The sequence below is a fragment of the Bufo gargarizans genome, chromosome 6, assembly GCF_014858855.1.
Source record: "Bufo gargarizans isolate SCDJY-AF-19 chromosome 6, ASM1485885v1, whole genome shotgun sequence".
NCBI lineage: Eukaryota > Metazoa > Chordata > Amphibia > Anura > Bufonidae > Bufo > Bufo gargarizans.
Window position 1 is genome coordinate 234,465,187 of NC_058085.1, and position 105,922 is coordinate 234,571,108.

The window sequence follows — 105,922 nt, forward strand, 5'->3', positions numbered from 1 at the left end:
TGAAACACAAAGTTTGCTCATCCCTAGAGGGCAGTGATGTCTTTAAATGGTAGAGGGGCTGAAGGAAGAGTGTGTTTTTATTATTTATTTTTTTGTTTTTTACATTGGACTGTGTTAGGCTACTTTCACACTGGCGTCCGCCTGTGAGATCCGTTTCAAGGCTCTCACAAGCGGCCCCAAACGGATCAGTTTAGCCCCAATGCATTCTGAATGGATAAGGATCCGTTCAGAATGCATCAGTTTGGCTCCGTTCAGCGTTCTGGTGTCCGCCTGGCAGTGCGGAGCCGAACGGATCCGTCCTGACTTAGAATGTAAGTCAATGGGGACGGATCCGTTTACATTGACACAATATTGGTGCAATTGTAAACGGATCCGTCCCCCATTGACTTTCAATGTAAAGTCAGGAGTCTCTATTAATATACCATCGGATCAGAGTTTTCTCCAATCCAATGGTATATTTTAACTTGAAGCGTCCCCATCACCATGGGAACGCCTCTATGTTAGAATATAGCATCGGATTTGAGTTAGATCGTGAAAACTCAGATCCGACAGTATTTTTTAACACAGAGGTGTTCCCATGGTGATGGGGACGCTTCAAGTTAGGATATATTAAGAACTGTGTACATAACTGCTGCCTGACACCACCCGATCTCTTACAGGGGGCTGTGATCCGCACAATTAACCCCTCAGGTGCCGCGAGGGGTTAATTGTGCGGATCTCAGCCCCCTGATCGGGTGCTGCCAGGCAGCAGGGGCCAGATCCCCCTCCCTCCCCAGTATTAAAAGCATTGCTGGCCAGTGCGCCCCCCCCCCCCAGTTTTAAAAGCATTGGCGGCCCCCCCCCTCCCTCCCCAGTATTAAAAGCATTCGTGGCAGTGGCCACAGGCTAACAATCCCCCTTTCCCCCCCCCCCCCCCCCCATCATTGGTGGCAGCGGAGAGGCATTTCCGATCGGAGTCCCAGTTTAATCGCTGGGATTCCGATCGGTTACCATGGCAGGCGGAGGGGGTGATGTTAGAGGGGGCTGAAGCGATGGGAGTGATACTCACATGGGGCTGTATGTTGGAAGAGACTGGAGTAAGGGGAGTGATGCTGTACATTAGGGGGCATATTTAACAGAATGGGATTGTATTTTGGGGGGCAGGCCTGGCCCCTTGGAGCACCACTTCACCTTCTCCTTTCCCCCATTGCTATTGCCAACATAGCCTGCTTGACAGATTCGGGCATCCTCATTGTTTGGAAGCCTGGCTCTGAACTCTTGTGCTTGCACTTGTGAGACTATTGGCACATGTGCGGTCATTCTCATGAGACTCTCCCCGCTGAGATCTGCACTGCTGAAGTGCTGACGATGTCACTTTCCTCCTGAAGGAGCAGATGCTTCTGGGAGGAGACTGACAGATCTCAGTAGGGAGAGCCTTGTGAGATGAAGCACACATGCTCCGACGAAGTCTCACCGGTGCAAGCATGAGATTTAAAGGGAACCTGTCATCAGGATTTTGTGTATAGAGCTGAGGACATGGGTTGCTAGATGGCTGCTAGCACATCCGCAATACCCAGTCCCCATAGCTCTGTGTGCTTTTATTGTGTAAAAAAACCGATTTGATACATATGCAAATTAACCTGAGATGAGACCTGTCCCTGACTCATCTCATGTACAGGACTCATCTCAGGTTAATTTGCATATGTATCAAATCGGTTTTTTTACATGGGGCTGAAGGGAGGAGAGTGATGTCTTTACATGGGGCTGAAGGGTGGGGATTAGGGGTAAGCGAACTTTGTGTTTCAAGTTCGGCGTACAAGGTTCGGGTTATCTAGGAATGCTATTATGGATTCCGCTACCACAGACTATGACTTATGGTCCGTGATAGCGGAATCCATAGATAACCTGAAACTTGTACTCCGAACTTGAAACACAAAGTTTGCTCATCCCTAGAGGGCAGTGATGTCTTTAAATGGTAGAGGGGCTGAAGGAAGAGTGTGTTTTTATTATTTATTTTTTTGTTTTTTACATTGGACTGTGTTAGGCTACTTTCACACTGGCGTCCGCCTGTGAGATCCGTTTCAAGGCTCTCACAAGCGGCCCCAAACGGATCAGTTTAGCCCCAATGCATTCTGAATGGATAAGGATCCGTTCAGAATGCATCAGTTTGGCTCCGTTCAGCGTTCTGGTGTCCGCCTGGCAGTGCGGAGCCGAACGGATCCGTCCTGACTTAGAATGTAAGTCAATGGGGACGGATCCGTTTACATTGACACAATATTGGTGCAATTGTAAACGGATCCGTCCCCCATTGACTTTCAATGTAAAGTCAGGAGTCTCTATTAATATACCATCGGATCAGAGTTTTCTCCAATCCAATGGTATATTTTAACTTGAAGCGTCCCCATCACCATGGGAACGCCTCTATGTTAGAATATAGCATCGGATTTGAGTTAGATCGTGAAAACTCAGATCCGACAGTATTTTTTAACACAGAGGTGTTCCCATGGTGATGGGGACGCTTCAAGTTAGGATATATTAAGAACTGTGTACATAACTGCTGCCTGACACCACCCGATCTCTTACAGGGGGCTGTGATCCGCACAATTAACCCCTCAGGTGCCGCGAGGGGTTAATTGTGCGGATCTCAGCCCCCTGATCGGGTGCTGCCAGGCAGCAGGGGCCAGATCCCCCTCCCTCCCCAGTATTAAAAGCATTGCTGGCCAGTGCGCCCCCCCCCAGTTTTAAAAGCATTGGCGCCCCCCCCCCCTCCCTCCCCAGTATTAAAAGCATTCGTGGCAGTGGCCACAGGCTAACAATCCCCCTTTCCCCCCCCCCCCCCCCATCATTGGTGGCAGCGGAGAGGCATTTCCGATCGGAGTCCCAGTTTAATCGCTGGGATTCCGATCGGTTACCATGGCAGGCGGAGGGGGTGATGTTAGAGGGGGCTGAAGCGATGGGAGTGATACTCACATGGGGCTGTATGTTGGAAGAGACTGGAGTAAGGGGAGTGATGCTGTACATTAGGGGGCATATTTAACAGAATGGGATTGTATTTTGGGGGGCAGGCCTGGCCCCTTGGAGCACCACTTCACCTTCTCCTTTCCCCCATTGCTATTGCCAACATAGCCTGCTTGACAGATTCGGGCATCCTCATTGTTTGGAAGCCTGGCTCTGAACTCTTGTGCTTGCACTTGTGAGACTATTGGCACATGTGCGGTCATTCTCATGAGACTCTCCCCGCTGAGATCTGCACTGCTGAAGTGCTGACGATGTCACTTTCCTCCTGAAGGAGCAGATGCTTCTGGGAGGAGACTGACAGATCTCAGTAGGGAGAGCCTTGTGAGATGAAGCACACATGCTCCGACGAAGTCTCACCGGTGCAAGCATGAGATTTAAAGGGAACCTGTCATCAGGATTTTGTGTATAGAGCTGAGGACATGGGTTGCTAGATGGCTGCTAGCACATCCGCAATACCCAGTCCCCATAGCTCTGTGTGCTTTTATTGTGTAAAAAAACCGATTTGATACATATGCAAATTAACCTGAGATGAGACCTGTCCCTGACTCATCTCATGTACAGGACTCATCTCAGGTTAATTTGCATATGTATCAAATCGGTTTTTTTACACAATAAAAGCACACAGAGCTATGGGGACTAGGTATTGCGGATGTGCTAGCGGCGATCTAGAAACCCATGTCCTCAGCTCTATACACAAAATCCCGGTGACAGGTTCCTTTTAAGGGCCAGGCATCCAAACAGATCAGGCCATGAGAGTAATGGTGGTGCTCCAAGAGACTAGGCCAGTACCCCAGTGCACCAATTGCCTAATTTGCATACTAATAAAAGTAAAGATTTTGCTGTGACTGTGCGTCCGTTTGCAGCAACAGAGGCTCATTCACAACGATCAGACCTACAAGGCAGTATGCATACAGCAGTTTAATATGGTGATCATGGGGACTAGTGTTGAGCGAAGCAGGTTTGGACTGCTCTGTCTGAACCCGATTCGTTCATAATATGCGCTCCGTACAGCGTTACAATGCATGGTGCACCACAGTCATTAACGAGCCAGAGTTCAGATTTAGAAGCATTAATATGTGCGCAAAAACTGACTGTAACGGCCCAGGCGCCAGGACTAAACCAGTCTTGCGTTACTGGTGGCGATAAGTTTGCCTTAGCGGAGCCCATGCATTTAACTCTGTACGGAGCGCATTGGTTTTGGACAGAGCCGTCTGAAGCCACTTACAGATGCTGGGTGGTTTGTGGTTATGTGTTGTAATAAAAACTTTCCCATCCAACTGTTAAAACAATAAAGTTGGAATGAAACAAATGAAAATTAACTTCCAGTAGGATCCTTATTAGAGAGTTGGGTGTTTATATTTTTTTTTTTATATACAGCTAATAACACCAGAGAGCACTTAACCCTTTCCCACATCACCATGTACATACATGTACATGTATGTGGGGGGAGGTGATGTGGTACCTTGCCGCATCCCTACGCGCATGTACGTGATGCGGTTAAACTGTCACCGCAGAGAGTGATGTGTTGACAGTTCAGTGAAGCCGGCACTTGAGGGGTGCTGGGCAACCAGTGACACCAGCGGGAACCAGTGGCAGTGTTCACCGATCGCTGAGATTGGTCCATCTGCAGTAATGGACCAATCATAGTTCATTGCTGCAGTTAAGGGCAAAGCTACATGTGCTCTCCTTCTCTGATCATGTCAGTTCCTGTCAGGGAAGAGATCAGAGACAGAGCTACTGTGTAAAAAAAAACACTCCACAGATAATTAACCTCTGCAGTGCCGAATTGCCACTTTTCTGTGCCCCAGTGACAAAGATCAGTAAGATTCTCAGCCTGTCATCAGGTTGACAGCCACCTCTGCCTACTGTGTGGCTCCTTCATCTGTCAAGGCACCTGTCACTCCAGCCTGTCCGTCTGTCAAGGCACCTGTTACATACTCCCATTTTTAGTGTCATCTCCCTCAAGTGATGAGCCCCTCGTAGGGGTAGTGTGCAGTCGCAGCCCCATACAAGTGACTCTTTATGGATCCCCACAGATAATTATGTGCCCCAGGTTCCTGAATTTACAGCCACTCTAGGCATGAATGTAGATACCACAGATTTCAGTGAAACTAATCTTTTCCAATTATTCTTCACTGATGACCTAATTAACTTGATGGTGGCACAAACAAATATTTATGCAGAGCAATTTATTTGCTCCAATCCAGTCAGTTATATTGCAAGGCTCCACAAATGGACCCCTACTGATACGACTGAACTGCAAAGGTTTTGGGGCCTTCTCATAAGCATGGGCATTATAAAAAAATAACAATATGTTCGTATTGGAACAAAGATATTTTTTTATCACACCCCTCATCACTGTCTTGCCATGCCCAGGGCCCATTTTTAAGTTAGTCTAAGATTTCTCCACTTCGACAACAATAATAATGAATGTCGACCCCAGTTATGACCTTAAAATTAGGCCAGTGGTTTACCACTATAATTCCAAATTTGGTCAAGTATATAACCCCCAAAATGCCTCTCAGTGGATGAATCATTAGTCCACTTCAAAGGCTGAATACATTTCCGCCAGTACCTGCCTAAGAAAAGGAATAGGTATGGTGTGACGTTGTACAAGGCCTGTAAAGTGTATACATTGTACTTTCGTATTTATGAGGGAAAAGATTAAAATATTGAGACACCAGATCTGAATCCCCGATTCTAGGTATAAATGGGAAGATAGTGTAGGATTTGGTCCACCCCATGTTGAACCACGGATAACATCTATATTTGGACAACCTTTACAATAGTGTCCCTCACCTGAAGTGCCTTGCTGCCAAAGGCATAGGCACATGTGGCACAATTAGACAAAATCAAAAAGGGCTCCCTAAATCCTTTATAGATCAGACAGTGTGTCGCGGGGAAAGCAGGACTGTTTGCTCAGAAAATTTGATATTGCTAAAATACAGGGACAAACGGGATGTTCTTGTGTTAACTACCATCCATGCAAATCAATCCATCCCAGTCCGAGGAACCACAGAGCAGAAAACCAAGTCTGTGTGTATCCAGGATTACAACCAGTTCATGGGCACAGTGGATTTTTCAGACTGGGTACTACAGCCCTACAGTGCCTTAAAAAGTCTAGGGTGTGGTACAAAAAGTTAGCTGTATACCTAACCCAAGTGTCACTATATAATGCCTTTGTTCTCCATAGGATAGCTGGTCACGGGGACCTTGGAATTTCATTGTTCCATTTGGCAATCCAATAATAGCCACCCCCCCACAAAAAAAAAAAAAAAAAGATAAAAGCCTTAAAAATTCCCATTATACCCCTAGATTAATACATTTCCTTTTATGCTCTGGCACCCCTAGAGCCTCATTTTGGGGGATTTCACTGTTGGGTGCCTCAGGGTGTCTTCAAATGTAATATGCTGCCTGAAAAATTTTCCAGCAAAATCTGCCCTCCAAAAACCATATGGTGTTCCTCCCATTCTGGGCTCTACTGTGTGCCTATACAGCATTTTACAACCACATATGGGGTGTTGCCGTATTCAGGAGAAAATGGGTAACAAATTATGGGGTGCATTTTCTCCTGACACCCCTTGTTAAAATGAAAGATTTGGGCCTAAATGACATATTCTTGTAAAATATAAAATTTTTCATTTTCACTGCCAAGTGTTTCTAAATTCTATGAAACAGCTATTGGGCCAAAGTGCTCAGTACACCCCTTGAAAAATTCCTTGGGGGGTTTATTTTCCATAATGGGGTCACTTTTGGGGGTTTCCAGTGTTGGAGTGCCTCAGGGTGTCTGCCCTCCAAAAGCCATATGGTGTTCCTCCCATTCTGATCCCTGCTGTGTGCTCATACAGAAGTTCACAACCATATATGGGGTGTTTCTGTAAACTGCAGAATCAAGGTAACAAATATTGAGGTTTGTTTTGCTGCTAACCCATGCTGGGCTACAGCAAAAATGGATTTAAATGGAAAAAAATCTGCAAAAAAAGTGAAATCTTTAAAAATTCGCCTCAATTTTCCTTTAATTCTGGTGGAACACCTAAAGGGTTAACAAAGTTTTTAAAACCAGTTTTGAATAATTTGAGGGTGTAGTTTCTAAAATCGGGTCATTTATGGGTGGTTTCTACTATGTAAGCCCCACAAAGTGACTTCATAACTGGTCCTTAAAAAAGTGGATTTTGGAAATGTTCTTAAAAATTTGCTTCTAAAATCCTAAGCCTTCTAACGTTGTAAAAAAAATTAAATAACATTTACAAAATGATACAAACATAAAGTAGACATATGGTAAATGAAAAATAATAACTAGTTAGTGAAATACCACTATCTGCCATAAAACCAGAGAAATTCAAATGTTGACAATTTTTTTATAAATAAAAGGTAAAACGTATTGACTTGAATTTATCACTAACATGAAGTACAAAGTGTCACAAGAAAACAGTCTCAGAATGGCTTGGATAAGGAAAAGCATTCCAGAGCTATTACCATATAAAGTCAGATTTGCAAAATGTGGCTTGGTCCTGAAGGTGAATACTGGCTTGGTCTTGAAGCGGTTAAAAAGGTTGTCTCACTTCAGCAAATGGCATTTCTAATGTAGTGAAAATTAACACAAGGCACTAATGTATTGTTATTATCCATATTGCCTCCTTTGCTGGCTGGATTCATTTTTCCTTCACATTATACACTGCTCGTTTCCATGGTTACAGGCCACCCTGCAATCCATCAGTGGTGGCGGTGAGTGCACACTATCTGTAGCAACAACCTCCTCCAAAAATATACAACTAGTGATTCCAGTGTGGGCTCTGCTAAACCACTTACTTAGCGGTAGCACGGATCCGGCATGCTGTTCCCCGCCGGAACATACTACCGCTAATGTGAAAGTAGCCTAAGTATAATCGGTTCAGGCAGAGATCCAGCTGCATTCCGGCAGACAATGCGGAGGATCTGCCAGACACAAACCGCTGCATGCTATGGTTTGTGTCTGGCCAATTCCCGGCATTGTCTGCCAGAACAGCCTGATGGAATTTACACCAGAGGTGTGAAACTAGCCTAACTTATATAGCGCCAAATATTCCATAGTGCTTTACAGACCTTGAGGTCCTTTATGGCATTAAAAAAGTCACATTCCCCTGTTTACCAACCTTTTGAATGCCCCTGCACCTAAATATTTACTCTGCCCCAAACACGGGAGTGGTGGGGTCATCAGCCCCAGTATATTCACTAACCTTTATGCCAGTTTCCTGGAAGGGGCTGGATAAATGACCCCCATTATGATTACTTGTCCCCAGTGTGCCTCATAATAAATATGTCTTTGGGGTGTGGAAGGAAACCCAAGCAACACAGGTAGAACATACAAACTCCATGCAGATGTTCTTGGCCAGTACTGAACCCAGGTCTAACCACTGAACTACCATGCCTCTCAATTACCCCCTGCAATATTCAGGGAGCAGCACCAGAGTAGTGTCTCCGTGCAGGAGAAAGCAAGACGGGAACGCGCGACAAACGCCCAAAAAAAAGCTCAAGCACTTGTTTGAGCGTCGGGCGTTTTACAGCGCTGTAAAACGCACAACAGGCAAGAACCAATGATTCCCTATGGGAATGGTTCTCACCTGGGCGTTTTACAGCGCGTACGATCTCGCTGTAAAACGCCCGACGCTCAAACAAGTGCTTGAGCTTTTTTTTGGGCGTTTGTCGCGCGTTCCCGCACATAGAAATTCGGGAACGCGCGACAATGTGTGAACGCCAGTCTCTGTATGCGCGATTGTAAACGCCCGTACAATCGCGCATACAGAGCGCTCGTTTCAGAACGCTCAGGTCTGAACCCAGCGTTACGAAGGACCACAGTTTTACGCCAGTCTTCGATAGCCCCTGCACTTCCAGAGGATGCACCTAAATAATGAGGAGGAGGTGCAGGCCTTGTTATAGATTAAGTGCATCCCCCGGAAGTCTGTGTGCTTAGATTTAAATCTACTATCTTCTTAATCTACTACTTAATCTATTATAAGTAAGCAAAAAAAAAAAAGGTTTAGTGGGGTGACAGAAGCCCTTTAAAAAAAAAATATATATATGGCCCCAGATGATACCTAAAGCCAAGAGGTATTAGTATAATGAGAGATATCTATAATGTATATGTGTATGTATAATTTTTGTAATGTGTTCAGCATAGTATGCTCCCATAGATGAGAGGCTGTGTGGGCGGAGCAGCTGCAAAGTGAAAGAAAAAATCCCAGCATGCATCACTGCAAGCATCTTCAGAGGAGCAGTCACATGACATCCCTGGCCAACTATGATACCATAGTGACAACAGCACCTCGGGTGTCATTTCATCAAGTCAGCATCTGTCTGTCTATTTATCGTCTATCTATTTCATATCTATCAATTCAATAAAGCTTTATTGGCATGTTGAAGTCTATCTATCCCCTGACATCACCCCTGCTTTACTCCAGAACACCAGTAATTGTCTGGCACCTTTCTCTAACATCATGTCCTCTCTGTATCTAAAACTGTACCTCTCAAAAACGGAACTTCTTGTCTTTCCCCCATCTACTAACTCACCTAAACTTGATATTTCAATTTCAGTCTGCAGCACTATCATAACGCCTGTGCAACATGCCTGCTGTCTTGGGGCCACATTTGACTCTGAGCTTTGTTCCTCATATTCAATCACTTACACGTTCTTGTCGTCTGCACCTCAAGAATATCGCCAGAATCCGCCCTTTTCTTACAGTGGAAATGGCAAAAACTCTTGTTGCATTGATTCATTCTCGTCTTGACTACTGCAACACATTACTAATCGGTCTCCCTCTCACTAAACTCTCCCCCTTCAGTCTGTACTAAATGCTCATCTATCTATCCACCCGCTATACTAATGCTACTATTCTGTGCCAGTCACTTCACTGGTTGCCCATCCACCACAGAATACAGTTCAAACTAATCACCCTCACCCACAAAGCTCCCCACAGTGCTGCACCTCCATACATCTCCTCTCCATCTACCACCCTACTTGTGCTCTCCATTCTGTTAGCGACCTAAGATTAATAACCTCCATAATTCGTACCTCTCACTCCCATCTTCAAGACTTTTCTCGAGCTGCACCTACTCTCTGGAATACTCTGCCCCGGGATACTAGGTCAATTCACAACTTCTCCACCTTCAAACGTGCCTTAAATACACATCTTTTCAGGCAGGCTTATCAAGCTCCCTAAAGGGGCTATTCCCCAACTAAACCTTCCCCGTACAAATCCTCTGGCATAGTCCCAAACCCGAAGCAGATCGTCCGACACCACTCCTGTGAGTTCAATAATGGCTCAAATCCTACTTATCACAATCAACTACCTTAGGCTACGTTCACACTTGCGGCACAGTGATTCGGCAAAACATATGCCAACTGATGGCATTAGTAAGACTGATCAGTATTAAAAATGCCTGATCAGGAAAAAAAATGCATTGAAATGCCGGATCCATCTTTCCGGTGGGATCCGGCATTTATTTATTTTTTTCACCTTTTTTTCGGTCTGCGCAATGGACGGTTCCGGCATTCCAATATTTTGAATGCACTAATACATTCCTATGGGGAAAAATGCCGGATCCAGCATTCAGGCAAGTCTTCAGTTTTTTTTTACGGAGATCCATCCGTAGCATGCGGTTTTCTCTTTTGCCTGATCAGGCAAAATTAATGAACGGAAGAAATCCTTATGCATCCTGAACGGATTACTCTCCATTCAGAATGCATGGGGATATACCTGATCAGTTCTTTTCCGGCATTGAGCCCTTTTAACGGAACTCAATGACGGAAAAGAAAAACGCTAGTGTGAAAGTCTTGTGAGCAGGGCCCTGACTCCTAGTGTTTCAGTTGCGTATTAGCCAGTTAGTTTTGTTTCGTACATGAATCCTATGAATTTGTAAAGCGCTGCGGAATATGGTGGCGCTATATAATCTTCAATCTCACATATTATGCACAATTGACTCCCATTATTCTGAGTAGAGATGAGCAAAGTTTTAAAAAAAAAATCCGATTTGGCCGATTTTTAGAAAAAAGTTCTATTCGATCAGAATTAATTTTGACGAATCTCGTAAAATATAACTATTTCATGGTTGTTTTGACACAGCTTTTTATTTTATTGTTTTACGACATTCACCTGATGGGTTAGGCCATGTGATATTTTTATAGAGCAGGTAGTTACAAATTCAGCGATACCTAGGCCGACTGCCTCTCCAATCTGCATGACACCCAGCACAAGCACGTGAAGGTCATCATACAAGCCTTCTCCAGGGAAGCCCTGGAGAACTATGTACCCGTCATGGAGCACAGAGCGATGCTCCCCGCAGATCCAGCACAAGCCTGCGACTCTGCAAGGCCATTCAGGAAAGGAACAGAATGAGTACCATGTCCTGCTCCGCCAACCCCTGAGGTGCCCTCTGTAGGTGCCATGGATGTCTGTACATTTCTTGCCCTCTATAGACTCCCTGGATTCAGTTGGCCTCAGTAGAGTTCTTACAGTAGTTCATTTACACAGGTGCCCTCTGTAGGGTTAGTATCATTAGTTGCCCTTTGTAGGGTCTATGGTTTTGGCACAGTTTTTATTTTTTGTTATTTACAATGTTCATCTGACAGGTTAGATAATGTGGTATTTGTATAGAGCAGGTTGTTACAGAAGCGACAATACCAAATATGACTAAAATGTATTTTACTTTTTGTGATGTAAGGTGACAAAAATGGCTTATTTTACACTTTTTTTGGTGTTTTTTTTACAGTGTTCATCTGAGGGGTTAGGTCATGTGACATTTTTATAGAGCAGGTTCTTACGGATGCGGCGACACCTAATATGTCTACTTTTTATTTTACTTTAACACAATAAAAGCATTTTAGAAAAAAATACATGTTTTAGTGTCTCCAATGGGCCAAGGGTCATTGAAAAGGGTTTAGGCAGAAACCGTTCTGTCCTGTGTGGGGAGCCTGGGTTGATACTTGCTATGGGGCCCTTACTTCTCTATGTACACCACTGGGTACAGAGATTGTTGAAAATTGCCTTATAGTTGAATGTCTAGTATGATCAGGACTGCCACTAAATACAGTATATTGGGGCATTGTGAGTGAAGAGAGGGACGTTATTCAGAATCCAGTAGCTGGAGCACAGAGCAGCTACAAATCTGTTTTATCATCTCCATGGGCTTCATTTCCCTTGTGGTGATGATGCAGGAAACTGAACTCTTGTTGCCAGATTCTCCCACGAATTACAGATATTGAAGAAGATGGGTTGGCACTGCGGTTTGTACATGGCGCACGTGTCCAGGGAAGGCGTCCAACTGGTATGTAGCGAAGAAGGACCGGCACTCACTTTCTTGACGATATAAAGAGATGTTTAGTCAAGGCATAATAGCATCATCAGTGACTAGTTGCGGCCCAAGCCTGAGCCTTTTTCAAAATGTAATACTCCATTGGGCTGCTTTCACATCAGTGTTTTCCATTTTCCGCTATTGATATCCGTCATAGGGTCTCACTAGCAGAGGAAAACGCTTCAGTTTTGTCCCCATTAATTGTCAATGGGGATAAAACTGAACTGAAGGGAACGGAGTGCACCAGAATGTATTCCGTTCCGTTTCATTGCATTCCCATGATGCGCACACGTTTTTGAGTGTGTCCTAGGATGCAGAGCAAGATGGATCCGGCGTGACTCACAATGTAAGTCAATGGAGACTGATTCATTTTCTCTGACACAAAAACAAAACATTGATAATCTGAAATTGTAATTGTGGTATTTTATATTTGCAAGCATCAAAGTGATAGGGTATGGTCAAGAGTAGATTATTTTTACAGATAGTTGACTTGTGCTTGCAAAATCTTTCATCCGTGTGGTGGTCTCTTCCGCGCATAGTGGGCCGCAGGGACATTTTAAAGTATACACAAAGCTGCGGTCACATGTATAATACCCCTTAATTGGGATTTGTTATCCTCTTTGTGGGTGGGTCAGGTTTTCACCTTTAATCACACTGGAACAGTGTATACACTGTAGGCAGAGGAAAGTACCCCTCCTTTGGGTAGGCAATAGGGATTGTCGCCACTCCTCTCTGCTGCCCCCCACGTCTGCTCTAACAATTTTGTCCTCAATATTCTCTGATCTTTTATAGCACACCATTGGTGGGGATTGAAAATCAGTCACAGGTTGGTAGGATTTGGGGAGAATATTCCAGTGTCGGTTAAATACTGATCTGACTTTCGATATCCATGGCTGATATTTGACAACCAGGGCAATGCGGGGTGGTGTTTTTTATCTTTGTTCCTGAAGTACTCTATCAAGATAGTCAGATTCCTCAAATTTAGATGACATTTCATCAAGTTTCAGCTCCCTAGAGTCCTCCCAGCTAACTATTCGATTAACCCTTTGGTATTGTCTCAGCTGGATGGTTGCTCGGACAGCAGACTATTATGGTCTGTTGGCTTGATATACAAATCTGAATACAAGCCACCAGTACCGTTTTTGATGACCCAGGTGTCCAAGAAATTGACCTTAATATTGACCCAATGTAACGTGAATTAGAGTAGTCGCATGGTCTCCCACTATGGTAGTTCCGCCACTGTCTGTACCTCTTGGAAATCAGAAATTTGGTATATCAGGCACCATACTTACTCAAAGTTTCTGGACCACTCTTCTTTCCTGATTCTGGGCTCAAAAGGCCTATTATACTGCTGATATCTCTAGTATTCCTAGGTTCCTCCTCCATTTACAGTCGGTCATCTATCATGGCCCATTATGCAAGTTTTAAGTGTAAAAAAGTCATGCCCCTGTTGTGCGACTTTTTGAACATCCTTGTGCTTAAATTTTGTTGCGCACAAGGTGATTACGCCGTCCTTGCCTCGGGGGCATGGCTGTAGCCGGCCCATTTAAATGCAATATTCTCGCCAAATCCTACCCACAGGTGACAATCCCCACCAATGGTGTGCTATAAACGATCAGAGAATATTAGGGACAAAATTGTTAGAGCAGAGACGTGGAGAGCAGCAGGAAGAAGTGGCGACAATCCCTATTGCCTACCCAAAGGAGGGTAACTTTCCCGTACCTACAGTCTATACACTGTTCCAGTGTCATTAAAGGTGAAAACCTGACCCACCCACGAACAGAAGAATAAATCCCAATTAAGGGGCATTATACAGCAGCTTTGTTGTGTATATTTTAAAATGTCCCTGTGGCCCACTATACGTGGGAGAGACCACCACACGGATGAAATTTAGGTTTTGCAAGCACAAGTCAACTACCGTAAAAATAATCTACTCTTGCCCATACCCTATCACTTTGATGCTTGCAAACCTAAAATACAACAATTACGATTTCAGATTATCGACCATGTCCCCCAACCATGTAGAGGTGGAAATCTCAAACAGCTACTAAAAAACGGCATACTGGAGCCTATGGGGCTGAATAGAGCCGCGGCCCTGCACTAACAATGGCGTCTGCCGCATGTAAAGTGCTGACAGAGGGAGCGGACTCCCTCTGTCTCCCATCGGCACCCCGCAAATGTAATCGCGGGGTGCCAATGTGTGTGAAGGCTGCCTGGGGTCTAATGTAGGCCCCAGAACAGCCATGAGTAATTTCCAGCAGGCTACACCTCTCTGGCGCAGTCTGCTGGTCAATGTCAGAATAGCATTGTCATTAAAATGCAATGCACTATAGGGATAGTGCATTGCATTTTAAAAGCAATCAAAAGGCTGTCTGTTATAGTCCCATTGTGGGACTATTAAGTGGTAAAAAAATGTTTAAAAAAAACCTCATTTATTCAGTAAAAAAATACCTATTCCCATTGAAAATGCGCTTTTCAATAAAAAAATAATCTTCCCCATATGTTTGGTATTGCCGCGTCCGTAACAACCCGGACTACATAAATCTCACGTAAATTATCCCCTACGGTAAACACTGTAAAAAAAAATAAAAAGGGCAGAATTGCTGATTTATTCTTAGTTGCCACCGAAAAAAACGTGATAACAAGCGATCAAAAATAATACCAATGAAGAATACAAGTCTCCAAAATGATACCAATGAAATATACAAGTCGTCCCCCAAAACTAAAGCCCTCACACAACTCCATGTAAAATAAAAAAAAAAAAAGTTATGGGTCTTGGGTAGTAGCAATGCAAAAACATTTTTTTCTTAAAAAAAGGGGTTTTATTGCAAAAAAGTTGTAAAACGTAAAAAACTATTTTTGGATTTGGTATCACTGTAATTGTACTGACCCAGAGAATAAAGATATTATAATATTTATACCAAAAAATTAACACTTAAATTTTCCCATCTCCCTCCCAGAAAGCGTTAATAAAAGTAAATCAGAAAGTTATGTGTACCCCAAAATGGCGCCTTTAAAAACTACAACTTGTCCTGCAAAAAACAAACCGTCATAAAGCTATATAGACAGAAAAATAAAAAAAGTTATAGCTCTTGGAATGCGACAATGAAAAAATGCTTGGTCAGTAAGGCCCAAAACAGGCAGGTCACTAAGGGGTTAAATCCTGTCTTGCTCACTAATGGAGTATTACAGTTTGATAAAGGCTCAGGCTTGAGCCAAAACTAGCGAGACCCTTATTGTGGGGACACCCTAAAAGCACCGTCAACCCCTTGCTGACCTCCCGTTGACTATACAGGTGAAACTCGAAAAATTAGAATATCGTGCAAAGTTCATTTATTTCAGTAATGCATCTTAAAAGGTGAAACGAACATATGAGATAGACTCACTACATGCAAAGCGATTATATTGCAAGCCTTTATTTGTTATAATTTGGATGATTATGGCTTACAGCTTATGAAAGTCACAATTTTAAGGTTCCCTTTGCTCAGGGGTATAAATTAATTGGCTGACTAGAGTGTGACACTTTGAGCCTAGAATATTGAACCTTTTCACAATATTCTAATTTTAAGCTGCATTAATGCAATTCCCTTTAATTTGCATTACTGAAATAAATGGACTTTTGCAAGATATTCAAATTTTTCGAGTTTCACCTGTATATGTCCAGGCGGTCCTGCAGAGACCTCAGCTGCCAATAGAGAAGGTTTTTCACCATCCCTGCCTTCCCAATCGTTCAATACACAGCGCTCCATGAGGCAATGCCGTTTCCTGCGCCACTCCCAGTGGTCATGTGATCACCGAGGGCTGGAAGTATACACGAGCTGGAACTGAACCAGAGTTCGGTAGCAAGGTTTTTACAGTAGAAATTAATTTACGCGAGACTTCGCAAAGTAATAACTTCGGCTCATCTGAGCCAATACATTCTAATACTGTATGGAGCTCCGTACAGTATTCTAACAAAGTTTTATGCGTCCGAAATCGATACGCTCATCCCTAGTTCCGACCACCCTAAAATCCAGCAGTGGAAAAAGTGCTGGCCTCTCTGGTGGGAATGTGAGAGCGCACATAGGCACACATGCGCAGCAGCTCCCTTACTTGCCACCTTGTATCTGCTCTGTAGTGGTGGCCGTAACACCTGGAAACGAGCAGTGTATAATAATGTCTACATAATAAAAGCCATTTGCTGATGTGAGACAACCTTTTTAAGTATGTTATTCCGATAGGTACAAGTTATCCCCTATCCACAGAATAGGGGATAACTATCAGATCGGTGGTTTTCCCTACTGCTGGGACCCTCACTGTTCACGAGTACGGAGGCTCCGTACCTCTTGCAAGCCCCTTGCTGCTCCCGTAAAATGACAGGAGCCCCCAGCCACTCCATTCATTTCCATGAGAGTTCTGGAGATAGCTGAGTACAGCGCTCATTTATCTCTGGAATTGCTATAGAAATGAATGGAGCAACCGCACACATGTGCGACCGGCAGCTCCGTTAATTTCAAGGGGGCTGCAGGGGTTACGGAGCCCCCGTCCTCGTGATTGGTGGGGGTCCCAGCGGGTGCTGCTTTTCGAGATTTGGGTGTTTAAAGTTAAATGGAGTCTGTCACCTACATTTTAAACTGATTATAAAGTTGTGTGGGACACAAGTACATGACTCTGATATTACCTTTGTTTAGTTAGGAGAGCCTCTAAAGCACCAAAAATCAAGTTAAAGATATGCAAATGAGCCATCGCAAGTGACCAGCCCCCCCACTGGCCTTACTCACCCCCTGTGTATCCTGCGCCAAGTAATTAACCTCCAGGCCTGCAGAAAATGAATGATGTCACAAGCATACAGGGCTGGTTGAAAGATATACAGGGGCGGAGTTAGGCTAGGAGGGGGGGGGGGGGGGGGGGAGGGGGCACTTGCGATGGCTCATTAGCATTTCTTTAAAATTCGATTTTTGGTGCTTTGGAGGCTCTCCTAACTAAAGGTCAAGTACAATATCAGCGTCATGTACTTGTGTCCCACACAGCTTTATAATCAGTTTAAATAATGGCAAGTAGGTGACAGACTGCCTTTAAAGAAGCACTTCCACAAAAAGTTTTATTCTCTGACCTGTTAGAAAGAAGCGCCTAAACAGGTCCCTCCACATGCAGGCAGGCGTTGGATGGAAGGGGATGAACGAGCTGAGGGAGACAGTTTCCCCTAAATCTAGGTGTTGGATGGAAGGGGATGAGTGCGCTTAGGGAGACAGGTTCCTCCACAGGCAGGCGTTGGATGGAAGGGGATGAACGTGCTGAGGGAGACAGGTTCCCCTACATCTAGGTGTTGGATGGAAGGGGATGAGTGCGCTGAAACTGATCCCTTCACATGCAGGCATTGGATGGAAGGGGATGAGTGTGCTGAGGGACACAGGTTCCTCCACTTGCAGTCGTTGGATGGAAGGGGATGAGTGCGCTGAGGGAGACAGGTTCCTCCACATGCAGGCGTTGGATGAAAGGGGATGAGCTTCCGGCTCCAAAGGACCCTTACGTGCTGCTGGAGAAGGGGGATGGACATCACCACTGCCACCAATGGAATAAAGTCCATAGTTTAATGGGGGGGGGGGGGGGGACTGAGGGTTAGAGACAGGCGGGAACACATCACTGACTGCAGGACTTTCTTCCACAGTGTCAGTGGCGTGTTCCCATCTTGCCTGTGCATCTCTCTGTAATGGTTAAATAAAGATAAGGCTCCATTCACACCATGGTATTTTTGTTCCACATCCAATGCAGAGAACACACTGTGTACTGTCTGCATCCTTTGTGGCCCCTTTGAAATGAAGGGGTCCGCATCCAATCCACCAATAATGGGGATTGGATGTGGGACAAAAATACATATGTCTGTTCTGCTACTAGGGTTGCAAACTGGCCAGTATCTCACCGGCAACTCCGATATTTTAGTGGCCCTGACGCTGCCGGTATTTTCCTGTGCGGACTGTTACTAATGAGGCTTTCGTTGTGGGGCACTCATTAGTAAAGCACCAGCACTTGTGTTAATAAAAAAAAAATCCAATCCATTAAAATTGGGCGGCTGTGAACACTCACTGTTCACTGGAAGCTCAGGACAGGACCTCAGAGACGTCATCACGCTGAAGCACAGGTCCTGCCCTGCACATCCAGTCAGCAGCAAGTGTTCACCTCGAAGCGAGCAAATTGAGGAGGTAAGTTTTCTTTTTTTTTTTGCAAAAGCAGAGAAGTGGGCCAATGATAGGGGCATTATTCTTACTGGGTGCACTAATGGGGGCATTTATCTTTACTGTTGGCATTCAGCTCAGACCTTCACCTGACTGCAGACCTAGGTATGTGAACCTTTAATAAAAACTTAAAGGGAGCCTGTCACCGGGATTTTGGGTATAGAGCTGAAGACATGGGTTGCTAGATGGCCGCTAGCACATCCACAATACCCAGTCCCCATAGCTCTGTGTGCTTTTATTGTGTAAAAAAACGGATTTGATACATATGCAAATTAACATAAAACAGTCATATCTTACTTGTGAGACCAGAGAAGAGTCATATTTTCAAGCTCTGACTCATCTCAGGTTACTTTGCATATGTATCAAATCAGTTTTAATACACAATAAAAGCACACAGAGCTATGGGGACTGGGTATTGCGGATGTGCTAGCGGCCATCTAGCAACCCATGTCCTCAGTTCTATACCCAAAATCCCGGTGACAGGTTCCCTTTAATCTTACCTGTGACTGGATTTGTGAGTTATAACCTCCCTTCTGATCTTCAGCTGTGTCATGTGACCGACACTCTGACACTCCAAATAACACAGTATCTTATGTGTGGACAGGAAGTCAGTTTCTCTATGTATTCTTATGGGAGCCTCAATGTCAGTCTCATAGGAATAAATAGAGAAATAACTGACCTCCTGTCCTGTGTCAGTTGGTGATCAGAATGCGGGTAACAGGACACAGCTAAGGATCAGAAGGAAGGGGATTACTCACAAATACAGTCACTGGTAAGAAGACTACATCCGGTACCTTTCAGGTTAGGGAATAAAAATTGCTGTGGGAGTGCTATTTTAATAGAAATAATTGTGCGTCACAGTTTTGCTTTTTGGATATAAAGGAATTTGCACTGGACTGGATGTGTGTCTCTTACATATGGACACGGGAAGCTTTCCATCTCTCTTCTGGAGATTTTCTTCAGCATTGGAAAGCCAACTGCTTAACTACTCAGATTTCAATTTGTGATAATTCCAAGTATGATGATAAGGATCTAAATTCAGGATTAAGGGTCATCGGTAGCCTGAGCTCATAGTCTGTATATAATATATTCTGGAAATTATGTGCGAGGGGTGCAGACTCCTCTGTAATTAGCATTTACTTTGCTGTTATGCTTAAAAAATGTACTTTATTATTAAAAATAGATGTAAACAGGAAGCGATGAAACAACAACTGGGCAAGTGAATGGATGAATAACGGAATGGCTTAATGAGAATGTGTCAGCAGGATCAATCCTATTAAACCAGGCATAATGTCTGGTAGCATTGATACCTTACATAGTTAATACGGTTGAAAAAAGACATAAGTCAAGTTCAACCAAGGGATAGGTGGGGATGCGAATGAGACTCCGATTTTATTTATGTTCCTCCGTTTGCGATGTGCCCCTCAGAGCTCCTCCTCTGTGCATTTAGAGCCAGTCCCCCCCCCCCCCCCCCAATCTGCCTGACAAGGCCAGGAGAGATGCTGTAATCTCGCGCGGTGGTTTACACTCTCGCACATATGCAGTACATCATCCTCTGCTTTCCTAGTAGTGCAGATCACTACTGCACACAGAGGACATCATCCTTCATCCAAATAAAGCCGATCATCTTGTCATCTGAGTAAAAGTGTGACATCACTGTCCTGGGACTGGCTCCAAGTGCAGAGTGAAGCAGCTCTGGTGCTCCAAAGGGCTTGGGCCCACCCTCGATGCACTGAAGACATAATTTATAATAATTAATAATTATTATTTTTTTAGGCATAGTGCGACAGAGAGACATAAATCGGTTTGCTCGGCAGGATCAACCCTACCAGACATTGTTAGTTCCATAGGGTTTATCCAGCAGACAGATGCTCTTTAAGGCAAGCAAAACATGACAGAAAAATTGCACAGCTGCTACAATGGTGAATAAACAATAGAGAAAGGGGAACATTTCCATGAATGGGTTTGCAAACCAGAGGCTCATGCACAACGCCTCATCTGTCCTTGGGACTGAGGGCGAGGACAACAGCAACCTAAAGCCACTGACAGGTTCCACCTTAATGAATCTTTCCATATGTCATAGTGATGTAACCCCCCAACCCCCTAGTGATTCCCAAGACTAAATGGTGGGTGTTCTTTAAGGTGTTCCAACCCCTTGGTACTGCTCAGACTTCTGGCAATCAATGGAGTTATATAATGTAAGGTTAACTGCTGCAAATCTCACTGTCAGTGGAGTTAAAGCTATGGAGGGGGAGGGGAGGGGGATGTATCAAACCCTTTACTACATAATTCCTTCAAAAGACACAAAAATAGGGCTGCAACATTTTCCAATGTACATCACTCCAATTTGGAAAAGCGGGTGGGAAAGTTTGAACAGTTTGCTGTTAGTTTCACTCCAGATTTATCACTGTAACTTTTTTTTAAAAGTCCAAAACTTCTTTGAGAGGCATAAAAAAAACTGGAGTAGCATTTCTAGACAAAAGTATTAGGTTTAAAGATGCACCAAATTTAAAGGGGTTCTCAGGAAATTATTTAAAAATGGCCATCAGCAACCTGTCATGGAACATGAGCAGGACTGGTTGCTTTCACTTGCAAAGCTGCCTAGGAGGGGGAGAGGGAGTGGGGCCTCTATGCACTGCTCTACAATAGATGGTAATGATGTCATCCTGCCTATAATATGCTATCATGGCTGAGCAGCCTGACAGGAAAACTCGCCAATATGTAGTAAATGCCACAGAGTAGCGTGTAGTGAGTCCCTGCCCCCTCACACCTCCCAGGCAGCTCTGCAAGTGGTCACAACCAGTCATATTAAATCATTCCCAGAGAACCCCTTTAAGAAACAACATAAATATAAATTTAGTGCAAAGTACACCAACACAGATTCAAGCAATACTGACTTCAGATATTTCCCCATACAATTTCCATGGGTATCATCTCACAGATCTCTGCAGATGTAATCTCCTCATATATTACTCTACAAGAGTGTACATTTTGATTGTACAGTTTATAGCGGCCCTCTCTACTCATAGTGAGGGGTATTTAATGACAAACAAGAAAACACCACCGTCATCATCATCTTGTGTGGATCATTTGGTGTCTATAGAGGTTGGTTTCTCTGTTGAAGCACTTTCCACAAATTTTGCAAGCATATGGTTTCTCCCCTGTGTGTGTTCTTTTGTGGCGGTTAAGACTTCCGCTGGCAGTAAACACTTTCCCGCATTCTTCACATTCATATGTTTTCTCCCCTATATGTGTAGTCTGATGGAAGGATAGGCGGGCACTGGAGGTGAAACACTTGCCGCAAATAGTGCAGACGTACGGTTTCTCAAGAGCATGAATGGACATATGCGTAATGAGGGAGGATTTCAATGCAAAATGTCTGCCGCATTCAGCACAGGCAAAAGGCTTCTCCCCCGCGTGAATGGCCTTGTGAGCGACCAGATTTGACTTCAATGTAAAACACTTTCCACAGTCGGGACAAGCAAACAGCTTCTCCCCTGAGTGGACCTTAATGTGTGTGCCGAGCTCAGAAGACGTGGTGAAGCTCTTCCCTTCCTCCGCAGAGGCAAACAGGGCAGGGATGCTGTGGAATTTCCGATGGCTCTCAAGGTGTAATGCTTCTGAGAAACACTTGTCACATTCAGAACAAGGATATGAGTTCACGTCAGGGGGGGCAGTCTTAGACTCATGCGTTCTTCTTGAGGTTAAAGTATATTTTCGCTTAGAATCTGGTGGTCCTCCAGACGTCATAAGATGTGTTGACCCATCTGTGGGGAAAGGGATGTTCAACAGGAAAATTAATCCTTTTAGTCCAGCACCTGGATATCTAACAATTCCAACAGTCCAAATCTGGAAACAGACGACCAGATAAGATTTTTGTATAACTTACCGGTAAAATCTCTTTCAGGCTCTTCATTGGGGGACACAGGAACCGTGGGTATAGCTATGTCCTCTAGGAGGCGTTAAAACTAGGCAGAAGCTGTTAGCCCCTCCCCTGGCAGCTATCCCCTCTCCAGCCTGGAGAGAGAGCTTCCGTTTGTGTACAAGCAGTAGGAGAAGCAAGCTGACCAAGAAAAAACATGGAACACCACCATGCCAAAAGACCCAACGGGGTTCAAACCCGCAACTGCCACAACTGTGGTCGAACAACAATACTGGGTGGGTGCTGTGTCCCCCAATGAAGAGCAAGAAAGATTTTACTGGTAAGTTATACAAAAATCTCCTTTTCTCGCCCATATTTATTGGGGGACACAGGAACCGTGGGACGTTCAAAAGCAGTCCACAGGGAAAAACCACAGACCCATGTAAGCAATCGTCCCTGCAGGCATCTAAGAACTGCCGATGCATAAGTAATGCACCTGGTAAAATTTTGTGAATGTGTGTAAGGAGGGCCAGTAGCCGCCTTACACAACTGTGCAGCCGAAGCACGCTTCCTCCGAGCCCAAGCTGCGCCCACCGCTCTGGTGGAGTGAGCCGTGACACCTAAGGGCGGAATCCTGCCTCGAGCGCGGTATGCTTCAGCAATTGTAGACCGAATTTAGCGTGTGATTGCCACCTTGGAAGCCGCCAATCCCTTTCGAGGACCCTCCGGAATGAGAAAAAGGGGATCTGTACTGCGAAGGGACCGGAGACAACGTCCAAATGGTGTAACTCCTTTTCCTGAGGGCGTGAAGGAGATGGGCACAGTGAGGGAAGGACAATTTCCTCGTTAATATGGAAGTCAGAGACCAACTTCCGAAGAAAAGGAGGGACAGGCGCCGCCAACTTAGAAACCAGTCTGATGGAAGTGATAGTGACCAGAAAAAACTACCTTCCCGGACAGGAGTCTGAGAGAAATCTCCAGCAAGGACTCCAAGGGGGAAGCATGGACCGCTGAAAGGACTAAATTCAGATCCTAATGTAGTAAAGGAGGATGGTACAGTGGAACCATATGTGCCACTCCCTGAAAAAAAAAGTCCTTACAGGCCTCAAGGGGGCCGGTGGGAGCTGGGAAAGAATAGAAGCGCCGACACCTGACCCTTCAAAGAACTAAAGGGCCAGACTATAGTCCAACCTTAATTAAAGAAGGACAGGAGTGTGGGGAGAGAAAAAGGAAGTGGTGGAATATTTCTGAGTTTACAGAACCCAGGAAGGACCTCCAGGTCCTGTAATAGATCCTGGACAACGCAGGCTTCCTGGCCTAAATCATAGTGCAGAGGACATCCGCCGAAAACCCTCTGCGCGTTAGAATGACGGTTTCAATGGCCACGCCGTCAAACAAAGAGACCTTAAATGCTGATGGCAGACCGGACCCTGTGAAAGAAGGTCGTCTCTGAGCGGCAGTGACTGAGGGACGTCTCCTAGAAGGAGAACGAGGTCAGCGTACCATGTGTGACGGGGCCAATCCGGATCGAAAAGGAGTGTCGGAATGACCTCCATCCTGATCTTCCGTAGAACTCTGGGTCGGAGGGGGAAGGGGAAAACACATAAGGAGGGCGAACTCCTGTCAAGGAGACATCAGGGTGTCCACGCCGCATTCTTCCGGATATCTTGCTCGGGAGAGAAAGGTGGGAATCTGTTGTGTAGATACTGTTAGCACACCCAGGAGCAATGGAAGGATTCCCTGGAGAAGGAGGTATGTGGTGGGCGCAACAGCCCACCAGTCGGGACCGGAGTGCCACAAAACGCATACTCCGTGCAAAAGCAGATGAGAGAAGGTAGTAACATAGGAGCTACCAAAATTTGCGGGGTGGCTATGGACCATGAGCCAGAGGAAAAGACAGGAAAGGAATAGGCTAGGACTGAAGCCCATTCCCCATCTGAGACCGGCGCTATACAGAAGTAGCCAAGGATTAAGTGGCTGCGCCAAAAAACTCTGCCTGAGGAGAAAGCCACGCCAGAGGAGTCTCACTGTATTGCTAGCCCGATACCGCAGCAGAGGAGGGGACCAACACGCAGAGGCCACCAAATTCAGTGCTAGAAGAGGCCACCACCTGACGAATGAGCTGTGCAATAAAAACCGAAGTATGTAGTGGTAACGCAAATACCACTCCCACAGTAGGAGCCAGCGCTTGCCCTGTCAGCGCACAGTGAGGGGGGCCTGAGACTATTCGTAGAAGCCACATACTATACTGCTCCAGTGAAGTAGAGCTACCGTAAAAAACACTACCTGGAAGGGAGCTGAACAGGAGCAAGTGCCAAGCTAGCGCCAGGGAAGGACCCCTACCTGAGGGGGATGTCCCACTGCAGCAACTACAAACTCGAGCATTAGCAAAAAAGCTGCACCTGTGTGGGGGAACACGCTGTAGTAGCTAAACCAGAGTGTCAGCATAACCACTTCCTCAGAAAAGGAGGAGTGGTGGATAGAGAATACAGAGTCACTGAACACTCGACTCGCTGGAACGTACTCATCATATATGTGCAATGGTGTACGCACTACGCATTGATGCGGACAATAGCATGACCGACTGGAACGGTGGAGGCCCAAGGAGATGGGGGGTCTCTAGGACACAAGTGATGCTAGGCAATCCCCTGAGAAGACAGCGCCAAAAGAAAGAAGGAATAGCCACCGTATCCACTGGCGGCACCCATATACCACTAGAGTAAGTGTACCCGTGTAAAATAAGCAAAGGCACGTAGAGCAGTGGTGTAGTTGAATTGCAGCATCCCGAGGTGTTTAGGTATTCCCCACTAGTGGATCACTTGTGGAAGGGGGAAATGTAGTTGGAAGCACGGTGAAGTGCAACACTCCGTCTATGGAGAGGATAGCGACAGTTGGGACCATGTGCAATTACCCTACCTATGGAAGGTTGAATGCATGCGACGAGTACTGAAGCCAGTGGTAGGGAAATACTCCCCTAAAAAGGGGGGTTAATGCCCACGATGGGAAATAGTGCATATGGCGAGTCCTGTACACCGTGGGAGTGCAATTATTGCACCTACGAATGGGGGTAATCCATACAGCACACAAAGTAACCAGTGATGATGTCATCCTGGCACCTATGGAAGGGGCTAATGCGTACGGCAGGTACTGAACCCAGTGGAGATGCAATTCCGCCAACTGCACAGTTGGGGACTTATCAACCAAACTACCCAGGAGGGTGGAGTGGGAACTTCTAGAGGTCCCTCCACTGGATTTCGCAGGCGGAGCATTATCAACCGAACGACCCCAGAGGGTGGATTGGGATGGTCAGAGGTCCTGTATTGAATTGCGCAGGCGGAGAATTATCAACCACACAACCCAGAAGGGTGGATTGGGATGGTCAGAGGTCCTGTATTGAATTGGGCAGGCGGAGAATTATCAACCACACGACCCAGAAGGGTGGATTGGGAATGTCAGAGATCCTCCTTGATTGCACAGGTGGAGGATTGTCAGCCAAACGGCCCCGAAGGGCGTATTGGGAATCCTTCAGGGGTCCTTCTGAATTGCGCAGGTGCATGCAGAATTATCAATTAAGCGACCGTGTAGGGCGTATTGGGAATCCTTCAGGGTTCCATGTATTATGCAGGTGCATGCAGAATTATCAATTAAGCGACCGTGTAGGGCGGATTGGGACTATGAGAGGTCCTCCTGTGACCGGGACAGGGCACGGGCCCAGTCTAGTACTGCACGGTTATGATGTGTGCTGAGGGGGCCAGAGCCCGTATAAAATGCGCCTTTTTTTTAAAATAACGTATGAAGGGTTAATTTGAGTATCAGCAACTGCACTGCCTTCTAACCTCGCGCAGGCCTAAAAGAAGTGGCTGGCCAGGAAGGGTTAAGTGACCAGAGACCTAGAGGCGGTACTCAGCTGGCTTCTGGGGGAGGGGGAACAGCTAGGCGGGAAGAATTTGCGCCAGCTCGCATCCCCCCCCCCCCCCCGGGCGCTCGCTCCCAAAAAGGGGCGGAATATGGTGGTGAATAACGGGGAGCGGGAGTCACCCACGCTCCGCTCTTTTTACCTGTTGTGCAGGTGGAGATCTTTTCATTAACCTCCTATGAGCCGGAATAGTCGTCGGCCTAGAGGGGGAGTGAGAGGGGGCGTCCACGTATCGTTGGTGGTGTCAGCGCAATTCATGGGCTCCCATCTCTCACAGTGGCGGATTAACCCCTTCTGTCTTAGGGGTCTTGTTTGTAAAATAAATAAAGTTCCCCGGCAGCCGTGCCTGTTAACTCGATATGCCAAAGAGGGAGGGAGGGGGCAGAGAGCTTCATACTTACCTAGTCCCGTGTACTCACCTCATCTTCATCCTCTTCTCTTCACCCTACATAAGTGGACCCGCAAGGTCACCTTTTTCCTGCAGGGTCACCTCCTCAGCAGCTGGCACTGGAGTGGCAGGAGTCTGGTATGGCGGGAGGGTCTCTTTGGCGGGCCTAGGTGACCCTTCTGCTTGGGGGATGAAGGGGAGCGAGGCTGCCCTGGTCCACCTTGTCTTCTTGTGGAGGGAGGAGGCAGTGTGGTGGACCAACGCTGGCGTGCTCCCCCGGGACAAGAGGGAGGCTAGACGACCACTGTTTCCCACCTGAAAAGAAGAAAAATAAAAAAATAAAATAAAAAATCTTCAGGAGCTACCCTGCAGAGCAGTCTTGCCTCCTATTGACACTAGAAAAAACTGAAGCTCTTTCTCCAGGCTGGAGGGGGTATAGCTGCCAGGGGAGGAGCTAACAGCTTTTACTAGTGTCAACGCCTCCTAGAGGACATAGCTATACTCACAGTTCCTGTGTCCCCCAATGAATATGGGCCAGAAACAAAAAATTACTAGACTAAAGTTTCACACAGAAAAGACTCCACTGTGACGGTACAAATCAAAAGATAATATGGATTTGTATACATAATAATACACAGCATGTATGGTATAGCATGCAATATGTATAGTATTTAGTCCCACCAACACCCAAATCTCAAGGTCATTTTTATTAGATGCTCCTTTTAACTTTGCAATACAGTTAAAGAGGACCTTTCACTAGAATAAAAAATCTAAACTAACTATACAGACATGGAGAGCGGCGCCCAGGGATCTCCCTGCACTTACTGTTATACCTGGGCGCCGCTCCGTTCTCCCGGTACAGCCTCTGGTATCTTCATATGTTAGGCTCCACCCAGTGGAACCTGCCGGCGTCTCCTTCCCCCATGCTGTAGCGCTGGCCAATCACAGCGCTCAGCTCATAGCCCGAGAGTTTTTTTTTTTTCTCTCAGGCTATGAGCCGAGCGCTGCGATTGGCCAGCGCTACAGCATGGGAGAATGAGATGCCGGCAGGTTCAACTGGGTGGAGCCTAACATATGAAGATACCGGAGGCTATACCGGGAGAACGGAGCGGCGCCCAGGTATAACAGTAAGTGCAGGGAGATCCCTGGGCGCCGCTCTCCATGTCTGTATAGTTAGTTTAGATTTTTTTATTCTAGTGAAAGGTCCTCTTTAAACTTGGATGATAGGTAAAACCTATCACTCACCTTCATGAATCTCCCACTCTGCTGTTCGCTGCAGATGTCCGACCTCCTCTGCATCTATTTCTATCACAGATGGAAGCAGGCGTTTAGCTCTATGTGGCAGTTCTGTAAGTACAACAAAGCACTGGTTAGGTGAGTACTTCTTGATAGTCATCAGTACAGTAACATTCCAATAATCACAAATCAATGGAAGCCTACAGGTCCCATATTATTGACTTAATAGCAAACGCTATAAAACTCACTTGTAAGGTCAGAGAGCCTTCAGAAAGACTAAGGGCCGTTCACACTGCAGGTTTTACAGAGGAATTTTGGCGTCGCCGGCAGCCAAAATTCGCCGGCAGCCACGTCCTTTCTGCCTCCCATTCATTTCAACAAGAGGCAACGCTAATGACCGTGGAGCACTGGCTTAAAGCCACAGGCACACAGAGAATGGACATGACCCTTCTCTGCAAGGCTTTCTGCAATCCTCAGAGCTGTCTCCCATTGAAAGGAATATCTGCCGCAGTAACTGTTGTTGCGGTGCTCTCCGATCCGTCTGCTGTGCCGCACTGGAAACAAATGCCAGATTATGAGACTTCTGAATTTTCAGGCTGCACATACACACATAGCAGGAGGAAGTGGGGTGGTATAGGAATGTCGATGAGCTCTCAGAATAAAGTGAAAATCATATCAATGATCCATCCTGCCATGTGATATAGAGAGTTTATATATTCATATTTTTGTAAAATATTAATATTTATGGCTAGACCGAAGTGGAACTGCTCAATAGTAATGGGTAGCTAGTGGTAAATGGGTTGTATAGAATGCAAAAAAACATGGCTCCTTTCTACCATGAACAGCTCCACTCTTCTCCATAAGCGGTGTTTGGTAATGTAGCTCACTCCCATTCACTTGAATACAGGCTGACTTGCAATACCAAACGTAGAACATTGACAAGAGTGGCGCTGTTCCTGAAAGAAAGCTGCTATGTTTATTAAATCTCATAACACGTTCAACCTCATAGCAACCAAGTGCGTACGCGTACGGAGCTGGCCTTTAATTCAGAGAGTCATAGATGTATGGTGAGAGATCAAAGCTCCTGCAATCAGAGACAGCCGGGGTGCCACAGTGCAAAACAGAAGAGGTTTATTACCACTTCTGAAGTGAACAGAGAAAGAGGCCATGCCGCTTCCTCTGTTGGACCTAGTGATCATATGGTCGTCGGATGTCTTGGGTAGAGCACAGCTGCTGGGTCTTAGCAGACCAGGATCAGATCTGTATGTGTAAAATGCCCCCACAAGAGGCTGTTTTGCCTTATAACTAAGGTTCCTTTGGAGGCTCTGGTTACAATGGAAAAGTGCAAAAGTGAAAAAAGTGTAAATACCATCAAGGGATTTTTTAACGACTGACCTTTTTAATGGAGGACATCTATTTAAATATATGTATGCCATATAAGTAAAGAAAAGAAAACTATTTAAAAAATAAACTACTAATAAGCGAAAAAATAAAATGAAAATCCATGTAAAATAAAATAGTCACAATAGTCGTCCCTATATTATAATATATACACTTAACAAAAATATAAACAGAACACTTTCGGTTTTGCTCCCACTCGAAGATCTGAAACATTTTCTACATACACAAAAGACCCATTACTCTCAAAATATTGTTCACAAATCTGTCTAAATCTGTATTAGTGAGCACTTCTCCTTTGCCGAGATAATCCATCCCACCTCACAGGTGTGGCATATCAAGGAGCTGATTAGACAGCATGAATATTGCACAGGTGTGCCTTAGACTTCCCACAATAAAAGGTCACTCTGAAATGTGCACAGTTTTGCCTTACTGGGGGGAATCAGAAAACCAGTCAGCATTTGATGTGGCCACCATTTGCCTCATGCAGCAACAAATCTCAGTCGCATAGAGTTGATCAGGTTGTTGATTGTGGCCCGTGAAATGTTGGTCCACTCCTCTTCAATAGCTGTGCGAAGTTGCAGAATATTGGCAGGAAGTGGAACACGCTGTCGTATACGCGGATCCAGAGCATCCCAAACATGCTCAATGGGCGACATGTCCGGTGAGTATGCTGGCCATGCAAGAACTGGGATGTTTTCAGCTTCCAGGAATTGTGTACAGATCCTTGCAATATGGGGCCGTGCGTTATCATGCTGCAACATGAGGTGATGGTCGTGAATAAATGGCACAACAATGGGCCTCAGGATCTCATCACGGTATCTCTGTGCATTCAAAATGTCATCTATAAAATGCATCTGTGTTCACTGTCCATAACATACGCCTGCCCATACCATAACCCCACCACCACCATAGGCCACTCGATCCAAAACGTCAGCAAACCGCTCACCCACACAACGCCACACACGCTGTCTGCGATCTGCCCTGAACAGTGAAAACTGGGACTCATCCGTGAACAGAACGCCTCTCCAACATGCCAGACGCCATCGAATGTGAGCATTTACCCACTCGAGTCGGTTATGAAGACGAAATCCAGTCAGGTCCAAACCCCAATGAGGACGACGAGCATGCAGATGAGCTTCCCCGAGACTTCTTTCTGACAGTTTGTGCAGAAATTCTTTGGTTATGCAAACCGATTGATGCTGCAGCTGTCCGGGTGGCTGGTCTCAGACGATCATGGAGGTGACCATGCTGGATGTGGAGGTCCTGGACAGGTGTGCTTTCACGTGGTCTGTGGTTGTGAGGCCAGTTGGATGTACTGCCAAATTCTCTAAAACGCCTTTGGAGATTACTTATGGTAGAGAAATGAACATGCATTGCATGGTCAACAGCTCTGGTAGACATTCTTGCAGTCAGCATGCCAATTCCACGCTCCCTCAGACGTTGCAACATCTGTGGCATTGTGCTATGTGATCAAACTGCACATTTCAGAGTGGTCTTTTATTGTGGGAAGTCTAAGGCACATCTGTGCAATATTCATGTTGTCTAATCAGCACCTTGAGTTGTCACACCTGTGAGGTGGAATGGATTGTCTCGGCAAAGGAGAGGTGCTCACTAACACAGATTTAGACAGATTTGTGAACAATATTTGAGAGTAATGGGTCTTTTGTGTATATAGAAAATGTTTCCGATCTTTGAGTTCAGCTCATGCAAAATGGGAGCAAAACCCAAAGTGTTGAATTTATATTTTTGTTCAGTGTGTATATGTATATATATAGAAATGTCAAATGAATGGCAGCACTCTGGTCTTGTGAAAATTCAGTGACGTTTATTCACACTTAAACGCGATGCAGCATTTCAGCCCTCTCAATGGAGCCTTTATCAAGCTAGTGAACATAGTGCTCTCTACTAGGGATGAGCGAACCCGAACTGTATGGTTCGGGTTCGTACCAAATTTTGGGGTGTCAGTGACACAGACCCGAACCCAAACATTTTAGTAAAAGTCCGGGTTCGGATTTGGTGTTCGTCGTTTTCTTGGCGCTTTTTGAAAGGCTGCAAAGCAGCCAATCAACAAGCGTCATGCTACTTGCCCCAAGAGGCCGTCACAGCCATGCCTACTATTGGCATGGCTGTGATTGGCCAGTGCAGCATATGACCCAGCCTCCATTTAAGCTGGAGTCACGTAGCGCCGCACGTCACTCTGCTCTGATCAGTGTAGGGAGAGGTTGCAGCTGCGACTGTTAGGGCGAGATTAGGCAGTGATTAACTCCTCCAAAAGACTTCATTCAGTGATCGATCAGCAGCTGTGGATCATTGAACTGCTGCTATTCAATTGCTCACTGTTTTTAGGCTGCCCAGAGCGTTTTTCATTCACTTTTTTCTGGGGGCACAAGCTGCCACCAAGTACATTTAACCATCAATAGTGTGGTTATTTTTTGGCTTTATCCTACATCAGGGGCAAGCTGTCACCAAGTGCATTTAACCATCAATAGTGTGGTTATTTTTTGGCTATATCCTACATCAGGGGCAAGCTGTCACCAAGTGCATTTAACCATCAATAGTGTGGTTATTTTTTGGCTATATCCTACATTCCAACATCAGGGTCAAGCTGTCACCAAGTGCATTTAACCATCAATAGTGTGGTTATTTTTTGGCTATATCCTACATCAGGGGCTTGGTTGTGCTTGCTATTTTATTGAGGGGTGAAATACAATTGCCAAAATAGCAGTACCCTAAATCTGGTGTTTCAGCTGTGGCCAGCCAATTGTAATACTGTCTGCTGTCTGGCAAAGGATATATTTTTGTTCAGGGTTGAAATACAATTCCCAACTTAGCAATTTCCTAAATTAGTGGTTTCTGCTGTATCAGGCCTACTTTAAATCTATTCATTAAAAGGGTATATTAGATTCAAGGTGCTGATAGGGTCATTCTCAATAACTTCACACACACGCTACTGTGCAATTCCAAGTCTAATTCTGTCTGTAAACGTATACCTGTCACCCAGCGCCTAAATAATAGGCCTCAAATTTATATTCAGCTAAATCTGTGGTTATTGCTGTAGCTGGTCAAGTTATTTTGTGTCCGTCAAAGCACAGTTTTTGTTCTGGGTTGAAATACAATTCCCAACTTAGCAATTCTCTAAATTAGTGGTTTCTGCTGTATCAGGCCTACTTTAAATCTATCCCTAAAAGGGTATATTAGATTCAAGGTGCAGATAGGGTCACTCTCAATAACTTCACACGCTACCGTGCATTTCCAAGTCTAATTCTGTCCGTAAACGTATACCTGTCTTCCAGCGCCAAAATACTAGGCCTCAAATTTATATCCAGCTAAATCTGTCGTTACTGCTGTGCCTGTATTAGTGTAATACGGTACATAAATAGATAGCCAGATAGTGTTAGGTGTCTGTAAAAAAAGGCCTGAATTTGAATTCAATACATTGGGTCAAATATTTTTCTTATTGTGGCGAACGGTAACAATGAGGAAAACATCTAGTAAGGGACGCGGACATGGTCGTGGTGGTGTTAGTGGACCCTCTGGTGCTGGGAGAGGACGTGGCCGTTCTGCCACAGCCACACGTCCTAGTGTACCAACTACCTCAGGTCCCAGTAGCCGCCAGAATTTACAGCGATATTTGGTGGGGCCCAATGCCGTTCTAAGGATGGTAAGGCCTGAGCAGGTACAGGCATTAGTCAATTGGGTGGCCGACAGTGGGTCCAGCACGTTCACATTATCTCCCACCCAGTCTTCTGCAGAAAGCGCACAGATGGCGCCTGAAAACCAAGCCCATCAGTCTGTCACATCACCCCCATGCATACCAGGGAAACTGTCTGAGCCTCAAGTTATGCAGCAGTCTCTTATGCTGTTTGAAGACTCCGCTGGCAGGGTTTCCCAAGGGCATCCACCTAGCCCTTCCCCAGCGGTGGAAGACATAGAATGCACTGACGCACAACCATTTATGTTTCCTGATGATGAGGACATGGGAATACCACCTCAGCACGTCTCTGATGATGATGACGAAACACAGGTGCCAACTGCTGCGTCTTTCTGCAGTGTGCAGACTGAACAGGAGGTCAGGGATCAAGACTGGGTGGAAGACGATGCAGGGGACGATGAGGTCCTAGACCCCACATGGAATGAAGGTCGTGCCACTGACTTTCACAGTTCGGAGGAAGAGGCAGTGGTGAGACCGAGCCAACAGCGTAGCAAAAGAGGGAGCAGTGGGCAAAAGCAGAACACCCGCCGCCAAGAGACTCCGCCTGCTACTGACTGCAGCCACCTGGGACCGAGCACCCCAAAGGCAGCTTCAAGGAGTTCCCTGGCATGGCACTTCTTCAAACAATGTGCTGACGACAAGACCCGAGTGGTTTGCACGCTGTGCCATCAGAGCCTGAAGCGAGGCATTAACGTTCTGAACCTTAGCACAACCTGCATGCAAAGCATGAACTGCAGTGGAGTAAACACCTTTAAAACAAGGAAGTCACTCAGGCTCCCCCTGCTACCTCTTCTGCTGCTGCCGCCTCGGCCTCTTCTGCTGCTGCTGCCGCCTCGGCCTCTTCCTCCGCCTCTGGAGGAACGTTGGCACCTGCCACCCAGCAAACAGAGAATGTACCACCAACACCACCACCACCTCCGTCACCAAGCATCTCAACCATGTCACATGGCAGCGTTCAGCTCTCCATCTCACAAACATTTGAGAGAAAGCGTAAATTCCCACCTAGCCACCCTCGATCCCTGGCCCTGAATGCCAGCATTTCTAAACTACTGGCCTATGAAATGCTGTCATTTAGGCTGGTGGACACAGACAGCTTCAAACAGCTCATTTCGCTTGCTGTCCCACAGTATGTTGTTCCCAGCCGGCACTACTTCTCCAAGAGAGCCGTGCCTTCCCTGCACAACCAAGTATCCGATAAAATCAAGTGTGCACTGCGCAACGCCATCTGTGGCAAGGTCCACCTAACCACAGATACGTGGACCAGTAAGCACGGCCAGGGACGCTATATCTCCCTAACGGCACACTGGGTAAATGTAGTGGCGGCTGGGCCGCAGGCGGAGAGCTGTTTGGCGCACATCCTTCCGCCGCCAAGGATCACAGGGCAGCATTTTTTGCCTTCTGTTGCTCCTCCTCCTACTCGGCTTCCTCCTCCTCTTCTTCCACCTGCTGATCCAGTCAGCCACACACCTTCACCACCAACTTTAGCACAGCCCGAGGTAAAAGTCAGCAGGCCATTCTGAAACTCATGTGTTTGGGGGACAGGCCCCACACCGCACAGGAGTTGTGGCGGGGTATAGAACAACAGACCGACGAGTGGTTGCTGCCGGTGAGCCTCAAGCCCGGCCGGGTGGTGTGCGATAATGGGCGAAATCTCGTTACAGCTCTGGGAATAGCCGGTTTGACGCACATCCCTTGCCTGGCGCATGTGCTGAATTTGGTGGTGCAGAAGTTCATTCACAACTACCCCGACATGTCAGAGCTGCTGCATAAAGTGCGGGCCGTCTGTTCGCGCTTCCGGCTACAGCGTAACTTCGGCCTTCCCACTCACCGCCTCATATGCGACGTGCCCACCAGGTGGAACTCCACCTTGCACATGCTGGACAGACTGTGCGAGCAGCAGCAGGCCATAGTGGAGTTTCAGCTGCAGCACGAACGGGTCAGTCGCACTGCGGAACAGCACCACTTCACCACCAATGACTGGGCCTCCATGCGAGACTTGTGCACTGTTGCACTGTTTCGAGTACTCCACCAACATGGCCAGTGGCGATGACGCCGTTATCAGCGTTACAATACCACTTCTATGTCTCCTTGAGAAAACACTTAGGGCGATGATGGAAGAGGAGGTGGCCCAGGAGGAGGAGGAGGAAGAGGGGTCATTTTTAGCACTTTCAGGCCAGTCTCTTAGAAGTGACTCAGAGGAAGTTTTTTTGCAACAGCAGAGGCCAGGTACAAATGTGGCCAGCCAGGGCCCACTACTGGAGGACGAGGATGAGGAGGAGGTGGAGGAGGATGAGGATGAAGCATGGTCACAGCAGGGTGGCACCCAACGCAGCTCGGGCCCATCACTGGTGCGTGGCTGGGGGGAAACGCAGGGCAATGACGATACACCTCCCACAGAGGACAGCTTGTCCTTACCTCTGGGCAGCCTGGCACACATGAGCGACTACATGCTGCAGTGCCTGCGCAACGACAGCAGAGTTGCCCACATTTTAACGTGTGCGGACTACTGGGTTGCCACCCTGCTGGATCCACAGTACAAAGACAATGTGCCCACATAACTTCCTGCACTGGAGCGTAATAGGAAGATGCGCGAGTACAAGCGCACGTTGGTAGACGCGCTACTGAGAGCATTCCCAAATGTCACAGGGGAACAAGTGGAAGCCCAAGGCCAAGGCAGGAGGAGCAAGAGGTCGCCAAGGCAGCTGTGTCACGGCCAGCTCCTCTGAGGGCAGGGTTAGCATGGCAGAGATGTGGAAAAGTTTTGTCAACACGCCACAGCTAACTGCACCACCACCTGATACGCAACGTGTTAGCAGGAGGCAACATTTCACTAACATGGTGGAACAGTACGTGTGCACACCCCTCCACGTACTGACTGATGGTTCGGCCCCATTCAACTTCTGGGTCTCTAAATTGTCCACGTGGCCAGAGCTAGCCTTTTATGCCTTGGAGGTGCTGGCCTGCCCGGCGGCCAGCGTTTTGTCTGAACGTGTATTCAGCACGGCAGGGGGTGTCATTACAGACAAACGCAGCCGCCTGTCTACAGCCAATGTGGACAAGCTGACGTTCATAAAAATGAACCAGGCATGGATCCCACAGGACCTGTCCATCCCTTGTGCAGATTAGACATTAACTACCTCCCCTTAACCATATATTATTCTACTCCAGGGCACTTCCTCATTCAATCCTATTTTTATTTTCATTTTACCATTATATTGCGGGGCAACCCAAAGTTGAATGAACCTCTCCTCTGTCTGGGTGCCGGGGACTAAATATATGACAATGGACTGTTCCAGTGTTGGGGGACGTAAAGCATGATTCTCTGCTATGACATGAAGACTGATTCTCTGCTGACATGAAGCCAGATTCTCTGTTACGGGACCTCTCTCCTCTGCCTGGGCCTAAATATCTGACAATGGACTGTTCCAGCGTTTGGTGACGTGAAGCATGATTCTCTGCTATGACATGAAGCCAGATTCTCTGCTGACATGAAGCCAGATTCTCTGTTACGGGACCTCTCTCCTCTGCCTGGGTGCTGGGCCTAAATATCTGACAATGGACTGTTCCAGTGTTGGGTGACGTGAAGCATGATTATCTGCTATGACATGAAGACTGATTCTCTGCTGACATGAAGCCAGATTCTCTGTTATGGGACCTCTCTCCTCTGCCTGGGTGCCGGGGCCTAAATATATGACAATGGACTGTTACAGTGGTGGGTGACGTGAAGCCAGATTCTCTGCTATGGGACCTCTCTCCAATTGATATTGGTTAATTTTTATTTATTTTATTTTTATTTTAATTCATTTCCCTATCCACATTTGTTTGCAGGGGATTTACCTACATGTTGCTGCCTTTTGCAGCCCTCTAGCCCTTTCCTGGGCTGTTTTACAGCCTTTTTAGTGCCGAAAAGTTTGGGTCCCCATTGACTTCAATGGGGTTCGGGTCGGGTTCGGATCCTGAACATTTCCGGGAAGTTCGGCCGAACTTCTCGAACCCGAACATCCAGGTGTTCGCTCAACTCTACTCTCTACATATTTAAAGGGGTGAATCTCATTAAGGTTACATAATTGCTCATTACAATACATTCAACAAATATCAATATAAAACATGATTACAAAATTCATCAAAGTGTATCAATGTATATAAACCATCATAATATTAACCCAATGTGTCAATAATGTGAGAATAACTTTGAATCACATGTAAAAACCAGTATTACATACATAAGTATTGCTAATTATCATATAAAGTGCAGCCGTGCATAGATGTGTATTAATTAAAAACTTAAGAGAAGGCTATGGAAAATTATACCTGTCTGTACGGCTTAATTTTGTACTTAAACAAAAAACAGGAGTACTGTGCTCAGTGACTCTTATTATTGCCTGTACTGTCAATGTTGTTTCATTTTTCAGCATGAGCCAATACTCTGATAATAAAAAACTATTGAAAGTAAAAACTTAAGAGAAGGACAGACCACGTCACGAAATCTCATATTGCGATCCAGCGTTGGCGTCCCCTGACACAGACTGCACAGGCGCCAAAACCTATCAATGAAGCACGAGATCCTGTCGCGTCCCGAGCATGCGCACAGACCGCCTGTACGCAAATGCCAGAACGTACCCAGGACTCGCGAATACTCTCCACTTCCCGCGCATGCGCATTACAGCCGCCACAAACTCAGCGGCTATTACGCTACTGCGCATGTCAATCGGGAGGATCGAAAACCAATGTAGTTGTCACTATGTGACCCTGATAACGGGTTCATACGCGGTCTATTGGAACAGTGGCCGTCAGGAACCGGGTAATGTCTATGGGGAAGTGTACACAGGGGATAAATCCAGTGCACAGTCCCCACCGGCACAAGAGACCAAGGCTGGCTATAGCCATGGCTCCAGTAACTACATCCCCGCCTCCTACGGTCCTCAATAGAGACTTTGTGGAATCGGATGTTAAACACTGGCGCAAGCAACCATCTCTGGGTGCATGCCCCTGTGTGGAGCGAAGGACCAGGCACTCACGTGTCTTATGTCCCAGGCTCCCGCATCCATCACCCACAGCTCGCCTCCTCTGTCCCACTATGGTGGCCGCACAATTCCTAAAATATATAACATTCAATCCATTGGCTTTAGATCCCCTGTTGTAGAAAATCATAAATGGAGAGATCTATCAAGAATAAAAACAAATACAAAAAACATATATAGTGATCGCATGGAGATTTCATGTCGGGCGATGTCCTCTCGATCAAGATAAGAGTTTCCATCAAGTTTGATGAATTTTGTAATCATGTTTTATATTGATATTTGTTGAATGTATTGTAATGAGCAATTATGTAACCTTAATGAGATTCACCTATTTAACCCCTTAAGGACACAGGGCGTACCGGTACGCCCTATTTCCCGAGTCCTTAAGGACCAAGGGCGTACCGGTACGTCCTGACTTAAAATCGGCATTCCGGCGCCGCGGGGGTTAATCGGAACGGGATTTCGGCTGAAATCATTCAGCCGGCATCCCGTAACAACGCAGGGGGGGGTCATTTGACCCCCCCGTATCGGCGATCGCAGAAAACCGCAGGTCAATTCAGACCTGCGGTTTTCTGCGTTTCCGGTCCATTCGGGTGTCCGGTGACCCGATGAACCGGAAAAAGACTGCGATCGGTGGCGTAATTATACACCACCAATCGCAGTCCGAGGATTTGAGGAGGCGGTGCTGGCCCTGGTGCTGAACACTGCTGTCCAGGGTGCTGATTGGTGCAGGGGAGAGAGGCGCGAGATTCAAACTTCCTGCGCTCCTCTCTCCCCTCCTCTTCCTGTTCTGCACGAGCACCCGGCAGCATCGTCCAGCACCAGCTCCTGTGTCCCCCTAATCGCCATCCATCACCCTCCTGCACCCATCGCCACCCAGGTAGGTTAGGGTCAGTGAGGGAGAGGCATCGTTAGGCAGGGAAAGAAGGGAAAAGTTAGTTAGGAAAAAAAAAAAAAAAAAAAAAACTAAACTTTTACACAAAACTTTTTTTGATCCATCTATCAGACCCCAGACCCCCCCCTGCCACTTGCCCCCCCCTACCAGCCCCCCACCACCACCAGCCCCCCCACCCCCTCCACCCATCCCCCCACCACTCCCCCCAACCCCCCCCCCCCCACCACCACCACTAGCCCCCTCACCACCACTTTTTTTTCTGCGTTCGCTGACTGGTCGGCACTTTTTAGCGTCCGTCCACTGTTAGCGCATCGCCTGCCCCACCGCTGATCAGCGTTGTACCGCTAATCAGCAACTTTTTTTTTTTCCTAACACTTGCCCTTTTTTCCTTTTTTTAGTACGCGAACACCCGTTGCCCCCACACACACGCACATATAATAAAGTTTTACACACACGCACACCTACACGCACACACACCCATGGCCCGCCGGGTGTTCTCGGCCGAGGAGGCATATGCCCAGATTGCCTCCGACTCCGAGAGCCCCAGTGAGGATGAGGATGACCCCACATTCCTCTTATCATCAGCATCCTCCTCATCATCATCGGATGACGATGAGCCACCAAGGCGGCGGAGACGCCGCCAGGCGGAGCCAGGGGCCGCACATGCTAGGGATCCTGTGGCCCACCCTAGTACGAGCCGCCCTGGGGTTCGTACTGGTTTCCCGGCCCACCAAATAAGTTCACCGGAGACCCCTGCCGATGAACTTAGCTGGTGTCCCCCAGTGGACTTTGAGCCTGAGATTCCGGATTTCGCTGGCAATCCTGGAATCCAGATTCCCACAGTGGGGTTTACTGAAATTGACTATTTTAGTTTTTTTTTCAGTAACCCACTGGTGAATTTGATGGTGGAGCAGACGAATCTGTACGCCCAACAGTTCGTCGCTCAAAACCCAGGCTCAGTTTTGGCTAGACCCGGTGGCTGGACGCCGGTCAGTGCAGCCGAAATGAGGACATTTTGGGGCCTCGTGCTGCATATGGGTCTAGTCCAAAAACCCAGTGTCAGGCAATACTGGAGTGGGGACGTCCTGTACCAGACCCCACTGTACAGTATGGTCATGACACGCTCCCGGTTTGAGGCCATCCGGAAATGTCTGCATTATTCCGATAATGCAGCATGTCCACCCCGAGGTGATCCTGCCTATGACCGGCTGTATAAGATACGGCCTGTCATCGATCACTTTGGGGCCACATTTCAGCAGGCCTACGTACCTGGAAGGGAGGTCGCGGTTGATGAGTCGCTCATTGCGTTCAAGGGGAGACTCAGTTTCCGCCAATATATTCCCACAAAGCGAGCGAGGTATGGCGTGAAGCTATACAAAATTTGTGAGAGTACCTCAGGGTACACTTACAAATTTCGTGTGTACGAGGGGCGAGATTCCCGTATTCAACCCCCAGAATGTCCCCCCACTCTGGGTGTTAGCGGGAAACTCGTGTGGGACCTTATGTACCCACTGCTGGATAATGGTTACCACTTGTACGTGGATAACTTTTATACCAGCATTCCCTTGTTCAGGTCCCTTGCCGCCAGATCTACGTTCGCTTGTGGGACCGTGCGGAAAAATCAGCGCGGCCTCCCTGCCTACCCCCTCCAGGTACCTATCCCCAGGGGTGAGACCCGTGCACTTACCAGTGGAAACCTGTTGCTGGTCAGGTATAAGGACAAGAGGGATGTCCTTATGCTGTCCACAATCCACGGTAACGGCACCACCCCAGTCCCTGTGCGAGGTACCGCGGCAACGGTCCTCAAGCCCGATTGTATCGTCGACTACAATCGGTATATGGGAGGAGTTGATCTCTCGGATCAAGTCCTCACGCCATATAACGCCATGCGCAAAACCCGGGCATGGTACAAAAAAGTTGCGGTCTACTTGGTGCAGGTTGCCATGTACAACTCTTTTGTACTATCCCGAAGCGCTGGCAGCACAGGGACATTCCTCCAATTCTATGAGGCAGTCCTCAAGGACCTGATCTTTTCGGACCGGGAAAGAGCAGGCCGGAGTACCTCGGGAACTGGAGGCGCCCGGATCGTCCCTGGCCAACACTTTCCAGGTGTGGTCCCCCATACTGGAAAGAAGGGACGAACCCAAAAAAAGTGCAGAGTGTGTCGCATGAGGGGGATACGGAAGGACACCACCACTCAGTGCGACACGTGCCCCGATCATCCGGGCCTCTGCGTTATCGATTGCTTCAGGGAGTATCACACTTCCATGGAGTACTAAATTTTTATAATCCCCAACAGTTCACTAGAGAACATAAAACACTATGGCTCTCAGACTTTGGAGACACGAAAACTATTTTTCTTTCCCCCAAAAATATTAGTTTTAGTGCAGGCATCCTCAAACTGCGGCCCTCCAGATGTTGTAAAACTATAACTCCCAGCATGCCCAGACAACCTACAGCCATCAGCAGGGCATGGTGGGAATTGTAGTTTTACAACATCTGGAGGGCCGCAGTTTTAGGATGCCTGCTTAGTGTCTCCAAAGTCTGAGAGCCATACATATTGGGCATCGTCGCGTGCGTAAAAGTCGTCGCTATAAAAATAACTTTTGACCAAACGCCTCGGATGAACGGTGTTAAAAATATAAAATAAAAACGGTGCCAAAACACCTATTTTTGGGCAAAATTTCAATTTAAATCCATTTTGCCGGTAATAAAGCAAGGGTTAACAGCCAAACAAAACTAAATATTTATTGTCCCGATTCTGTCGTTTGCAGAAACACCCCATATGTGGTCGTAAATGGCTATATAGCCGCACGGCAGGGCATAGAACGAAGGGAACGCCATACGGTTTCTGGAAGGCAGATTTTGATGGACAGTTTTTTTTTTGACACCATGTCCCATTAGAAGCCCCCCCTGATGTAGCCCAGACTAGAAACTCCAAAAAAGTGACCCCATCTAAGAAACTACACCCCTCAAGGTATTCAAAAGTTACTTTACAAACTATGTTAACCCTTTAGGTGTTCCACAAAACTAAATAGCGAATGTAGAAACAATTTTAGATTTTAATTTTTTTGTTACATTGCCTCAAAAAAGAGTAATATAGAGCAACCAAATATCAAATTTACCCCAAAAATAGTCCCAAAACAACAACCACCTTATCCCGTAGTTTCCTAGATGGGGTCACTTTTATGGAGTTTCTACTCTAGGGGTGCATCAGGGGGCTTGAAAGGGTACATGGTGTAAATAAACCAGTCCAGCAAAATCTGCCTTCCAAAAACCATATGGCGTTCCCCTTCTTCTATGTCCTGCCGTTTAGCCAAATAGTAGTTTACCACCACATATGGGGTGTTTCTGCTAACTACAGAATCAGGGCAACCCATTTTGAGTGTTGTTTGGCAGTTAACCCTTGTTTTACTCCTAGAAAAAATTGATTATATTGGAAAATTTTCAAAAAAATTGAAATTTCATAATTGTTTCTCCATCTGCCATTAACTCTTGTGGAACACCTAAAGGGTTAACAAAGTTTGTAAACCCAGTTTTGAATACCTTGAGGGGTGTACTTTCTTAGATGGAGTCACTTTTTTGAAATTTCTATTCTAGGGGTGCAACAGGGGGCTTCAAATGGGACATGGTATAAACAAAACCAGTCCTGCAAAATCTGCCTTCCAAAACCCATATGGTGTTCCCCTCCTTCTATGTGCTACCGTTCGGCCAAACAGTAGTTTACGACCACATATGGGGTGTTTTTGCAAACTACAGAATCAGGGCAACCCATTTTGAGTGTTGTTTGGCAGTTAACCCTTGTTTTACTCCTAGAAAAAATTGATTATAATGGAAAATTTTCCAAAAAATTGAAATTTCATAATTGTTTCTCCATCTGCCATTAACTCTTGTGGAACACCTAAAGGGTTAACAAAGTTTGTAAACCCAGTTTTGAATACCTTGAGGGGTGTACTTTCTTAGATGGAGTCACTTTTTTGAAATTTCTATTCTAGGGGTGCAACAGGGGGCTTCAAATGGGACATGGTATAAACAAAACCAGTCCTGCAAAATCTGCCTTCCAAAACCCATATGGTGTTCCCCTCCTTCTATGTGCTACCGTTCGGCCAAACAGTAGTTTACGACCACATATGGGGTGTTTTTGCAAACTACAGAATCAGGGCAACCCATTTTGAGTGTTGTTTGGCAGTTAACCCTTGTTTTACTCCTAGAAAAAATTTATTATATTGGAAAATTTTCCAAAAAATTGAAATTTCATAATTGTTTCTCCATCTGCCATTAACTCTTGTGGAACACCTAAAGGGTTAACAAAGTTTGTAAACCCAGTTTTGAATACCTTGAGGGGTGTACTTTCTTAGATGGAGTCACTTTTTTGAAATTTCTATTCTAGGGGTGCAACAGGGGGCTTCAAATGGGACATGGTATAAACAAAACCAGTCCTGCAAAATCTGCCTTCCAAAACCCATATGGTGTTCCCCTCCTTCTATGTGCTACCGTTCGGCCAAACAGTAGTTTACGACCACATATGGGGTGTTTTTGCAAACTACAGAATCAGGGCAACCCATTTTGAGTGTTGTTTGGCAGTTAACCCTTGTTTTACTCCTAGAAAAAATTGATTATATTGGAAAATTTTCCAAAAAATTGAAATTTCATAATTGTTTCTCCATCTGCCATTAACTCTTGTGGAACACCTAAAGGGTTAACAAAGTTTGTAAACCCAGTTTTGAATACCTTGAGGGGTGTACTTTCTTAGATGGAGTCACTTTTTTGAAATTTCTATTCTAGGGGTGCAACAGGGGGCTTCAAATGGGACATGGTATAAACAAAACCAGTCCTGCAAAATCTGCCTTCCAAAACCCATATGGTGTTCCCCTCCTTCTATGTGCTACCGTTCAGCCAAACAGTAGTTTACGACCACATATGGGGTGTTTTTGCAAACTACAGAATCAGGGCAACCCATTTTGAGTGTTGTTTGGCAGTTAACCCTTATTTTACTCCTGGAAAAAATTTATTATATTGGAAAATTTTCCAAAAAATAGAAATTTCAAAATTGTTTCTCCATCTGCCATTAACTCTTGTGGAACACCTAAAGGGTTAATAAAGTTTGAAAAAACAGTTTTGAATACCTTGAGGGGTGTAGTTTCTAGAATGGGGTCATTTTTGGGAGGTTTCTATTATCTAAGCCTCACAATATGACTTCAAACCTGAACTGGTCCATAAAAAGTGGGATTTTGAAGATTTCTCCAAAATTTCAAAATTTGCTTCTAAACTTCTAAGCCTTGTAACATCCCCAAAAAATAAAATATCATTCCCAAAATGCTACAAACATGAAGTAGACATATGGGGAATGTAAAGTCATCACAATTTTTGGGGGTATTACTATGTATTACAGAAGTAGAGAAACTGAAACTTTGAAATTTGCTAATTTTTCAAAATTTTTGGTAAAAAATGTATTTTTTTATGCAAAAAAAATAACTTTTTTGACCCAATTTTAGCAGTGTCATGAAGTACAATATGTGACGAAAAAACAATCTCAGAACGGCCTGGGTAAGTCAAAGCGTTTGAAAGTTATGAGCACTTAAAGTGACACTGGTCAGATTTGCAAAAAATGGCCCGGTCCTTAAGGTGAAAATGAGCCCGGTCCTTAACCCCTTAGTGACCACCCATACGTGTTTTTACGGCGGTCACTAAGGGGCCTTAGGCTGGGCTGCCGCGTTTTTACGGCGGCCCGGTCTAAGCACTGCACGGCTCCCCCGTGCAGCGGGGAGCACGGACCCAGCTCTCACATGAGAGCCGGGACCCTGCTCTAACAGCCCGGACCGGCAGGAGTGCCGATCCGGGCTGTTTAACCCTTTACATGCCGGGCGCAATGGCGCCCGCTGCATGTAAAGTGGTGACAGAGGGAGCGGACTCCCTCTGTCTCCCATCAGCACCCCGAAAATAAGATCGCGGGGTGCTGATGTGTTCGGAAGCTTACCTCACTTCCGATCAGGGCCCCGAGCCTGTCTTCAGTTATTTCCAGCAGGCCGTGCCTCTCTGGCGCCACCTGCTGGTCAAGGTTTGAATAGCATCGCTATTCAAATGCTATTGAAATGCTATTGAAATGTAATGCCTTATAGAGATAATGCATTACATTTTAAAAGCAATCAAAATACTGTATATTATAGTCCCTTTGTGGGACTTTTAAGTAGTAAAAAAATAAATAAATAAATACACATTTATTAAATAAAAAAAATTCCATAAAATAAAAAAATATGCTTTTTTTTTCATTAGAAAATACGCTTTTCAATGAAAAAAATTGCAAAAAGAAAATATCCCCCATATGTTTGGTATTGCCGCGTCCGTAACGACCCGGACTACATAAATATTACATAAATTATCCCCTATGGTGAACGCCGTAAAAAATAAAAATAAAAAAAATAAAGAATTTCTAATTTATTCTTAGTTTCCACCGAAAAAAACGTAATAACAAGCGATCAAAAAGCGCCATTTACTCCAAAATGATACCAATGAAAAATACAAGTTGTCCCTCAAAAATCAAGCCCTCACACAACTCCATAGAAAAAGAAAAAAAAAAGTTATGGGTCTTGTGAAGTGGCAATGCAAAATCATTTTTTTGGTTAATAAAAGGGGTTTTATTGGAAAAAAAGTAGTAAAACGTAAAAAAAATTATAAGTATTTAGTATCACTGTAATCGTACTGACCCAGAGAATAAAGATATTATGTTATTTGTACCGAAAAATGAACGCCGTAAAATTTATAATGTAAAAACGCAGTGGCAGTATTGCTATTTTCCCCCATCTCCCTCCCAGAAAGAGTTAATAAAAGTTAATCAGAAAGTTATGTGTACCCAAAAATGGTTCCATTAAAAACTACAACTTGTCCCGTAAAAAACAAGCCCTCATAAAGCTATATAGACGAAAAAATAAAAAAGTTATAGCTCTTGGAACGCGACGATGAAAAAAGGAAGAAAAACGCTTGGTCATAAAGGCCCAAACAGGCTTGGTCACTAAGGGGTTAAATATGTAGAGAGTACTATGTTCACTAGCTTGATAAAGGCTCCATTGAGAGGGCTGAAATGCTGCATCGCGTTTAAGTGTGAATAAACGTCACCGAATTTTCACAAGACCGGAGTGCTGCCATTCTTTTGACATTTCTACTGCATGGTTCCCTGTCCAGTGTGTGTGTATATATATATATATATATATATATATATATATACATACACACACAGTACAGACCAAAAGTTTGGACACACCTTTTTTTTTTTTTTTTTATAATCATATTTTATTTATAGTGCAAAAAAACATGTCCACATAACATTTATAATATTATAAAGTCTAAGATCATCCCCGACCCACCCCAGCTATCCCCCCTTCCAGCCTTGCAGGAGAAAAAAAGAAAAAAAAAAGAAAAAAAAAGAAGAATTCCAAATGAATTAACCATATCCCAGTCTTCCCACAGTTTGCCCCATTTTAAATAGGATCCTCTTTGTTTATGCAGAATCCTCTCATAGCTTTTCACTTTCTCTACCAAGGCCAGCCAATTACTGCAATCTGGAGCGGAGGAACTAAACCATAATCTGGAAACAAGAAGCCTGGCCAAGAACATAACCTTAATCAATAATTGACGTTTTATGGGCTGATAATTAACCTCCGATAAGTCTCCCAAGACCCATATCCTGGGAGACAGAGGAACAACAATATTACGTTTACGAGCCAGAGTGGTCTGGACCGATCTCCAGTAGCTGCCCACCATTGGGCAGTCCCAAAACAGGTGTAAGTGGTCTGCCTCTGAGTCGCCACAGCGTGGGCAATCGGAGGAGGCTCTAAGTCCTCTTCTATATAACCACATAGGTGTCACATATATTTTGTGCAAAATGTTAAATTGTACAACAGTATGATTAAAATTGTGTTAAACATATTTTAAACTTTCCCCTATGTTCTCCCAATTTGGGGGACCCACCTCAAAAAGTAACGAAGACCAGGACTTCTGTCCTGGTGAAAGAAGACCCAAAAAAAAATGTTTCATTAAAGGGTTTCTACCACTTAGGTGTCACATATTTAGCTGTCAGACAATAGCGATCCGCTAGTGTCTGCTCTGGCCAACCATCCTAATATAATTGCTTTTGGGGCGGTGGTTTTTATTAATATGCTAATGAGCCTCTAGGTGCTATGGGGGCGTCATTAGCACCTAGAGGCTCCGTCTACCTTCAGAAACTGCCGCCGCCGAGCGCGTCCCTCCAGCCCGCCCATCTCCTCCTGAATGCGATCCTCCTTGTGAGCGCCTGTATTCGGCGCATGCGCAGTAAATGTCTGACAGCTTCCCTGCTCAAACATCTCCACTGCGCCTGTTCCTCGGAGCACTATGGCGTCATCGCGCAGGCGCAGTGGAGATGTCTGAGCGAGGAAGCGGTCAGACATTCACTGCGCATGCGCAGAATACATACGCTCACAAGGAGGATCGCATTCAGGAGGAGATGGGCGGGCTGGAGGGACGCGCTGGGCGGCGGCAGTTTCTGAAGGTAGACGGAGCCTCTAGGTGCTAATGACGCCCCCATAGCACCTAGAGGCTCATTAGCATATTAACCACTTCAGCCCTGCTAGGTGAAACCCCCTTCATGACCAGAGCACTTTTTACACTTCGGCACTACACTCCTTTCACCGTTTATCGCTCGGTCATGCAACTTACCACCCAAATGAATTTTACCTCCTTTTCTTCTCACTAATAGAGCTTTCATTTGGTGGTATTTTATTGCTGCTGACATTTTTACTTTTTTTGTTATTAATCAAAATGTAACGATTTTTTTTGCAAAAAAATGACATTTTTCACTTTCAGCTGTAAAATTTTGCAAAAAAAAAACGACATCCATATATACATTTTTCGCCAAATTTATTGTTCTACATGTCTTTGATAAAAAAAAATGTTTGGGCAAAAAAAAAAAATGGTTTGGGTAAAAGTTATAGCATTTACAAACTATGGTACAAAAATGTGAATTTCCGCTTTTTGAAACAGCTCTGACTTTCTGAGCACCTGTCATGATTCCTGAGGTTCTACAATGCCCAAACAGTAGAAAACCCCCACAAATGACCCCATTTCGGAAAGTAGACACCCTAAGGTATTCGCTGATGGGCATAGTGAGTTCATAGAACTTTTTATTTTTTGTCACAAGTTAGCGGAAAATGATGATGATTTTATTTTTTTTATTTTTTCTTACAAAGTCTCATATTCCACTAACTTGCGACAAAAAATAAAAAATTCTAAAAACTTGCCATGCCCCTCACGGAATACCTTGGGGTGTCTTCTTTCCAAAATGGGGTCACTTGTGGGGTAGTTATACTGCCCTGGCAATTTAGGGGCCCAAATGTGTGAGAAGAACTTTGCAATCAAAATGTGTAAAAAATGACCGGTGAAATCCAAAAGGTGCACTTTGGAATATGTGCCCCTTTGCCCACCTTGGCAGCAAAAAAGTGGGACACATCTGGTATCGCCATACTCAGGAGAAGTTGGGGAATGTGTTTTGGGGTGTCATTTTACATATACCCATGCTGGGTGAGAAAAATATCTTGGTCAAATGCCAACTTTGTATAAAAAAAATGGGAAAAGTTGTCTTTTGCCAAGATATTTTTCTCACCCAGCATGGGTATATGTAAAATGACACCCCAAAACACATTCCCCAACTTCTCCTGAGTACGGCGATACCACATGTGTGACACTTTTTTGCAGCCTAGATGCGCAAAGGTGCCCAAATTCCTTTTAGGAGGGCATTTTTAGACATTTGGATCCCAGACTTCTTCTCACACTTTCGGGCCCCTAAAAAGCCAGGGCAGTATAAATACCCCACATGTGAACCCACTTTGGAAAGAAGACACCCCAAGGTATTCAATGAGGGGCATGGCGAGTTCCTAGAATTTTTTATTTTTTTGCATAAGTTAGCGGATATTGATTTTTTTTTGTTTTTTTCTCACAAAGTCTCACTTTCCGCTAACTTAGGACAAAAATTTCAATCTTTCATGGACTCAATATGCCCCTCACGGAATACCTTGGGGTGTCTTCTTTCCGAAATGGGGTCACATGTGGGGTATTTATACTGCCCTGGCTTTTTAGGGGCCCTAAAGCGTGAGAAGAAGTCTGGAATATAAATGTCTAAAAATGTTTACGCATTTGGATTCCGTGAGGGGTATGGTGCGTCCATGTGAGATTTTATTTTTTGACACAAGTTAGTGGAATATGAGACTTAGTAAGAAAAAACAAAAACAAACAAAAAATTTCCGCTAACTTGTGCCAAAAAAAATGTCTGAATGGAGCCTTACCAGGGGGGGGGTGATCAATGACAGGGGGGTGATCACCCATATAGACTCCCTGATCACCCCCCTGTCATTGATCACCCCCCCTGTAAGGCTCCATTCAGACATCCGCATGATTTTTTACGGATCCATGGATACATGGATCGGATCCACAAAACGCATGCGGACGTCTGAATGGAGCCTTACAGGGGGGTTATCAATGACAGGGGGTGATCAGGGTAATCAGGGTGATCACCCCCCTGTCACTGATCACCCCCCCTGTAAGGCTCCATTCAGACATCCGCATGATTTTTTACAGATCCATGGATACATGTATCGGATCCACAGAACGCATGCGGACGTCTGAATGGAGCCTTACAGGGGGGTTATCAATGACAGGGGGTGATCAGGGTAATCAGGGTGATCACCCCCCTGTCACTGATCACCCCCCCGTAAGGCTCCATTCAGACATCCGCATGATTTTTTACGGATACATGGATACATGGATCGGATCCACAAAACGCATGCGGACGTCTGAATGGAGCCTTACAGGGGGGTTATCAATGACAGGGGGGTGATCAGGGAGTGTATATGGGTGATCACCCGCCTGTCATTGATCACCCCCTGTAAGGCTCCATTCAGACGTCCGCATGTGTTTTGCGGATCCGATCCATGTATCCATGGATCCGTAAAAATCATACGGACGTCTGAATGGAGCCTTACAGGGGAGTGATCAATGACAGGGGGGTGATCAATGACAGGGGGTGATCAGGGAGTGTATATGGGTGATCACCCGCCTGTCATTGATCACCCCCCTGTAAGGCTCCATTCAGACGTCCGTATGCTTTTTGCGGATCCGATCCATGTATCCGTGGATCCGTAAAAATCATATGGACGTCTGAACGGAGCCTGACAGGGGGGTGATCAATGACAGGGCGGTGATCAATGACAGGGGGGTGATCAGGGAGTTTATATGGGGTGATCATGGGTGATCAGGGGTTTATAAGGGGTTAATAAGTGACGGGGGGGGGGGGGTGTAGTGTAGTGTAGTGGGACCACCTGAGGACCAGGTAGGAGGTATATTAAAAAATTCGGATCTCCAGCCTGCCAGCGAACGATCGCCGCTGGCATGCTGGAGATCCACTCGCTTACCCTCCGTTCCTGTGAGCGCGCGCGCCTGTGTGCGCGCGTTCACAGGAAATCTCGCGTCTCGCGAGATGACGCATATATGCGTGACTGTGCGCCAGCCTGCCACCTCCGGAACGCACATGTGCGTTAGGCGGTCCGGAGGTGGTTAATAAAAGTAGTTTTTTTAGCCAAACCACCGCCCCAAAAGCAATTATATTAGGATGGTTGGGCAGAGCAGACACTAGCGGATCGCTAGTGTCTGACAGCTAAATATGTGACACCTAAGTGGTAGAAACCCTTTAAGTGTCTATAGCACTGTGATATTTTAATTTTCGTGGCGGATTTCTTAATAATTAAATCGTGTAAGAATTCAGGAGTATCTATAAAAAAAAGGTGACTATTCAAAGTACTAGAAAGTGCAGACCTCAATTGAAAATATGCGTACCAGGCCACCTCACCCAGATTAGCCCTTTGCCCTAATTCCATCGAGGACAGAATTTGTCCACCAGTAACCACCTGATGTAAGTACTCAATATTCCTAGTCCTCCAATACTGGCAGCAATTCAAGTCCCTAAAATTCAAAAGCTTTGGATTATGCCATAGTGGGGTACATATAAGTGATGCCTTAACTCCACACCAGCTCCTAATAACCCGCCAGGTCTTTATAGCCATTCTGCAGAAAAGTGTATGCCCGGTCTGTATATTTGATAGATAGTCGGACTCCAATACAGTAAAGAAATCCGTAAAACCTGAGTCTTTCACCACTTTACTGCAAAAGCTGCTATTTTCCCAGTCCTTAAAAAGGCAGAGTTGAGAGGCCATAAAATAACCCCTAAAATAGGGGAGGTTAAGGCCTCCCTGGTTATAAGGCATGGAGAAATAAAGCGCCTTCAATCTAACACGCTTCCTCCCCCATAGTAGGTCGTTAAGCATCCGCTCCATCAGTCTAAAATACTTATCTGCGATCCATACAGGCGAGTTGCGCAGGACATAAAGAACCTGGGGCAGTACTACCATTTTTATTAAAGAAATTCTATCAGCTCTTGTATGCAGAATTTTTTGCCATATCTTGATTTTAGCCCTCAGCTTTATCAGCAGGGGAATCAAGTTAAGTTGTAGATATTCCTGAGGTTTGGCAGAAACTGAAATCCCCAGGTACTTTATTGATTCAGAGACTGTTAACTGGTTATCCCAATCGCCTTGCAGCTCGTCTATAGGAAGGAGAAGGGACACACCTTCTCATTCAAAGAGTTTTCTTTATTTTCTATGAAAATTGTAGATTCACATTGAAGGCATCAAAACTATGAATTAACACATGTGGAATTATATACATAACAAAAAAGTGTGAAACAACTGAAAATATGTCATATTCTAGGTTCTTCAAAGTAGCCACCTTTTGCTTTGATTACTGCTTTGCACACTCTTGATGAGCTTCAAGAGGTAGTCACCTGAAATGGTCTTCCAACAGTCTTGAAGGAGTTCCCAGAGATGCTTAGCACTTGTTGGCCCTTTTGCCTTCACTCTGCGGTCCAGCTCACCCCAAACCATCTTGATTGGGTTCAGGTCCGGTGACTGTGGAGGCCAGGTCATCTGGCGCAGCACCCCATCACTCTCCTTAATGGTCAAATAGCCCTTACACAGCCTGGAGGTGTGTTTGGGGTCATTGTCCTGTTGAAAAATAAATGCTGGTCCAACTAAACGCAAACCGGATGGAATAGCATGCCGCTGCAAGATGTTGTGGTAGCCATGCTGGTTCAGTATGCCTTCAATTTTGAATAAATCCCCAACAGTGTCACCAGCAAAGCACCCCCACACCATCACACCTTCTCCTCAATGCTTCACTGTGGGAACCAGGCATGTAGAGTCCATCCGTTCACCTTTTCTGCGTCGCACCAAGACACGAACGGTGGTTGGAACCAAAGATCTCAAATTTGGACTCATCAGACCAAAGAACAGATTTCCACTGGTCTAATGTCCATTCCTTGTGTTCTTTAGCCCAAACAAGTCTCTTCTGCTTGTTGCCTGTCATTAGCAGTGGTTTCCTAGCAGATATTCTACCATGAAGGCCTGATTCACACAGTCTCCTCTTAACAGTTGTTCTAGAGATGTGTCTGCTGCTAGAACTCTGTGTGGCATTGACCTGGTCTCTAATCTGAGCTGCTGTTAACCTGCGATTTCTGAGGCTGGTGACTCGGATGAACTTATCCTCCGCAGCAGAGGTGACTCTTGGTCTTCCTTTCCTGGGGCGGTTCGCATGTGAGGCAGTTTCTTTGTAGTGCTTGATGGTTTTTGTGACTGCACTTGGGGACACTTTCAAAGTTTTCCCAATTTTTCGGACTGACTGACCTTCATTTCTTAAAGTAATGATGGCCACTCGTTTTTCTTTACTTAGCTGCTTTTTTCTTGCCATAATACAAATTCTAACAGTCTATTCAGTAGGACTATCAGCTGTGTATCCACCTGACTTCTCCACGACGCAACTGATGGTCCCAACCCCATTTATAAGGCAAGAAATCCCACTTATTAAACCTGACAGGGCACACCTGTGAAGTGAAACCCATTTCAGGTGACTACCTCTTGAAGCTCATCAAGAGAATGCCAAGAGTGTGCAAAGCAGTAATCAAAGCAAAAGGTGGCTACTTTGAAGAATCTAGAATATGACATCTGTTGTTTCACACTTTTTTGTTATGTATATAATTCCACATGTGTTAATTCATAGTTTTGATACATTCAGTGTGAATCTACAATTTTCATAGTCATGAAAATAAAGAAAACTCTTTGAATGAGAAGGTGTGTCCAAACTTTTGGTCTGTACTGTATATATACACACATACACACACACACACATCAAAACGACGAAGATAAAATAGGGAACTTATTTTTATACCAATTTCCATATTTCAAGAATAAAGTGCTATAAAAATGCCTGTTTTGCACATTTTTTTTTTCAAAATTTAACTAAAAATATAAAAGGAAAGATCACAAAAACATTAATGGTACATGTGGTTCTGTTGCACGGCAAAAACTGCATGTATTTCATGTAACTTTTGCCACGGAAATGGCAGTGGATTTCACCCTCTCCCCTGTAAAAGGGTGAAATCTGCGGAGGAGAACCGCTGCGTAAATTGACTGTAGATTTCAACTCTGTACTGAAGGTCAATTTACGCTGCAGTTTTTATATGTAGAATGTAGATAAGATTTCTTAAAATCGGAACCACTTTGCTGCTACTGTAAAATGCTGTAGATTTGACGCACAATAATCCATAACAGCATATCTGCAGCACTTCACATTTTAAGATGCAGCCTTTAGCCAAAAATTAAAAATTTTTTTTTCCCCAATCATTCTGCACTCAGTACCCCATCATGATATAGAGAAAACCGAACAGTAGAAATGTTTGCAAATTTATTAAAAACGTACCCAAAAAGACTGAAGGCTGTAATCACTGCCAGAGGCACTTCAACTAAGTCCTGAGTAAAGGGTCTAAATACTTACATCAATGCAAGATTTTAGTTTTTCCTTTTCAACAAATTAGCAAAGATTTCTAACATTCTTTTTTTAGCATTAATCCGCAACATAACAAAATGTGAAAAAAGTCAAAGGGTCTGAAATTTTTTCGAATGCACTGTAGGGTAATAGACAGCCCTACATGTCATGCAAAAATGTATTAAAAATTATTCTCGCAGCCTAACAAATAAAAAGTTAGGGCTGTTAAACCATGTGCATTAAATCACAAAAAGTATCAGGTCATTAACCCCTTCTGCCCAGGCCAGTTTTTTCGCCAATCTGACATGTGTCACTTTATGTGGTAATGACTTGGAACACTTTTACTTATCCAAGCCATTCTAAGATTGTTTTCTCGTGACATATTGTACTTTATGATAGTCATACATTTGAGTCAATATATTTCACCTTTATTTTTGAAAAAATCCCAAATTTACCAATTTTTTTTTTACAAATTAGCAATTTTCTCAATTTTAATTTCTCTGCCTTAATGATACCTTAAAATATGCATTACTTAAAATTCCCCATATGTCTACTTTAATGTTGGCATCATTTTGTAAATGTCATTTTATATATTTAGGACATTAGAAGGATTAGAATTTTAGAAGCAATTCTTAAAATTTTTTAGAAAATATTTCCAAAACCCACTTTTTAAGGACCAGTTCAGGTCTGACGTCACATTGTGGGGCTTACATAGTGGAACCCCCCCCATAAATTACCCCATTGTAGAAATGACACCCCTCAAGTTACTCACAACTGGTTTTACAAACTTTGTTAACCCTTCCACAAGAATTTAAAGGGATTATGTCACCAGGTTTCACCCCCTCCAGATACAAATATGGTTAATCTTCTGTGACACCTCCCTCTCTCCCTCCTTCCCTCCTCCTCCTGCTGTAAGATCGCTGTGACGCCTCCCCCCTTCCTCCTGCTGTAACATCGCTGTGACGCCTCCTGCTCTCCCTCCCTCCCCCCTCCTCCTGCTGTAACATTGCGATCTTACAGCAGGAGGAGGGGGGAGGGAGGGAGGGAGAGCGGGAGGCGTCACAGCGATGTTACAGCAGGAGGAGGGGGGAGGCGACACAGCGATCTTACAGCAGGAGGAGGGGGGAGGCGACACAGAGATGTTACAGCAGAAGGAGGGGGGAGGCGTCACAGCGATGTTACAGCAGGAGGAGGGGGAGGCGTCACAGCGATCTTACAGCAGGAGAAGGGGGGAGGCGTCACAGCGATCTTACAGCAGGAGAAGGGGGGAGGCGTCACAGCGATCTTACAGCAGGGGGAGGGGGAGGGAGAGCGGGAGGCGTCACAGAAGATTATGAGGCGGCGCTGAGGTCGGGAAAGGCGGAGCTGGGCACGAACGGCGGCGGGTGCGGGCGGCAGCTTGGATCCATTTACATCCCCTTGGGCACCTTATTTTTATGAATGAAAGGTTAGTAATAGCATATTTTTAGCAAAATGAGCCTACAGATTACATTTATAAGACCACATTAGGAATGGTTAAAGCTCCCTGAACATAACCATATTTTTATCTGGAGGGGGTGAAACCTGGAGACAGAATCCCTTTAAGGAAAAGGGAGATGAAATTTAAAAATTTCACTTTTTTGGCAGATTTTCCATTTTTTTCTTTAACACATTGAGGGTTAACAGCCAAACAAAACTCAATATTAATTACCCTGATTCTGTGGTTTACCGAAACACCCCACTTGTGGTCATAAACTGATGTAAGGGCACACGGCATGGCGCAGAAGAAAAGAAGCGCCGTATGGTTTTTGGAAAGCAGATTTTGCTTGACTGGTTGTTAGATGCCATGTCCCATTTAAAGCCCCGTGATGCCCCCTTACAGTAGAAACTCCCCAAAAGTGACCCCATTTAAGAGATAAGGTGCCAGTTTTATTGGTATTATTTTGGGGTACATATAATTTTTTAATTGCTCTATATTAAGTTTTTTCTGAGGCAAGGTAATCAAAAAATTGCACCGTTTTGATTTTTTACAAGATACATCTGACAGGGTAGATCATGTGCAATTTTTTTAGAGCAGGTTATTACGGTTGCAATATCAAATATGTCTACTTTCTTTGTATGTTTCAGTTTTACAGAATAAAAAAAATTATGTTTTTGTGTCTCCATTTTCTGAACGCCATATTTTTATTTATTTTTTTCAGCCGATCGTTATGTGCAGGGGCTCGTGTTTTGCAGGAAGAGTTGACATTTTTATTGGTTAAATTTTTGGCTACATATGATTTTTTGATCATTCATTATTACACTTTATGGGGCAATGTGACAATTTTTTTTACGGTGTTCAGCTGAGGGGTTAGGTCATGTGATATTTTTATAGAGCTGGTTGTTACGGACGTGGCAATATCTAATATGTGTACTTTTTCTTATTTATTTAAGTTTTACACAATAATAGCATTTTTTAAACAAAAAAATGATGTTTGATGTCTCCATGTTCTGAGAGGTTTTTGTTGTTTTTGAGGGATTTTCTTATGTAGGGTCTCATTTTTTGCGGGATGAGGTGACGGTTTTATTGGTACCGTTTTGTGGAACATACGCCTTTTTGATCACTTGGTGTTGCTGTGTGATGTAAGGTGGCAAAATTGGCATTTTTTGACAGTTTTTTTTTATTTTTTTATGGTGTTTATCCGACAGGGTGGATCATGCGATATATTTATAGAGCCAGTTTTTACGGACGTGGTGATACCTAATATGTGTGTTTTTTCAAATATTGTAATGCATTGCCTGTTAGTGTATTACACAGAGTAATACACTAACAGATTGCCCAGGAGACGGGCCTTAGGCTGGATCTCCTTGGCACCCACAGAAGGTAGGTCCCGAGGCCGTGCAAGGCATTGGGCAGCCTGTGCATGGCATCGGGCTGCCTTGTCACCCATCGGGTCCCCGCCACAGCAGCGTGGGGACCCAATGGACTCCCTTACCAGCCGCATGCACCTTCTATGCTGTGGTCAGCGCGGACCGCGGCATAGAAGGGGTTAATCCACCAGCATCTGAAAGGGGTTAAAGGGGATCTATCACCAGCGACCTCCCTATATGTTTTACATAGTTCCATTGATTTATGTGGCCAGATCCTTCCTCACTGCTTTGACTGACAGGGCCAGGCAGTGGCAAAACAGTAAAAGGAGGGCCTGGCCATAAAAGAAAGTGAAGCTTGGAACTCATTGCACCAAACACCTAACTTGCATATTGGGAAAAGGTATTATCACTTGGCAACGGAGCACTGGATCTACAAAAGAAAAAACTGTGTTTTAATCAGGTGAAGCACAGTTTGATAGGGAGGTCACTGGTGACACATTGCCTTTAAGGTGATAATTTGACAGTATATAGACACTTAGGGTGAAACTTCAGTAGATAGTACCCATTGTTTCCCCTATACAGGTGCACTGCCCACAGTATTAATTTCCTGGAAAACTAACTACTGACCTCTTCTCTCTTCAGGAGCCTTCTCTTTTTCATACAGTTTTTTAGATTCCTCAGTCCCTGACTTCTTACAAGTCCATCCTGCATAATGATAATTATTAGAACATAAATATTATTAATGATAACACAAAAACATATGTTAGGCTTTGAGGTCAAACCATGAGTCACGTTGCAGTGTTTCCACACCGAAAAAAGGACAGCATTAGGGTCCATTCACATGTTTGTATGAATGGGTCTGCATCCGTAGTTCTGTTCCGCGGCTTCGGACAAGAATAGGCATTTCTATTATAGTGCCAGCCATGTGCAGTCCGCAGAATTCAGAACGCACATGGCTGGTGTCCGTGCTTTGCGGATCTGCAATTTGTAGACCGCAAAACACTTGTGAACGTGTGAATGGACCCTAATACAGTACCAGTAAAGTGAGTAATATTGAGTGATAATCCCATGTACACCGCATATAATGTATGCACAGGAATTAAACTGCAGTGTGGATTTCAAAACCTGCAGCATGGTCAATTGCTTGTGTGTTTCCACCGCTTATGTAGTTGTTTTCCCCATAGACTTCAATGGGGTTGTCAATATAAACAGAAAATTCTCACCAAAATCTGCAGTTACAATTCAATAATAAAGTAGACACAATAGACTGACAGTTCCTGTTTTCTGTAGCTCATTTGTCAGCTTTGCTGTGTAGACTGGGTCAGAACAAGCAGTTGTCTCATTATCATAGGCCCGTTTCAGACAGATGATAGGAAACTCATGTGTTCCGAAAAAAAACATGGACAAGTTTTGAAATGGCCCACCTGGTGGTGTCTGTTTGTGCTCTGTTCTTCCTGCATGCAGGATTCATTTGAATGAATACGCTTTTAAGGAAAAACATCCGGTGCTTTTTCTTAACACAGACCAATTGTCTGTGTAGAAAACAGATCATGTGAAGATACCCATTTAACAAGATTCAATGATATAACTCTAAGGCCTCTTTCACAGGGGCAAGTTTTCCGCGCGGGTGCAATGCGTGAGGTGAACGCACTGCACCCGCACTGATCCGGACCCATTCATTTCTATGGGGCTGTGCACATGAGCGGTGATTTTCATCTAAGCATGCTCTATATTGTACGTTTTTCACGCAACGCAGGCCCCATAGAAGTGAATGGGGCTGTGTGAAAATCGCAAGCATCCGCAAGCAAGTGCGGATGCGGTGCGATTTTCACGCATGGTTGCTAGGTAACGATCGGGATGGGGACCCGATCATTAATATTTTCCCTTATAACATGGTTATAAGGGAAAATAATAGCATTCTTAATACAGAATGCTAAGTAAATTAGGGTTGGAGGGTTAAAAAAATAAATAATAAAAATGTAACTCATCTCATCCACTTGTTCGTGCTGATGGTGATCATGTGATGGACCATGTGACGAGCGCAGTATCGTCACCAAAGGTCCTTTTCCTCCCAGGTCATCAAAGAAGAAGACAGAAGACGAGCCGGATGAGGCGAGTTACATTTTTATTATTTATTTTTTTAACCCTCCATCCCTATTTTACTAAGCATTCTGTATTAAGAATGCTATTATTTTCCCTTATAACTATGTTATAAGGGACAATAATAAAATTTACACAACACCGATCCCAAACCCGAACTTCTGTGAAGTAGTCCGGGTTCGGGTCTGGGTACCAAATATGCAGATTTTTCTCACGCGTGTGCAAAACACATTAAATGCTTTACACTCGCGTGGAAAAATCGTGCATTTTCCCACGAAGCACCTGCATCCTATCCGGCCCTCACACGCGACGCCTGTGTGAAAGAGGCCTAAGTCTGTGTGAAGGGAAGTAGACCTCTAACCCCTATAAAGATATATTATAACATTAAAGGGGTTGTGCAATCATGCCATTTTCCAATTGATCTGGAAGCAGCATAGCTTGTTCTGCTACAGTGTTTATGCAGCTCCCATTGCAGTATGCATACGGATCAAAACGAAAAATACAAAGCAGTAGATGTCAAAAAGACAGTAAAACTGAGATCTGGGTAATTCCTTGATAGTAACACACATCCAACATCAGAAAAAGAACAAAAGAAACTATTAAAGGGAACCTGTCACCAGGATTTTGTATATAGAGCTGAGGACATGGGTAGCTAGATGGCCGCTAGGACAAAAAAACAACAAAGATTTGATACATATGCAAATTAACCTGTGATGTGTCCTGTACGTGAGATGAGTCAGGAACAGAACTCATCAATTTGCATATGTATCAAATCATTTTTTTTTACACAATAAAAGCACACAGAGCTATGGGGACTGGGTATTGCGGATGTGCTAGCGGCCATCTAGCAACCCATGTCCTCAGCTCTATACAAAAAATCCCGGTTCCCTTTAACGCAAAGGTAGGGTGTGAAAAAAAACGAGGAGCAGCCCATCAACAAGATCCCAGCTGAAAAGTCACATCCACAGGGGCCAGAAGGCATTATATATAATGGAAAAAATGCTCTGTGGAGGAAAACAGCTTGGGGTTGGCAAACAGGAGGCAACGCTTAGGGTATAACCCCGCCATCAGGTCTCTGCATGCAGTTTTGGAAGCCAAAATCAAAATCATAAAAGAGAGAGAAAGTATACAGGAGAGATCCGACTTCTCATTTCTGAATTAATTCCTGGTTTTGGCTTCCAAAACTGCATCCAGAAACCTGACCATGTGGCCATACACTTATGGTCCTCTGCCGCAGTTATCCCCTTATTATTGTATAAAAAGTTGTTGCTCTTCTCCCAAAACCCCTTTACTAGCGGGCAGGACCATATTAAATGGTAAAAAGAGGAATGGTCACAGAATTCAGGCCTAAAGTTATGGAGCCTCCGTGTGATCATATATGCTCTGGGAAGAATATAAACCTAAGACATTATTTCACAATGACTCAGACACCAACTCAGGAGTAGCCAAAGCCCATTCCTCATCCGTGCGGGCCCCCACATCTCTAAGCAGGAGGGGAGTTCTCTCACACCTCAGTGACTGGATCTCTCCATAATGAGCACAGAATTTTAGACTTTTTTCGAATGAATTAAATGAAACAATAGATTTTAACTGTCATTTTTTTCACTGGCGAGTCCCAGCTCCACTTAAAGGGAACCTGTCACCGGGATTTTGTGTATAGAGCTGAGGACATGGGTTGCTAGATGGCCACTAGCACATCTGCAATACCCAGTCCCCATAGCTCTGTGTGCTTTTATTGTGTAAAAAAATCTATTTGATACATATGCAAATTAACCTGAGATGAGTCCTGTCCCTGACTCATCTCATGTACAGGACTCATCTCAGGTTAATTTGCATATGTATCAAATTGTTTTTTTTACACAATAAAAGCACACAGAGCTATGGGAACTGGGTATTGCAGATGTGCTAGTGGCCATCTAGCAACCCATGTCCTCAGCTCTATATACAAAATCCTGGTGACAAGTTCCCTTTAAGGACTAGGCTTATTTTCGTTTTCGCATTTTTCATTTTTGCCCTGCCACATTCCAATAGCCATAACTTAACTTAAATTTTCTGTTCATATAGCTACATGAGAGCCTATTTTTTGTGGGACAAGATGCATTTTTTATGGCACTATTTAATTTACCATGTCTTGTATTAGAAAATGGGGAAAAAACTTGTTTGTGTAAAATTTGAAACTTCGGGTAAAAAAAAAAATTAAGGTTTTTGGGGTTTTGATCATTGAAGTTCACGGTGTGCCAAAATGGACATGACAGCCTTATTGTGAAGGTCAATAAGATAACAATTGTACCAAATTTGTACAGTTTTTATTTTGTTTTATTACTTAAAAAAAAATATAATAACCTCTGAAAAAAATAAATAAAGATTTTCTTCGCAATGCCATTTTCTGACAGCCATACCTTTTTTATATTTCCATCTACAGAGCTGTATGAGAGTTGTTTATTGCGGGACAAACTGTAGCTGTTACTGGTACCATTTTTGAGGTATGTACAACTTTGTGTACAGTGTTATACAATATTTGGGGGGGGTATAAGGTGACTAAAAAATGGCAAACATTTTTTTTTCTGTCACTGCCTTCACCGTGCAGGAAAAATATTTTAAGAGTTCAGACTTTTACAGACGCAGCGACACCAGTTATGTTTATTTTTTATTGTTTGCACAGTTTCACAGGCAGCTTACCATGACAGGCCAGGGAACCTTCAGCAGGACCGAGGCTGTCAAAGTAAGCAATCTCAGAGACCCACGATTTGTGAGGGCTCTGATCGGAAGCCAGAGCGAGCCTCTTCCCTCTGCCTAACTCCACAGATGCCATGACTGCTATTGAACATGGCATCAGAGGGGTTAAATGACCAGTTTCAGCGTCATCGCAGATCCAGGTCATTGTGCTGTATTATAGAGCTGGCACCTGCCATGTTCTTGCGCATAATGCCGTACATGTACAGCATTATGTATTAAGGAGCTAAAGGAAGAAAACAATAACACCTCTTCTACTGCGATACATTTATCACACAGCATAAAGACTTGCTATAAGGTGAAGGTATAAATATTCACAGGTCACCTCTTTTCCATTTTTTTGTAAAGTCTTCTTCCTTACATTGACCATCACCCCACTTGTTCATCTCTTCTCCATCTTCAAGGGATTTAATTTCAATCTTAAGATCATCAAGATCATCACGCTAAATAATGAAAGGTGGAAAACAATACATTAGAGTCACATAGTATTATAATCATTTGTACTGCGATCACCATCTTACTATTATTAATAAACTCTTGCCCTTGACATTTATCATTTTTACAATAGTAATTAGAAATGCAAACCTGTACATTTTCCAATCAATGTTCTGTATTGTGCATTGTGTATTATTACTAGATTTACTTTTTTTACCAATTAACTCATTTAATCGCAGACATTAGCTCCCGAGGGTCAGCTGTGTGAAACAGCAGGCACCTGGCGACTATGGCGCCCTATCCGCAGTGGTCCAGTCTCTAGCTCCCCCATTGAAACAGCACTACTCTTTTCTGTTGAGCCTGATATTGCTCATTCCTATTCAATGGAATGAGCCTGAGCCGCAATTCCAGACACAGCCCATGGACAAGCGTGGTCTTACTGACACATGCCAAATACAGCTGTCAATCACCCTGTATAGTAATACCACCATATGATGTGTGTAACCGTCATAACATAGCATGACATGCATAATAACAGTATTATCCCATGTGTAAACGGAGTTCTAGAGCAGCTATTTTACCACTATCACAAATTGTAAGAAGCCATGCATTGTGATATAAAGGTTTAATCCACCTGGTCATCCTGCAGCATTTGGTCACCATCTTCTGAGAAATCCTCAGGTGAAGGAGGAGGTTGATGTTTCTCTGGTGTATTTCCATTACTTGATGTTCCTGAAGGGCAGAAATAATGGAACAATCTAACAGGGGTTATTGAGCTTTGTGAACAAGCAACAGTCTCTATGCAGCACAAGATTCCTCTAGACGCTGCATGCTAATCGAAAGCTGCTGAAGGACCCGCAGTATATATAGACCATGTTAGGCCAGACACAGGCGAGAGAGTTCAATGTCTGTGTGCCCCTGCAACACCAAATCCACTGAAATCAGTAGCTTCCAGGTCTCGCAGGGACACACAGTCTTAGAAATTATTTTAATGCTGTGCGATCCTGTCAGGGGAGCAGAGGTCAGAACCGAGAACTCACACTGCCACACGCGGCAAGTTTCTCACATTGAACTTACTAGACTGTGTCTGGCCTTAGGCTATGTAGGTATGAGGCTAAGTTGAGAAAAAGGCCAAGTGTGGTAAAGACCTCCATTAAGAATCTAAAGATAACCCAACTACAGAGCATTTGCAAAGTCTTCAGACCCTTTCACTTTTTCACGTTTTGTTATGTATTGGTCCTGGGCTAAAATTATAAAGTTTAACTATCAATCTGCACTCAGTACCCAATAATGAGAAAATAAGAACTGAGGGGGTCATTTGTCAAACTGGTGTAAAGTAGAACTGGCTTAGTTGCCCATAGCAACCAATCATATTCCTCCTTTCATTTCCCAAAAGAGCTGTCCAAAATCAAAGGTGGAATCTGTTTGGTTGCTATGGGCAACTAAGCCAGTTTTACTTTACACCCCAAATTTTATTAAAAAGGAAAAACTAAAATTTTACATGGACATATGTATTCAGACTCTTTGCAATGACATCTAAATTTAGCTCTGGGGACCTCCCATTTCTCTTCATCAGCTTTGAGATGTTTCTAGACCCTGCTTAGTGTCCACATTGGTAAATCCAGTAGATTGGTTTATAAAGACACAACCCTGTTAATATAAGGTCACAGCTGACAATGCATATAAGAGCATAAACCAAGCCATGAGGAGGAAAGAACTGCCTGTAGAGCTCAGAGACAGGATTATGTGCAAGTACAGATCTGGAGAAGAGTACAAAAAATTCTGCTGCACTGAAAGTTCCCAAGAGTACTGATGCCTCCATAGTTCTTAAATGGAAGAAGTTTGGAACAACCAGGGCTCTTCCTAGAGCTGTCCACCCAGTAAATCAGGGGACAAAGGGCCTCGGTTAACCAAGAACCAAATGGTAATTCTATCTGAGCTCCAAAGATCCTGTGTGCAGATGGGAGAAACTTCCAGAAGGTCAACCATCACTGCAGCACTCCCACAATCTGGGCTTTATGGCAGAGTGACCAAAAAGAAGCCTCTCCTCAGTAAGGGCTAGTTCACACAAACGTTTTTTTTGCGAGTGTACGGGCCGTTGTTTTGTGCCAACACAGTGCCAATACTCATTTGCAAAGAATCCCAACCCAGAGATACCGAGAGGAAGCGAGGCGAAACTCTCGTTGGGGGTCGGTATCCCCGAGCCCTTCGTCTGTATATGTCTCTTTTATTGTGCTACTTGTTAATACTGGTTTCTGCCCTTCCACTGCCTTTGTGTTTTTTCGCTTGTAGTGTGTATTTCATCTATTTGGGCATCTCTGGGTTGGGATCCTTTGCAAATGAGTATTGGCACTGTGTTTATGGTCTTGTGGAAGTATGTTTGTAGCAGAATGGAGGACCATTGTGTCTTGTGTTACATACATAGATTGCACACTCCTTTGAGACTTCTAGGTGCTGACCTACTGTGGCTGGGGGGAACCGTTTTAGGTCTTGGCACTGTCCTGTATGCTGCTTGTATATTTATTATGTCAGATATTGTGTGTTGTATGACATTTTACTAATAAAGGATGAAGTTATATTATATGAGTGTTCTCAATTTTTTTGTGAGCTATTCTATATGTACACACATATTCAGCTATTTGTGTTTTGGTAACATAACAACAGAATGTGAAAAAAAGTGAAAGGATCTGAAGACTTTCCAAATGCACTGTATCTAGCTGTTCTACCAGGTAGACTGTTAGGGAAAACATCAGAGGCTCCTAAAAACCATACTAGAAAAACTCATATTACACTGCACTGTATTACATGTCATATCAGCCGTTTGCCAAGCGTCAAAGGGCAGCTCTCATTTTAAAAGGATTGTCTGTGATGAGACAAGGTTACGTGCTTTGAAATGATGGCGCTCCAACTGCTCACCTGTACTTTCTGAGCTAAGCTCAGGGACTGCCTCTTCATCAACCATCTCATACGTCTCTTCTTCTTTGACAACCAACGTTTGGGTTCCTGATGTGCTTGTTGGGATCTCACTCTAAGTAGAACACAAAATATATTAAGTTCTGTTGCCTCAATGAAGCATATTCCTTAAAGGGAGTCTGTCAGCACTTTTGACCATGCTTAACTGCTGACTGCACTAGGGGGGCGGGGGACAACAGGACAAACATACCTTTACTGGATCTATTCTCATCAGGAGTAATGTGAATATGAAGTTTTATTCAGCCACATTCAGCTCCTGCAATTCCCCAAGAGGCGGTGCTTCACTGGCCACTGACATCGCCATCTATGGAGATCCCTCAACCCTAGCTGAACGATTTATGGGAGTGTATCTAATTCATGTCTTAGTCTATATGCCTAATCAGTGTTTGACTCAGTTTGCATTTATTTGGGGATTGTCCCTAAGTTGTACGCTGAATTATGACTTTGAATCTAAGGACTATCTATGTGATTATACATACTATAAACCTGTTGGCATAATCTGTGTTAGGGCGGATGATCTTGATAGGGATCTCCATATTAGCACATCTGGACGGAGTGCCAGCGGCTGTGAAGGCGATCCGCCTTCAAATGATAAGCAGGAAAACCTTCACGGCACCTTCAAGGCGTAAAATAAATTCAGACTTTATTCACCAGACACGCAACGTTTCGATTCACCTCCTGGGATCTTTCTCAAGCAGTGACCTTTCTTTATACATTTATATATTTAATCTATTTGGTTTGAGTCCCCTAATGAACCTTCTTTGTATATTTGAAGGGGAAACGCGTCAGGACCTGGGATCTGTTATATATCTACCCACAATAGGGATTTGTAAAGGGCACAATAGCATTAGGTACGGGGACAGAGTGCTTCTTACCAGTAAAATCTCTTTCTCGCTCTTTCCTTGGGGGACACAGAAGACCTTGGGTATAGCTCATCTCCCTAGGAGGCGTGACACTAAGAAAAAACTGTTAAGCCCCTCCTCCACAGCTATACCCTCAGCCTGGAGAGAAAGGCTGCCAGTTGAGTGTCCAAGTAGTGAGAAAAGGCAAAGCCCAAGAAGTGGAACCAACAAGCCAACTACCCAACGGGTAAAACAAACTCGGAAACTCGCGTAGATAAAAACAAAGAATGGGTGGGTGCTGTGTCCCCCAAGGAAAGAGCGAGAAAGAGATTTTACTGGTAAGTTATACAAAAATCTCGTTTTCTCGCCCAGTTTCCTTGGGGGACACAGAAGACCTTGGGACGTTCAATAGCAGTCCAAGAGGGGAGGGACTACAGCACCAAGGCGAAGCACCCGAAGGCATCAAGAAACCGCCGCCTGCAGACCAGGCAGCCCAAGACAGCATCCGCTGAAGCCCGAGTATGCACCCTGTAGAACTCGGTAAGGTGTGCAAGGAAGACCAGTGACCGCCTTGCACAAATGCATGGCCGAAGCCCAATGCCTCCGGCCCAGGGGACACCGACCGCTCTGGTGAAATGGACAGTGACACCAAAGGCAGAACCCTGCCCTTGTGCGGTAACCACAACAATAGCCACTCTGAGAAAGCGGAGGAAGCCACCCTGGAGGCCGCAACCCTTGCACGGACCTCCTAGAAACACAAGAGACCAAACGTCGACAAGAGCCGGAGATCTCCAAGCAAAAACGCAAGGCCCAAACAACGTCCAAACGGTGAAGTGTCCGTTCCCGGGGGCGGGAAGGGGAGGACGAATGCCTCGCGGAACTGAAAGACAAACACCACCTTCAGAAGGAAGGAAGAGACGGGATGGAGAACAGCCCTGTCCTATGGACAGAAGGCTCGGAACAAGAAGGACCGCCACTCAGGCACCCGTCAGAGACCCGACGGCTACGGAAACACAACCGCACAGGACAGAAGGAGTAGAGAGAACTACTGTAACGGCTCCAAAGGAAAGATAGGAGCGCCAAGAACCCAGTATGTAGATCCCAGGGCGGTACCGGAGGGCAGTACAAAGGGAACCCAAGAGCCGCTCCATGGAAGAAGGTCTTGACAGGCCCAGAGGGCCGTGGAACGCTGAAAGAGGAGGGACAGCGCCGACACTTGAAGCAACAGGGTCCCAGTCCCAGGTCCAGGCCGGACTGGAGAAAGACAGAACCATGGAGAAAGAAAGGCAGAGAGGGGAAAACGCCCAGCTTCCCACAGAACCCCAGGTAAAAACCCTAAGTCCTACAACAGAACCTGGACGAAACACGGCCAGGAGCGAACACTAACGAGCCCGCTAGAGTCGCCTGGCAAGCGGGTGAAAACCCAACGAGATCATGCGCAGACCAGTAACACGGCCAGAACGGAAGCCGTTCTACAGTCCCAGTGTGGGAGATCCAAGGGCAACCCTGACCGAATGGTAGTCCTCCCAAGTTACCGAGAAGGTAAATCCATGGCAGAACCATTGCCGAGAATGGAAAAAAACTCAATCTGCACCCAGCTGGAGGACAGAACGCGGCAGACCCGGTAAATAGGCACACAGCTAGTACAGCCAGTGCGAACAAGGGAAACAGTACGAGGCCAAAAGGAACACCGGAACCATCCACATGAACAACCATGCTCTCCCCAGAGGGGAGGGCAGCGAAGGAAAGCCTCTGAAGCATGGCCGGGACAGAAGCCACATCGGAGTGAACTGTACCGAGCGGGAGCCAAACAGAGCCGGCGAGAAAAGGCAGTCGAGACAGAGGCCGGCATAACACCCTCCAACCGAAAGGAGGGGTGGGCAACAGGGAAGCCATAGGACAGCTCAAGAGCAGAACCCCGCTACACCGACGCCCGGTTCACCGCCCGCAGAAGGCGAATACCCTGAAGAACCCAAGATGGAGGTCCTCCGGACCTGGGTACGCGAGCACCCAAGAGAAGTTGGGTGATCTTCCCGAGAAGAGCGGCCCGAACCTGGTAACAGATCAGACTGAAGCGCAGAGGGCACCAACCGGAAGGACTCACACCACACCGCATCTGAAGAGGAGGAATGGTCGTAGGCGAGGGAACCGTAGTCCCGCCAGAGAAAACGCAGAATTCGAGGGACGCTGCAGACAGCACTCTCGACTATGTGACCACCAACGCAGGGAAACAATGCCGCGGGAGGACGAACGGTACGCATCTAGGGACCACGAACACACCCCGGGCGGAAGGGACGAAAGGAATGAGTACCACCCAGCTCGGTGCAGTAGCGAACAAGTAGAGCTCGTCTACTTATATATAAGGTATATATATATACCTTTGAACACATTGGGCATTCATTAGCTGTTTGTTGAACACCACCGTAGGCTCACACAGGTGGACAGAACGAGCTCTTTAGAGAGATAGCGCAAGGCTAGCTGCAAGCATCGTATCTCAAGAGAAAAAAGGTATGTTGCAGGAGAAAGGGAGGCATACGTACGAGTAGCCCCGTAAGCAGTGAGAAGACCAACCCACCCATGGGAGGAGAAGGCATACCCGGCCCAAACAACGGACAGAGCGCACAAGAAAGTCCGCTCACTGCAAAAAAATAGTCACTCAGCGAAGGATCAGCCAGAGTCCAACCATACCAACGGAAGTGCAAGTGCAACCTGAAAGGCAGTCATGCACAAGACCAGCACGGCATGCAATGGAACGCAAGCAGTCCGCCCAGAAAAGGGGGGAAATGTACCTGGCCAACACAGCAGTCGGCAAGAGTGCAGAAGCCCGCCCCAAAAGGGGGGGATACCAAGGCCAGTACCTACTATGGAAAAGTAGGACATACCATATTCCGCCCAGAAGGGGGCCATGCCCATGGCCGCACATGTCCAGCAGAACGCAGGAAGGTACACTTAGGGAAAGGGGGCATGCACAGGGTTATTCTATCATTAAGTGATTGTGCAAAAATCCACCCAACACCGAATTTCGTGAGAGTGCACCACTCCGCCAATGAAGGGGGACGTGTACCAGTTCAGCACCGCATAAACACGGACAGCCGTGGATCGCGTGAGCGTGCAAAATGCCGCCCATGGAATAAGGGGTGGCCATGCACAAGACCAGCACAGATTCCATGGGAGTGCAAGCATTCCACCCAAGTTAGAGGGCATGCTCATGCCCAGAAATGGGGGCCATGCACATGGCCAGCATCGCATCCAGTGAGAGTGCGAGCACCCCGCCATGGATGGGGCCATGCACATGGCCAGCAACGCACTGGCGAGAGAACAAACACAGTCAGTGAGAGTGTACGTATGTCGCCTGAGGAAAGGAGACATGTCCAAGGCCAGCAGCGAATCCAGTGAGAGTGCGGCACACCGCCCACGGAAGGGGGGGGGGGGGTCATGCACATGGCCGGCAACGGATCCAGTGAGGTTCAGTGTTCCGCCTATGGAAGGGGAACGTGCACACGGCCGGCACCGTATCCGTGGAGAGTGCAGTGTACCTCTTATGGGAGGGGTAAACGCACATGGCCGGCACCGTATCCGGTGAGTGCAGCATTCCGCCTATGGAAGGGTTCATGCACATGGCCGGCAACGAATCCAGTGAGAGTCCAGTGTTCCGCCTATGGAAGGGGAACGTGCACATGGCCGGCACCGTATCCGGGGAGAGTGCAGTATACCTCCTATGGAAGGGGTTCATGCACATGGCCAGCACCGTAACCGGTGAGAGTGCAGCATTCCGCCTATGAAGGGGTTCATGCACATGGCCGGCAGCGAATCCAGTGAGTGCAACGTCCCGCCTGTGGAAGGGGGTCGTGCACATGGCCAGCACCGCATCCGGTGAGAGTGCAGCAGTCCGCCTAGAAAAAAGGGGGGGTCATGCACAAGGCCAGGCCGCAGCCAAAGAGAGTGCAGTATTCCGCCTAGGAAGGAGGGCCATGCACCTGCAGCCACCAGAACTGGGTGACGCATACTGGCCCGAAAAATTTTTATGCATGCACTTGGCCAGCGCCGTATCCCGGGAGAGGGCAAGAAAACGCCTGGGAGGGGGAACATGCCCTGGCCAGCGCCGCAGCCGGGGAGCGCGACATACCGCCTAAGAAAGGGGGGCATGCCTACAGACAGCATACCGAATGATGAGGCTGCCGCGTCCTGCGCAGCCCACAAGACCAGTTATTCAAAACAAAATTATAATTTTTTTTTTTTTTTTTTATTATATTATTATTATTATTTATTAATATTACAGCCTCCCTGAGGCAGAAAGGGGGGCAACCATACAGGGGCACAGGCCGTACAGGCCCATCCGGAGCCGGCCAGTACCCAAAGGGTTAACAGGCATCTGGCCTGTGGGGGGGGGGGGGGGGGGCGCGGCGCTGTGAACTCTTGGGGGCGGGGGAACCTCCAGGCGGGAAGAATTCGCGCCTGGAGAGTTCCCGCCCCCCCCCACAGAGGCCTGAATTTGCGGCCTAGCAGACTGTGAAGCCGGGGCCTAAATTTTACCGGCGCCCGGATGACCGGGGCCGCAAGCATTTAAAGTACCGGCCGGCCTAAGCCGGCCGCGGGTGCCCACATACCGGCCGCGGGAGACCACCCCGAGTGCCGGAATTGCGGTCGGCAGGCCGCGAAGCCTGACAAACTATGCAGCGCCCGGCCGGCCGGAATGCACCGACGGCCGGCCGGGGCCTGTTGGAGCACAGCTCTAGCCAATGCCGGCCGCGGGTGCCCACCCCGCGGCCGGAAGAATCAGGGACCCGAGAGGAGCGTGAGGTGCGGCCCAGCAGGCCGCGACGCCTGGGCCAAAATTTGCGGCGTCCGGCCGACCGGACCGAAGGTCGGCCGGGCCTAGTTGGAGCATAGCTCGCACATGTAACGCCGGCCGCGGGAGCCACCCCGCGGCCAGGAAGAGTCAGGGGCCCGGGAAGGAGCACCGGATGGTGCGGCCCAGCGGGCCGCGAACGTGGACTAAAGTTTTGCGGCTGCCCTGAGCACGCACCGGCAAGCGCCCCCTCTTTGCGCGGACCTCCATCCTGTAGTGAGGCTGCCGCGTCCCTTATGATCTATGGAGGGGAGAGAGGGAATGGATGAGTGCTGTAGCAGATTGCCGCCTTGCGACACCCCAGGGACCAGCCTAGGTCCAGCCACCCAATAGCCACTCTGCTTGGATAGGCTAAAGTATGGGGGTCAGTCACGCAGGAGACCGGGGTGGGGGGAGGGGGTCGTAGGGCTGGAGAAGCCACTCTCTCACCATAGCCGTCTTCACCCTCGGTCTGTTCCAGCAGGGTCGCCCCTTCAGCTACTGGCACCGTAGTGGCAGGACGCTGGAAGAGGGGCTTGGCGTGCGGGCGACCCTTGCGCTGGCGGGATGCAGGGGAGCTGGGCTGCCCTGGTCCACCTTGCCTTCTGTGGGGGAGGCAGCAGTGCGGATGACCGGCACTGGCGCAGCTCGACCCCGGGAGAAACAGAGAGGTCAAGTGCGACTCTGTTGTCCCTGATTGTCTGGAACAAAAAGAAAAGAAAAAGTAAAAATCAAAATTTAAACAAGGAGAAAACAGCCCTGCAGTAGCAGGGAGTGTCTTGCCTCCTTGGACACTAAGCAAAAAACTGGCAGCCTTTCTCTCCAGGCTGAGGGTATAGCTGTGGAGGAGGGGCTTAACAGTTTTTTCTTAGTGTCACGCCTCCTAGGGAGATGAGCTATACCCAAGGTCTTCTGTGTCCCCCAAGGAAACTGGGCGAGAAAGGAGCCTTTTTTTTAGCATATTATCTAATAATAAAAGTTATGTTTTAGGTTTTGCCCACTGTGAATTCTATATAATACTAGCATTACCTACCTAGGAGCCCTATATCACGGTTCTTCTTTGTTGTGTTGGAGTCTTCACTGTGAAGTGCTCTCTCCATTGAGCTTGATTCACAGTCCCTCAGCTGGACTGGTCTCCTAGCTGGATGCTACAGTTATAGCTCAATGCAGAGGACACTTTACAGTAAAGATCTGCCTCCTGAGCACTTGTAATAGCAGAATAAAAACTTCATATTCACACAATTACACAGATAATAAAAGCTCCACAATAGGTATGTTTGTCCTGCTCTCTCCATTGGAGGACTGGCCATAGACCCTACAGGGAAATTTCCCAGTGGGATGATGCCCAGAGGGCCACCCAACACCCTCCTTGTGGCCACCAGCCAGATACTTAAAGGGAACCTGTCATGTGGATATTTGATTATAATCTAACTAATTATATACAATCATTAACTACTAAAAAGTGCCTTAGATGTATTCACTTACTGGTGTGACAGATGGTTACCTCATAATATACACACAAAGATGCCACATGCCGCATGCTAATGATTTGATTTGAGTCCAGCGTGATGTCAGTGAGTCCAGCGTTTATTTAATTCAGAGCTATAGCCACTCCCCTGCCCACCTGCTGCTGATTCATATGGAAAATAACTGGTGACAGGTTCCCTTTAAAGATCTGATGCTCTCAGCATTAACTAACGTAGGAGCATCAGGCACTCAAATTCAATTGTATTGCCGTACTCACGACAATGATACAGGTTCATACTGTGACACTGCCGGCAGTATTTAGTGCTGCACTGTAGTATCTGGTTCTGCCGAGACAGTATTTAGTGCTGCACTGTAGTATCTGGTTCTGCCGAGACAGTATTTAGTGCTGCACTGTAGTATCTGGTTCTGCCGAGACAGTACTTTGTGCTGCACTGTAGTATCTGGTTTTACTGAGACAGTACTTTGTGCTGCACTGTGTTATTTAGTTCTGATGGAGCTTTATTTTGTGCTGCACTTACCACCTACTTGTCCCACCTTCTGCTAATTTGGACCTACAACATGGGGCCACTTTTAGTTTTTTTTTTCCAGGGACACTTTAGGTTCCTAGTCTGCCCTTGGCTCTCCAGCCCCTACCTACTGCAGTCAGACAGAATCCCTTTAACTAGGAACTCCAGGCACATAATATTGCCAAGTTTTATTATATAGGTTAAGCAGATGCAATTCAGGTAGGTTGTCAGGAGCAGAAACAGTATTTACAGCTATTTGTTCATTATCCCCATAGATGTACCTTCAATATTCTGCCTAATTGCTCATTATATTGAAATGAATGGAAACTTTACATTTCCTGATTGTGTGCTAAGCTTTACAGACATGCAGCAGGAAGGACATTACATGTATACTTGTAGACCTGCTGACTGACCACATGAAGAAAGAAGAGCAGCAGGAAGGACATTACATGTATACTTGTAGACCTGCTGACTGACCACATGGAGAAAGAAGAGCAGCAGGAAGGACATTACATGTATACTTGTAGACCTGCTGACTGACCACATGGAGAAAGAAGAGCAGCAGGAAGGACATTACATGTATACTTGTAGACCTGCTGACTGACCACATGAAGAAAGAAGAGCAGCAGGAAGGACATTACATGTATACTTGTAGACCTGCTGACTGACCACATGAAGAAAGAAGAGCAGCAGGAAGGACATTACATGTATACTTGTAGACCTGCTGACTGACCACATGGAGAAAGAAGAGCAGCAGGAAGGACATTACATGTATACTTGTAGACCTGCTGACTGACCACATGGAGAAAGAAGAGCAGCAGGAAGGACATTACATGTATACTTGTAGACCTGCTGACTGACCACATGAAGAAAGAAGAGCAGCAGGAAGGACATTACATGTATACTTGTAGACCTGCTGACTGACCACATGAAGAAAGAAGAGCAGCAGGAAGGACATTACATGTATACTTGTAGACCTGCTGACTGACCACATGGAGAAAGAAGAGCAGCAGGAAGGACATTACATGTATACTTGTAGACCTGCTGACTGACCACATGGAGAAAGAAGAGCAGCAGGAAGGACATTACATGTATACTTGTAGACCTGCTGACTGACCACATGGAGAAAGAAGAGCAGCAGGAAGGACATTACATGTATACTTGTAGACCTGCTGACTGACCACATGGAGAAAGAAGAGCAGCAGGAAGGACATTACATGTATACTTGTAGACCTGCTGACTGACCACATGGAGAAAGAAGAGCAGCAGGAAGGACATTACATGTATACTTGTAGACCTGCTGACTGACCACATGAAGAAAGAAGAGCAGCGGGAAGGATATTACATGTATACTTGTAGACCTGCTGACTGACCACATGGAGAAAGAAGCCTGTCCATTACAACAGGAAGAGCAGCTCCACGGCACTATTTGCCATTCAAGCAAGGTACATAAAATTTGCTGGGGCTACATAATCTAGATTTTCTTCATGGTCATCAACATCATGATTACATTTGTGGTCTAGAAAAGCGTGGGCATATTGTAAAATTATAGTAACATAGAATGTGTCGGCAGATAAGAACCATTTGGCCCATCTAGTCTGCCCAATATATCTGAATCCTATGAATAGTCCCTGGCCCTAGCTTATATGAAGGATAGCCTTATGCCTATCCCATGCATGCTTAAACTCCTTCACTGTATTTGCAGCTACCACTTCTGCAGGAAGGCTATTCCATGCATCCACTACTCTCTCAGTAAAGTAATACTTCCTTATATTACTTTTAAACCTTTGCCCCCCTAATTTAAAACTGTGTCCTCTTGTGGTAGTTTTTCTTCTTTTAAATATGCTCTCCTCCTTTACCGAGTTGATTCCCTTTATGTATTTAAAAGTTTCTATCATATCCCCTCTGTCTCTTCTTTCTTCCAAGCTATACATATTAAGGTCCTTTAACCTTTCCTGGTAAGTTTTATCCTGCAATCCATGTACTAGTTTAGTAGCTCTTCTCTGAACTCTCTCTAGAGTATCTATATCCTTCTGGAGATATGGCCTCCAGTACTGCGCACAATACTCCAAGTGAGGTCTCACCAGTGTTCTGTACAGCGGTATAAGCACTTCACTCTTTCTACTGCTTATACCTCTCCCTATACATCCAAGCATTCTGCTGGCATTTCGTGCTGCTCCTTTACATTGTCTTCCCACCTTTAAGTCTTCTGAAATAATTACTCCTAAATCCCTTTCCTCAGATACTGAGGTCAGGACTGTGTCAAATATTCTATATTCTGCCCTTGGGTTTTTACGCCCCAGGTGCATTATCTTGCACTTATCCACATTAAATTTCAGTTGCCAGAGTTCTGACCATTCTTCTAGTTTTCCTAAATCCTTTTCCATTTGGCGTTTCCCTCCAGGAACATCAACCCTGTTACATATCTTTGTGTCATCAGCAAAAAGACAAACCTTACCATCGAGGCCTTTTGCAATATCACTTATGAAGATATTAAACAAAATTGGTCCCAGTACAGATCCCTGTGGAACCCCACTGGTAACATGACCTTGTTTTGAATGTTCTCCATTGACTACAACCCTCTGTTGTCTGTCACTCAGCCACTGCCTAATCCACTCAACAATATGGGAGTCCATGACTGCAGTTTATTGATAAGTCTTCTATGTGGGACAGTGTCAAAAGCCTTACTAAAATCTAGATATGCGATGTCTACTGCACCTCCACCGTCTATTATTTTAGTAAAACGTACCACAGAATCTGGACTGTGAAACAGCGGTCTTTCACACCACATTTTTGTTAAACTTAAACTAATCAGGTTTTTACTCAAAAAACTAAACTTTAACTGATTCATAAGCTTCTATAGAAATAAAAAAAAAATATTCCAAAAAGGGCATCAGCTTTATCAATTTTGCATTCCTGTCACTCTTTTTATACTGGATAGAAAAGCGCTTTTCCATCCAGGAAAAAAAATCATGCGATGCTTTCATTTGCGATCAGGTAAAAAACATTTTTTTAAATTAAATAAAAGTTAATAGGAGGATCATTCAATCCCTTAGGCTGGTTTCACGCGGGCGTTGCGGGAAAAGATGCGGGTGCGTTGCGGGAACAAGCACGATTTTTCCGCGCAAGTGCAAAACATTGTAATGCGTTTTGCACGCGCGTGAGAAAAATCGGCATGTTTGGTTTGTATTATTTTCCCTTATAACATGGTTATAAGGGAAAATAATAGCATTCTGAATACAGAATGTTTATTAAAATAGGGCTGGAGGGGTTAAAAAATAATAATTTAACTCACCTTAATCCACTTGATCGCGCAGCCGGCATCTCTTCTGTCTTCTTCTTTGCTGTGCACGGGAATAGGACCTTTGATGACGTCACTGTGCTCATCACATGGTCCAATCACATGGTTCATCGCCATGGTGAGGGACCATGTGATTGGATCATGTGATGTGACGTCACCACAGGTCCTTAGCCGGCAGCTCAACATTACAGAAGACAAAGATCCGCAACTACGTGATCAAGTGGACTCGGAGAGTTAAATTTTATTTAATTTTTTTAACCCCTCCATCACTATTTTACTTTGCATTCTGTATTCAGAATGCGATTATTTTCCCTTATAACATCGGGTACCCAGCCCGATCGTCACCTAGCAACCACTTGCTTGCGGATGTATGCGATTTTCATGTTGCCCCATTCACTTCTATGGGGCCTGCGTTGCATGAAAAACGCAGAATATAGAGCTTGCTGCAATTTTCACGCAACGCACAAGTGATGCGTGAAAAATCACAGCTCATGTGCACAGCCCCATAGAAATGAATGGGTCAGGATTCAGTGCGGGTGCAATGCGCTCAAATCACGCATTGCACCCGTGCGGAATACTTGCCCGTGTGAAAGGGGCCTTACACCCACAGTGACGTAACTGTACATGGATGGTGCAGCATAAGTCCTGAGAGAGGGAAATGCACTGAGCCCATTCCAAACATGGAGAGTTCCACATGTGTAATACAGCCGGCACATGGCCGCAATCGGAGATACACAGCCTGACGAATAGTATTCTACTGCAGTCTATGAGACAAGTGATCAGAAGGTCGCATGTTCAAGTCCCCTAAGGGGCTAAAAATAGCAATTAAAAAAAAAGTTTCAAATTATTTTTTTTTAAACCCCCCCCCTCCAATTTTACATATTTAAAAAATAGGCAGCGCCACATCTTAAAATGTCTTAACTATTAAAATATTTACAAATATTTTCCTGCGCTAGAAATGCTGTAACAAAATAAAATAAAAAAAATGGCCGATTTGCTGTTATTTGAAAACCCCGCCCTCCAAAAAATGTTGAATAAAACGTGATCAAGTCATATGTACCCCAAAAGGTACCAGTATAAACAGATCACCCCACAAAAACCATGCCCCCACACAACTCTGTAGACAGAAATATAAAAAAAAGTTGGAATAATATAGTGATGCAAAAGGAAAAAAAAACTTTTTTTTCAAAGTAGTAAAACATAATGAAAACAATGTAAATTTGAATAAGTTTGCCTTGTCGTTTTTAGCACACAGTGAACGTTGTAAAAACAAAATCCCCAAAACCTTGGTGGAATTTCCATTTTTTCCCATAATATCACGCCACAAAGATTTTTTTTCCCTGTTTTCCAGTACAAGCTATGGTAAAAATATGGTGCTATTAAAAAATACAACTTGTCATGCAAAGAACAAACCTTATACAGCCATATGAACAAAAAAAATAAAAATAAAATTATGGGTCTTGGAAGGCGAGGAAGAAAAACTGAAAATGAAAAAATAAAAAATAGCCGATGTTCTCAAAGGGTTGACTGATATTTTTTTTTTAAAGAAAAAATTGATTGAACTCCAACTGACACACACCTTGTCCAAAAATTAAACCAACCAATCACAGGTCACTTGCCTTGCTTCCAGGTAAAAAATGTAAAACTGGATCTGTTTTTTTTTTGTTCTTCAAGAAAAGATGCAAACTTTGAAACTATCCAGTTTCTCCAAAAAACTCATTCTGTGTCTGAAACAAAAATGTGATGGAAAAAATAAAAAAAGGTTGAAAATACTGATGTCATGCGCCATCTAGTAACTTACCGTGACCTCACACTGTGCTGCCTGACTCTCTTCCGAATTCTTTGGGGGGGACTCGTAGGGCTTTTCACTCCTGGTTCCATCTGAAAGAATGTGAATGGGAAAACATTACAAAATATCTACCTGCGTTGTAATTCCTCTTCTCTAAGGGTATCTGCACACATTCCAGATTATGCACGGTTTTTCCACGTGAATTCTTGTGCAGAAAAAATGCAGCGTACTACAGTACCAGCCAAGTGTATGAGATTAGATTGCTTTTTTTCTTCCATGACGAAATTGACCTGACTTGAATGTCAATTTCTTGTGGGATTTTTGGGGTGGATTTCACTCTTTTCAAATGCAAGCCAGGGGTGTCGCTATAGGGGGTGCAGAGGTAGCATTCGCTACCGGGCCCAGGAGCCTGAGGGGCCCCAAAGACCCCTGGACCACATGAGAAGACACCGGTATTATAGAAAGTGCATGCTGGTAAAGTTACCCCTCTGGCTGGAGGGAAGAGGTTAGGTCAAGAATTTGGCATGGGAGGGGAGGTGCCGTTTCAATTTTTGCCTTAAGCAGCACGAAGGCTTCCCTTCCCCTGGCCACAAAGCACTTTAGGGGAGGGGGGCTAAAGCTGAACTCTTGCACCAGGGCCCATGAGCGTTAGCTACACCCCGATGCAGGTGTGAGATGCACGAAAATTCTGCATCAAATCCACACCAAAAACTGCAAGTAAGGCTACTTTCACACCTGCCTTTTTACATTCTGTTTTGAGATCCGTCAGGGCTGCTGTTCTAATAATACAACCGGCTGCATCCGTTCAGAAGGGATCCGGTTGTATTATATCAAAAATAAAGAAACCATTGACTCACATGGCTTTCCCATGATGCACACAAAAGCACTGCTTGCAGTGATTTTGTGTCCAGCATGGGAACGCAACAAACCTGAAGGGAATCCATTCTGGTGCACTCCATTCTGGTCTGTTCAATTTTTTCCCCATTGACAATGTATGGGGACAAGCGTTGTGCTGCAGCGGATCTTAAAACCGGACAGAACAACGCAAAGGTGAAAGTGGCCTTACACATACGGTTTTGGGTACAGAAACGCACAAAAACCATGTTGATTTGTTGTTTTGAAAGCCGCACTGTTTGCAGATAGCCTTAGGGTTGTTTTACACAGCGCCGAATAAGCGCTCATTAGAATTCTTGTTTCCTATCTGCCACCTGTAAGCCAGGCAGCGATCAGTCGGCAAAAAAATATCACTGGTCGGCATAATCTATAAAATTTGCAAAAGTTCATTTATTTCAGTAATGCAACTTAAAAGGTGAAACGAACATATGAGAGAGACTCACTACATGCAAAGCGGGATATTGCAAGCCTTTATTTGTTATAATTTGGATGATTATGGCTTACAGTTTACGAAAACCCCAAAGTCACAATCTCAGAAAATTAGAATATTACATGAAATCATGTGCCAAGTCCTGCTGTAAAACGAAGTCACCATCTCTATAAAGCTCGCCTGCTGAAGGAAGCATGAAGTGCTCCAAAATCTCCTGGTAGACGGCTGTGTTGACTCTGGACTTAATGGAGGACAGTGGACCAACACCAGCAGATGACAGGGCTCCCCAAATCAATACAGACTGTGGAAACTTCACACTGGACCTCAAGCATCTTGCATTGTGTGCCTCTCCCTTCTTCCTCCAGACTCTGGGTCCTTGGTTTCCAAATGAGATGCAAAAGTTTCTCTCATCAGAAAAGAGGACTTTGGACCACTGAGCAACAGACCAGTTCTTTTTTTTCTTTAGCCCAGGTAAGACGCTTCTGATGTTTTGTTGTTCAGGTGAGGCTTGACAAGAGCAATACAACATTTGAACCCCATGTCCAGGACCAGTCTGTGTGTGGTGGCTCTTGATGCACTAACTCCAGCCTCAGTCCACTCCTTGTGAAAGTCCCCAACACTTTTGAATGGCCTTTTCCTGACAATCCTCTCTATGTTGCGGTCATCCCTGCTGCTTGTGCACCTTTTTCTTCCACACTTGTCCCTTCCACATAACTGTCTATTAATGTGCTTTGATACAGCACTTTGGGAACATCCAACTTCTGTTGCAATTACCCTTTGAGGCTTGAGCCTTCTGGAGGGTGTCAATGATGGTTGTCTGCACAACTGTCAGGTCAGCAGCCTTTCCCCACGATTGTGATTCCCACTGAGCCAGACAGAGACAACGTAAAGAGAACCTGTCACCTCTACTATTCTAACTACTCTCACTGAGCGTTTCTAAATGTTCATTGTGTTACCCTAAACATATACCGTGTCTTTCGCCCTATAAAACGCACCTAGGTTTTTGAGGAGAAAAATCAGAAATAAAATAATTTTGAACCAATAGGTGTGCTTTTGGTGGGTTTTGAACTAATTGTGGTCTGTGGGTGACGCACTGTTATGGGGCACCTGTGGGTGACGCACTGTTATGGGGCACCTGTTGCTGACGCACTGTTATGGGGCACCTGTGGGTGACGCACTGTTATGGGGCACCTGTGGGTGACGCACTGTTATGGGGCACCTGTGGGTGACGCACTGTTATGGGGCACCTGTGGGTGACGCACTGTTATGGGGCACCTGTGGGTGACTCTTATTGGGGTCTCTGAATGGCACTGTTATGGGGATCTGTGTATGACAGTTATGGGGGGGGGATCTGAGGATGACACATATATAGCAACTTATTCTATGTGTCATCCACAGATCCCCTCCGGCATCGCGGCGGGTGTATCATTGAAAATTCGGCAAAATCAGCAGCATTCACCCCATAAGACGCACTGCTATTTTCCCCCCACTTTGGGTGGGGGGATGTGTCTTATAGGGCGAAAAATATGGTAAATTACACTTTTCATTTCATTTGCAGACGAATTCAATAAGTATTATGCATTTTTGTACTTCCTGCCTTTTATGCAAATTAACATATCTTACTTGTGTGACCAGAGAAGAGTCATATTTTCAAGCTCTGACTCATCTCAGGTTAATTTGCAAATGTATCAAATTGTTTTTTTTACACAATAAAAGCACACAGAGCTATGGGGACTGAGTATTGCGGATGTGCTAGCGGCCATTTAGCAGCCCATGTCCTCAGCTCTATACCCAAAATCCAGGTGACAGGTTCCCTTTAAAGGCTCAGGTACCCTTTGCTTAGGGGGTATGGATTAATTAGCTGACTACAGTGTGACACTTTTATATTCTACTCACTGTTTGCAGCAGTGCACCGCCGAGCGCTCCTCTCCTCGCTGGCCTTGGAACGGTTGTGATTGCCTTACACTGCCTGTGTGCTTGTTTGACTGTGCCGCCCCCCGCTCTTCTTCGTGTGGAGTGTGACACTTTGAGCCTAGAATATTGAACCTTTTCACAATATTCTAATTTTCTGAGACTGTGACTTTGGGGTTTCATAAACTGTAAGCCATAACCATCCAAATTATAACAAATAAAGGCTTGAAATATCTCACTTTGCATGTAGTGAGTCTATCTCATATCTTAGGCCCCTTTCACACGAGCAAGTTTTCCGCGCGGGTGCAATACGTGACGTGAACGCATAGCACCCGCACTGAATCCTGACCCATTCATTTCAATGGGTCTGTGTACATGAGTGTTGTTTTTCACGTATCAGTTCTGCGTTGCGTGAAAATCTCAGCATGTTTTATATTCTGATTTTTTCACGCAACCCTGGCTCCATATAATTGAATGGGGCTGCGTTAAAAATGCAATGCATCCACAAGCAAGTGCGGGTGTGATGCGTTTTTCACTGATGGTTGCTAAGAGATGTTGTTTGTAAACCTTCGGTTTTTTATCACACGCGTAAAAAACCGCATCAAAAGGCATTGCATCCGCGTGGAAAAAAACTGAACAACTGAACGCAATCGCAGACAAAACTGACTGAACGCACCATGAACGCATACAAACCTAATCCGTCACGCTCGTGTGAAAGAGGCCTTAGTTTCACCTTTTAAGTTGCATTACTGAAATAAATGAACTTTGCACGATCTTCTAATTTATCGGGTTTCACCTGTATGGGGGGGGGGGGAGGGGCAAGGGGGGCGATTTATCACAAAAACAAGTTCTTGTTCACCCCTTCCAATCATTATGAAGTGAAGTCAATAATAAGAGCTGATCAACTCGCATATAGTTGATGGGCAGAAACTAAGATAAGTGAGAGGTCAATGACTCCCAACCTCATTACCCCACGGGGAACCCCTGAATAATGTTTCCACTTCATACCTCTTCACTTCAGCTCAGATAGGTTCACGGCATCTCTGAGAAGATTAAACTGGCTTCCTTACTGTAAAAGTTACAGGTAAAGTAAAGTTTACCTGCTGAGTTCATGGGAACCTCTCAGCAGTGATGGCCAGTTCGCTGTGTTCGCCTGCGAACACATGCGGGCTGCCATCTTAAATCACAAGTCCGGCGAGGCACAGGCAAGTCCTTACCTGTGCCTGCGCCGCAAGCCGGTCTGAAACAAATGCGGTCACCGGGAGCAGGCAGTTCCGAGAACAGCCCAATGAAGGCCCCCGGTGGCTGTTCTCGGAACTGCCTGCTCCCGGTGACCACATTTGTTTCAGCCCTGCTCGCGCACAGGCACAGGTAAGGACTTACCTGGGCCTTGCGGACTTGTGGTTTAAGATGGCGGGCGAACACGGCGAACTGGCCATCACTGCCTCTCAGCGTTCGAGGAACAGCAGGTTTCCTGGGAACCCTGGATGGAATACCTAGGGAGTTTGCATATCTTCGTATTGAGTGAACCTTCAGAAGTTAACCATCGAAACTAAGCATGCAAGACTGGATACAGAACGCATGTGAACGCACCTCCTCAGGCGTAAAGGTGCCTGCGATTAGAATTGTTTGTGAGGACACCTAAATCGTTTGCTCGTTTCTCTAAACAGCACTCTGCTGCCGGCAAACAATAATTCTGTATGGGAATGAGTGATGGCATTAGTGATCGCACCTCCCCATACTGTGGAGGAGATCTCTACATGTAAATACAGTGGTCTCCTTCATCAACGCTTTCTTCCTGAAAATCGTCTGCTCCATTGAGCAGTGTAAAACCTCATTCGCACGTCTGTGTCTGCGTTTAGATCTGTGCGAAAGTGGTCAGTGATGCATCTGTGAAGCTGTCCATGAAGGATACGTTAGCTATAACCAGCCCAAACATTAGGCAATGTAAAGGGGTTGTCCTCTTTTTTTCTATTGACGACCTATCCTCGGGATAGGTAATCAATATCAGATCGACAGGGGGCTGACTTCCGGCATCCCCTATTGATCAGCTGTTTGAACAGAAAGAAGTATTCATACAAGTGCTGCCTTCTCTTCACCATTTACCTGCTCGATGTTGTAACTGCAGCAACTAGCAATGAAATGACAACTATGGCATCCCATTCACTTAGGGGACAGCTCCTTCCTATTCACTTGAACAGAAAGGAGCCGTCCCATAGAAGTGAATGGGGACACCATGAGTGCTGCTTTCTCTTCAGCGGGGGTGGCGGGAGTCGGTCCCCTTCTGATCTGATATTAAAGGGGTATTCCCATCACATACAATAGGGGCATATCGCTAGGATATGCCCCCATTATCTGATAGGCACGGGCCACACCTCTGGGACCCGCACCTACAAGGAGAATGGAATGGGGAGAGTGGTGGCTGGAGGACCCCGGGTTTCCCGGGGTCAGTTCACCACCAAGCGCTGTTCCCATAAAAGTGAATAGGAGAACACCACACACGTGCGGCCCCTGCTCCAATTCATTTCTATGGGGCAGACGGAATAGCTGAGTCAGCGCTTGGCTATTTTCGGCGGCTCCATTGAAATGAATGGAGGGCAGCTGCGCATGTGCAGTGCGCCCTCCATTCATTTCCCCGCTCCATTCTTGTTGTATGTGATTGAAAAACCCCTTTAATGACCTATCCTGATGATAGGTCATCAATAGAAAAAAGTGGACAACCCCTTTAAGGTACAAATCCAAAGCAAAGCATGTCTCATCTGTGGGCTCTCCAGGTAATGGTAAGGTCAGGGAAAGTCTCACCAAGTGATGCAATGTGCTTCTGGTCTTCAGACATCGCATCCTTTCTTGGAGCATTGGGTCTTTCTAAATTATCCCCCTCCTCCATGGAGAAATAGACAGTGACATCCTGACACCCCATAGGAACCTGAAACACACAAAGATACAGTCATCATCCAGGTACATTACTACATAATATCCCAGCATTCCCAGTGGTACTCACCCCTCCAGTCAGTAGCTGAGTGATGGTGTTGGTAAGTGCCAAGATCTTCTCATCATTTTTACTCTCTTCCATCACGTCAGTTTGGGGGCTGTTGTTTGAGCTCTGATTTCTACAGAATCCTCCTTCTACAATAGGGCTACTACTGTGCGTGACTCGGCCACCAGACATCTTTAATACAATGTAATCCTGCGAGTAGCAATATATTTTATACTTAGTGCAGACAGCCATGGTTCTACGTGGTCACTACACCGTACATCCCTGGCTTATGTAATGTGCCCCGTAATCCAGTTATTTGTTGTATCTCTTATTTATTAATAAAGATGTCAAGTGACATTATTCCCAGAATCCCTCACTCGTCCTGTCATACAACTTTGTTTTATTAATAAAGATAAAAGTGAAGTCATGTGACACCATTCCCAGAATCCTTCATCATTCATATCCCTGTATTATTAAAGGGATATTCCAGCACAACCAAAACCCGGTTCCATAAAAATAAAACTGAAACAACCTTATAGTCACCTCACCAATCTCCTACCGCTGCGACAGTGCCCCTACCCGCTGTGCTGGAATACCACTTTAATAGCCATAGCAGTGATGTCCCAGAATCCCTCACCTCTCCAGTCAGCAGGTAGAGAATATCTAAGGTTATATGCATTATCTTGTCAATCAAGTGATTCCTGGCCTTGTCCATGTTGAGCGCTTCAGTCAGGTCACCTAGACAGGAGAGCTTCATCTTAAGGGTTAACGCCTGTGGTATCCAGGAGGAGTGTGGCCTTCAGCTGGAAAACAGATCAGCAAAGCAATAAGTGCACAGAAAGTAGCCCAGAATGCTGGTGTACATGTGCACTACATTTATTAAAGGGGGTTTCTGAGATTCAGATAAGGAGAGTAGGAAAATTGGACAAAAGTGTTCAGTTTAAAGAAGACAAATTCATCAAACAGAAGACATTTGATAAATGTGGTATAAAGTATTCCAATGCAGACTCAAGCAAAACTTACGATGTGGTGAAAGATACAGGGAGTGCAGAATTATTAGGCAAATGAGTATTTTGACCACATCATCCTCTTTATGCATGTTGTCTTACTCCAAGCTGTATAGGCTCGAAAGCCTACTACCAATTAAGCATATTAGGTGATGTGCATCTCTGTAATGAGAAGGGGTGTGGTCTAATGACATCAACACCCTATATCAGGTGTGCATAATTATTAGGCAACTTCCTTTCCTTTGGCAAAATGGGTCAAAAGAAGGACTTGACAGGCTCAGAAGTGTCAAAAATAGTGAGATATCTTGCAGAGGGATGCAGCACTCTTAAAATTGCAAAGCTTCTGAAGCGTGATCATCGAACAATCAAGCGTTTCATTCAAAATAGTCAACAGGGTCGCAAGAAGCGTGTGGAAAAACCAAGGAGCAAAATAACTGCCCATGAACTGAGAAAAGTCAAGCGTGCAGCTGCCAAGATGCCACTTGCCACCAGTTTGGCCATATTTCATAGTGCAACATCACTGGAGTGCCCAAAAGCACAAGGTGTGCAATATTCAGAGACATGGCCAAGGTAAGAAAGCTGAAAGACGACCACCACTGAACAAGACACACAAGCTGAAACGTCAAGACTGGGCCAAGAAATATCTCAAGACTGATTTTTCTAAGGTTTTATGGACTGATGAAATGAGAGTGAGTCTTGATGGGCCAGATGGATGGGCCCGTGGCTGGATTGGTAAAGGGCAGAGAGCTCCAGTCCGACTCAGACGCCAGCAAGGTGGAGGTGGAGTACTGGTTTGGGCTGGTATCATCAAAGATGAGCTTGTGGGGCCTTTTCGGGTTGAGGATGGAGTCAAGCTCAACTCCCAGTCCTACTGCCAGTTTCTCGAAGACACCTTCTTCAAGCAGTGGTACAGGAAGAAGTCTGCATCCTTCAAGAAAAACATGATTTTCATGCAGGACAATGCTCCATCACACGCGTCCAAGTACTCCACAGCGTGGCTGGCAAGAAAGGGTATAAAAGAAGAAAATCTAATGACATGGCCTCCTTGTTCACCTGATCTGAACCCCATTGAGAACCTGTGGTCCATCATCAAATGTGAGATTTACAAGGAGGGAAAAGAGTACACCTCTCTGAACAGTGTCTGGGAGGCTGTGGTTGCTGCTGCACACAATGTTGATGGTGAACAGATCAAAACACTGACAGAATCCATGGATGGCAGGCTTTTGAGTGTCCTTGCAAAGAAAGGTGGCTATATTGGTCACTGATTTGTTTTTGTTTTGTTTTTGAATGTCAGAAATGTATATTTGTGAATGTTGAGATGTTATATTGGTTTCACTGGTAAAAATAAATAATTGAAATGGGTATATATTTGTTTTTTGTTAAGTTGCCTAATAATTATGCACAGTAATAGCCACCTGCACACACAGATATCCCCCTAAAATAGCTAAAACTAAAAACAAACTAAAAACTACTTCCAAAAATATTCAGCTTTGATATTAATGAGTTTTTTGGGTTCATTGAGAACATGGTTGTTGTTCAATAATAAAATTAATCCTCAAAAATACAACTTGCCTAATAATTCTGCACTCCCTGTAGGACATGTTCTATCTTTAGAAGCACAGACCCGGAAGCATATAGAAGGGCTTCACAAATATTGTCGCACAAGCATTTAAAAAGTTGCAGAAGGGGGCGGAGCTTGCCAACGGCAGAGTGAGCAGCGCAAATCTCTGGCTCCTGAACACATCCCCGGCTTATTTACCGCATATAGGGCACTCTTGGCTGCTATTTATCAGTGATAGGTCACAGGAAGGGACCATCTTCAACACTCGCACCCACGGATCGGGATTCTGGAGTTTTTTCCCACTTTTTAGAGGGCAGCGTGTCTACCAATATGGCGGAGGCAGCTTCGCCTGTGCATGCCCAGAACTAGATTTCCCCGACATGTGGACTCCTTACACACCGGGACACTAAGACCACCGGATGCCCGGGTTCCTTTGCAGTGGCAGCCAGTCCCAGCTCAGCGGCTCCCTCCTCTCCCTCCCTTTCCAGATATGCGGAGGAATCCTCTGTCTCCTTGCCCCAGCAAGGAGGCTCCCCCACCGTGACATCCAGGTCAGTTAGGTTGTCAGACTCAAAAGAACAAAATGGCGACTGGGACTGGAGAATGCACCTTAAGGCAATCCCAACAAAATCAGAGATAGATGCTTTATTCACGAGATTGGAGGCCTCCCATAAGCAGGATATGGCGGCCCTACATCAGGACATTAAACATGTCGGCCAGAGGGTAGAGGAGATAATGGAGCTACAAGACCAAGTACTTGCAGTACTAGACTAACATCATAAGGTCATAAACGACATTAGTGCACAGATCCAGAATATACTAATCCACCTGGACGACACTGAAAATAGGAACCGGAAAAATAATCTCCGCATCAGGGGGCTCCCTGAATTAGTATCTCCACCAGACTTAGAGTCTTGGGCACATGAATATTTTGGCAAATTGCTGAATAAAGACCCTGGTCAGCCCAGAGAGATTGATTGAATCCACAGAGCTCTGGGCCCAAAACAGAAGACCTTCCCGCCCTCGTGACATTATATGCAGAATCATTTCTACAAGGGCACAGAAGCCATTCTCAGAGCTGCTAGAAACTCAGAGGCAAACCTTTTCGAAAACAAAGAACTCCTCATCTTGCCAGATCTCGCGAGGCGCACTTTAATTTTCCGCAAGGGCCTAAAACCCCTCCTGACAACTCTCAGGGACAACGCCATTATCTATAGATGGGAATATCCCTTTCATCTAATTGCCAAGAAAAATGGCAAACCAGCAATTTTTTTTATCTCTAGCTGATTTACCAAAACTACTGGTTTCTTTGATCTACCATCACTGGAACTCGCTGAGTGGCCAAGGCCACGCTCGATCCACTCCATTCCACATTGGTCATTGTTTAGTACTCCACTGAGCCGATCTGGCTGTCTCACCTTTTTTCTGTTCGAGTTTTCACCCCTGAATGTTATGTTTTTATACTGTCAACCTTGTACCCCACCATATGTCCTTCCCTCCTTTTATGTCCCTACCCTTGGTAAGGGATCTGACCCTTTTGAGAATTATACTATTTACCTACCCACCATGATGACACCTCTCTCATTCTGCACCTACAACGCCAGAGGTCTTAATCAGCCTTAAAAACGTAGCCAGATTCTATACTGTTTCCATAAGAAAAGGGTTATGCTAGTCATGATCCAAGAAACCCATTTTAAGGCTACATCCACGCCCAGGTGTAATAGCAGATACTATCCTGACTGGTTCCATGGCCCCCATCCTACTAAAAAGGCAGGAGTCTCTAATGCTTTTCAGAAACAATTCTGCCCTATGGTCTTGTCCTCAGACCCTTCCTTAAACTCTCAGTTGATCACTCCATTCTCACAGTCGCTAATGTTTATTTTCCTAACCAGGGACAGATCACCTTCGGATTCAAAACGGTTGGCCAGATTTGCAGATGGATTTTCGATCATCCTAGGAGTTGACTTTAAAGGGGTTCTTCACTTTCATTTAACTGATGATCTATCCTCTGGATAGATCATCAGCTTCTGATCGGCGGGGGTCCGACACCCGGGACCCCGCCGATCAGCTGTTTGAGAAGGCAGCGGCGCTCCAGCAGCGCCGCGGCCTTCTCACTGTTTACTGCTGGCCCGCCCGCCCACTGACGTCACGACTAGTATCAACTAGAGTGGGCGCGGCTAAGCTCCGTTCACTTGAATGGAGCTTAGCCGCGCCCACTCTAGTTGATGCTAGTCGTGACGTCAGTGGGCGGGCGGGCCAGCAGTAAACAGTGAGAAGGCCGCGGCGCTGCTGGAGCGCCGCTGCCTTCTCAAACAGCTGATCGGCGGGGGTCCCGGGTGTCGGACCCCCGCCGATCAGAAGCTGATGATCTATCCAGAGGATAGATCATCAGTTAAATGAAAGTGCAGAACCCCTTTAATATAGTGATGGATCCAACCATTGATAACTCAAATGGTAAGTCCTCTGTCTCCCCAGTGTCCCTGCGGTGTTCAGGGCCAACCTTGCGGCACTTTGGCTGGTTGACCTGTGGCGTATTCTGCATCCAGGTGTCAGGGACTATAGCTTCCATTCACAAGCTCACAATAGCTGTGCAAGACTTGATCACCTTTTTATTTCTCATAAACTCTTAGATTCTGATCCCCGATGCTCAATGGATGCTCTCTTATGGTCAGACTATTCACCTTTATACGGCCTATTATGCCCCCATTCCACACCCTCACACCCATATACTTGGAGACTAAATGGTAATCTGTTAAATGACTTGGTCTGTATGACGGATACACGAGCTGCTATCCTGGATTTCACTAGGATCCACAAGTCTGACACAACTGCAGCACCTGTGATATGGGAAGCCCTCAAATGTGTGATCAGGGGTTTATTACTATCTCACTGAGCCAGGCTCAAAAAAGAATGTTCACACAAGCTTGCCACCCTTCTTGCGGATCTTGATCACAAGGAGACCCTAAAAAAGACTTCCCGATCTGACCAACTCAAAGCAGATATCGCTTCACTACGTCAGCAAATACTTAAGATACTAGATCAAAAATCCCTGTGTATCCAAGATAAAATCAAACAAAGCTTCTATGAATACGGAGATAAAAGTGGCAGATGGTTGGCGAGGGCACTCCACGGATACCTCTATCATATGTGTCAACTCTTAACACGGCTTCTAGAGGCCCGGTTCACTCTCCCTCGGAAATAACATCTGAGTTTCAGGCCTACTATTATGATTTTGGGTCTACCCCTGAAGACATAAGACATTATTTAAGCCAGTTTGGTCCTACACGTATCTCACATACCTCATCCCCTAGCTTGGAGGAGGATTTTTCTTCCTAGGAACTCCTGTATACCATCAAGGATCTCAAAACCGGGAAAAGCCCAGGTCTGACTCCCCGTTTCTATAAGCTACTTGGAGAGGAGCTGGCTCCAACCATCATTCAGGCATTTAACTCAATCTCAAAGAATTGCCCTTTTCCGCACCAAGCTCTGAGTCTACAGGCTCAGATTACAGTCATTCCCAAACTGGGCAAGGACGCTTCCCTATGTGCCAATTAGTGATGAGCGGCAGGGGTCATATTCGAATTCGCGATATTTCACGAATATTTTGTAGAATATTCGCAAATTCGAATATTCGTTATATTCTACGATTTTTTTTTACTAAAAAAATTGGCAAGGTAATGATCGTGTAATTCGCAAATTTTTGTAATGCAAATTTTTTTACTTACAACTATTAGACAAAGATTATAGCATATTATTAGCTAAATTGCTCTATATTCGCTTTTTTTCCTGAATATTCGCTATATTGCTATAACTTCGTTTTTTCGAATATTCGTAATATTCTAAAACAAGAATATATAGCGATATAGCGAATATTCGGGAAAAAAAACAAATATAGAGCAATTTAGCTAATATAGTGCTATAATCTTTGTCTAATAGTTGTAATTTTTTTCTCATCTGAAGTTTCAGATTGGAAAAAAAATTACAACTATTAGACAAAGAAGATTATAGCACTATATTAGCTAAATTGCTCTATATTCATTTTTTCTCGAATAGTCGCTATATTGCTATATATTCTTGTTTTAGAATATTACGAATAATCGAAAGAACGAAGTTATAGAAATATAGCGAATATAAAAAAATAAAAAACGAATATAGAGCAATTTAGCTAATCAAGTGCTATAATCTTCTTTGTCTAATAGTTGCAAGTTGAAAAATTCACAATAAAAATTAGCATTACGAAAATTCGCAAACAACACTACTCCTAAAGTCAAATATACTGCAGCCTTCTCATTGGCCCACAAGCTAGAAGCAGGGAGGGATCATGTGTACTGATTAAACATTTTTTCGAATATTCGAAATTACGAATACCGTATTTTTCGCCGTATAAGACGCACCGGCGTATAAGACGCACCTAGGTTTTTGGGGAGGAAAATAAGAAAAAAAATATTTTTAACCAAAAGGTGTGCTGTGGGTTTGGAACTAGGTGGTCTGTGGATGGCACTATTACTGGGGATCTGTGGATGACGGACACTGTTATGGGGGGATCTGTGGATGACGGACACTGTTATGGGGGGATCTGTGGATGACGGACACTGTTATGGGGGGATCTGTAGATGACTGACACTGTTATGGGGGGATCTGTGGATGACGGACACTTATGGGGGGATCTGTGGATGACGGACACTTATGGGGGGATCTGTGGATGACGGACACTTATGGGGGGAACTGTGGATGACGGACACTGTTAGGGGGGAACTGTGGATGACAGACACTGTTATGGGGGGATCTGTGGCTTTCACTGTTACAGGGGGATCTGTGGCTGGCACTGTTACAGGGGGGGATCTGTGGATGGCACTGTTATACATGTGTCATCCACAGACCCTCCCAGCCCATAACTGTGCCATCCACAGATCCCCCGCCGCTCCTGTATACTAATATAATATGTCTTATTCAATTAATAGTTATTAAATATGCCTCTTTATTCCTAAAAGTACCTTAAATCCGAAGCGCTTCAGTACAATGCCGGCAGGCCGGGCAGCCGGCGCGGCGCGTCACTCACTGACGTCACTTGCCTGCGCCGCCTGCTTCATTCATAAAGTAGGCGGCGCAGGCACGTGACATCAGGGAGTTACGCTGCCGCCCGCCCAGCCTGCATACTACTGAAGCGCTAAGGATTTAAGGTACTATTAGGCATAAAGGGGCATATTTAATAACCATTCATTGAATATGACATATTTTATTAGTACACCGGAGCGGCGGGGCGGGCCTTTAGTACAGTGACTGCACCGCCCCGCCGCTATTGCCGGCCCCAGCTCCTCCTCCCAGTCCCTCCCCGAGTCCTCGCTCTCTTTACATCGCTGCCAGCGATGTAAAACTGACTGCATTCGCCGTATAAGACGCAGGGGCATTTCTCCCCCATTTTGGGGGAAGAAAAAGTGCGTCTTATACGGCGAAAAATACGGTATATATCACTATATTCGAAATATTCGCGAATTTTCGAAGTACCTATATTCACGATAAAAAAATCGAAATTCGAATATTTGTGATCAACACTAGTGCCAATTATCAACCTATCTCTTTACTTAATGTAGACTTAAAGTTATACCGCAAGCTTCTGGCCCTGTGACTACACCCACACATTTCTGGATGCATTCATAGGGAACAGGTGGACTTTGTCCTGGGTAGGGAGGCTCGGGATAATACCCTAAAGTCCATGTGTTTAAAAGCTAGAGCAGGGCTGATGAAAACACCCTTATGCCTGCTCACAGTTGACGCAGAGAAAGCATTTGAGAGGGTTAACTGGCAGTTCTTAGCAGAGACACTGGTATCTATAGGTCTGGGATATAAATAGGATGATAGACAGGATTCTCGCGCTCTATTCCTCTCCATCAGCACAGGTCTGAGTTAATGGCTCGCTGTCCAATCCCAATCACCATACGGAACAGGGTTCGCCAAGGATGCCCTCTTTCACCATTCCTTTACATCCTAGTTATGGAGTCTCTAGCTAATGCCGAGTCCGAGTCATTAGCTGAAATACACCCTGTGTATATCCGATCACCGTCGCGCGGTGATTGGAACGGGATGCTCGCTGAAATCATTCAGCAGGCACCCTGTGACAATGCTAAGGGGGGGTCCTGAAACCCCCCTGTATTGGCGATCGCTGCAAACCACAGGTCAATTCAGACCTGCAGTTTGCCGTTTTCTGGGTCATTCGAGTCTCTGGTGACCAGATGACCCGGAATAGGAGGGTGATCGGTGGTGTAATATACACTACTAATCACCCTCCATAGATCCTGTGAGGTGGCAGTGACGCCACCTTTCAGGATCGCCTGTGATTGGCTAGACGGACGGTTGGAAGGGGAGAGCACCGCTCTACCCGCCCACAGACTTCGTTGTGAGCGAGGAGCAATCCGCCACCATCCCCTGAGCCACCATAAAGTGCCATCTGGCACATAAACATGTAGGGAAAGCTTAAGGTTAGGCAGGGAGAGTGTGGGGGGGGGGGGGATATTATATTATATATATTTTTGGGATCCACAGCACCCTAGGGTTGCTGCAGCTTGACCCCGCCCCCCCCCCCCCCCCCCACACACACACACACACACACACACATTTTTTTGGGCACAAGCGCTTTTTTTTTTTTTTGTAGGTGCGCTGACTGTGGCCTGCACTCTTAGCCGTAAAAGAGCGTCCGGCCACTGTTTAGTGCATCGCCTACCCCACCGCAGGGTATATATAAAAACACACCATCCCCCCCCACAAATAAAGTTTTACACGCACACTCCCCTTTAGCGTTAGAAGATGGTCTGTCGGATGTTCTCGACCGAGGAGGCATACACCCAGCAGCTCTCCGACTCGAGCCGCAGTAAGGACGAGGATGACCCCACTTTCCTGTTGTCATCCTCGTTCTCCTCATCATCTAGTGATGATGATGAGCCCACATATGAGGCATTTTCTGACTCTGAAAAAGTTGGGCTATAAATTTTGTGGAGCTTTTTCTCCTTTTAACACTTGTAAAAATGAAATAAGGCCTCTTTCACACTTGCGTTGTCCGGATCCGTCGTGTATTCCACTTGCCGGAATTACACGCCGGATCTGGAAAAACGCAAGTGTACTGAAAGCATTTGAAGACGGATCCGTCTCCAAAATGCTTTCAGTGTTACTATAGCACCCAGGACGCTATTAAAGTGACCCTGACTCGTCTTACATACAGGACTCATCTCAGGTTAATTTGCATATGTATCAAATCGTTTTTTTACACAATAAAAGCACACAGAGCTATGGGGACTGGGTATTGCGGATGTGCTAGCGGCTATCTAGCAGCCCATGTCCTCAGCTCTATACACACAATCCTGGTGACAGGTTCCCTTTAATATGAAGAACTATAAAATCAGGATATCACCTCATTACCAGAATCATAGCTCTACTGTGCTGCCAGAGCCAAGATAGGCAGCATTCACACTCTGTTCCGGATCTACATACAGGGACTAGGACTGTATTGCTCACTGATAGGACCCCCTTCTGGTCAGGAAATGGCTGACTGTGGTATTCTATATGGTATTTTTTATTTTACAGGATGCTGCCCAATGGGTTCTCCAGACTGCAAGCCAAGCAAAGGCTTATTAACCGACAGGCACCAAGGTCCCGTTAGCCATCGGATTTATTGTTGTCCATGGCAACCATTTCCAAGCATTATCAGACTGGAATTCCCATCATGCTCTGTATTAGGCCCCGCCTACACTGCTTCTTAGCGGTCTACAATGAGACTCACAAGTCACGCAGCATTTAGATCCCTTTCTACGACATTACGGTGCAATAATTATCCACCCCCCATTTCTACCGCATCCCTCTTCTTGTCCTGGCTCCCCGGGGCCCCGCTCCGCACATACACTGGAGGTGTCACCTGGGAAAGCCGGGTTATCTCGGTCCTCCAGGGCGTATATAGCAGGACAGTTCTTTCTACCGGAGCCCAGTCTCATCTTTCGGCGTCTCCGGCAGAGGAAAGTCACGTGATCCCGCCATGTCTGCAGTTATAGGAGACATTTTGTTGAAGTCCGCCTTCACTTCGTGGAGGAGAATGCTTAGAAATAAAGAGGGCAGGTCTGGACGGCCTTACTGGGGACTGTAGACTGTTCTGTGTCGTTCTGCCTCTAGTGAACCACTACTTACTGCTCTTAGCTCTTCTTAGTGGGGCTGCTGTGATTCCCTGCCATCTAGTGGTGACATTAAGTGTAGCCGATGCAGCGACCCTGAAGTCTAGTGATCTGACTAGTGTAAGCAAAAAAGGAAATTAGTTTAAAAAAAAGTACAAAAAATAAGCACATTCAATTATTGATAAACTCCTCTTTAGTGTCTTCATAGCAGTGGGAAGTTACAGTGATGCCTAGTACTGCCTCATATCAGTTACACTGACCCACAATTTTAGCTCTCTCATTGCCAGCCACATTACCCCCATAGCAATGCCATTTACACTGCCACCATAGCAGTTCATGCCACACTAGCTATAGGCACTGACGTTGTCCGCACATCTTTTATCCGTTTTTTGGCTCTTGGGGTGCACCTCAGTTCAGTCAGTCTGGTGGTACGGCTTCATTGTGGGGGCACAGACAGAACTACATGTTGGTATTGAAGGGTCAAACCACTACACCTTGAGGGAGGGTATGCTTTGCCTTGCATAACCCGTGTTATGAGACCCGCTATTTGGCAGTGGAGTGGTAGCCTCCGCAGCTTTTCTTGCGATACCCGTTAAGGCTACATTCACACGTCAGTATTTTCCTATATCCCGATTTTCGGTCCGTTTTTTGCGGATCCGTTGTTCCTGAAAATGTTTCCGTATGTCATCCGTTTTTTGCGGATCCGCAAAAAACGGAAACATGTATAAAGTTCAATAATCAAATAAAGTTGTTTGGATTTCTTTGAAAAAAATTGAAAAAATAAAATAAAAAATTTGTTATGTGTTTCCAGGAACGGATTCCGCATAAAACGGATGACATACGGAATGACATCCGAATGTCTTCCGTTTTTTGCGGATCCATTGACTTTGTATTGTACCAGGATCTGAATTTTGCGGACAAGAATAGGACATGTTTTATATTTAAACGGACATGCGGAACGGAACAACGGAAACGGACAGCACACATTGTGCTGTCCGATTTTTTTCCAGGACCCATTGAAAATGAATGGGTCCAGATCTGGTCCTGATCTGTTCCGCAAAAAACGGAACAGATCAGGAAAGAAAAAACGGACGTGTGAATGGACCCTAAGGCTACATTCACACGTCAGTATTTTTCTATAATCCGAATTTCGGTCCGTTTTTTGCGGATCCGTTGTTCCTGAAAATGTTTCCATATGTCATCCGTATGTCATCCGTTTTTTGCGGATCCGCAAAAAACGGAAACATGTATACATTCAATAATCAAATAAAGTTGTTTGGATTTCTTTGAAAAAAAATTGAAAAAAAATAAAATAAAAAATTTGCTATGTGTTTCCAGGAACGGATTCCGCAAAAAACGGAAGACATACGGAATGACATCCGAATGTCTTCCGTTTTTTGCGGATCCATTGGCTTTGTATTGTACCAGGATCCGAATTTTGCAGAAAAGAATAGGACATGTTTTATATTTAAACGGACATGCGGAACGGAACAACGGAAACGGACAGCACACATTATGCTGTCCGATTTTTTCCAGGACCCATTGAAAATGAATGGGTCCAGATCTGTTCCGCAAAAAACGGAACAGATCAGGAAAGAAAAAACGGATGTGTGAATGGACCCTAAGGCTGCAGTAATCGCGGCTATTACCAGAGAGGAAGATCTAATATATTTCTGACAGATGGAGAAGGTTTGTCAGAGCAGACATTTTCTCTTGTTGCCAGAAAACCATATTTTTCTATTAGGCCCCTTGCAGATGAGCGATACGGATTAGGCGCGATTTCGCAAGCAAGTTCATTCAGTTTTGCCTGCGATTGCGTTCAGTTTTTATCGCGCGGGTGCAATGCGCATTGATGCATTTTTTTTACGCGCGTGATAAAAAAAATTAAGGTTTACAAACATCTCTTAGGCTGCTTTCACACTAGCGTTCGGGTGTCCGCTCGTGAGCTCCGTTTGAAGGGGCTCACGAGCGGACCCGAACGCAGCCGTCCAGCCCTGATGCAGTCTGAATGGAGCGGATCCGCTCAGACTGCATCAGTCTGGCGGCGTTCAGCCTCCGCTCCGCTCGCCTCCGCACGGACAGGCGGACAGCTGAACGCTGCTTGCAGCGTTCGGGTGTCCGCCTGGCCGTGCGGATCCGTCCAGACTTACAATGTAAGTCAATGGGGACGGATCCGTTTGAAGATGCCACAATATGGCTCAATCTTCAAGCGGATCCGTCCCCCTTTGACTTTACATTGAAAGTCTGGACGGATCCGTCCGAGGCTATTTTCACACTTAGCTTTTTTTTGCTAAAATAATGCAGACGGATCCGTACTGAACGGAGCCTCCGTCTGCATTATTACGAACGGATCCGATCGAACGCTAGTGTGAAAGTAGCCTTAGCAACCATCAGTGAAAAACGCATCACATCCGCACTTGCTTATGGATGCGATTTTCACGCAGCCCCATTCACTTCTATGGGGCCAGCATTGCGTGAAAAACGCAGAATATAGAACATGCTGCGATTTACACGCAACGCAGAAGCGATGCGTGAAAAACAACGCTCATGTACACAGACCCATTGAAATGAATGGGTCAGGATTCAGTGCGGGTGCTATGCGTTCATGTCACGCATTGCACCCACGCGGAATACTCGCTCGTGTGAAAGGGGGCTTAGTTTTACAGAACAAACCAGTATGATAAACCAGGGCTGCACGGGGCTCCTGCATAGGGCTGCAGGGTTCAGGGGCACCAGTGAAATAGGGAAGGCGATGGATTTTGCAGCATTTCATTGCAGACACTCTCGGCAGCTTGTGGGTGAGATTTTTCCTGTACACAATTCCACTCCGGAAAATCTGCTATACGTGGTCCAGTCCAGTCTAACTCCATACCACTATTGGTAGATCTTAACGGCTATGTACAGTCGTGGCCAAAAGTTTTGAGAATGACACAAATATTAGTTTTCACAAAGTTTGCTGCTAAACTGCTTTTAGATCTTTGTTTCAGTTGTTTCTGTGATGTAGTGAAATATAATTACATGCACTTCATAAGTTTCAAAGGCTTTTATCGACATTTACATGACATTTATGCAAAGAGTCAGTATTTGCAGTGTTTGGACCTTCTCTTTCAGGACCTCTGCAATTCGACTAGGCATGCTCTCAATCAACTTCTGGGCCAATTCCTGACTGATAGTTTGGCAGAATTAGTAGGTTTTTGTTTGTCCACCCGCCTCTTGAGGATTGACCACAAGTTCTCAATGGGATTAAGATCTGGTGAGTTTCCAGGCCATGGACCCAAAATGTCAACGTTTCGGTCCCCGAGCCACTTAGTTATCACATTTGCCTTATGGCACGGTGCTCCATCGTGCTGGAAAATGCATTGTTCTTCACCAAACTGTTGTTGGATTGTTGGAAGAAGTTGCTGTTGGAGGGTGTTTTGGTACCATTCTTTATTCATGGCTGTGTTTTGGGGCAAAATTGTAAAATTGTGAGGGAGCCCACTCCCTTGGATGAGAAGCAACCCCACACATGAATGGTCTCAGGATGCTTTACTGTTGGCATGAAACAGGACTAATGGTAGCGCTCACCTTTTCTTCTCCGGACAAGCCTTTTTCCTGATGCCCCAAACAATCGGAAAGAGGCTTCATCGGAGAATATGACTTTACCCCAGTCCTCAGCAGTCCATTCACCATATTTTCTACAGAAGATCAATCTGTCTCTGATGTTTTTTTTGGGAGAGAAGTGGCTTTTTTGCTGCCCTTCTTGACACCAGGCCATCTTCCAAAAGTCTTTGCCTCACTGTGCGTGCAGATACGCTCACACCTGCCTGCAGCTATTCCTGAGCAAGCTCTGCACTGGTGGCACTCCGATCCCGCAGCTGAATCCTCTTTAGGAGACAATCCTGGCGCTTGCTGGACTTTCTTGGACGCCCTGAAGCCTTCTTAACAAGAATTGAACCTCTTTCCTTGAAGTTCTTGATTATCCTATAAATTGTTAATAGAGGTGCAATCTTAGTAGCCACAATATCGTTGCCTGTGAAGCCATTTTTATGCAACGCAATGGTGGCTGCACGCGTTTCTTTGCAGGTCACCATGGTTAACAATGGAAGAGCAATGATTTCAAGCATCACCCTCCTTTTAACAGGTCAAGTCTGCCATTTTAACCCAATCAGCCTGACATAATGATCTCCAGCCTTGTGCTCGTCAACATTCTCACCTGAGTTAACAAGACGATTACTGAAATGATCTCAGCAGGTCCTTTAACCACTTCAGCCCCGCTAGGTGAAACCCCCTTCATGACCAGAGCACTTTTTACACTTCGGCACTACACTACTTTCACCGTTTATCGCTCGGTCATGCAACTTACCATACAAATGAATTTTACCTCCTTTTCTTCTCACTAATAGAGCTTTCATTTGGTGGTATTTCATTGCTGCTGGCATTTTTACTTTTTTTGTTATTAATCAAAATGTAACGATTTTTTTGCAAAAAAATGACATTTTTCACTTTCAGCTGTAAAATTTTGCAAAAAAAACGACATCCATATATAAATTTTTCGCCAAATTTATTGTTCTACATGTCTTTGATAAAAAAAAAATGGTTTGGGTAAAAGTTATAGCATTTACAAACTATGGTACAAAAATGTGAATTTCCGCTTTTTGAAACAGCTCTGACTTTCTGAGCACCTGTCATGATTCCTGAGGTTCTACAATGCCCAAACAGTAGAAAACCCCCACAAATGACCCCATTTCAGAAAGTAGACACCCTAAGGTATTCGCTGATGGGCATAGTGAGTTCATAGAACTTTTTATTTTTTGTCACAAGTTAGCGGAAAATGATGATGATTTTATTTTTTTTATTTTTTCTTACAAAGTCTCATATTCCACTAACTTGCGACAAAAAATAAAAAATTCTAGGAACTCGCCATGCCCCTCACGGAATACCTTGCGGTGTCTTCTTTCCAAAATGGGGTCACTTGTGGGGTAGTTATACTGCCCTGGCAATTTAGGGGCCCAAATGTGTGAGAAGAACTTTGCAATCAAAATGTGTAAAAAATGACCGGTGAAATCCAAAAGGTGCACTTTGGAATATGTGCCCCTTTGCCCACCTTGGCAGCAAAAAAGTGTGACACATCTGGTATCGCCGTACTCAGGAGAAGTTGGGGAATGTGTCTTGGGGTGTCATTTTACATATACCCATGCTGGGTGAGAAAAATATCTTGGTCAAATGCCAACTTTGTATAAAAAAATGGGAAAAGTTGTCTTTTGCCAAGATATTTTTCTCACCCAGCATGGGTATATGTAAAATGACACCCCAAAACACATTCCCCAACTTCTCCTGAGTACGGCGATACCAGATGTGTCGCACTTTTTTGCTGCCAAGGTGGGCAAAGGGGCACATATTCCAAAGTGCACCTTTCAGATTTTGCAGGCCATTTTTTACACATTTTGATTGCAAGGTACTTCTCACACATTTGGGCCCCTAAATTGCCAGGGCAGTATAACTACGCCACAAGTGACCCCATTTTGGAAAGAAGACACCCCAAGGTATTCCGTGAGGGGCACTGCGAGTTCCTAGAATTTTTTATTTTTTGTCACAAGTTAGCGGAAAATGATGATTTATTTTTTTTCTCTTTTTTCCTTACAAAGTCTCATATTCCACTAACTTGCGACAAAAAATAAAAAATTCTAGGAACTCGCCATGCCCCTCACGGAATACCTTGGGGTGTCTTCTTTCCAAAATGGGGTCACTTGTGGCGTAGTTATACTGCCCTGGCAATTTAGGGGCCCATATGTGTGAGAAGTACTTTGCAATCAAAATCTGTAAAAAATGACCGGTGAAATCCGAAAGGTGCACTTTGGAATATGTGCCCCTTTGCCCACCTTGGCATCAAAAAAGTGTCACACATCTGGTATCGCCGTACTCAGGAGAAGTTGGGGAATGTGTTTTGGGGTGTCATTTTACATATACCCATGCTGGGTGAGAGAAATATCTTGGCAAAAGACAACTTTTCCCATTTTTTTATACAAAGTTGGCATTTGACCAAGATATTTTTCTCACCCAGCATGGGTATATGTAAAATGACACCCCGAAACACATTCCCCAACTTCTCCTGAGTACGGCGATACCAGATGTGTGACACTTTTTTGCAGCCTAGATGCGCAAAGGGGCCCAAATTCCTTTTAGGAGGGCATTTTTAGACATTTGGATCCCAGACTTCTTCTCACGCTTTAGGGCCCCTAAAAAGCCAGGGCAGTATAAATACCCCACATGTGACCCCACTTTGGAAAGAAGACACCCCAAGGTATCCAATGAGGGGCCTGGCAAGTTCATAGAATTTTTATTTTTTTTGCATAAGTTAGCGGAAATTGATTATTATTTTTTTTTCTCACAAAGTCTCACTTTCCGCTAACTTAGGACAAAAATTTAAATCTTTCATGGACTCAATATGCCCCTCAGCGAATACCTTGGGGTGTCTTCTTTCCAAAATGGGGTCAGTTGTGGCGTGTTTGTACTGCCCTGGCATTTGAGGGTCTCCGCAATCATTACATGTATGGCCAGCATTAGGAGTTTCTGCTATTCTCCTTATATTGAGCATACAGGTAATGAGATTTTTTTTTCCGTTCAGCCTCTGGGCTGAAAGAAAAAAATGAACGGCACAGATTTCTTCATTCGCATCGATCAATGTGGATGAAAAAATCTCTGCCAAAAAAAAAAAATGGAGGGGAAAGGCGTCTGCCAGGACATAGGAGCTCCGCCCTACATCCATACCCACTTAGCTCGTATGCCCTGGCAAACCCGATTTCTCCATTCACATCAATCGATGTGGATAAATAAATCATTGCCGGGATTTTTTTATTTTTTTTTATATATATATATATATACAAAGTGCTTGCCAAAGCATAGGAACGCCGCCTCCTCCTCAGCTCGTATGCCTCGGCAAACGTATCTGTCACTGCAGAGGAGAAAATCCCGTCTTGCAGCGCCGCATACACCGACTTGCGTGTAATCTGACAGCAGCGCAATGCTTCTGTCAGAATGCACATCGGTGCTGCAGCTAGTCGATCGGTTGGTCCACCTGGAAGGTAAAAAAAGAAAAAAAAAAAAAAAGAAAAAACCAGGCCGCAACGCAATAATTTTATTAACTTTGCAACAGAACATATAAACTTTAACTTTTTTAACTGAACATTAACGTGATTGCTTACTGGTGTTTTTTTTTTTTTTTTTTTAACTTTATAGAACAAACCTCTCCTTCCCCATGGGTCAATGTGCAAAGCGCAAAGCGCCCAAAGATGTGGCGAAGTGCGTTATGCACTTTGTCCCATGTGAAAGGAGACGTTTGCAGCAGCAGTGAGTGAATGGGCCCTAATAGCCCTGTGTGCCTATCCTGGTGAGATGATCCCTATGCTAATAGTGTACCTGTGAGTGGTACTTCCGGAAACACTCTCCAAAGCATAGGGCAGGGTGGTCCGGACAGTCAGGACAGAAATAGCGGGTGTCACGCCTTATTCCACTCCTGCTACAGACACAACATCTTTTTCGGGGTGACGGTTGGGTTGAGGTACCAGGAACGACATTGGGGAAATGTCGCTCGTGTAGACGGCTAACTACACTGGTGGTTGGGGCCACGGAACCTCCTGGATACAGGAGGTTCTCGATGATCTCTTCCTGAAATTTGAGGAAGGATCCAGTTCTCCCAGCCTTACTGTAGAGAACAAAACTATTGTACAGAGCCAATTGAATTAAATATACAGACACCTTCTTATACCAGCGTCTGGTGCGTCGGGAAACTAAATACGGAGACAACATCTGGTCATTGAAGTCGACCCCTCCCATGTGGAGGTTATAGTCGTGGACTGAGAGGGGCTTTTCAATGACACGGGTTGCTCGCTCAATTTGTATTGTCGTGTCTGCGTGAATGGAGGAGAGCATGTAAACGTCACGCTTGTCTCTCCATTTCACCGCGAGCAGTTCTTCGTTACACAGTGCGGCCCTCTGCCCCCTTGCAAGACGGGTGGTAACGAGCCGTTGGGGGAAGCCCGCGCGACTAGTTCGCGCGGTACCACAGGCGCCAATCCGTTCTAGAAACAAATGCCTAAAGAGGGCCACACTTGTGTAAAAATTGTCCACATAAAGATGGTACCCCTTGCCGAATAAGGGTGACACCAAGTCCCAAACTGTCTTCCCACTGCTCCCCAGGTAGTCAGGGCAACCGACCGGCTCCAGGGTCTGATCTTTTCCCTCATAGACCCGAAATTTGTGGGTATAGCCTGTGGCCCTTTCACAGAGCTTATACAATTTGACCCCATACCGGGCGCGCTTGCTTGGGATGTATTGTTTGAAGCCAAGGCGCCCGGTAAAATGTATCAGGGACTCGTCTATGCAGATGTTTTGCTCTGGGGTATAAATATCTGCAAATTTCTGGTTGAAATGGTCTATGAGGGGCCGAATTTTGTGGAGCCGGTCAAAAGCAGGGTGGCCCCTGGGACGGGAGGCGGTGTTGTCACTAAAGTGCAGGAACCGCAGGATGGCCTCAAAACGTGCCCTGGACATGGCAGCAGAGAACATGGGCATGTGATGAATCGGGTTCGTGGACCAATATGACCGCAATTCATGCTTTTTTGTCAGGCCCATGTTGAGGAGGAGGCCCAGAAAAGTTTTAAGTTCTGAAACTTGGACTGGTTTCCACCGGAAAGGCTGGGCATAAAAGCTTCCCGGGTTAGCGGTGATAAATTGTGTGGCATACCTGTTTGTTTCGGCCACAACTATGTCTAAAAGCTCCGCAGTCAAGAACAGCTCAAAAAATCCCAGGGCCGAACCGATCTGAGCCGTCTCAACCCGAACTCCAGACTGGGCAGTGAAAGGGAAAACTACAGGTGCGGCTGAAGTTGGGGACTGCCAATCAGGGTTTGCCAGCACCTCTGGGATTCTAGGGGCTCTACGGGCACGTCTTTGCGGTGGCTGCGACGGGGTCACTACTGCACGTGCCACCGTACCAGCTTCAACTGCCCTTCTGGTGCTCGCTACTTCACCAGGTTGTACGGCAGTGCTGGTACTAGGTCCAGGGAGGGCTGGGCTGCTGGTGTATGCCTCACCACGTAATCCGACAGCACCAGCCCCACTCTGCTGCTCTTGAAGCGGATCCTGCGCAACCTGCGGTCTAGCGACACGGGGCCGGGTACGCCTGGTGGTATCAGGGACCTCAGCCTCCTCGTCCGAACTTTGGGTCAGAGAGCCACTGCTTTCTACAGGTTCGTATTCTGACCCGCTGGATTCATCAGATGAGGGTTCCCACTCCTCATCCGACTGGGTCAGAAGCCTGTAGGCCTCTTCAGAGGAATACCCCCTGTTAGACATGTGGGCAACTAAATTTAGGGGTATTCCCTGAGACTACCCAAGAAAAAAAAAGCAAGCCTGTCTTACAAAGGGGAGGCTAGCGAAGTACCGGAGGCCGCTGCGGTTGATAAAAAATATCAAAACTGATTTTTTTATCGCCGCAGTGCGTGTAAAGTGAATGTGCAGTGATCAAAAAAAAATTTTGTTTTTGTCACTGCGGTGGGGCGGGCGTGGGCGAACGCACGTGTGGGCGACCGATCAGGCCTGATCGGGCAAACACTGCGTTTTGGGTGGAGGGCGAACTAAATACAATTATACAATTACACTAATACAATTATAGATCTGACCGTGATCAGTTTTGATCACTTCCAGATACTATAAAAGTACAAATGCTGATTAGCGATACGCTAATCAGCGAATAACGGACTGCGGTGCGGTGGGCTGGGCGCTAACTGATCGCTAACTACCTAACCAAGGGACCTAAACTATACCTAAAACCTAACGGTCAATAACAGTGAAAAAAAAAAGTGACAGTTTGCACTGATCACTTTTTTCTTTTCACTTGTGATTGACAGGGGTGATCAAAGGGTTAATTGGGGTTCAGGGGGGTGATCATGGGGCTATAGTGTAGCTGTTTGGTGCTACTCACTGTGAAGCCTGCTCCTCTGCTGGATCCAACCGACGAAAAGAACCAGCAGAGGAGCAGGCAGCCATATAACAGATCATATTTACAAATATGATCTGCTATCTGGCACTTTGATTGGATTTTTTAAAAATCAGCAACCTGCCAGCCACGATCATTGGCTGGCAGGTTGCTGACGAAATACTTCTGTGCGAAATGCCGGCGCGAACTGCGCATGCGCGAGCGCATAGTCGCGTCATCTCGCGTCTCGCGAGATGACGCGTATATGCGTGACTGTGCGCAGCGCTGCCACCTCCGGAACGCACATGTGCATTAGGCGGTCCGGAGGTGGTTAATGACAGCAATGAAATGCAGTGGAAATGTTTTTTGGGGATTAAGTTAATTTTCATGGCAAAGAAGGACTATGCAAGTCATCTGATCACTCTTCATAACATTCTGGAGTATATGCAAATGGCTATTATAAAAACTTAAGCAGCAACTTTTTCAATTTCCAATATTTATGTAATTCTCAAAACTTTTGCCCACAACTGTACATCTTCAAAGGCAATTTTTGTTTATGATTGCAATTTACTCATTTTTGGCTAAAAATCCTATTTTTAATTGGCCTTTATTAAAAATATTGAGCTGTTCTGTCACAAAGGGTTAAAGGGGTTATCTGAGCCTGAAAATGCCCCCCCCCCCCCCCCCCCCCATGTGCCTGGGCCCCTCACACTGATTCTTTACCTGGCTCCCCGCTCCACTCCTGGTCCCCATGTGTAGATGAAAACATTCGGTGTCGGGGGGGGGGGGGGGGGTGTGCAGTGACGGGGACGAGCCTCCCTAGCGCTATCCAGCCTCGGATAACCCATTTAACTGTTTGTCAGAGAGCAGAGATAAGGAGTCTGTCTGCTCCTGGTCTGACAGAAAAGAGAGACAATTCAGATCTCTCAATTAGAGCATGTCAGTTCTGTACAGAAAAAAAAGTGTGGTTCCATATTTGTAATAAAGACCAATTTAAAGGGTTTCTGTCAGCAGAATGAACCCTATTAAATTGGCTGACATTAGCGATGTGCTAATGTCAGCAGACCCTAACTGTCCTAATCTTATGCATGGATGCCCCGGTTACTGCACAATTTTAACTTTGATGATATGCAAATTAGCCTCTAGGAGCAGGGGGGGGGGGGCTCCTGCTCGTAGAGGTTCTGTTTTCCCACCTCAAGTCACGCCCTGCCGTCCTTGATTGACAGGGCCAGCGTTCGTCTCCTCCTGCCGGCCCTGTATGCTGGGACTGCACAGGCGTGAGATTTATCCAGTGCTCAGGGCTGGAAGGAGAAGATGAACGCTGGCCCTGTCAGTCAAGGAC

The 105,922-nt window shown here is 45.4% G+C and overlaps 1 protein-coding gene across 2 annotated transcripts; it reads right to left on the minus strand.

Moving 5' to 3' along the window:
- Positions 1–19,683: 19,683 nt before the first annotated feature.
- LOC122939798 (oocyte zinc finger protein XlCOF8.4-like) lies at positions 19,684–94,480 on the minus strand. Of its 2 annotated transcripts, none has more exons than XM_044295943.1 (11): positions 94,373–94,480; positions 84,539–84,704; positions 83,926–84,111; positions 83,727–83,850; positions 77,702–77,781; positions 64,879–64,990; positions 62,597–62,694; positions 61,853–61,970; positions 57,322–57,399; positions 27,948–28,049; positions 19,684–22,303 (listed from the first exon to the last, which is right to left on the minus strand). In XM_044295943.1, exons 2-11 carry the CDS (start codon positions 84,656–84,658, stop codon positions 21,609–21,611), a joined length of 1,713 nt encoding a protein of 570 aa, XP_044151878.1. In that variant the 5' UTR covers positions 84,659–84,704; positions 94,373–94,480; the 3' UTR covers positions 19,684–21,608. The 2 variants fall into 2 exon arrangements, with proteins under 2 accessions (XP_044151878.1, XP_044151879.1); XM_044295944.1 differs by lacking the exon at positions 19,684–22,303 and adding an exon at positions 22,326–27,017.
- Positions 94,481–105,922: the final 11,442 nt, after the last annotated feature.

Excerpts from the sequence above, each read along its gene's own strand:
- LOC122939798 (XM_044295943.1), bottom strand. The coding sequence starts at position 84,658 with ATGAAGCTCTCCTGTCTAGGTGACCTGACTGAAGCGCTCAACATGGAC. Across the intron at positions 62,695-64,878 it reads GCTTAGCTCAGAAAGTACAG|GAACATCAAGTAATGGAAAT; the intron begins GTGAGCAGTTGG and ends TCTGCCCTTCAG. Across the intron at positions 61,971-62,596 it reads AAATGCTGCAGGATGACCAG|CGTGATGATCTTGATGATCT; the intron begins GTGGATTAAACC and ends TTCATTATTTAG.